The 144,179-nt window shown below is 41.5% G+C and overlaps 4 protein-coding genes across 5 annotated transcripts in view; 1 reads left to right on the forward strand and 3 right to left on the reverse strand.

Annotated features, from left to right (window-relative positions):
- Positions 1-1,491: 1,491 nt before the first annotated feature.
- hesx1 (HESX homeobox 1) lies at positions 1,492-17,139 on the reverse strand. 2 transcript variants are annotated; one of them, XM_067998760.1, is made up of 4 exons: positions 17,045-17,139; positions 3,987-4,183; positions 3,009-3,110; positions 1,492-2,896 (listed from the first exon to the last, which is right to left on the reverse strand). In XM_067998760.1, the coding sequence occupies exons 1-4, from the start codon at positions 17,133-17,135 to the stop codon at positions 2,774-2,776; spliced, it is 513 nt and encodes a 170-aa protein (XP_067854861.1). In that variant the 5' UTR covers positions 17,136-17,139; the 3' UTR covers positions 1,492-2,773. The 2 variants fall into 2 exon arrangements, with proteins under 2 accessions (XP_067854861.1, XP_067854862.1); XM_067998761.1 differs by lacking the exon at positions 17,045-17,139 and adding an exon at positions 4,470-4,681.
- Positions 17,140-17,218: 79 nt separating this feature from the next.
- appl1 (adaptor protein, phosphotyrosine interaction, PH domain and leucine zipper containing 1) lies at positions 17,219-59,944 on the forward strand. Its single transcript, XM_067998762.1, has 22 exons — positions 17,219-17,385; positions 21,127-21,225; positions 25,764-25,823; positions 29,213-29,284; positions 30,543-30,630; positions 32,978-33,019; positions 34,094-34,152; positions 34,417-34,563; positions 35,174-35,256; positions 37,259-37,417; positions 40,314-40,502; positions 45,872-45,914; positions 47,782-47,838; positions 49,998-50,089; positions 51,913-52,095; positions 52,781-52,833; positions 53,593-53,767; positions 53,860-53,896; positions 54,118-54,264; positions 56,507-56,557; positions 57,829-57,918; positions 58,382-59,944. The coding sequence occupies exons 1-22, from the start codon at positions 17,332-17,334 to the stop codon at positions 58,532-58,534; spliced, it is 2,133 nt and encodes a 710-aa protein (XP_067854863.1). The 5' UTR covers positions 17,219-17,331; the 3' UTR covers positions 58,535-59,944.
- Positions 59,945-67,009: 7,065 nt separating this feature from the next.
- On the reverse strand, positions 67,010-102,472 carry asb14a (ankyrin repeat and SOCS box containing 14a). The gene is made up of 10 exons (XM_067998763.1): positions 102,395-102,472; positions 99,834-100,047; positions 97,764-97,816; positions 94,349-94,480; positions 84,880-85,038; positions 82,302-82,547; positions 77,340-77,511; positions 74,758-75,301; positions 70,199-70,352; positions 67,010-67,693 (listed from the first exon to the last, which is right to left on the reverse strand). The coding sequence occupies exons 2-10, from the start codon at positions 99,959-99,961 to the stop codon at positions 67,524-67,526; spliced, it is 1,758 nt and encodes a 585-aa protein (XP_067854864.1). The 5' UTR covers positions 99,962-100,047; positions 102,395-102,472; the 3' UTR covers positions 67,010-67,523.
- A 6,261-nt stretch (positions 102,473-108,733) lies between these two features.
- Positions 108,734-144,179, reverse strand: part of dnah12 (dynein, axonemal, heavy chain 12) — a 239,166-nt gene continuing 203,720 nt past the window's right edge. Inside the window, exons 61-74 of the mRNA XM_067998764.1 lie at positions 142,550-142,708; positions 138,628-138,772; positions 136,093-136,243; positions 132,556-132,809; positions 125,012-125,152; positions 124,756-124,893; positions 122,711-122,944; positions 121,268-121,456; positions 120,960-121,063; positions 117,829-118,033; positions 114,432-114,569; positions 113,890-113,981; positions 113,657-113,724; positions 108,734-109,870 (exon numbers count right to left, since the gene is read on the reverse strand). Coding sequence (XP_067854865.1) covers positions 109,680-109,870; positions 113,657-113,724; positions 113,890-113,981; positions 114,432-114,569; positions 117,829-118,033; positions 120,960-121,063; positions 121,268-121,456; positions 122,711-122,944; positions 124,756-124,893; positions 125,012-125,152; positions 132,556-132,809; positions 136,093-136,243; positions 138,628-138,772; positions 142,550-142,708 — 2,209 coding nt within the window. The 3' untranslated portion in view covers positions 108,734-109,679. The remainder of the gene's footprint in view (positions 109,871-113,656; positions 113,725-113,889; positions 113,982-114,431; positions 114,570-117,828; positions 118,034-120,959; positions 121,064-121,267; positions 121,457-122,710; positions 122,945-124,755; positions 124,894-125,011; positions 125,153-132,555; positions 132,810-136,092; positions 136,244-138,627; positions 138,773-142,549; positions 142,709-144,179) is intronic.

A 144,179-nucleotide genomic window follows, 5' to 3' on the forward strand; every position in this document is an offset into this window, starting at 1 on the left:
TGAGACCTAAAATAAAAAGCAATAGGCTGGTGCTTTGGTGGGAAAGTTAGGTCATCAAAAGCTTAATTGAAAATTTGGGTTTTAAGGTGACTTTTGAAAATGGAGAGAAGCGATAACCTTCCAGAGCATGGAACCAAAAGGTGGCTAAAGGCTCTGCTACCAATAGTGGAAAGAGGGGAGAAATGCATAGAAGTTCAGAGTTGGAGGATTGAAAAGTGCAGGAGGCAATGCAAAGCTGAAGGAGTTTGCAAAGATAGGGTGGAGAGAGTTGATGGAGGATTTTCAAGATGAGAAGGATTTTTAGTTCAATGAATTGGAGGAGGAAAAGGGGAAAAACAGCACTGGTGATCTGCAAGCAGGACTAGATATGGATAGGTACTTGTGTTTTGAATGAGTTGGAACTTGGGAGACATTGGATAAATCTGTTCCAAAAGGTGGTAAAAGTGTAAAGGTTTCAGCAGCAGTAGGAGTGAGGTACGAAAGGTGGTGAGCAACATGGATAGGATGTAGGGTTTGAAATTCTACTGAGTTGATCAGGATGCCAACGTAAATAGGGCTATGTGAAAGAGTGTCTGCAAAAGAGGATGAAATTGTGGCAAGGGAATTGAATTTATGGCAAAGGCCAAAAAAGATAGCTTCTGTCACCCCAATATTTAATTGGAGGAAATTCTGACATCCACAACTGGTCAGTCAGGCAGTTTGACAGCAAGGGTGGGCAATAGGTAAAGTGAGCAGCTTTCTTCCTACCCTGAAAACACCAACTCATGCTGGGGTACAGTTACAGAGCACCATCTGGCCACCAATATTTTGCACATGTGGCCGTTCTTCACGTGATGAACCTAAAAAGTGTATAGCAGTAGGTTATATCATCATTGAGGGCATCACACCGGAGCCTAATCCTATTTTCACAACATCTAAATAGGTGGACTTTGCAACCGGAGTAATTGGATAGCAATCAGGTGCAGGAACCCCAGATAATTTGCCCCTCCCCCCATTCATCCCAGAGCATAAAAGGCCAATTGTAGTATCCAACCAAATAAAGTAATCTCAGTCAGCACATACTGGGAATCAACCCTGGGTCCTGGCATGTATGGTTTAAAAGAACACAGGCTGATGCCTTTATTCACATCAATGGGAAGCAGTAATCTGCTTGTAGCGACCTACATTTCCCTGTTAAAATTACGGTATTTTAGCCATGTAGAAATAGGCAACTTGCATTTATGAAGACAGCCATTGGGGAAACCCCCATCACTGACTCTTTGAAACTAACTCTTTAGCAGAAATTCTTTGGAAAGTTTCTCAGCATTGATGCAACACATTCCTAGAATGTACTGCACAAAGGAAGAATGAAGTCCCACAACAGTGCTACAAACAGGATCTCTCCATAGCACAGCAGCACCAGATCACTACTCTCATTTGCTTGCGCCTCCACAAATCTTAAGGTATAAAGCATCTGGTTTATGGACATTAATCTGACAACTACTGCTACTGTGATGTGACAGTTGCTGCAATATCCTTTATTTTAAATATGCTCAAAAGACAAAAATAAGTACATGATTTGCATCACACAGATGTTTTGACAGGCAATACTTGGTATTACATATACAACAATACTGACAGAAGCCAAGAACCCTTTTAATCTTGCTTTGTAAAACTATTCACACCATCTAAAACTTTTGCAAATGGAACAAAGTGGTTCAGTGCATTTACATTAGTTTCCAATCTTAGATTATGTAAATAGCATAGCTGCACATTTAATAGTTCTTATCCAAAAATCTTATATTCTATTCTACAATACACAAATTATCCAGTAAGTACAATTGAACTACTAGTTCCACCAAAATGCTATTCAGGGTCTTGCTACAGAAAAAGTTTTTACTTTTTATATAGGCTTTGTGGCTGTTAAAAGGTCATTTTAAAAGTATGAAGCAATATCAAAGGGCAGCTTCTTATAGTATAATTCATGATTGCCAATTGCTACTTATATACTTATCATCCCTCCCCCTCCCCTGTGAACAGAATAAAAGGGCTAGACTGAACTTTTGAATATAGAAACTAATTAAAAATTCTGCAGACATTTTAGCAACACAGCCCCTGGACAGAAGAGCAGAGAAACACTAGTATAAATGAGTACAATTTGAATAGCACCGTACATTTATATAGCGCCTTTCACAACCTCAGGACATCCCAAAGCGCTTTACAGCCAATGATGTACATTTGAAGTGTAGTCAATGTTGTAATGTAGGGAAACGTGACAGCCAATGTGCGCACAGCAAGGTCCCACAAACAGCAATGAATATGTGACCAGATAATGTGTTTTCCCACTCTGCTTAAAAGGAAGTAAAATCAATTTTGTAATTTTAAAAAAAGTTAACTCCTTGCTAGAGCACAATTCCAGATACTGGCTGCCTTCCAGCATACTGCCAAAGGGACATTATTCATATCTAAGCCTGGACAATAGCTGAGCTATTCAACTTTGAAGCATCACAACAACCTGATTCTGCTCAAATCTAGTAGCCACACATGAGCATTTCCAGCAGGAATCACTAAACTGCAATCAAACACAAGAGCCATGGCCAATTATTTCCCTCCCTAACCCAGGGATGCTGAACTGTAACATCCTTACTGCTGCCCTAGTTGTAATCACTAACTCAGCACACAGAATCAAAGCTTCAGCCTCCCCGGTCTGCATGGCTCAAGCTACAAAATGGAGCATCAAGGAATGGCCGAGAAGATTTTTTTTGTAAAATGGTGCTCTTTCATGGCCTAGTTCCTATAGCTTTGAGCCTGTTTTCTGTTTTTGTACACCTGAACTTATTAGTGCATTTTTCACCATCAAAAATTGAGATTCACGATGAGATCTTTTCAGCTTTGCACGACGATTCTGGAACCAGATCTGAAATATCAAGGGATCAAAATGAGTGCTTATTTATTTTAGCAACTATGTAAGCAATCTAAAAAATTGTTCTGCTTTGAGTCTATTAATATTGTACTTTCCAGGTCATTACCTGAATTCGGTCTTCATCTAGAGCCAATTTCTGAGCAAGTTCTTCACGAACATCAATCCCTGGGTAACAATTCAGCTGAAATTCTTCTTCCAATACTTGAATCTGAGAAAGTGATTCAAATAAAATGCATCAATCCAGACCTATGTTTAATATTGAATCTGATCACATTTAGGGGACAAATTTATAGTAAACAAAAATTGAAGGGAAGGTTAGGGGGAAAAAATGACATGGTGGCTAGAAGAGAGAATTCTCTGCCACATTGTTGAAGCAGGGTTCTTTTAATTAAATAACTGAAGAGGGAACATTAAAAAAGGTATGGAGAACAAGTCAGAGTGGAGGATTAGACTTAGTGACACATGGAAAAAGATCAGTACAGACTTGATAACCAAATAGCCTATTTCTGTGCTGCATGAAGTCCCATTGTTGTTTCCTCCTTTCCCCATCTCCAAACTTCCCCCTCCTTGTTACTTTTCTGTGTTGGGATACAGTTTTTTAATGTTGCAGGAGAGCAGGCAGCAAGGTTTGTTAGGTGAAAGGCTTCTAGATAAAAGGCGCCTTTTGCTTTTTTTTAAATGCCTAATATTCACTACGGGTCGATTCTCTTCAATAGAGCTGCTCCCATCAAATATACCAGCTGGTTACAATAATTGAAAGAAAGCAACTTTTCATTCAATTAACTTGCTTAAAATTATACATCAAATAATGTTAAGATACTTTGGTTACTTTCCGGCTTATGACTATTAAAGACAGTGGCAGTAGGAGATGCAACATAATTGTATAATGACGGATGTAAACACCGGAGCCTGTAATTATGCAGATTCAATACACAACAAATTATAGTTTTGAGTTTTAAAAATGGGTATTAGAACGGCCTCGCAAGCATTTTGATTTTGAATAAACGCAAGTTGCGTGTCTTTTTAAAAAAAATTAACGCTGCCGTGCTTTCGTGCCGGGTATTTTAAGAAATCGCCAGATTACCTGGCTCCTGCTGAAAGCAGTCCTGGGTCTTCTACCTCGGAACCAACAGCAGTTTGGTCGATAAGAGAAGCGGTCCTCGCTCCGCTCGTCTGACTCGGTGCAACACATGTCGCGGTCGTTCCCCTTCCCTTCCTTCACTGTAGTAGACGGATCACAGGATCTCCCAGAGGAGTCTGGACACGAGTTCCCTGGAAAAGCTAAGAGGGCAAAATATGTTCAGCGCTTGAAAAGATTACATTACAATAAAAAAAAGTGCTGTTATTCTTTGCGTATTCAGATAGTACCTTTTGATGCAATAAGTGAGTCGGTTCAGTGGGGAAATCGGGAATAAAGAGGGACTCTATTACAGAAACGAACCCATAGAAGAGAATGCATTATAAGGGTAGGTTCAGAACAGATGTTTTTACATTTATGGTACGTAGCTGTACAAAGACAAATCAGCGTTTGAATTAACTTGTGACCACTGTTCTACACACATTTTACCTGTAACGCTAAGCACATCAGCCCACGGGCGATGGGGGGCTCTAATTCGAGCCGTCTCCTCACTCCTCTCCAGCCCCAAAATACTTTCAATAGTGAATGAACATTTTGAAGCTTTTCTCTCCGACGCCTTCCAAGTTTCTGCCAGTTGAGAGTGGGCTTTCACCGCACCAGCACAGGGATGAGCACTAGCCATTATCCTCCCTCCACTTTCGATCCCAATTCGGCCCAGCCCGCTCCCGTCCCACATATTAGTAGAGATTTTCTACGTCATTAATTAAAATTGTGTAGTTAGAAAGTTTTAGCATCTGAATGAAGGAATGAACAGCCCCCCACATGGAAAGCATGAGGCGATAATTGTTTATTTGTTGGCAAGTAATTAGCACCTAATGGGAACAACGAGGGGGCCACCCAGAGGGAGGAGGTAGTGTTATCTTCCGAAAACAGCTAACATAACTTTGTTCCAAATCCTTTAAAACCTACATTTGGAGCAGTTTACTTATTTTAAAGCACAACCAAGAAAGAAAATCAATTTGCAGTTCTGATTGCAAAATAGGAAAGAGAAGGAAACTCTTCATCCAAAGGGTAATCTCATTTAGGCGAATGTCTTTCACAGGAGTAAAGTAAGCTCTTAATACTATTAGGATAATCCTGATGAATATTCTGATATTTTTTTATATGCATATGCAATGTTGCATTCGGAATGACGAGAAAACAAAAGTACAGAGCAGAAGGCACGCTGCGGTGGGTTGCAAACGTTGTTAAAACTCAGTGTAATTGTTCTCCATCTGCCCGGATTAGTTCACGGGAACAATCACCGTCTGACTTTAAATACATAACGACTTTGTTTATTTACTCCTTTTAAATATTAAGTGATTCGGGGACACTTATTCCAGAATTGCCATAATCTTTAGGAAATTAACGAATTATGGTGTAATTAACATAAATCAGGGAAAAATTCAATGTTCTAAAGACAATCAATTGCAGAGAAACGAAAGCCAAAAGATTTGCCATGTGGATATTAGTTTCCTGAACGTCAATATTTTAAAATTAAACTTTCTCTTCCCCCCCCCCCCATTTTCAGCCTATTTCGCTGAGTGTAAACTTTATGCTGCACATAAGGCGACTGTAGTTTAAAACCTTCATTTCTGTATTTTCGCCTTTCTCTGCTAATTGAGTTACAGCAGAAGTATACAATGGAGTTATGTGTCCGTTCACTACAATCACAGCTCTGCCATTTGCTATCGAGTTCAGCGCCACCCAAACGGTCTTCTACCGCCACCTTGCAGCATCAGGCTCGACCAACCTTTTCCACCGCAGACTGAAAAAGCCCAACAAGTGTCTGCCGAGCCGAGCAGTCCTGTAATTCGAAGTAACTTCTTAAGTCGCGCAACATGAGCGAAAACAACAACATTTGTAAAGTGCTCTCTTGTTCCAAATTTACACAAAGAAAAAATAATCTTTCAATGATTTGGTGGATTAAAGCACAAATTTCGTGGTACCGAGCCACATGGATCAAGAGTCTCCAATCGCTGTCGAGTTAGTGCATCGCAATTGGGGCATCTGCAGGGTTATACTGGCTAATGGATGGCACAGGGAATCCTGTTCGTTATCTAGTGCCTCCTGCTAGAAAATGCCAACTGTTAATCAAGGTCAAATAGTCTAACTCCTCCAGTTTCACCCTACCCGAAATACTCCCAAGCGTCTACCGTTATTTTAAAGCAACTGCACGTGTGGTTGGTGCAATTGTCTGGCTGCAGACTCCACCTTTGCAATTAAGGCTTAGCCACGTACCAGGAGAACCAAAATAATAGGTCTGCTGTACTAATACTGGCAGTATTAGTACATTAGGCAAAAAACAACTTTAACATAGGAAAATGCCTCAAGATGCTTCACAGGAGCGTAGTCAGTCAAAAATTGACATCGAGCCATTAGGACAGATGACCAAAGCCTTGGTCTAAGAAGTAGATTTTAAGGAGCATCTCAAAAAGGAGGAGAGATTGGCAGAGAGGTTTAGGAAGGGAATTCCAGAGCTTCGGGTCTAAATGGTGGGGCAAAAGAAGTGGGGGATGCACAAGAGGCCAGAGTTGGAGGAATGCAGAGTTCTCGGAGGGTTGTAGGGCTGGAGGAGGTTACCAAGATAGGGAGGGGTGAGGCCATGGAGGGATTTGAACACGAGTTTGAGAATTTTAAAAATGGTGCACAATGCAGGTCAGCGAGCACAGGGGTGATGGGTGAATGGGATGTGGTGTGAGTTAGGATATGGGCAGCAGAGTGTTGGATGAGATCTAGTTTATGGAGGGTGGAAAATGGGAGGCCAGCCAGGACAGCATTGGAATAGTGACTCATCGTAGGTTATAGTTCTATGGGAGATGGTGATTATTTTTCATAAGAGATTCTGGACAGTGCATAGTCATCACAGTAATAATACTGTCCAGACTCAACCCAGAGATCAGTTGGTGTACGTGCATATATGCATGCACGTGCACCAAAAGTTGTCAGAAAGAAAGTTTGTACCCTATATCATTAGGTTTAGAGTAGCTATGGAAAAGGACAAAGAGCAATCAAATGAGAAAACACTCAACTGGTGGGCTAGGTGGGCTAATTTCAGTGAGCTGAAAGGGTATCTGGCCCAGTTGAATTGGAATTAAAGATAGGCAGGTAAAACAGTAAATGAACAATGGGAGGCCTTCAAAGAGATAGTTTGGGTACAGTCTAGACATTCCCACAAGGTGAAAGGGAGGGCATCCAAAGATAGAACTCCCTGGATGTTAAAGATATAGAGATTAAAATGAAACAGAAAAAGGAGGCTTATGATAAATGTCAGGCTCATAATACAGTAGAGAACCAAGCTTATTACAAAATGTACAGAGGAGAACTGAAAAAGGAAACAAGAGGGGCAAAGAGAGTGTATGAAAATAGATTAGCAGTAACATAAAAGGGGACCAAAAAGTCTTTTATAAATAATAAAAAGGATAGTCAAAAGGAGGGGTGGGGCCAGGTAGGGACCAAAAAAGGAGATCAAGGCAGAGGGCATAGCTGAGGTACTAAATGAACACTTAGCATCTGTCTTCACTAAAGAAGAGGATGTTGCTAATGTCACAGTAAAGATGGAGGTAGTGGAGGAATTGGATAGGATAAAAATAAAGGAGGTACTTAAAAGGTTGGCAGTGCTCAAAAGTAGAACAGTCACCCGGTCCGGATGGGATGAATCCTAGGTTGCTGAGGGAAGCAAGGGGTGAGATAGCGGAGGCTCTGACAACAATCGACCAATCCTCCTTAGATATAAGAGTGGTGCCAGAAGACTGGAGGATTGCAAATGTTACACCCTTACTCAAAAAGGGAGGGATAAATCCAGCAACTACAAGCCAGTCAGCCTAACGTCAGTGGTGGGGAAAACTTTGAGACAATAATCAGACAAAATTAATAATCAGTTGGAAAAATGGGTTAATAAATGACAGCTAGCACAGATTTGTTAAAGGCAAATTGTGTCTGTCTAACTTGATTGAGTTCTTTGATGAAGTAACAGAGAGGGTTGATGTATACTTTCAAAAGGCATTTCTCCTCACCCCTCCCTATCTCGGTAACTTCCTCCAGCCATACAACCTGCCGAGATCGCTGTGCTCCTCCAATTCTTGCCTCTTGCATCCCCAATTTTAAACCGCTCCACCATTGGCGGCCATGCCTTCAGCTGCCTAGGCCCTAAGCTCTGGAATTCCCTCCTTAAACCTCTCTGCCTCCTCCTTTAAGATGCTCCTTCAAACCTACCTCTTTGACCAAGCTTTTGGTCATCTGTCCTAATACCTCCGAATGTGTCGCAGTCTGAAATTTTATTTGATAACGCTCCTGTGAAGTGCCTTGGACATATTACGTTAAAGGCGCTATATAAATGCGAATTGTTTTGTTGGATAAAGTACCACGTAATAGACTTATTAGCAAGATAAAGGGGCAGTGACAACATGGATACGAAATTGGCTAAGGGACAGAAAGCAGAGAGTAGTGGTGAACGGTTGTTTTTCAGACTGGAGGGAAGTTTGCTGTGGTGTCCCCCAGGGGTCGGTATTAGGACTACTGCTCTTTTTGATACATATTAATGACCTGAACTTGAATATACAAGGCATAATTTCAAAGCTTGCAGATGTCACAAAATTCAGAAATGTAATAAACAGTGAGGAGGATAGTAACAGACTTCAGGAGGATATAGACAGACTGGTGAAAATCGGCAGACACATAGCAGATGAAATCTAAGAGAAGTGAGAAGTGATGCATTTTGATAGGAAGAATGGGGAGCGGCAATATAAACTAAATCGTACAATTTTAAAGGGGGTATAGAAACAGAGAGCTGAGGTGTACGTACACAAAACTTTGAAGGTGGCAGGACAAGTTGAGAAGGCTGTAAAAAAAGCAAATGGGATCCTTGGTTTTATAAACAGAGGTATAGTGTACAAAAGCAAGGAAGTTATACTAAAACCTTTATAAATCATTGGTTAGGCCCCAAGCTGAAGTAGTGTGTCCAATTGTGGGCACCACACTTTAGGAAGAATGTCAAGGCCTTGGAGAGGGTGCAGAGGAGATTTATTAGAATGGTACCAGTGATGCGGGACATCAGCTACGTGGGGAGACTAGAGAAGTTAGGGTTACATCAAAGTCTACAGCACAGAAACAGGCCATTTGGCCCAACTGGTTTATGTGGGTGTTCATGCTCCACATGAGCCTCCTCCCTCCCTACTTCATCTAATCCTATCTGCATACCCTTCTATTCCTTTCTCCCTCATGTGCCTATCTAAATTCCTCTTAAATGCTTCAATGCTATTTGCCTCACCTACTCCTAATGGTAGCGCATTCCACATTCTTACCACTCTTTGGATAAAGAAGTTTCCCTTGAATTCCCTATTGGATTTATTACTGACTACCTTACATTGATGACATCTAGTTTTGGACTCCCTCACAAGTGGAAACATTTTCTCTACGTTTACCCTATCAAACCCTATTATCTTAGAGGGAAGAGCTGCACCTGTTTAGTCTTTCCTGATAAGTATATCCTCTCAGTTCTGGTATCATCCTTATGAATTTTTTTGCACCTTCTCCAATGCCTCTATATCCTTTTTATAACGTGGAGATCAGAACTGTGTACAGCACGCCAAGTGTGGTCTAACCAAGGTTCTACACAAATTCATCATAACTTCTCTGCTTTTCAATTCTATCCCTCTAAAAATGAATCCCAGTGCTTGGTTTGCCTTTTTTAAAAAAAAAAATGGCCTTATTAATCTGCGTCGTTACTTTGTGATCTCTCTGGTCCTCTACCCCATTTAGACTATTATCCAAGCAGTATGTGGCCTCCTTATTCTTTCTACCAAAATGCACCACCTCATACTTATCAATATTGAAATTCATTGCCAATTACAAGCCCATTCTGCAAGTTTATTAATGCATTTTGACACATTCTTCCTTTTGTATTAACTACATCCCCCAATTTGGTGTCATCTGCAAATTTTGAAATTGTACTCTGATTCCCGAGTCCAAATCGTTAACGTAAATTGTGAACAACAGTAGTCCCAGCACTGATCCCTGTGGAACACCACTTCCCACCTTTTGCCAGTCTGAGTGGCTACCCTTAACCCCTACTCTGTTTTCTGTCTTGTTGCCAGCTTACTATCTATTTTACTACCTGTCCCGACTCCACATGCTCTGACCTTAGTCATGAGTCTACAAGGTGGTACCTTATCGAAGGCCTTTTCAAAATCCGATTACCCCAATCCACTTTTTCTGCCACTTCTTCAAAAGAATTCAATAAGGTTGGTCAAGCATGACTTTCCCTTCTGAAATCCATGCTGACTATTCTTATTTTCATTTTCTAGATGTTTTTCTATTACATCTTTGAGTAAAGATTCCATTAACTTTCCTACCGCTGACGTTAAGCTAACAGATCTATAGTTCCCTGGACTTGTTCTTTCTCCCTTTTTAAATATAGGAATAACATTAGCTGTCCCCCAGTCCTTTGGCACTATTCCCTTTTCTAATTAATATATATAGTGCATCTATTTATCTTTTAATATGCATGGATACAATCCATCCGGACATGGGGTCTTATCCTCTCTGAGTTTGATTAGTTATCCCCCCCCCACTTTCCATCTTAAACGTCTTTATATCTTTTTAAATCTCTTCTTCCACTGTCATACCTACCTTGTTAGTCTTCCTGGTAAATATTGAGGCAAAGTAGCTATTCAATATTTCTGCCATTTCACTGTCATTTCCAAAGAGTTTATCATGCGTATCCCTTAGTGGCCCTATCCCTATCCTGATTTTTCTTGTTATTTATGCGTCTGTAGGATACTTTACTACTACTTTTTATATTCCTTGGTAATTTAATTTCATAGTTCCCCTTCGCTTTCCTAATTGTTTTTTGACATCCTTCCTAACCTCTTCATATTCCCTTTTGTCATCCTCTCCTTTATTGTCTCTGTAATTAGAGTATGCTTTTTCCTTCAGTTTCAATTTTACCCTTATCTCTTTATTCATCCATGGTGTTTCATTATTGGGTAGTTTTTTTTAAAAAAAAGGATATATATCTCCTGAACTCTACTGATCAATGATTTAAATATTTCCCACTGCTGTTCTCGGTCAACATTTTTTCCAGTTTACTTTCCCTAGTTCCATTCTCATTCCCTCAAAATTAGCTTTTTTTCCCCCAATTACTTTGGTCTTTCTCAATCATTATTTTAAACCTTATTATGTTATGATCGCTATTGCCTAGGTGTTCCCCTACGCTTACTTCTCTTATCTGCTCCGGTTCATTTCCTGTTACTAGAAACATAGAAAATAGGAACAGGAGTAGGCAATTCAGCCCTTCGAGCCTGCTCTACCATTCAATATGATCATGGCTGATCCTCTATCTCAATACCATATTCCCACTCTCTCCCCATACCCCTTGATGCCTTTTGTGTCTAGAAATCTATCTAGCTCCTTCTTAAATATATTCAGTGACTTAGCCTCCACAGCCTTCTGTGGTAGAGAATTCCACAGGTTTACCACCCTCTGAATGAAGAAATTTCTCCTCATCTCAGTCCTAAATGTCCTTCCCCGTATCCTGAGACTATGACCCCTCGTTCTGGACCCCCCCCAGCCAGGGGAAACATTCTCCCTGCATCCAGTCTGTCTAGCCCTGTCAGAATTTTATATGTTTCAATGAGATCCCCTCTCATTCTTCTAAACTCGAGTGAATACAAGCCGAGTCGACCCAATCTCTCCTCATTCGACAGTCCTGCCATCCCAGGAATCAGTCTGGTGAACCTTCGCTGCACTCCCTCTATGGTAAGAATATCCTCTTAGGTAAGGAGACCAAAACGGCACACAATACTCCTGGTGTGGTCTCACCTCGATCCAGTGATTCCTCTCTCGTTGGGCTTCTCTCATACTGAGAAAGAAAGGAGTCCTGTATAGTCTGTAAAAACTCCATTCCCCATCCCTTCTTGCCAGTTTATTTGGGGGTAGTTGAAATCGCTTGAGTTTTAAAAAAAAATTGAATAATAATAATTTCATAGATTTGCCTACATATTTTTTCCTCCACTATTAGGTGGTCTGCAGAATGGTCTGCAGAATATACCGATTAACATGATCAATCCCTTCTTAGCCTTTGTCTCAATCCATATGGATTCTTTTTCTCTTATGTCCCTTTTTTCTATTGCCATTATGTTGTCTCTAATTAGTACAGCTACTCACTCCACACTCACCCCCTTCTTCCTTCCCTATCCTTTCTAAATGCATTATGTCCTGCAATACATAACTGTCAGTCCTGTTCCTTACGTAGCCATGTTTCAGTTATCCCAACGACAGCTGGCTCCTCGCTACGAATTATTGCCTCCAGTCCCCCCATTTTGTTTTGGATGATGTGCACATTGCTGTACAGGCAATTTAATTTGTTTTTAATAATTGTTCCCTTCACTTTATTTTTAACATTCAATGTTCCATAACTGTATTTGTTCCCTGACAGTTTATACTATGCTTGTTCCTTATCTAGGCCTGACCTTTTCTCTCATCAAGTCAATGGGAATCAGGGGGAAAACTCTCCAGTGGCTGGAGTCATACCTAGCACAAAGGAAGATGGTAGTGGTTGTTGGAGGCCAATCATCTCAGCCCCAGGACATTGCTGCAGGAGTTCCTCAGGGCAGTGTCCTAGGCCCAACCATCTTCAGCTGCTTCATCAATGACCTTCCCTCCATCATAAGGTCAGAAATGGGGATGTTCGCTGATGACTGTATAGTGTTCAGTTCCATTCGCAACCCCTCAAATAATGAAGCAGTCCGAGCCCGCATGCAGCAAGACCTGGACAACATCCATGCTTGGGCTCATAAGTGGCAAGTAACATTTGCGCCAGATAAGTGCCAGGCAATGACCATCTCCAACAAGAGAGTCTAACCACCTCCCCTTGACATTCAATGGCATTACCATCACCGAATCCCCCACCATCAACATCCTGGGGGTCACCATTGACCAGAAACTTAACTGGACCAGCCATATAAATACTGTGGCTACGAGAGCAGGTCAGAGGCTGAGTATTCTGCGGCGAGTGACTCACCTCCTGACTCCCCAAAGCCTTTCCACCATCTACAAGGCACAAGTCAGGAGTGTGATGGAATACTCTCCACTTGCTTGGATGAGTGCAGCTCCAACAACACTCAAGAAGCTCGACACCATCCAAGATAAAGCAGCCCGCTTGATTGGCACCCCATCCACCACCCTAAACATTCACTCCCTTCACCACCGGCGCACTGTGGCTGCAGTGTGTACCATCCACAGGTTGCACTGCAGCAACTCGCCAAGGCTTCTTCGACAGCACCTCCCAAACCTGCGACCTCTACCACCTAGAAGGACAAGAGCAGCAGGCACATGGGAACACCACCACCTGCACGTTCCCCTCCAAGTCACACACCATCCCGACTTGGAAATATATCGCCGTTCCTTCATTGTCGCTGGGTCAAAATCCTGGAACTCCCTTCCTAACAGCACTGTGGGAGAACAGTCACCACATGGACTGCAGCGGTTCAAGGCGGCGGCTCACCACTACCTTCGAGGGCAATTAGGGATGGGCAATAAATGCCGGCCTCGCCAGCGATACCCACATCCCGTGAACGAATAAAAAAAAAAATCTTGTATTTCTTTTATCTTCAGACTTGTTATTTTCACCAGATCCCTTCTAACAACCTACGGGTTGTTCTCATCAGACCGGAGAAGGTTAAGGGGAGATTTAAGAGGCTTTCAAAATCATGAAGGGCTTTGATAGAGTAAATAAGGAGAAACTGTTTCCAGTGTGTCAGTAACCAGAGGACACAGATTTAAGGTAACTGGCAAAGAACCAGAGGCGAGATAAGGAGAAATGTTTTTATGCAGCGAGTTGATGATGATCTGGAACGCACTGCCTGAAAGGGTGGTGGACGCAGATTCAATAATAACTTTCAAAAGGCCCTCAGCTGCTACTGAAACCCACATCGATGCCTTTGTTACCTCTATATTTGACTATTCCAATGCTCTCCTAGCCAGCCTCCCATCTTCTACCCTCTGTAAACTTGAGCTCATCCAAAACTCTGCTGACCGTATCCTAACTCACACCAAGTCCCCTTCACCCGTGCTCACTGACCTAAATTGGCTCCCAGTTTGGGAATGCCTTGATTTTAAAATTCTCATCCTGGTTTTCAAATCCCTCCAAGGCCTCGCCCCTTCCTATTTCTGTAACCTCTTCCAACCCTTTGAGATCTCTGCGCTCCTCCAATTCTTGTTTCTTGTGCATCCCCGATTTTTGCAGGGCTATGGGGAACAGGCAGGGGAGTGGGACTAATTGGATAGCTCTTTCAAAAAGCACAATGGGCCAAATGGCTTCCTTTTGTGTTGTATCATTCTATGATTCTAGCTATTATTTCCCTCAGCTTACGATAAAGTGACCAATTTTAGCACTGTTGGCCCCCCACCTCCAACAATTGCCCTAACTGACATCAAACTTGGGATCTTAATTTTTTTTCCCCGCATAGTGCATTAATCCACCAAATCATTTGGTGTTTGAGATTCAATTGCTTGGGTTTCAATCCAATTTATATCTGGGAAGGTTCTTTAAGCACCACTTGGCCAGGATGCAAGGAAAAAAAAAACTATGTCCCACATGCAATCTCCATCTTGCCTCTCTCTACCACCTTTCTGGTTTTTCTGTTTAACGGATACCATGGCCAATGCTCCTTTAGCATTGTTCTTCCTTAGCTGTAAAATATAGCATTCTACATGGTATTTCTTCTGCTTATATTCTTGCTGTTGCAGTTGAGACACACACAATCTAACTCAGTTTACTATGACTTCAAATTGTGAAACTCTACTTCCTTGAGTATTTTCTTCATTCTACAATCAGGCTTTTAAAATTCCAAGCTTGTCATTACTTTCAAATTTCTCATCTTCTCTACTCTTTTCAAACTGAGTGGTGCCTGCAGTATCAACCTTGATCCTTTGCCTAGATTTCCCCCCCAAAAATCTCACCCACCTATCTTGAGAATGGAAAAAGTGCATTCTTAAGCTCTTATGTCAATGCACAACATAGCTTTCACCTCTAGTTTTGGAGGAAGCAATGGAATCAGTCAGGATTCAACTCATACATGCCAAACATCAGCATTTTCAACTGACTTAGTATTTTGGGAACCTGCTTTGTGTTTGCTGACAAAAATCTGTATGGCTGAAATACAAGCAGAATTGAATACTTAAGATCCAATTGCTTTACACCCTTAATTCTTCTGAAAATGGGCCTGTCAATTAATTATGTTCGAAGCAACAATACTGTTTTGGCCCATGGCAACAGTCCCGATTCTGATAACTTTTACTTTAGTGACACATAAGTACTGATTTATCCTGGTCCTGTAAGTTGTCATTATAAATCATCATACAACCAAATTCTATTATTAATATAATGGGAAGGTAAACATGTATTGTTAGTAATCTTATGTTTGTTTAAAATTTCAGTGGCTACAAAGCAGGGAATTGCAGCAGCAACTGATAACCATCACAAACTAAAATGCATAATCTAAATTAAACAGTTGTCAGGTTGGCTCAATAATAGCACTTTCACCTGTGAATCAGAAGGTACACATTCTCCAGGATTTGAGCAATCTAAACTGACAGCACAATGCAGTACTGAGGAAATGTTACATTGTCAGAGGATCAGGCGTTATACCAGGCCTGTCTTCCTATTCAAGAGGACAAAGATGCCACGGCACTTTTTCCAAAAAAAGCAAGGAGTCCCAATGTCCTGGTCAACATTCATCGCTCAACTAACACCACTAAAACCGATTAACTAGTAGTTATCTCATTGTTGTGCGCAAAGTGGCTGCCACTTGTGCATAAAAAACAACAGTAACTACATTTCAATAATTCATTGGTTGTGAAATGCTTTGGGATGTCTTCAGGAAATGAAAAGCATTCTATAAATGCAAGTTCTAATGTATCCTATTCCATGCAATAGTTATTAAACAAGAGCAAGAGTGCACAGCAGACGTGACAATAGAATCTGGTTATATGATGTTTTACCATGTCCTCTCTAACTTACCATTATAAATCAGTACTTAAATATCACCAAATAAAGAGTGTAAAACTTAGATTGTCAACTGCAGGACAGAGGGAACTATATACACCTAAAGCTATTACCCTGTGCAGCAAAACCTTACAAAACATTGAAACCCTCAAACAACTCTTTCCCTTACACTGCAAAATAAAGAATGATTAAGATACCCACAAAATAAATTGCTGAAGCTCTGCAACTCCAGCTATTGGAACCATCCTTTAATGGGATATAGTGTGTCCATTTTGCTGCTCATCATACCACATGGGAAAAGTCCTGGTACTTGTTATCTACTTAAAAAGGGGTCAAATACACACTTGTCACTTATTCGATAACGGACTAGTGATTACCATAGAAAGTTACGGCACAAGAGGAGGCCATTCGGTCCATCGTGTCCGTGCCGGTCGAAAAAGAGCTATCCAGCTTAATCCCACTTTCCAGCACTTGGTCCGTAGCCCTGTAGGTTAAGGTGAAGGGCACAGAGGAGGGAAAAGAGGAAGTAAGCAGCATCTCTTTGGGGTTGAGTTGGCTCCGAAATAAAATGTACGACAATAAGATACAAGGACAATCGATTATACATTATAAGCTTGGTAATCTGATAATTGAGCCAAGTACGTCCACAGGGCATTGCTGATGACTGACGAACAGGCTTGTATTACAGATGGGGCCTGGTGGGGGAGACCCATCAGTAAGAGTTCTTCTTGTTTGGCTGTAAATAGCCCTACAAACCAGTGCACCAACGTGTAGGGTGGTCCTGGCTGTACAAGTAGCAGCAGCAAGTTTATCTGTGCTGATAAACTCCGCGGTTTTAACGATAAACTCCAGCAAAACCGCCGCACACACTTCGTTGTCGCCCAGGTTTGAGCTCTTTCCATTTGCACATACACTTTCTAGAGGTGGGTATATTGGGGGAGGAGGTGACCCCCACGTTGAGAATGCACTTTATATGGGACTAGCAAATTCAATTTGTGCAGAGGTTTTCGACACTTACGCATAATGATAGGCGTCCACACAAAAACAAAGCGGCCTGCCCTGTGGCCCCAGACTCTCGCCTCTCCCCCAATAACCCACAACTGCTCCATCCTACGCCGGAAGCTAACTTTGAGTGACACTGAAATCAGCCAATCAGCTGATTCCGTTAACGCAGACGCTTAGCCAATGGCGGTGGTGTTTCCGCTCGCGGGAGAGGGGTGGGTGGTGTTGTGACGTTCCAGCTCTCGATGCTTCGTCGCCTCCGACTTGCAGCGAAGGGTCGTGATTTCTTCTGAGGCCTGAGAGATGCCCGGGATCGAGAAACTGCCGATCGAGGAGACTCTGGAAGACAGTCCGCAGGTACAAGCAGCGAGTCGGATACGAGGCCGAGCTCCGGCCTAGGCTGACTGCTGGCACTTGTGGTGGTGTCAGTGTGTCGATCCAGCAGCCGCTGAGACGCCAAGCTGTACGGATCATAGGCTGAGCAGCTTAGGCACTGGCCGATTAACGTGTTAATGTTAATCGGAGTAAACAATGTTAAAACTGAGGGATGAACTGATTAAAGTCACTCGTTTTATGACGGACAGGTAAATACCTGGGTAATTACAGGTAATACCTGGGGTGAAATTTACTGGGATTAGTGTTTGATTCGTGAAGACAAACATCAGCGAGACTTAGGACTGGTTTAGAGGGGCATTTACCTTACTCAGTAAATCTAAAGCAAACATTTACCTGAATGATCTTTGGACAATACTTCAACCTTTTATCTGTTTAGCGTGCTACAAGAGGACGCCCATGAGCTACTGTTTACTGCAATAGTTAGCTATGGCTCAATGGTAGCACTCTCGCCTCTGAATCAGAAGGTTGTAGAGACTTGAGCACAAAATCTAGGCTGACACTCTGGTCTTTCGGATGCGACGATAAAGTGAGATCCCCATCTGCACTTTCAGGTGCATATGGACGATGCCATGGCACTATTTCAAAGAAGAGCAGGGGAGTTCAACCTGGTGCCCTGGGCAATATTTATCCCTCAATCAACATCACCAAAAATAGATTATCTGGCATTTATCTCATTGCTGTTTGCGGGAGCATTCAAATGGCTGCTGTGTTTCCTACATTACAACAGGTAACTGCACTTCAAAAGTACTTCATGGGCTATAAAGTGCTTTGGGATGTCCTGAGGTCATAAAAGGCACTATATAAATGCAAGTCTTACTGTAGTAAGCAACAGTAGAAGTACATATTTGTGTTGTAAGGAAGACTTCAGCTAACAGTTGAGCAGTTCAGATACATGAACTGTTGAATTGTGTATTTGTTGTGTAGTATTTTGAATAGTCTTAAAAGTTTACTTTTTATTGCTACTATTTTTTTTAAATCCTCAATTTTCTCTCAAGATACGGACTCCTTGCAAATGGTAAGATTTCACATGTTGGGTATCATGCAGTATCTTACCAAAGTCACCTTCATTCATGAGAGTTCAGATATAGGATGTCAACAGACAATTTTTCTAAGGGGAGGAAAGAGCATCACAGTCAAAGGTTGTCCTGTCCTTGCCCAACATCCATGTGTGTACCCAATTCTCACAAAAGGGTACACACCTGAAATATTAACTTGTTTATTCTCTACTGGTGCTGACTGACCAGCTTAGTATTTCCTGCATTTCTGTTTTTGTTCCATGTGTGCACAGGGGCTGCTGGCTAGCTATTGGGAGCAGGAAACACAGCCAGTTTTTCCTCCTTAACCTAGGGCAAGTTGAAACCAATTGTAGTGCCCTCATTGGCACCCTGGCTGAGACTAGCTAGCTCAGTACAGATCAGAGATCAAACATGGAATCTGTCTGGTCTGTGTGGCTCAGTAATTCACTGGATAAGCTTGCTGAGGCATGGGTGCAAGCTAACTGCTCTTTATCTTTTTCTATTTCTCCCCCCCCCCCCCAACCAAATTGCACACTTATTGAATTTTACAGTGTTTAAATTCACATACATATTTGATGAATCTATTGTACATTTAATTTCCCAGTGCTTACGGGGCAGGGTGTGTATGTGAAAAGAACACATTGCTCCACTAAGGCTGATTGGTATGACTGTGCCAATGCAGGGAGTAATTCATTCTTCATCTATGGGGTGTAGCGTTGTCAGGGAGCAGGACGTCTTGGCTGCAAAATCATATTCGGAATTGTTATCCTTGCCTATCTGGGCCATTCTGCTATATTCATTGAAAATTTAGCTTTTTAAAACACCTCAGATTCAGCAGCTGCACACTAATTGATTTCCAAAGACTTTATGCATCTATTTACCTTTTTTTTTTATTCGTTCATGGGATATGGGTGTCGCTGGCGAGGCCAGCATTTATTGCCCATCCCTAATTGCCCTTGAGAAGGTGGTGGTGAGCCACCTTCTTGAACAACTGAGTGGCTTGCTATGCCATTTCAGAGGGCGATTAAGAATCAAACACACTGCTGTGGGTCTGGAGTCACACATAGTCCAGACCGGGTAAGGACGGCAGGTTTCCTTCCCTAAAGGACATCAGTGAACCAGATGGGTTTTTACTACAATCCGGTAGTTTCATGGCCACCATTACTGATACTAGTTTTTTTTTAATTCCAGATTTTATTTAATTAATTGAATTTAAATTCCCCAGCTGCCGTGGCGGGATTTGAACTCATGACTCTGGATTATTAGTCCAGGCCTCTGGATTACTAGTCCAGTAACATAACCACTATGCTACTGTACCTGATACACTGATTGACCATATGTATTTAATTTTATGTTTACAGGGAATAAGGGAATCTACCTATACTGGGAAAGTTAATCCAAACTGACCAATTAACTAAACTAAACTAATCAGACTTTATAGCATGTCCTGTATGCATATTTCAAAATACTGTGCATGAATACAAGATTTTCCTGATAATCATCTGAATGTTTGAGCTGAGCCACCCCACATTTAACAGTGCAAAGTAATGAATGAGCGTTCACTCAAGTCTCACCCTTGGATCAATCTATTTCTTGCAGATAGTATGTACATGTTAAAGTATGTGGGCAAGGCACACTGAGTTTCCTGTACAAGCAGAATTTGCAGCGTCTACAGTCTGTCACATATAATAACTTGACAATAGTGTGACATGGCTTTGTAATCCTCCATTGCAATGTAGCTCACTGGAGTTTATCACACTTACGTTAGATATGACATTGATTTCGAATGTCTTTCTCCTCTGCGTACCCCTTTTACAATTACTAAATTGCTTCCATTAACAGTAAGCGTTAGAACGGCTGTATTGGCCAGCAATGCCGAAAGTACATTTTTGGCCTTACTGGTGGGTTGAGTGGTCAGCAAATTCTGCTGCTGTGAGCTAGTCATATTTGCTACTACTGGCATTTTGAGGCATGGAGCGAAAGTTTTCCAAGAAGGTTTCAATGCCTTAGATGGCAAGAGCCCTGCCATCAGAGGCATCCTAGTTGTATAATAGAGGACATATGAACCATGGGAAAGAAAGGGGAAAAAAATGCATTTATATTGCCTTTCACAGCCCCAGGACGTCCCAAAGCACTGTACCTTTGATGTATAGTCTTTGTTGTAATGTAGGCAATATGGCTGCCAATTTGCACACAAGCTACCACAAACAGCAATGGAATAAATGACCAGATCATCTGTTTTAGAAATTGGTTGAGGAATAAATGTTAGCCAGGACACACTGAGAACTCTCCTGCTCTTCTTCGAATAGTGCTTTGGAATCTTTTATGTCCACCTGAGAGGGCAGCTTGGTTTAACATCGCAACTGAAAAATGGCGCCTCTGACAGTGCAGCACTCCATTCAATTCAAAAAAGATGTGAATTAAACCAGTTCTAGAGCTGAAGAATTAGCTAGTAGTGGTTCTAAGATCCTGGTCCTCACCTTTAAATCCCTGCATAGTCTTGCTCTACTGCTGGAGATCGTGCATGTATGGTTTACTAAATCAAACAATTCACTTACACTGTTACTACTGCATGTGATGGGGATACATCAAGTGTATGAGTATTAACCTATGCAAGTTAAAACTTCAAAAGACATTAGGAAATGTCCGTTTGGCAAACTTACCTTTATTTTCTAATTTTGGACAGACGCGCTCGCTTCTGGGAGTGTTTGAAGAAGATGCTGCTGCGGTCTCAAATTATACCAGCCAGCTTTACAGTGCCATGAAGCGGATTTATGATGCACAGGTATAGTTCCAAGTTATCAGACTAGGTCATCTGTTACAGGAGATCAGCATGGAATGAAATGTGTATACTAGACTAGAATGGCAACTTTACATTCCATAAAATTACTCCTTTGTACAATCACTATTTTCAAAGTCAAATACCTTGAATTGTTGGCTTTATGGATGTTCTTACCTGATTCCAAACCTACAGTCTCCTTTCTTTCTCTTTCCTTTTTTATTGTTACATCTACTCATTATCACACCCCATACTCATGCCAGAGTAGATTGCAGGCTACAAAATCCTCATTACATCCCTCATTACTCAGTAGCAGATGAGTTTCCTGAGTGGTGAAGTGTTTGATTTTTCATCAGTAGTTAATGTGCCTTCTATCAACTTGCTGACAAATGGACACAAATGTGTAGAACTAATAATATTGGTGCTACAGCAAAATCAACAACAACTTGCATTTATTTAGTGCTTTTAATGTGGCACAAATATCCCAAAGGGTTTCACAGAGGAGAAAATGGATGCGATATTAGGCGGGGTAACCAAAAGCTTGGTCAAAGAGGTAGGTTTTAAGTAAGGTCTTAAAGGGGGATGAGGGAGGTGGAGAGGCAGGGGGGTTTAGAGACAGATTTCCAGAGTGTGGTGACACAGTTCATCAATGTACTGCAGAGCTCAGAACCTAACTTTGGTCTATGAGAAGTAATCTAATCTCAGTTTGGATAGCAGCAGCACTTCAACAATTGGCTCCAACATCCCTGGACTCAGAAGTGGTTCTGAGTAACCTGTGGTGGAAAGTGCTGTGTGGACAGGAGTTGGCACAGCTACGATGCCTGTTCATCATCAAATAGCCAGCTGATGCTCACCATTAGTGATCAGGAGTAAGAACTTGAATTTTCCCCTCTAGCTAGGAGAAATTGAAACCAGTTGAAGTGTTCTGGCTAATCAGTAATCAGCACACACCAGGTCCCACTTCAGAGACCTGAGCACATAATATAGGCTGACACTTCACACCTAGGACGTTCCATTTTCTTCAGTTTATTATACCATACTATGAAGTGCCTTTACCCACTGAGTCATTGGAAATACAATAGGGTAGATTTACCCTCCTATCCTGAAGACATCAGCTCCTTGCTGGGGTATGGTGCCAGGTACCTTCTGATGCTTCATCAAAGTGAAAATTCATGCGTGAACGCTGACAATGGGTGTTGTCAGGCTATTGAGAATGGGGGCATCAGAGCCGAACCCAATTTGCTGTCACCTGAGGTCCACATACTGGCAGATTTTCTTCTCCGTAACAGGGGCAGGGAGGTCAATTCTAGCACCACTATCACCACCTCAGCTGTGATTAGCTACAGTGGTGATCTTACCTAGGAATCTAGGACCTTCTGTGGTCTGTGTGACTCAGTTAGTCACTGGATAAACTCACTGAGCCGTTGGAGGAGCAAGGTTAGATCACTTAAGTGGAAGTTGCATGGTTAACTTTCAAATTTCTAAGCTCAAAACACAAATGCCTAAAAAGTGTGTGTAGCCCACATGAACTAGGGATGCTAGTGTGCACTTACCACTAATTTGTGCAACATTGTGTGTTGTTTGAAGCAAAAAAAAATAGTACACAAGTGAATAGAATAACCAACATTATCAAGTTTGTAAATACTGAGCTGAAAGCAGGCAACCAAAACGGCATAAAGCTGGTTTGTTATTTTGACAAATTCTGCCTAAAGAATGTTTAAAAAAAGTGGAGGGCATGCTTAGGACATAAGCATGTATTTTTTAAACTATGTATATTTTTCTTAAAAAGACACAAAGGGAATGGGCTAATTGTCCATTATCTGGGCTGGCTGCATGCTTCCAGAACATGCAGTTTAACAAAGCAGCTGTACTGGTCGAGGTTTGATTACCTTTTAGAAATTATTTAAATATCCAGTGCAAAATTCAATACTAAATGTTTACAGCGGTATTAATGCAACAGTTATACCTCAGGTACCATCAGAGTAATACAAATGGGCAACAGTTACATGCCCACTTCATCACAATGGAATTGGAAAAAATAGCTCTGTACAGATGTACTTATCTGCACTTGCAGTGCATTGCTTGCCATTTTCCAAATGTTTCTCAAAATGTTAAATGTTGTTAAAGACCTACCTGTTATGCCAATACTTTCCTAACATTAAAATTGTAGGAGGTCCAGCAGGCTACCTGAGAGATTTTTAAAAGTTTGTGTTGCAGTGGTTGCAGTTATATCGCAGTCATTGTGAAACCTGAACAGTGAGACTCCAATTTCTTGAGGTGGTCTTGCTTCCAAAGCCAAAACCCAAAATTCCACTTATTCAGCTGCACATTTTGAACTTTCTGCATGCTGCAGCAATTCAAACTGAGCAGCATAAGTGCCTTCATAAGAGCTTTGTAGCAAGTATTTTAGTGAAATGGTTGGCCATATGTACAGTATGTAGCTATATATCCAACATCTTTGGGAATTGTTTTTTTTTTATTAGCACAGCAACAGTCTCCCAATTTGCTATCTGGCAAACAAAACAGGTTTTTGCACTTTGCTATATAGTTCTAACTACTAGCAACATTTTTGATTCTTGGTTTTAAATATCAAGGAATGTAGAGGAAAAAAGTTGAAATAACAGCCAGTCAGTACACTGCATTGAATTTCATTGTGTGTACATAAATTGCTTATGTGATTTTACTCTTGTTCTGAATATTTTGTGAGGGAAAAATCCAGGTGATGTCTTATCCCTAAAATGTTATGGGACAAGTAATAAGAAAAATACTAGTAAAAGTAGTAGTGTGAGAAGAGGCAGGCAGTAGAGGAATAACCACATGCACATATTTACTACCTGTAATGAGAATTTGGACTCCTATGATCTGATGGGAACTGCACTATGAAAATTGTTGATCACTGGATCGCTCAGTAAGTTTAAAGCTTCCACAGTGATGTAGTTGGCAAAGACATTGCTCAATGTAACACTAAGCTATACAGACTGGAAAAAATCTGGTTTGATTCTAATTCTGTGCTGAGCTAGCTGATCTCAGCAAGGACAACATTTGGGGTGCTGCAATTAGCCTTGGATATGGCAGGAAAAAAATTAACTATGGGTCCCCACTGGAAAATATGCATGTGTGTTAGGAATATAGGAAAATGAGTAGGCCATTCAGCCCCTCGAGCCTGTTCTGCCATTCAATGAGATCATGGCTGATCTGTATCCTAATTCTATCTATCCGCCTTGGCTCCATATCCCTTAATACCAGAGCAAAAATCTGTCGATCTCAGATTTAAAATTATTAATTGAGCTAGCACCTACTGCTTTTTGTGGGAGTGTTTTTCACACTTCTACCACCCTTGTGTGAAGAAGTGTTTCCTAACTTCTCTCCTGAATGCCTGGCTCTGATTTTAAGGCTATGTCCCCTTGTCCTAGACTTCTCCACCAGCAGAAAAAGTCTCTATCAATTGCTTTCAAAATCCTAAAAATCTCAATCAAATCACCCCTTAACCTTCTATATTATAGTGATTACAAGCCTTATTTATGTAATCTCTCTTTATAATCTAATCCCTGGAGCCCCAGTAACATTTTGGTGAATCTGCGCTGCACAACTTTCTAAGGTGTGGTGCCCAGAACTGTACACAGTTCTCCAGATGCAGTCTAACCAGGGCTTTGTATAGGTGCAGTAAAACATCCTCCCCTTTATATTCTAGCCCTCTAGTTCTAAAGACTAACATCCCATTAGGCTTTTTGATTTTTTTTGTACCTGACTACTACATTTTAGTAATCTGTGTACATGAACCCCTAAATCTCTTTGGACCTCCACTGTTCCTAGTTTTTCACCATTTAAAAAATACTTGGATCGATCCTTTTTTGGTCCAAAATGGATGATCTCACACTTACCTGCTTTGAAATCCACCTGCCACATTTTTGCCCACTCACTTAATCTATCAATATCGCTTTGTAATTTTATGCTCCCGTCTACACTACTTACTATGCCACCAATCTTTGTCATTGGCAAACTTGGATATATGGCTCTCTATTGTGTTATCTAAGTCATTAATAAATATAGTGAATAGTTGAGGCCCCAGCACAGATCCTTGTGGGATACCACTAATCACTTCCTTCCAATTCGAGTACATCCCCATTATTCCTACTCTGTCTTTACCGCCTAACCAGGCCAATAATTTGCCTTCAATTCCATGAGCTTCAATTTTAGCTAACAGTCTCTTATGTGGAACTTTATCGACTGTCTTCTGGAATTGTTGAGTGAAAACAGGACCATGCTCAGCTGTGGTGCTCCTCACAGTCAAATAAAGCTGCTGATACTGAGGCTGGGGTTTTCTGCTTCTGAGTTTGCCAGCCCACTATTTTCCATCCATTATGGGCTTAAAAAAACACTGGCTGGCAAACGGAGGAGTGGGAAACACACGAGTATTGGGAAATTAGATGGGGTATCAGAAGGCTACCTGTCCTCTGCAAACCTATACCTCAGCAAGAGTCAGCACTTTGAGTGGAAGGCAGAAAAAGCCTGAAGCTTAAATTGATATGTGGTTTCTTTTGCAGAATGAATTGAGCACAGCGACACACTTGACCTCCAAACTGCTCAAGGAATACGAGAAACAGGTAAAAATAAAGTGAAGAAAGCCAAAACAGCAGATCTTGGGAGATCTGCCTTGACAGTTACTGACGTACAGGATACCTTTGTTGTGTTATGATTTATAGAAAGAACATTAAAGTGTAGATTCACCAGAATTATACTGCAGGTAGCATACTATGGTAAAGAGAAGAGTGAATAGGGAAAGACAAATTCCATTGGAACAGAGAAAGCTGAAGCAGATTTAAGAGGTTCTTACAATTATGAAGGGTTTTGATGAGGTGCATAGAAAAAAAAACTATTTCCTCTGATTGGAAAATCAATGATAGGGCTCATCCATTTGAAAAAATTCTTTAGAGTTGTTGGAGCATTGAATGCTTTGCCACAGGGAGTGCTTGACACAAATACCATTGTGTCTTTTGAGGGAAAATTTGAATAAATATTTGAGGCAGAAGATATAGGACTATGGAGAGAGCATGGAGCAGTGGGATTAGTTTTAGACTTTGAGAAAAGAGCCGGCACATACATGGAGTGAAAGGCCACCTCCCGTGCTGTAAGCTTTGATGGCTTTTAGGGTAATTGACTATAACCAATTACAGTGCAGTTAATGACTTGTGCTTGGAAACATCTATTAGTGTCACTAGCCTAGAACCTGGAGGGAAGCATGCATTGCACTGAAGATTTAGCAGAGCCAGTCCCTGCTAGGACACAGTTAAGAGCTATATGTCACTTAAATACTTAAGTTAGTGTAAGTGATCACTGATAATAGAATTTTAAAATACAACAGCATTAAATACAATTTAAAATGACAAAGCATTTTCAACAGGTCCAGTTCCCTGCTGCATCGATTTCCTCATTAGATGTACAGAGTACTCTGACCGAGCTCATCATGTTAGTTCCCATTGAAACAGTTAATGTAGACATAATATTCATTACCAGCTGGGATACTTATGGGGATTCTGGTGTATATGTGCACCTCTGAAAGACAGATGTTAACTTCACTCATTCTGCACTGTTGCTTGTTCTCTTCTAATGTAGGTAGAGAATCGGGCATTCTAGGTTTAAAGTAAGGCTGGTACATTGAGAATGTACATTGAACAAATTAATTTGCATCTGGGACATTCTAATTTCTTGGCTTTCACATTTACTCACTGGTTTAGCTGCTTGTCTATATTCCTTTGTCTCTGCTTACTTCAACATTTTTACATCAAAATAAATTTTGGTTGAGTAATGGAGAAAGCTTATGTAAATAGGTATACTCACATAGTTCTAGTTCTTGCCTAGTGTTTCCTTTGTTATTTTGTCTACACGATAAAAGCCAATTGTAAACTAAGATTTTAAATGTATTCTTGTCCCATTTAAAAAATGTTTGAATTTTTCTTGATAATTTTCTGCTCTCACCTTCTGAAGCTGTTGCTGGCACCAAGTTCCTTTTCCAAAGAGCCATTATTCTTGTGTAACTTTAAACAGGGAGTGTTTTCAGGCTATTTAACCACGGAGTGACACCAGAAAGCAGCCCAATTTTGTCCCTACCCAATATTATAGAAGTTTACAATGTGGAAACAGGCCCTTCGGCCCAACATGTCCACGTCACCCAGTTTATACCACCAAGCTAGTCCCAATTGCCTGCACTTGGCCCATATCCCTTTATACCCATCTTACCCATGTAACTGTCCAAATGCTTTTTAAAAGACAAAATTGTACCCGCCTCTACTACTGCCTCTGGCAGCTCGTTCCAGACACTCACCACCCTTTGAGTGAAAAAATTGCCCCTCTGGACCCTTTTGTATCTCTCCCCCCTCACCTTAAATCTATGCCCCCTCGTTATAGACTCCCCTACCTTTGGGAAAAGATTTTGACTATCTACCTTATCTGTGCCCCTCATTATTTTATAGACTTCTATAAGATCACCCCTAAACCTCCTACTCTCCAGGGAAAGAAGTCTCAGTCTATCCAACCTCTCCCTATAAGTCAAACCATCAAGTCCTGGTAGCATCCTAGTAAATCTTTTCTGCACTCTTTCTAGTTTAATAATATCCTTTCTGCCAAAGGACACAGAGACTAATTATAGCACCTCTAACCCCACTTAAGAGCAATTAACACAGGCCAGGGATCAAAAACCTGTGACATTCCTAGTCTGTATGGCTCAGCTATTCATTGGGTAAACTGAACTGTCAATTATCGATGAAGCCCCCTCCCCCCCTTGCACTATACATACACCTTTCTCCAGCTAAGAGGGTGATCAGGCAACTTAGTCCCTGGCTTTTACAGTGCTGCTGTAACTCAGAGAGTGATGTGCAAGGACATTCCAGCAGTTCTCGCCCAGATTAAGTCCTTTTGGTGCAGAAGAATTCAGGTTACACATGGCTTTCTGAATGCCCAGCCTAGATTGTGAACTACCATGAGAGGAAATTGAACTCCAACCTACTTTCTACAACACTATGCCACAATTAATTAGTACACTAATATGCTATACTAGTTTGGTTTACAATACTTTCAGCAGATACATGAAGATTTTCTAATTATATGATTCCCAAAATTGAAGCACAGAACATTTTGTGCAGGTTTTGTGTCTTGCAATTTAACTATAACCATACGCGAAGGTTGAATAAAAAGTAAACTTTACAGTTATTCAATGATAATGACTTTACCAATTGAATTTCGACTTAAAACTAAGCCAAGATCATTAGGTTCGTAGGACATAGGCCCTTACCCTTGATAGGTCACTGACTTCAAGACCTGTGTTCAGCCATTAGGGGTGCTTTCCGAAAGTAAGAGGAGAAACTAACAGTTGATGAACCAGGGCCAGACTCCTGTAACTCTAAAAATCTAATTACAGTGCAGTGTTGAGAAAGACTGTGGAGCAAGTCAAGAATTATGTGCAACATCTAAAATCACACTTAGTAACATTAGGTGGGTCTTTTATCAACTGGGATATACTCCGATAATTTTGTAAATGCCTTTACAAATAGGAATTTCATGGTCATTAAAAGTAACGCACGAGTGAAAATATCAAGGACTGTTTCTTGCTCCAATGGTATGACATTTATTAAATGGAATTCCTTTCCTTGCTTTATTGTTCCCTTCATTTATCCGCATCTCTGCTGTTTCTTATTCCATTGGTCAGAGCACTCAAATACAGAACTTCCTATTGAATGTCTTCCTTTCCTCCCATGACATTGGTTTTACTTAAATGAGAACAATGTCATAGTGTGGTCAAGGACAGAGTTGAATATGATCAAGATGTGAATAATAGTCAGTTGGGCAAGATAACAAAAACAATTAAAATGAAGGGAAAAATAATGATATATAGCTAACAGAATTTGGTTCCTTTTTACCCAATTGCACTTATTTGCTGTGCAACAAGTAAACAGCTTTTGTTTCTGGTTAACTTTTTTTTTTGTTTTTTTTTAAATAGCGTTTTCCCCTAGGTGGTGACGATGAGGTCATGACTGCCACTCTGCAGCAGTTTACTCAAGTGATAGATGAAGTACGTACTAACTGTTTGTTTCAATCAACTTCAAAATACCGCTCGGCTATATTAACCAAGCTATGCAATATTAATGGGTTAGGAGGAAAACAGCTGATATGTTAAAACTCTGATTTTGCTGACATTGACTTTCCTTTTATATGGCGAAATATTGCTGTCAAATTTCATAGCTTCACTTATAAATGTTTAGAAAGTGATACCAATTACAGTTGGGACATTCTGAAGAGGTAACACACCTCCTAGAAAAGGTGCTCGAGTACTCTTTTTAATATGTCCTGTGACAGTGGGATGCCCAAATTTCTGTGTTTGGTATTTTTATAAAAATATATAATTTCAAGTTAATAAATTGATAAGATAGATATTGAATTCAGGAAAAAACTTCTGAACTTAATCCTATCAACATACAATTGACCAAGCAGTATTTCTACTTTTTATCTTTTAAACATTGTAAACTTACCTTAAATGGTGCAACTAAAATTCTAAGATTCATTGTAGAATCCACTGTTGAGTTTCAGAAAGGCATAGGATTTAAACAGAACAACTTCTACTTTAGTGTAGTCATGTAAAATGCAGAAAAATAGGGATGAGTTTTTGTATAGGTGTTGTATTTTTTAGCATTACATACAATGCAATCTCAGAGTGCGTCGTATTTTTTTTGCATCTGGTCCCTAATATGGAAGGAGTCAACACTTTTTTTTCTTTTTGTTTCTCTTCCTTTCTACTGCCAATTTTCTACTCCCCTTTTGGTTCCACAGTTTCTGGTCATTGTGTAGTGTTTCAGGTCAGTCGTTATTCTAAATGTTTGATCCGTAGAGCGTGTCAGCTTGCTCTGGCTGTAGGGAGCAGCACAGCTGACCTCAATCCTGGCCTCACCCGATGTCCATACAACCACACCTAGGAGGAATCAGTTGACAGAGAGCAGCAACAGAAACCTGAGCAGATATTACCTTCCCTAACTGAGGCAAATTGTAACAGCCTATGGGCACTCCATATGATATCAGCTAATTTAGCACAGACCAGAGAGTAAACAAGTCTGTATGCCTCAGCTAGTATCTGAATAAAGTCAGTGCAGGGCAGTCTAGGATTCAACAGTTAAGATAACCACAGGTGCTGTATCTTTTTTTCCTATGAACTCCAGATTGTTTGAAGTCTCTAATGTTCTGTTTTGTCAGCATGGGAGATTATACTGAGACCTAAGTTTAAAAGACTTCAGATTTTTTTTTTTCTCTAGAGAATGAAATTTACTGTTGTCTTCTAGCTCAGTTCCTGCCACGCTGTACTTTCAACACAATTAGCTGATGCCATGATGTTCCCCATTACACAGTTTAAGGAAAAGGATTTAAAAGGTATGAAAATTGCACCTATTTAATAATGCAGGTATCTCTTGCCCTTTATGTAGTTATGTTTAAAAACAAATACTGACTTGCAAGTATGTACTTTTAATTTTAAAAATATTAGCATATGTTTCTGTACATTTGAAGTATGTTTTGTTATCAAGCATGTGCTCATATGAAAGAAGGAAGTAGGAAAAAAAAGAGATGGAACAGTCACATTTATATAGGGCGTCATTTTAGCACGCGCTATCGGGTGCGTTCCTGGCGGGGGGCTCCGAAAATCGGAGAATCCCGGAGTGTGTCCGGAGCCCGACTCCAACCCGCCCACTTCCGGGTTCCCCACTGACGCGCCGGCGTGCGCGCGCAGCCCCCGCTGGTGGGAATCCCGCAGGCAATTAAAGCCAGCGGGATGCCACTTGAAGCTATTTACTTTGCTTGTTCAGGTCATTAACTGACCTGATTAAGGGATTATGTGAGGAGGGGTGGGATTTTAAAGCAAACTGGGACTGTTTCCCACACTGGGGAAAACACTCCCAGTTCAAATGGACCTGTTGCAGCTGTCAGCCTGTAGCAGCTGCAAAGGTACATTTGACAGGTGGGGGAGGGAGACCCTCACCCATTGCAGGAGGCCACTCTGTCACTTGAGACAAAGTTTGGCCTCCACCACCCTCCTCCTGACAATCAAAGTCACCAACTTGCACACTTACCCCGGGGCCCAGAGACACGTACCTACTTTGCGGACCCCCTCAGATGTACATCTTCCGGATGGGGGCCGCCGTAGCTGCAGTCATGACCTCCTCAGAGGGTGAACAGCATCACCAGCCTCGCCACCCACACCGTCCACCTCTGACACGTGGAGCTCCACAACAGAGTGCTGTGACATATCCACCTGTACAGCAGGAGGGAGGGCTACCGCAGAGAGAGATGCGTCGCAGAGGGCACTACCCTCGCTACAGGGTCCACAAACTGAGGCTCAGCTTCCTGGACCTCTCTGAGCAGCAGTGCACACGGAGGCTCAGAGTCACTCGACATGTAGTCGTGGACATCTGCAGCCTCCTTCATGGCAAGCTGCTCCTGGCTGGCCCGAGCACCATCTTCTTACCTGTCGCTGTCAAAGTCACCACTGCCCTCAACAACTTCTCCTTTGCATCCTTCCAGGGTGCAACCGGGGACATCGCCGACGTTTCTCAGCCGTCTGCACAAAAGAGCCCTGCAAATACACCTGCACCCACTCTGCAGTGACACAATGGGTGGCATCAGTTGTGGGTCTTCATAGTGATCCTCAGGAAAGGGCATTATTGCACAAACCAGACAAGGTTCGCGAAGACATGGCAGTAGTGGTGTCAATATAATATGTAATGTGAGTTGGTCAGAAATTCAATATAAGTAAAAACCATGACAAACCCTCAAACACCCTTGTGCATCCCCTTCATGCTCACGAGACGTTTGCCTTACACTGCCTACTGCACATATGTGATGCATGCCCTGTGGCTGCAGCACAGATAGTGGCAGGTTGAGTGAGGCTGACTGTGAAAGAGATGCATGAGAGGGCGAGTATGAGATCGAGCCATGAGATTGTATGAGGATTGGGTTGAGTGGTAGTGGCGGGATGAGTACTGGCGAGGTGAGTGGGTGCAGGTAAGATGAGGATGAGGTTTGAGTGGGTCTGAGGGGTGATGTGACAGAGTAGTGTTGGCAGTGCAGAAGGAGATGTGGGGTGGGGGCGGTGATGTGGCAGACGGAGTGTAGGGGAATGAGTAAGTGTACTCACTTCGGCTGACCTACTGAAGTCATTGGAGCGCCTCCTGCATTGTATGCAGGTGGGCGATATGTTGGTGGTGCAGGTGACCACCTCTGCCACCTCGAGCCAGGCCTTCCTGGTGGCAGAGGCAGGCCGCTTCCTCCCGCCCGCCGGGGGGAAGATCTCTGTCCTCCCCCTCCTCCTCATCCCGTGTATTGATACCTGGAATGAGGCATCATTAAACTGGGAGCAGCCTTCCCCCTGGGCTGCTCCATGCTGTAATTTTTTCTATTTGTTGCAGCATCTGTCATTGGAGGACTGCCCCTTTAAATAGAGCTCCTCCAGCTGACAGATCTTACTGCGCATGCGCAGCCCGCCTGACGCGCAGATCAGCAGCCTCGTTTAGCATCTCATCCAAAAGATGAGACCTCCAACAACACAGCACTCCCTCAGTGCTTCACTGAACCACAGAAATTCTAGAGTGGGGCTTGAACCCATGATTGAAAGACGAGAGTGCCACCACAAAGCCAAACTGGCACTTATTAAATATGAATAGCATAAAATCAGTTAAATTATGACCAAACTTCTTTTACTAAGAACATTTTCATTTATTTTCAGAAATGCTAACCCTAAATGAGGTCTTTGCTCTGGCAAGTAATGGTGAGTGCCATTTCATTTACCAACATATCAGTAAAGAGTGAGGAATGTCCTTTTTCATTATTTGTACCAAGCATCAGCATTAGAGACTTCACGGTGAAACGTAGGTTAAAGGTCCTTCTAATTTTGCCCCAACAAATCTCAGAACACCCACTAATATGGTTTTTATTTCCTGCATCAGCTGTCTTTTTTTGTCATCTAAGACAACACTTTCATGCCAATTTGTGCCAAATATACAGGTAGTCTTGTATGATAGACATGCACCCATCAGAGGACTGCTCAACTTCATTTCAATGACAGCCTCATTCAAACTGTTCTTGATTAGAACCCATTAATTGACATGCAATTTCTTCACAGAATTTCAGTAACATTTACTTCACAAGATGATGAGAATTTTGATAATCATCACAGATAGTGAAATTGATACACATGACTTTCAACAGCATTATTTTAATTGAGAATGATAATGTGATTGAGAGTCTTGAGCTTTTTTGTATTGAATTTAATGGGACAATGGCTCCTGAAACACAGGCCTTGCACAGATGACGGAAACAAACTTTCTGGAATCACTAAAGCAGATGGCTGGGAAAATCCAGTAAAACTGATCTTCTAGGCTGCAAGCCTTAGGGAACCTATCACATTTAATTTGGGGTTGATGCAGGCTGCACTAGATCTGAGTTTTCGGAGGAGGTGACCCTAGCTCTCCACTAAATGCAATATAAAAGTTACTTTGTTTCAGCCTTCTAACAGTCACCAAAAATTGTCTGTCTAATAAGCAATCAAAGCTGATCTGTAGCCATTGTGTAGAAGTTACAATGGGGTCAGGAAAATGATTTTTTTAATATACAGTAATGAACTAAGTTTAGTATAAAGTTGATAAAATGTGAAACTTGCTGTTGTGGACACTTGGACTTTATGTAACTGAATAGCTTCTGGTGTAATTCATGATTGAAACACTAACATGAAACAGAATGAAGCTTTTTATTTTTATTTCTTTATTTACAACCTTCTATTGTATAAAATATGTGTATATACATATGTAACTGAAATATCCTGATCTATTTATCTGTCCCACAGATCACGACATAGCTATTAACAAATACAGTAGACTATCCAAGCGGAGGGAAAATGAAAAGGTTTGAGTACTCCCTTTGGTTTTCCATTTAAAAAAAAATACATTTTTCCATGTTCAGCGCCAACATTTATGGCAGCTACATTTTTATATTCTTAAGATAGCTCATTGGAAAAGATTATGATATCTGGCTATACCAATGGTAGTGGAGTGTACCAGTAAGATTTAAAAACTCTACTCAGTACAGTTAATGCAAGCCAGTGTGTTTAATAAATAAAAAAGTTTAAAAATTAAATTAGGCTATATTTTAAATATTTTTTCCTAACAGATAAAAATAGAGGCAACTGAAGATCTATACACATCCAGAAAGAAGCAGCACCAGACCATGATGCACTATTTTTGTGCACTGAACACATTGCAGTACAAGAAAAAGATTGCACTACTAGAACCTCTCCTGGGGTATATGCAAGCACAGGTCTGTTGGTATAGCACACATTGAGAATACCATGACATTTAAAAATTCTTTTCATACTTATTCCTCGAAGTTGCTAACTTTCCAAATAAAATCCCTAATATCTTGTTGGTTTGTGCTTTCACTTAAAGTGCAATTAAGGAGAGAGTCAGTACAGATGAACAGAGCAATTAATTTTTGGCACCTGGTGTCACAGTTGAGTACTTCAGAGTCAGGTATGGCAGGAGACAGAGGATTAAGATAATTTGCACTGCACTGACAGCGATCTTTAGTTGCAGCCTCAAGAATACCCATCACCGCACCTTATTAACTCACCAAAATTGCTAATTTTGCCACAATAATCAGGGCTAGATTTAGGCTGTGGGCTTGTATGCAGCAGGAATGGGACAGAAACTGCTGAAGCTTGACCTCATGTACAACACTAGCAATGAAAGGAGACATTCATCCATTAGTCCAGGATAGATTTGAGTGTCAGGTCCAGGATGAAAGGACAATGTAAAGTTATTGTTTCAAGATGCTAATAATGTAATAAAACAAGGAAATAATTATTCAAATCTGTGGCTGGATAGTGTTTCTTAGATATGCTAATTTAATGATCATTGGTATTTTTCAGATAAACTTCTTTAAGATGGGCTCTGAACACATGACTCAACAGTTGGAAGAATTTCTGACAAATATTGGCAGCAGTGTGCAGGGGTAAGTAATAATTGGCCTTTGCAACTGTTATAGTTACAAATTACATTCCTCCTGTAACTTGGACAATTTTTCCAATTTTTTTTCCCAATTTCCAGCTGGCTAATAAAAGTTCTATTGGCATTACTAAAAATGGGGATTAATAATAATTCAGGTTGTATTTGCAGTGTGAAAATTAGATTAACAAAACTCCCTGATGGTTCTGCTGGTTAATACTGAGTGTAGCTTAACAATGCAGACCAGGAAGGTCTTTTTTGCACCGATTTAGTTGATCTCATTCTCTCTGGGTTTGGGAGGGGAAAGTCAATTAGGCTTTCCGCCCCGATCACTTTACAACGGCCCCTGGTGCGTGGATTGGGCTAGATTGTGATCCCCTCAGCTAACAAGATTCAAGCATGAGTGGTCATTTGGTCCGTTCCAGAAGGTGATTGATGTCCCTGAAGCCATACCCTAGCAACAAGCAGTGAAAAAAGAGAAAAAAAACCAAACTAGATTTTCTTTTCACTACACTTGGAGAAAAGTAATGGCAACTGGAGCTTTGTGATGCTTACAGAATTTAGATAATCTACATTTGAAACATTATTGGGCAGATTATTTCTGGAAAACCTTTGTAACAACTATCTTAACACACTAAAATGTATAATTTATTTATCGATCGAAAATAACGTTCGATTTGCCAGTGACCTGGATTTTAATGCAAAGCAGGACTTCTAAAAACTGTAGTTTGGCATGGATTATTGTACATAATTTTAATGAGTGGTATAAGATACAGTCCCCACCACTTAAAGCTTCCATATTTTAAAATGGGCAGTTGCTTATTACCGGCCAAAAAGGGATAAACATTATCCATTTGCATTATGAATTTCAAAGTTGCCGGATATAGCATTTTATGTGCTCCGTTTATTTTGGGCAGAAACAGAAGATGCAAGATGTATTGATGAACTTAAAAGAAGATTCTCCTTAGGTATTGCCAACTGATAATAAGGAAAGCAAGGAGAAACTCTGCAAACCAAACTCAAATTAAAAGAAAGTACTGTTATAGCACCGTCTTCTTATCTCATGACTATTCTGATCTGTAGCCAGAGACAGTTCAGTCATCAAAAAGCTCTCCTAACACCATACTCCATGATTTCACAAAGAACTTATTACGATTGACAATAATATTTCTATTGTAAGTCAGTGCAAAAAGGCTGTAATTTTATAAAATCTGAAATACCTCCATATACCTATAGTAGATTGGTAACTGTTATCTTGACAACCACTATTGAACAATCATCGTATTGTTCACTTCTTCCTAAATGGTTTAAGCAGATTTTTGTAAAAACAAGAATTAAAACAAGAAATATGTATTATAATAAAAACAGAAAATGTGGAAAAGCTCTGCAAGTGAGGCAGCATCTGTGGAGAAAGAAACAGAGTTAACGTTTCAGGTTGAAGACCTTTCGTCAGAACTGGAAGATGTTAAAATCTCACTTGCTGAGCTTTTCCAACATTTTGTGTTGTTATTTCAGATTTCCAGCATCCGCAGTATTTTACTTTTGAAGAAATATGTATTAGTTTTTGAGTAGCCCATTATTGATAGTAACAAAAGCATAGCTGTAAAATATTTAACTGTGGCACCACGTCAGCTATACCTAACACCACCTTTATCGGACAAATCACGTTCACACGAACATGCCTGCTATAAGTGGTGGGGACTGTACTGGGGTTACCTTGTTAATTTGTTAACACATTACCAGTTTAGACGTAACACTCATGAGAAATACGTTGATAAACTAATGAGGATCCCAAGTCCGTCTTGTAGCATATGGAAGTTCAGCTGGCTCCTGCCTGAAGGCTAAAGTCATTTCTGCTTTATAGAATATGGTTAAATGAAGTTAATAATCCATCGCAACATTTATTGATTAAAATGAATATTTGATATAAATGTTTTGAGACAGTGAGATGGTTTAAAAATGTCTCCATTTATGAAAGAATAAAATCAGTCTTTGTGTCCCTGTTCTAGTGTCCGTAGGGAAATGGAGACTGAACTGGAAACCATGCATCAGACCATTCAGGACCTGGAAGTAGCCAGTGATTCATTGTATCTGCCTGACCCAGACACCAAAATATTCAACATCAACAGAAACCTAACTAGAAAAACTGGTTATATGAATACAAGGAAGTAAGTGCCAAAGCATTATTGTGGGATAACTATTAGAGCTTTGGAAGTTCGTGCAAAACGCCATTGGAGAAAATTTCATATGTATTATGTATAACAATTTCAAATCCATTTTTAGAAATAGGTTAGCCAACTAGGCTGAAAATGGGTTTCAAAGAGACCACTTACCAAACTATATATGAATGTTTATATAGGCCACGTGCCTGTGTTCTGTTTAGAAAATTAAGCAAGATAAATCCGTCCTTTATTGAGCCCTTTGTCCCCAGTGAAGAATTGGTTTCATTTTCTTTATAGTCATATTTGTAACTACAGCACATCACATAAGTTGCATTTTTAAAAAAAAGCCTTTTTATTTGGGGTTCTCAAGAATGAACAGTTACAATTTGTGAAGTTATTATACACCTAGGTGTCCCATCACATGTAGTTGCCAGTGGAAACCACATACATTTCATGGATAGGAAGAGAGAATCAAGGCCAAGCTACTCTTGAGCTGATTTCATTTTAAACAAACAGAAGATATTGACAAGACATCCAAGAAACAGATCTTGTGGCCAGAGAAAATAAACTAAAAAGATTGAAATCATAGAACGACACAGAAACAGGTCATTTGGCCCATCAAGTCTGTGCTAGTGTTTGTTTTTTCCATATGAGCCACCTAGTTTAATTGAATTCTCGCACAGTTCCCATATACTGTTCTGTTTCAAGCAACTATCTATATTCCCAAACGGTTACCTATTCAGTTCTTTTTTTGGCCAGATAGTCCAGTATGGGTAATGTTTTCTTGATTGAAGCAATTGTTGATTGCTCCCTTGATGAATTAGCATCTCTCAGACACAGCAGCAGTGTGGATACAACAATTTGAGGTAAGCAAAGGTCTAGGTTCAGCCCTCACTGCCCACCACCCAAAGCAAGAGAAATAAAATTGAAGGAGAGGTTAAACCAATCCTTTCACCTCTAACAAAAGATTTTTCACATTTTTTTATATCTTACATCAGGTTGTACTAAAACTTACCTCACTTGCCCTTTGTAGACTGTTGAAGATAACAAACAGCTGCTCGCAGCTACTTTATCTTTTCTGATCACATGCTTAATTGCATTTAAATTGAATAATCACAACCCATTTTGTATTGTGTAATTGTGCATATCTGTTAAACTCCTGTTTGAAATTTGCTTAATGTTTTAACCATGTATAGCCCTAGTTAGTTGCTCCTTTTTAACCACAATCAGTAAATATTCTGGTACATCTGTTAATCTCAATTGTAGCAATTAAGGCTTATGTGAAAAGCAATGAGAAGTTAAAAATAGTGTATTTTACCCATTTTCATCATCGATTTCTGAGACTAATTTATATATTTTTTTTCTGTCTCTCATTTTCAACTTCAACTCTATCCTCCCACAATGCTTTTTAAAAAAAAAATATAGAAATTGCAGTTGCTCAGTTGGTTGTTCTAACCTCTTTAGGGAAGATTGGTTTACTTTGAATAGCCAGTCCACATCGGTTGTTAAAACCCTCACTTTATCCTTTTTCAGTCTTATTTGCCAGCCCACCATAACAGGACGATAACTATTTCTTGTAGGACTTCTTCAGGTCTCCTGTGGTAACAATTTTGCTGTAGTGCTACAGTGGACTCTGACCATATGTGTTGCTCGGTAGTTCTTCACTTACATACTGAACAACAGTTTTCCTCTGCCATTGTTGTACATTAAATGGGATGTGTGAAAGGCCGTAGACTGCTGAACTGTATCGTCCAGGATTATAACTTCCAAAGATTTGCCTAGATTTTTTCCCATTATATCTTCCACTGCATCCAATCTCCTTGAGTTTCTCAGTGTCTCTGAGCTTATAAATTCTTCCTGTATGTTCCTTATTGCTTTCTTAATCATTATGTGATGCTGTTCTTTTAATGTTGAGCTCCAGAAGACATTTTTCAACAGCCATATTCTTCTCTTCCTTGGGTGGATACAATCACTGAGGTCTGATGTTGTAATGAGTTCTCTGCTGGTTACATAGAGCTGAGGAATAGAACACTTTTTCTACTTTTAGCACCAATTATCTGCATCAAGCACTCCTAGGTCAGGTACAGCACAACAAGATTCAGAGCTTCCTCTACTTTGCCCCAACAATGTGCCTTAACTCAACTCTTAGCAGAGCACTGCTTACTGCATGAATGTGATATTTTCTATTATAATCAGCCTGTCTTTCTGATTGAGGTTGCCAAAGATTGCCAAAATATGGGTCCTTTGAGTACGGAGGTGAGGCAGCTTAAACTCATCACACAAGACCTTTACTGACAGTAGAGAGAGGAGACATTCATTCCAGCAGTGTAATTTGGATTCAGACTCAGATTCCATAGATGAAGGAGATAGTGTGTCATTGCACTGTGCTACACAAGCCCAAACAGACGACCTTCTCTTAATCCTTGATCACAGTCTGTTATTTATTTGATTATTTGATCCATTCTGATCCATTAGACTGTTCTTCCACTTTCTCTTCCCCCTTCCAAGAAAAATCCATGCTTTTTCTAACTTTTTTGTGGCTGCCTTTTGATATACATTCTGCAATTTGGCAATCCTTCACACACTATGCCAGAGTTTCCTGTTTATACATGATAAATGCGGCACTATATCTTAATTCAGTGCATTAAGGTGTTTCAAGTGGCTAACTCTATTTGCGTTATTTGAATTAGAGTCAATTCTTACTAAAGTTAGCCATGGAAATAACTTGAGATTAAACAAACAGTGTTCCACTGAAGCTTGTAACCCCAGAAATAACCATTGTGAACTTGGTTGCAAGCTAATAGAACCGTGGTAGTGCCAATATGGTGTCAGGCTAACTGTTAGAAAAATACAAGGAAACAGTTACTTCTACTTTTAATAATCTGCCTTATTTGGGTTCCAGTAAAACCAGGTTAGTATCGTCTACCTGGGAGAGACATTACTACTTTACCCAGGGTGGGAACCTGATGCGACAGGCTCGAGGAGATGTTGCAGGAGGTCTTGTCATGGACTTGGACAACTGCACCGTTATGGCTGTGGATTGTGAGGACCGAAGATACTGCTTTCAAATCACTGCCTTTGATGGGAAAAAGTAAGTATTATCCAAATCTGTGACCAGTTTAACTTATTGCGTATTTCTTCAAGTACTGTATTGTCCTGTATCTTATAGATACTGTTCATATTTAGGAAAATGATGGATGCGTTAGTTAAGCTAAAGGAAGTCAAAGTACCAGGGCCCAATAGGATACACCCTAGGATCCTGAGGGAGATGAGGGAGGAAATTGCAGAGGCTCTAGCAATTATATTTCAGGGCTCTACTGAATGTTGATGTGTGCTGGAAGACTGGTGAGTGGCCAATGTAGTACCCATTTTTAAAAGAGGAAACCCAGTGAATCAGGTAATTACAGGTCAGTTATCTTAACATCTGTGGTGGTGAAAATTTTAGAGTTTTTAAAATTAAGGATGGAATTACCACTTACCTTGATAAAGAGGAAATTATTAGAAATAGTCATCAAGGGGATAATCGTGCTTGACAAACTTCACAGAATTCTTTGAGGAGGTAACAGACATGGTAAATAGGGAAAATGCAGTGGATTTAGTACATGGACTTTAGGAAAGCTTTTGACAAGGTAACACATGGGGGATTAGTGGAGAAGATTAAGGGGTTTGAAATTACCCTTTGTTGGTGGGGCATTCGGTGATAGTGGTGGCATTGACAGGGGGAAAGGGCAGGGCTTTCTCTCTCGTTGAGAGAATTACTTGAAATTTATGTGCCGTGAATGTTGCCTGGCCCTTGTCTGCCTAATCCTGGATGTTAACGTCATGAGCTGCTTCATTATTGGAGGAACTGAATCATAGAAAATAGAAAATCATAGAAAATTTACGGCACAGAAGTAGGCCATTCGGCCCATCTTGTCCGTGCCGGCCGAAAATGAGCCACCCAGCCTAATCCCACTTTCCAGCACTTGGTCCGCAGCCTTGAAGGTCACGGCACTTCAGGTGCACATCCAGGTATTTTTAAAATGAGTTGAGGGTTTCTGCCTCTACCACCTGTTCAGGCAGTGAGTTCCAGACCCCCACCACCCTCTGGATGAAAAAGATTTCCTTCAGCTCCCCTCTAATCCTTCTACCAATTACTTTAAATCTATGCCCCCGGTTATTGACCTCTGCTAAGGGAAAAAGGTCCTTCCTATCCAGTCTATCTAGGCCGCTCATAATTTTATACACCTCCTTAAATCTCCCCTCAGCCTCCTCTGTTCCAAAGAAAACAACCCCAACCTATCCAATCTTTCCTCGCAGCTAAAATTCTCCAGTCTTGGCAACATAATTGTAAATCTCCTCTGCACCTTCTCTGGTGCAATTACATCTTTCCTGTAATGTGGTGACCAGAACTGTACGCAGTACTCAAGCTGTGGCCTAACTAGTATTTTATACAGTTTTAGCATAACCTCCCTGCTCTTATATTCTGTGCCTCGGCTAATAAAGGAAAGTATTCCATATGCCTTCCTAACCACCTTATCTACCTGTCCTGCTACCTTCAGCGATCTGTGGACATGCACTCCAAAGTCCCTCACTTCCTCTACACCTCTAGTATCCTCCCATTTATTGTGTATTCCCTTGCCTTGTTTGCCCTCCCCAAATGCATTACCTCACACTTCTCGGGATTGAATTCCATTTGCCACTTTTCTTCCCACCTGACCAGTCCATTGAAATCTTCCTGCAGTCTACAGATTTCCTCCTCACTATCAACCAAATGGCCAATTTTTGTATCATCTGCAAACTTCTTAATCATGCCCCCTACATTTAAGTCCAAATCATTAATATACACCACAAAAAGCAAGGGACCTAGTACTGAGCCCTGTGGAACCCAACTGGAAACAGCCTTCCAGTCGCAAAAACACCCTTTGACTATTACCCTTTGCTTCCTGCCACTGAGCCAATTTTGGATCCAACTTGCCACTTTCTCTTGGATCCCATGGGCTTGTACTTTTTTGACCAGTCTGCCACGTGGGACCTTGTCAAAAGCCTCATTAAAATCCATGTAGACTACATCAAACGCACTATCCTCAGCGACCCTCCTTGTTACCTCCTCAAAAAATGTTAAGTGTATATAAACAACTTGACTAATTAGTTTCACTAATTTACGGAATCTACTTTAGAACCCTTACAGTTAGAGCCTCAAGTTCTGTTTTATGTTGACGACTTGCTTGTACACACAGACGCCAGCGGAACATCTCCAAGTGTTACCACACTTATTCACAGCACCGTCACAAGCTGGGCTAAAACTCAGCCTGTCAAAGAGCCATTTTTAACCCATTCAGCACCTATTCCCGCCCACAATGTTTCCGCACAGGTTGGATGCCCGCTCCCAGACCGAGTGAATGATATATTAAGATTACCCCCACCCCATGACCTAAAAAATACTCGGGGCATTTTGAGGGCTTTTCGGATTCTCCCCGACAGTTCATACCTAAATTTGCAGATATCACAAAACCGTTGTATTTTCTTCTGAATGAAGCTGAACATTGGTGTAATCGGCAAACAATCCCTCCCCTGACATTATGACAAAGGAAAGGTCATTGATGAAGCAGTTAATGGTTGGGTCTAGGATGCTTCCCTGAGGAACTACTGCAGCAACATCATGTGGTCTGTGACAACCATGACCATCTTCCTTTGTGTCAGATACAAGTCCAGCCACTGAAATATTAGGGCTAGGGTCTTTGACTCCCATTGACCTCCATTTTGCTAGAACAACTTAGTGTCATGCTCAGTTGAATGTTATCTTGATTTCAAAGGTATCTACTCTTGCCTCTCCTACTCTTGCCTCTCCTCTGGCACTCAGCTCTTTTTACCAAATGCAGATCAGAGCTGTGATGAGGTTTGGAGCAGAGTGGTTCTGGCAGAATCCCAACTGAGCATAGGTAAACAGGCTATTGGTGAATGGGTGTCACTTGATGGTGCTATTGATGACTCCTTCCATTACTTTACAGATGATGGGAGGAGGCTTAAAGGGCATTAATCAGCCAGGTTAGATTTATCCTGTTTTTTGTGGACAATCTTTCACATTGTTGGTTAGATGTCAATGTCATAGCTGTACTAGCAGACCATGACTAAGGGAGTAGCTACCTCTGGTGCACAGGTCTTCAGCACTGTAGTCAGGATGTTATCAAGGTCCATGGTTTTTGCTGTGACTAAGACACTCAGCTGCACCTTAATGTCATGTGGAGTGAACTGAATTGGCTGGATTATGGCATCTATGATGGTGGGGATCTTGAGAGGAGGACAAGTAGGTTCGTCCACTCAGTCCTTTTGGCTGAAGCTGCTTGCATACACTTCAGCCTTATCTCCTACTTTCATGTGCTGGGCTCCACCATGGTTGAGGATGGGGATGTTCATGGAGCCTCCTCCTCCTGGTTGTCCATCACCATTCTGGACTGAATATTGTAGAGCTGATCCTGTGGTTGTGGGACTGCTTAGTTCTGTCTACACCCTGCTGCTTTTTGTGTTTGGCGCTTACGTAGCCCTGTGCAGTAGGGTGGTACTTCAATCTAAGATATACTTCTGGCACACCCTGGTTCTACAATCCAAATTAAACGAGGATTGGTCCTGGCTCAATGGTGATCAAGGAGTGAGGGATGTGCCGGGCCATAAGATTATAGGTTTGGTGGTATATAGTTCTGCTGCTGCTGTTGATCCACAGCACCTCATGGACGGGCAGATTTGGGCTGCTAGATCTGTTCTTAGTCTGTCCCACTTAGCTTGGCACACTACACGATGGAGAATGTCCACACTGTGAAGAATAGACTTTGTCTTCACAAGGGCAGTGCCCTGTTCTATCCATGGACAGTCATGTTTGTAACAGGTAGGCTGGTGAGGACGAGATCAGATCGTTGCTTCCTCGTGTTGGTTCCCTCACCTGCTGATGCAGGCTCAGCCTGGCAGCTGTGTTCTTCAAGAATGGGCCAGCTCGATCAGTGGTGGTACTTCTGAATCACTTGGTGGTGGACATTGAAGTCTCCCATCCCAAAGTACATTCTGTACCCAAATTTCCTCCAGGGCTTCATACAAGTCTTGTTCAACATGAAGGAGTACTGATTTGTCAGTTTAGAGGGGTAGTACGTGGTGATGAAGAGTTTCCTTGACCTTACTTGACCAGATTTCATCGGGTCTGGAGACAATATTGAGGACTCCCAGGGCCACTCTCACCCAACTGCATACCACTGTGTCCCCACTTATGGTGGGTCTATTCTACCGGTGGGACAAGACATACCCAGGGATTATAATTGAGAAGCCTGGGATGTTGCCTGAAAGATATGATCCTGTGAGTACATCTGTGTCAGGCTGTTGCTCAATTGGTCTGTGGGATAGTTCTACCAACTTGAACACCAGTCCTCAGATATTAGTGAGAAAAACTTTGCAGAGTTGTCTGGGCTAAGATTGCGCAAGACTTGTCCTCATACGATACCTGAATGAATTTGATACACCTAACATCAGCTTATTTCTCACTTGTTTTTGGAGGGCTTTGATGTTGTTTTGCTGTTGCCAACTACTTCAACATTTGTCTTTGTCCCATTTGATGTAAGACTAGGCCCCCCCACCATTTCACACAGGGCAGAATGGGTTTCCCATTGAGTTTCCCTGTATCTGTGCTGTTCAGAAGAGGAGAAGAGTTAGTGCTTGGGAGAGATTGAGTGAGTTGACGGAATGTGGTGTGAGGTGACAAATGCAGTGTGGACTGCAATTTCTTCCTCAGGCACCTCTAGAGGACGAATCCTTTTCTCATTAAATGTTTACATGAGCACTTTCCAGTAGGAGTGACTGGCACCCCAATTTTAACCCGGCCTGCCCAGCGGGAACGGGGCGGGTTCAGGTTGGGCGTCCATTTTACACCCTGTCCGATTTTACTTTCCATTAAAGTCAGTGAAGAGTAAAATTGGGCGGTGTGTAAAATGAGCACCCAATCCGAACCTGTCCCGTTCCCGTCAGGTGGGTTTGGTTAAAATCGGGCTTGGATGGTGATCAGAATTAGGAACCCTGGCTGAATTTTCTCTCCTAACCCGGGGATACTAAGGCCAATTCATAGCAGCAAAGTGCTGCCCTGGCCAAGGTCAATTAGCTAGTACAGACTGAGAATTGAACTTTGGACCTTCTGTTTAGCTTAGACTACACCAGCCTCTGTCACAAAGCCATCAGAGGAGCATTAAGGAGGTATGGTGATAAGATGAAAATAATTTTGCAGAAGCACCTATTTTAAGAACCAATAATTTACAACATGTAAGAAAGGATGGTTATAGATTTTTAAAATAAGTACTGCTGTCTCAAATGCTCATAGTTGTAATTCAACCTTTTAATGATGCACTGTATTGCTGTATGAAAACAGTTTAACACATTCTCACATTATATTTTGTAATGTTTAACCATTTGGGAAAAAATAACTGATTTTGCTTTTTAACATTCCAGAGCTGTTATTTTACAAGCAGAGTGTAAAAAAGAGTGTGAAGAGGTAAGCTTTAAAGATAGTCTTTCACAATATAAGTATTTCTTTCATGATATGGCCCTTTAAATATAATCCTGCAATAGTATATGTGTGTGTATGCTGTGATACTCTCCTTATCAATCTCAATGTCACTTCTTATAAAAAATAATTGTGGGAGCTGTTATCTTACTGATAATAACCATAATGTTAACACCCAAAACTAAAAATGCTAAGATATTGTATGTATTATAAAGCACTGTGTCCCAAGGAAGTAACACGGACTAAGTAACAAGGAAGGAGGTGAAGATAATGTTGAAAATTTGCACATACTTTGCTCTTAGAGTCTGTGTTATCAGAACTACTTAAAGGGTCATAATTTGCTGTAGCAGGGCATCTAACGGCGTTTGCTGTTAGACTTGTCCTTGCATGCTTAAGTTTTTTAATTTTTTGCATGGTAAGTTGCTGAAAGTGCGAGCTAATAACGTCACAGCAAGGGAAACAGGGCATTTCTTAACCAATCAGATTGAAGGATTGTGAAATTGACACTGCAAGGACTGAGAAGGAAGAGTGAATTCAATGTCAATTCAGGTACTGAAAGAGAAATAAAGAGAGGGAAAGAAAGATTGAATTAAGAGAGAGAGAGAAAAAAGAAACAGAAAGGAAAAGTAAAAAAAAAGTTTACATTTAAATTTGACGTCTTTAAAATCTTCAACAACAGTTAAAACCTGAAGGAATGAGACTCCACACTTGTATTAGTTTATTTTCGGTGCCAGAGAGGTTGACCGGCAGCAATCAACACTTATGATGTCGTTAAAAGGATTTCGTTACAAGACTGGAATGGACTTTCTGTGGCGAGCTTAGTTTGTATCTACTGCGCAAATACAGCAACTTCACGCGTTCAATGCATTTCAATGGTGAGGCAGACAGCGAGATGCCGTTTTCACGAAACTAATGGCAGAGCAGCGCATCTCGGACAGCAACTTTTGGATATCTAAATTTAACTACGCATCTGCCCCTCACCTGAAGTTGCTGTAGCCTTTGTGCATAAATAACGGCGAGTGCCAATAGCCTTCGTTATTTTGACAGCAAATTCTGGCCCAATGCTATAATGTTTTGTGACACACTGTAGTGTGTTAATCATATACAAAATCTATCTATCGCTGTGCTAAAAACAGTACGCCTGTGCACACAGACATTACATTTTGTTACAAATGTAGAGCAATTCTAAAATGCTGGACACTTCTAAGTCGAAGCTTGAAACTGACAAGCACTTTCCAAATCACAAATTTGCTTCACCAAACAACAATTAAAGTGAATGACCTGAGGCTTTGTTTACTTAATAAGTAGATTTTGTGAATTTAAAGGGAGATAGTCCAACCGCACCAGTAATATTTTGTGAAATACATAGTATTACATTGATGTCCTTATAAAACATTCTATCCAACGTGCTATAAACATTGGATAGAATGGATTGATCAGGATATGAGATACCCATGTAAAACCATTGGGGTGTTCTGTTCATGGCCAAAGCCATGAGTGCAGAGCTCAACTTAGTTCTGAGCTTGTCTCAGTGCTATTCACTTTGATATATATGCCTGAACAATTAATTTTTAGTAAAATTTTGAGTTGTTTTGCCAGTCTCTCTCCTGGGCCATATATTGATTCAACCATTATGTTAGTAGCCAGTACACACACGTGCTTATTTTCGCAGTTAATGCACAATCTGAAGTATCCATGTAATAGAATTTTTTTTTAAAGAGTTGTCTTCATTAATGCCCATTAATATCCATGTTGTGGTGATGGGAAGAGAATATACTGTGCTTGTTATTTTCCTGATAATGCATATTATAAAAAATATTAGTGGATATCTTAAAAATGTTCCTTTTTTTTGCAGTGGATTACAACAATCAATAATATTTCCAAACGCATCTACCTCAGCGAGAACCCAGAAGTAAGACTGCATGCGGAACTCTCTTCCACAAACGGCAATTGATACTAGCTCAATTGCTAAATTTAAATCTGAGATAGATAGCTTTTTGGCAACCAAAGGTATTAAGGGATATGGGCCAAAGGCAGGTATATGGAGTTAGATCACAGATCAGCCATGATCTTATCAAATGGCGGAGCAGGCATGAGGGGCTGAATGGCCTACTCCTGTTCCTATGTTACTGTGACAATTTCCAATGAAAGAATCAATAAGTTCCATTCGGCTCTGAGTTCAAAGCATGCCGTACGTTGTTAAATTTCATAAAGCCACAGGATCCCCTTTCCAGTTATTTACATGAAATCACTTTTGTTAATTCAGATCTATAATTCCAATACAACCATTGAGAAACGACTCTTTATCGAGAAACTGCCATGTCAGCAACTGCATTACTGTATAAAATTCAAAAGATCAGAATGCCATAATCCTGAGAATTCATATGGACATGAGCTTTAAAAAAATTAAGAAACCGGAAAAGTGTATGTAACACTGTAGTATGGGGAACCTAGCATAGTGACAGAAACTGTGAGGTAACATTCTTCATCAGTGAACATTAAAAGTACATAGACGGATAGAAAACTCATAACTGTTATGTTTACAGAGTGTATAAATACATTAATTTGTAAAATGAATTTTACTTACTATTGTAGTCCACTTCCTTTCTGTCATTCAGCCTACGATTACCTCACTGGAAATAGTTACCAATTTATTCACCTGTTTTTCCCCCTTCATCTCCTGAAGGCCCTCTGCCACTCACCCAGGTGGCCATTCTTCATCTGGGAGGCATCATAACCATGTCCTCATCAGAGGTCCACATTTGAGGGTCTTCCAGTAGGTGCCACTGATTAGTAATCAGGAGCTGTACCCCTGAATGATTGTTTCCTTTCCTTAGTCCAAGGGTGCTAAGGCCAGTTGTAGTACTTTACCATTGACATTTCTGAGATGAGCTAACAACTTGCACTAGAAATCGAACCTCAAAGCTTCCTGGTCAGCATGGCTCAGGACCCCACCGGACTATGCATTTACCCACTGAGTCACCAGGTTCAGGGGAGGTCAGATGTCATTTTTTTTTACGATTAAAGTTTTGTATCCTAATGTGCTGCAAACAACCAGAACCCAAACGGGTTACACTGTGCTTTTGTAGTTGGGATAAAGGCACATTACAGCACGCAAAGGGAGCTCTGCAAAAATTATTTAAAAAGAACAGAAATGCAAACCTTTCTGGTCATATACTGCATTCAATGTTAGAAAGGACTTTTTCCCTTCAGAGATGAACCTTTTCCCAATGCCAATACAGTGTAAAGTAAACTGTTACACGCCTGATAGCAATAGATCTGTGTCCAAGCAGGGACGTTATTAGTGCAGGTTGACCCTTAGTAGAGAATTGCAGGAAAGCCAAGTTTTGCTAAACTTAAAGCAACAAAAACATTAAGGAAAAGGAGCCATTTGCTATTGATGTGATGCAGTATTGTACATATGATTGAGTTTGCTCACATCCTGTACCACAACAAGATTGTTTCATCATTCCAAACAAACTGTATATCTTTAGTCTTTTTGAGACGAATGACTTTTGGCTGAAAATTAAAATTAGATGAGTTTACCGGGGTGCTGAGTGAGCTAAACAACTCTAGACGCTGGCTATATAATGAAGAGTTTCAATGATCAGTAGGATAATGAATTACCACAATAGCATAGTTATAGACCTATAGATTGGATAATTTGCTGAGTGCATTAAAACAAATTAAATCGTATCAAAACAGTACAGGAATGTTGGCCACAGAAGTCATTTATTGATCAAGTGACCACAGAAATGGCTGAAAGCAAATTATATAGTATTCATCTTCAAGCATTGTTTTACACTTGACATTTCTGTAAGCTGAGGTTTGTAGTTGACCTTATAACGTGAAATTTGCAGAGAATATTATACCTTTGTCACTGAATACTTTAGAAGCAGATAATTTTTACATCTGTTTGTTCTCTTTGTTCTGTATTATTGGCAGTCAGTAGTTATTCTGTTGCCTACTGGCATCACTCACTATCGCCCACTGTTGTCGATGAGCTTACAATTATGAAAACTCGCAGCATTCAAGGATAAAACAATGTGGCATTCTTTCTTCCTCTTACAGGAATTGGCTGCTCGAGTAAACCAGTCTGCTTTGGAGGCTGTCACACCTTCCCCGTCATTTCAACAGAGGCATGAAAGCTTAAGGCCTACAGTGTAAGTAGAAGTTAAGCCTGTTCAGAATTCAGATCCAGAATGAAACGTTTACTGCCGCGTTCTATTGTAGCAAAATAATTACACACGTAACTTCTTCATTCTGAAACTTCTATGTTGTGCTTTAATTGATATAAATGAACATAATGGGGTCATTTTAACCCCCTCACCTCACCATGACAGGTGGAAAAGGGTCATGGGGGGTTAAATTGCTAAAAATGGGAAACCTGACTCCAACCCCCAACGAATGCGCCTACATCTGGTTTAACCGCGGCGGGTTGGGGGATGGCCAAATAACCCACTTTGGAGAGGCGGGTCAGTAATTTTAATATCTTAACAATGCTATGTGCCTCAGATTTTGGTAGCCATTTAAATTTAATGGCAGAGGGCCAGGTTTCCCAGGCAAACCCTACAGCTAAAGAGAGGTGGGAGCTGCTGGATCCAGCAGGTAAGTGCTTTTCCAGCACTGCTTGTGAGCCCGGAGGAGCAGGAGTGCATCCCCCACACCCTCAAACAAACCTGCCTCCCTTCCAGTGATCGGCCGACACCTCTCCCATGATTGCACCCCCCCCCCCCCCCCCCCACACGACCCTTTTCCCCCCATGGTCACTTCTCCCCCGCCCCGCGCGGTCACTCTCTTTCACCCCAACCAACCTGCCATCTCTCCATCCTTGGTGCTGTGCTCTGAGCCCCCACCCCCCCTACACCATGCCCCTTCTCTGGTTGTCTGGGACCGTCCCCAGCGGTCCCCGGCTGCTGTCTTCTCCAGCAGGCTTACCCGCCCGGCAGCTGGCCTCCTCAGCCTGGCCAGCTGTTGGGCGGGAAATGGAATAAAAAAAAGTTGTAATGAGGTCCTGCAAATTAAATTCCGCCTTCCTGTTATTTCCAGGTTTCCTGGCCGCTGACATACGAACCCACTCACTCCCCACCTCGTGGTAAATATCGGGGGCCAACGTCATTTGTAAACAATTTTTTTTTACCAGTTTGGCCACTGTTAAGGTGTATAACCTGAAGATACCGTGTATGGTAGATTACAAGAATTGTAATTTCAAGTTCAAAGGATCATTGTATGACTCCCCTAATGGCTTAGTGGGGAAAGGCCCTGCCCAGTGTGGTACTAAGCCAGGAGCATCCAAGCCTTTGTCTTTGTGGACTGCATTATACATCCTGAGGAGCCTCAAGGGTCCCATATAAATCCATTTTCCCATTAATCTGCAAGTATTTCAAACTACTGATATAAATATATATTGATGTAGGATTTAACCACTATTGAGACAATAGCACTAAAAACAGTCCTTTCCAAACCTCCAGCTCCACGAAATTCAAACAAAACAAACTAGTGAAGAGGCAGGTAGAGGGTTGTCAGGACATGGAATGCCGTACCAGAAATAGTGGTGGAAGTAGAATCTACGATAGCTTTTAAAAGGGAAGGGAATATGTATTTGAAGAAGAAAATAATTAAAAGGGCAGGCTGAAGCAGCAGGGAAATGGAACTAAGTGGATAGCTCTTTGAGAGAGCCAGCACAGGGGGCGATGGATCCAATAGTTTTCTCCGTGCTGTAAAAAAATTCCAAGTTGTTAGAAGGTGCACAAGAGGCTTATTTGCAGCCTCACTACAATGTTACAGCTGAGTCAGGTAACTCAGCTTGTCAGGAATGTGGACACTAATCTGCATCTAACCATGCCACCTCCAAGTTTCACCCACGGCATTGTGTTTTAGGCACTATTTTTAAAAATTGAGAATGTAACACAAACAAAATGTATATTGATTTCCACTGTCCTGGGGAAAAAAATCTAACTTTTTTGTACCAACTTTCATCAAACAGCCACAGCAGACCTCACCCCTCTCGGACAAGCAGTTCCAGCTCCCTTGGATCAGAATCTGCCGCCCTTTCTGCAATGTCTCTGGATTCAATAGTCGCCCCAGATACACCCATCCAGTTTGACATAATTTCCCCTGTCAGTGAGGACCTGTCTAACCAAGCAAAGACTTCAGGACAAGGTACCAGGTATGGTGTAGAGTGTTAGTGGACTTTTGCAGATCAAAAGTAAGAGAGTAAATCTGTTAATTAGGTTGAAGGTTTTGTATTTAATTTGAATGTTTTTCTCATCTCTTTATTGTGGAAACATGATTAGTTCAGGATGTATCAACCATTGCATTGGAATAAGAACCTCCTGGAGTAACCATGCTTTGACATGTGGCATAAGGGAAGCTTTTCACACTGGATTCTTCATGCTTTCTATATTGAGGAATTCCATTCTGTTGTTAAGTTTGAAATGTTTCCCTTATAGTTCAGCCTTCTTCATGCAGTGAGAAGCTCAGGTTCGATTCCCAATCTGAGTTGAGTTTGCTAATCTTAACAGAGGCAGTGACAGGAGCATTACAGTTGGCCTGAGCATCCCTGGGTCAGGGAAGAATTTTAAAAATCAGCTATGCTCCTGCTTCTGATTACTATCTAGCAATCTCAACTGGAAGTGGACGTGTAGATTTTGGATGAGGATAAGATCAGAATCTGCTGTGATGCTGTCTGCAGTTGAACAGCCTGCAGATACCCACTATTTAGGCTCACAAATGAAGAATGGGGACAATGTCCTAGAATGGTGCCCATTGAAATGTGCCTTCCGGGGAAGAAGGGAAGCGAAACTGACAGAAAAAGAGGAAGAAAAAATGGTTATTTGTTCTTCCTCCATCAGACGAACAAATCCATTTGGAGAATCTGGGGAGTCAAAAACAGAGGAGTCTGAAGGTAAGGTGCAATGTTTCTGTGGCAAAAAAAGGAAATGCTTGTAAGCACATCAGATTTACACTACTGAAAATGTTACAAAGTGTTCGTCCCCTCATTGAACTTTTAGGGATAAGCTTTGGATAAAAGACATCATGTTGGGGGTAGTCACATCTCATCTACCTGGGTCATCCCACAGATTCATTGGAATAGCCATCATTTGCTGTATAAAGGTTATTTAGTTACTGGTCCTGGGAAGTCAAATTCTCTTTACTGGATCTGTAAGTTACTTTCTAATACTGTGTTTCTAAGATCTAACATTTAGTGCTCCTCTGATTACCCATTACACATCATGAAACATAAGGACTAAGAATCAGATTTAAATATTTCTAAGGTTTACCTTTGTCACAGTTTCTCAGTTCATACTTAGAATATATTTGTTTAACAGCAGTTAGACACATTCCCATTTGTGATGAATTTGATTGCTACTATTGTGTTTTAACCTATTACAATTCAGAGTTGGCAGATTCTACTGTCTTGTCATGAGAATAAAGCATGTGGTAAATTAAAATGTCACTCATACAACTGATTGGTGTTTCTCAGAGATGCATTACAGAGCTCCAGCTACACTATTCTTTTCTGACCTAACCTAACTTGATACTTGTCACTAATTCTGTTTCCTTTAGTTTTACCCTTCATGACACCATGTATGTACAAATGAAACAAAAAGTGAACTGTACCAAGTAAAACAAATTGATGTTTTTATTCTAATATCTGCTGCAGAATCTATTCTTCATCAGTTGTTTATTGTGAGATTCCTTGGTTCAATGGAAGTAAAAACAGATGAAACCTCAGATGTCATTTATGAGACAATGCGTCAGATCCTTGCAGCCCGTGCCATACACAACATCTTTCGGATGACCGAATCACATTTACTCGTGACCTGTGACTGTTTGAAGTAAGTTCTTTTTGATGGTTCTCAGAACTAATTGCTGTGTTTGATCAGTTGAAGTACATATGTGGCTGATTACAGTTTGCTTTACATTTTAGGTTGATTGACCCTCAGACTCAAGTCACACGGTTAAGGGTAGGTATTAAAATTTTTAAGTGTCACTATCAATATTTTTGGGAAAATATGTTTTATGAATGTTAGTCTTTTCAAGCTTGCTCATGTCTAGTTCACTAAAAAGACAGTTTTATATCCAAGATATTTCTGTTTTCGCTTCTACTGCATGATGAAGTCCCATTACTCCTGCATTGCAGTCCATTCACTGGGTCTATTCTGATTGTCATGCTTTTTTGTTGCAGTTCCCTTTGCAAAATGTGGTTCTTTGTGCAACTCACAAAGAGAACAAACGTCTTTTCGGGTTTGTACTGCGTACAGCAGGAAGCAGAATAGAAGGACGACCAGTCTCAGTCTGCTATGTGTTTGAATCAAACAATGAGGGAGAAAAGGTATAAACGAGTATTCCTTGTGATACAGTGTTTCCTGTTCTGTTTTAAAGCAAATCAGTATCATCAACTGGACATTAAAACCAAATTTCAATTATAAACATATTCAATCAGATCACTGGATCTTCGTTATTCAATTTATATGTTGCATGACCATAGTATACATTGTCTCCTCCCTGTCCTCTGTTTATGACTGCTACATGTCTCATTTAATCTTCACCATGCCTATGTAACCCAGAAATTCCTTTGTGTCCAAATAAGTACGCATTTTGACTATCTATATCCCTCTTTTCCAGCCCCTCGGGTCAATCTTTGCTCCCACCATCCCTCTGCTTTACCCGGTCATGACCCAGTAATAATATTAATTTCTCCTCTTGCAGCTCCCCCCTCCTCATCTCTATCCCAACCCATCACTACTCCTCAACCTTCCTTTGTTCCTACCACTGCAACAGGATTAAATCGCTCTGAGCAAGCCCACGGTTACCCTCTGTGCCTCTCTCGGCATTCTTGTGGCACCAGTTGCTGCCTTTTAAGAGAAGTAATTACACCTGCCTCATCTTTCTCTCTTGCTGACCTTCCTGCCCAGCACAACCATTGGGGGCTAACCTCACCAACCTCCTTCCTGTTCCACTCATGCCACTTAGTACTACCCCCAGGACTCCGCCAACAGATCAACAATCACCGTCCCCCTCTGCATTCCCGTCCAGTATGTCCACTCACTCATGAACAAGGCTCTTGCCATCCCCCATCTTGTGGATGATTGTATTGACATCCTGACTTTGACTGAAACTTGGCTCACGGGTGGCAACATCCTGCCCCTTACCGAAACCTCCCTGCCCGGCTATAGTATCCACCATCTGCCCGTCCAAAACTGCAGTGGCCGCATTGCCCTTGTTAGTAAGTCATACCTTTGCCACTCCCCCTGCTCCTTTGCCGTCTCCTTCTTCGAGCACCTACACCCTGTCCCACCCCTCTTGCCTCTCCTTTTAAAATTCTTGTTGTGTACCACCCCACCCAGAGTTTCTCCCAGATATCTTGCCCTTCTTTTCTCCTCCTCCTGCACTTCATCCTTGGTGACTTCAATCTCCAGCTCAGTTCTCTGACCCCTCTCCGAATTCATTGCCCGTTGTCCTCCCAAAACCCCTTCCTCAATAAAAACTCTCCTACCGATATTCAAGGCCAACTTCTTGACCTCACCATCTCCTGTGGCCTTGATTGCCAACAAGACCATCTCTGAACACTTGTATCCTTCACCACCCAGCCCTCAGCCTTTTTCAACCCCACTTCTTTCTACATCTGCCCCGAGGAAACACCACCCTTCCCCCAAGTCACTTACAACTACACTCTCAAACTCCAACTGTCTATTCTTGGGCTCACCATTCACCATACTACCTCTGTAGCTGTTAATTTGATCAATCACTTCTTCATCTCCATCTTTGATGCCCTCATCCCCAGCAAAATTGTCAGTCTCCCATCCTGGCCTCCATGTACCCACCCCTGCCTTCCCAAGATGAGCCCCCATCTTTACTCCCTTCAAGTCCAAGGTGCACAAACTTGAGTGTACATGGTACACAACTGGCTTAGTCATCCATCGCCAGATCTGGCTGGACCACATCAGGCTTTCTCAAACTTCACTCTCCTCTTCCAAAACTCCCCACTACTCTTGAATTATCCAGGAGAGCAAAGAGAACCCCAAGTTCCTTTTCTCTACTACCAACTGAACTCCTCTCCCTTGCTACCTTCATCCTCACTTCTAATAACATGTACAAGGAGCTTATGGATTTCTGTCACCAAGATAAGAGACCATCAATTCAGCTGCCTCTGGTGCTTTTGACTTCCTTCTTTTCTCACCAAGCCAAACCTATTCCCTATTACCCCCTTCTACCCTAGCCTGAACCCATCCTCTCTCTTTCTCTCCCTTCTTTCAGTTTCCTTCAGCTAAATATTGGGAAGAGCAAAGCAATTGCTTTCGGCCCTCAGCACAAATTCCCCACCCTTGCCATTGATTCCGTCCCCCTCCCTGGCCACTGTCTTGGGCTGAACCAGATCCAATTCAACCCTTGAACTGAATTTTGACCTTGGGATGTTTCTGTACTTTAAACGCGCTATATAAATGCAAGTTATAGTAGTCGTAGATCCACCACAGTTTTACAATGTGACAGAATTGATTTTTAAAATAAATTCTTATTTGTACGTCAAAAAAGTTCATTTCAGTAGTTGTAAATATTGTGTCTTTTCTTTCTAGATCTGTGATTCTGTTGGACTGGCCAAACAGATTGCTTTCCATTCAGAAATGGTAAGGCAAAGGAATCTCCATTATGCACTAGCCCCATTTTACAAATGAACATACAGTAACACATAGCAAATATACAGCATGCACAAAATACAGGAAAAGGTTAATACTACTCAAAACTAGTATATGAACAATAAACTCTAGAGCTCTGAAGTTCTGAGTCCCGTGATCCGCCGATGGAAATGCAGCAGGGCAAGATTTTCACCTGCCGAATGGCCCTGATGTTGACCCCGCCAGAAACTACAGGATCAACTCATTACAATATTGCTGGGTGGGACAAAGATGCGAGTCCCGGCAGCAAATGGTGAGATGTGCTTGGGAGGTCTTGAAAATACGTGTTGGTCAGGGGTGGGGGGTAGAGGAAGCACTTTTGAGTACATAGCTGCACCATTTAAAGCTGCAATGTTCTTAAAGCAGAACCAGCATGCAGGAAGGTGAAGACATGGCTCCAACAGGTACAAGTAAGAAGAGAGTAGTAAACTTCTCAGAGTAACAAATATTCTTCTGACTGAAATTAAGATGGATGGAATAGTCGGAGTGGGTGGCAAGAGACCTGCCAACAAGGCAGCCAGGACCATGTGGAAGGAGGTGGCACAGGCATTGAGTGGCAACTTCCTAATCTACAGGGTTCCTGCCCCCCCCCCCCTCCCCTTCTCACCCAATGTAGGAAAAAGTTTAATGACTTTCCAAGGCCAGTAAAGGTAATTGTGATGGCAGCAAACTGCCCTCCATCTATATTTTAAACTTTACAGTCTACAGAGGGGCGACTGGAGGTCTGCAACGGTCTGCGGGACTGTAATGGAGCCGGGAGAGGCACTCCTACACCTCCCTGCTCTATATTCAGGTATGTATTTTTTTTTAAATTTACTTTTTTGGCGGCAGCCTGCAGTTAGGCCGCTTGTGGACCTGCATTTCCTGAATGCAGGCGGCGTCGTAAGCCTCAGGGCATCCTAATATTGCAGGGGGGGCCTCAAACAGGCATTAGGGCCCTTATTGGCATATGCAAAGGGCCTGATACCTATTTCTGGCTAGGGCCCTGGACTCCTATTTTTATGCTATTACCAATGTGGCGGGCAGCGCACTTCTGGCTTGTAATGAGTGCTCGCTTCCTGCCTGCCATATTGGAGGCTTAGGCGCCCATTTAGCACCTGAAAAAAGAGCACAGCGTCATTGAATTTCTAGGCCAAAAAAGTCTCGACTGCCTGCTTTAACTCACTTGCACGTCTACAAACCTGTTTTCAGTACAATAAACTCTTTGTTATCTGTTGGATTAGGATCGTCGAGCCACAGATAAACAGAAAGAACTTGACCGAGAGAAGGAAAGACAACTGAAGGAACTTAATAAACAAAAGCAGATTGAAAAGGTAAAAAGAAACCAACTCAACATGCAATCAAATCTTTCTTTTTAGTGCCTTGGCTTTCATTTAGTTTGGTTGTTAATATGCTTTTGGGCACCTCGTTAGTACAGGTTTGAACTGACCTGCACTTTTATAGATGGCTTCAGAAGTGTGTCGTGTCAGGAACTCAATTTTCATATTTTCCATTTTCAAGATAACGCAATCTTCAGAGGGCAATAAATTTAAAATAAAAATATGCCAGCTGATTATCAGTTTATATTATTCATAAATGTGAAATCATAAAGTTAGCTACAGCATTAGATTGTGTTTAGGTGGTTGTTTCTTGTTATCAACCTGATTTGGTTAGTTAATCATTTGAAACCTCATTAACTGTGAGTTTCCACATGTACACCAAAACACCATTTAAAAAAAAACCCTCCATTTTATTATAAATCACAAACTGATTGCATGAAAACAATGTTGTTTTCAGGATTTAGAGGAACAAAGCCGCCTAATAGCTGCTTCTAGTCGACCAAATCAGACCGGTGGTGAGGGCCAGTTTGTGACGTTGGGTAGCAGTAGCCAATCAGAAGACAGTGACGCAGGGGATGATGGGAAGAAGAAAAAGGAATCGGAAGCCTGAAGATTTGAGATTGAAGATGAAGAAAATGTTAATCAGGTTGCATTTGTATTCATGGAATAGCAGGTGACATGCACTAAATAAAATCACAGTAACGTAGTAAAAAGATTAGTAGTACAAAAATTAATTTGGAAATTCATTTTTAAAAATTGTTCTAGGCAGCTCAACCCAAGTGTGATGGAAGTTTTCAGAAACCTTTCAACTTACAGCTTGCCTATTGTAACAGCTGTACCAGGTCATAAGGGAAAGAATAGAGAACGTAGTGCTAAGTTTGATTTTGATCTGCAAGAGGTTGCTTACTAACTCTTTTCTACATATCTTTGCCTTTTAATTGAAAGCTTTAATTTTTTGAAAGTAAGGACTATGTATTCTATATTTTATACATTTCATCCTTATACTGTGTGTATGTATATATATATATTATATATATGTAGAGATGACATACCTAAATTAGCATGTTCATTGTTTTTTAATTAATAAAACGATCTGATATGTATCTTTCATAAAATCACATCTTACAAAGAAAGCAGTTACTGCTTTTGATAAACAAATTGAATGAAAGTTTTTTTCCCTGTACCAGTACTCGCTTTACAGTTGAGTAATATGCTGTGCTCTACTTAAGAAGCGAATCACGTTTTAAAATGTGTATGGTTGTCTTTTGTGCAGTTAATGAAATCCCATATCTGATTTACAGTACGGTGAAATACTTTCTTGGGACACAGTTTATAAGCCTCACACTCTGACACAACCACTGTGGATTGAATAGGCTATTGGGTAATAGGGCAGATTGATGCTGCTGGATTTATTGAACTGGATTTACATAATGTCATTATTATTGTAGCTGATCTATTGTGGACTATTTTGCATTCAGTTTTGTGAAGTCAAGGTTGAATACAATTTGATCTGATAACTTTTACTCAAACTGAATTAAGCCACCAATAAGGTACCAAATTGAATTTAGCCATTTATTCCAGGTTCACACTTTGGCATCTATTTTGTGTTAAATTTAATTTATGTTGAATTTAATTTTAAGATTGAGTGAATAAGCAATACCATAAATTCTATATATTTAGAAAATGGGGGCGGTGGATATTTTAGGAACATAGACAAATGCTTTATTTCTCTGGCTGTCGCACATTATCCTTAGTACTTTTCTGAGGATATCTTTCACAGGTGTGAAATAGTTGTGAGCAGTGAGAAAATTTAAGTAATTTGGTTGAGCTTTAGAGTAAATATTCCTCGGCAGTCCCACAATGCTGTTCCACAATTATACGCAGTGCCCACCACTGCTTCAGTTAAACACTTTACACAGAGTTTTTCTAAAGTATATATGGTGCAGTAATATGATCTTTTAGTTAATTCTTGTTGCATTTTGTAATATTTCTATTAATAAAGTAATGTTGTTTTCTTTGAGGTTGTTTGCAACAGTTGCATGTTACCAAATGCATGTCCCTTGTTGTATTAAGGTCTGAATGGCTCATTTCCTTATATACTATGGAACTACAGCCAAATTTTATATAAATGTAAAGGAACTAAGTCTTATCATTGAATGGCATTGTACTAATTGTGATTTTACTATTACCACTCTTTACTGGCTTAAATATGCACCAAAGGATGGAGACTTAATTTGAGGATTAGTATGAGTTGTGCTAAATTTACCGATTTGCATCAAGAAAAGCAAAATTGTTTGTTTTAAATTATGTTATATGATGATAGGATAGGTATTCATTTTGAAGGGGAAAAGTTGCACTGTAAGCACAGACCACTGCACTTTGTTTAGCAATATATATAGCACATATAAACTGTAAAATTACCCAGTAAGAGATTTTGTAAAACCTGCAAATAGTTTAGAAAAGTGACCCATTTTAAGGTAACAACATTCCTCTTCAAACAGGTGTTTTTTCACAGTGAATTAGGAAGTACAGTGTCCACTAAAACTGTTAAGTGCTCAATCGCAATATTTAAGTTCAAAGCAGTGAAAAAAATTGAAGATTTCAAACTAGGACTTAAACTATTCTAAGATTTTCTTAAGTGTAGATTAGCAAAAGGTCCGGGAAGAGGTACTGCAAGTTTAAGAATCCCCTGTAATTTTTATTGTTAGTTATATGGTAGTGTTTTCTAAAGGTCCATATTTTGTACTATTAAATGTTCACAGAGTAAGGTTTAAAAAAAACTCTCCTGTTTGGGTTTTTGTGTGTTTTTTTAAAATCAAGTTAGGTATCATTTTATGCTTGGGGATTTGGAAATTAACTTTGCAAATGATGGCCCTTCCTCCAAAGTTTAGTAACTTTATCCAGTGAGTAGCTGAGCCATACAGACCACAAGAGGTCCCAGGTTCAATCACTGGTTTGTGCTGAATTAGCTGATCTCAGAAAGGCAACAACAGAAGCATTACATTTGGCCTCATACTTGGGTTAGGGAGGGGAAGTTAGGGTTCCTGCTTCTGATTGCTATCCTGCTGCAAGTAGCACGTGTGTGGATATCTGTGAGGACAGGATTGGGTTGAGCTGTGACTAGCTCGTTGACACTCACTGTCAGGGCTCACATATGAATATTGGTAATTTACTGAAGGTACTGGAGAGCCTGTGAAACCCAGAATCCCATCTGCCATTTTATGGCTTTTTCTATTAGCACTCCGACCAACGTCCTGTACAAATTCTGCCTCACTTCCTTGCTATTATATTCAATGGCACATGTATAAAACCTAGAATCCCATTTGCCCTTTCATGGTCTTTTCAACTCGCACTCCCACCTTTTAAAGGATTTACATATCTGCACCCCTAAATCTCTTCCTCCACTCTGTTAACAATTTTCTGTTAGGGTATACTTCCACTCACTTTTTTTTTCCCAAAATGTGCTACTTCTCATTTATCTGCATCAAACTGCATCTGTCCACTCCACTAACTTGTCTGTGTCCTCCTGTAATCGCCTGCATTCTTCCTCACAGTATGCTATTCCTCCTAATTTGGCATCAACAAAATTTGATGTCACTTCTTTTGTGCCTATGTCAGAATTATTTATATAAATGGGAAACAAAGGAGGCCCACCACAGATCCCTGATGCATACCACAACCTACGTTCTGCCAAACTGAAAAACATCTATTTCCCCTTACTCTTTGCTTTCTTCTCCCTAGTTATAATCCTATACATATAGCTACATTCCTTATTACCACGTGCCTTAATTTTCGTAACACAAGTTTCTTATGTGACACCGTATCAAGATCTTCTGAAAATCCATACAACACAACATCCATTGTATTCCCCTTTATAAACTGATTTCCTCAAAAAAATCAGTGCTGACTATTTCTGATTAGCCTATGCCTTTCTAAGTCTTCACTAATTTCATCCTGTATTATGTCCTCCAGAAGTCGACCCACAGCTAAGATAACTAGCTATAATTTACTACTTATCCTTTTCCCTTTTCTTGAACAGGGGTGTAACCCTCACAATTCCAGTTTCCAAAGATTTTTGGAAAATTATTATTTCTGCTATCTCTTCCTCAACCTCCTTCAGTATTCATGAATGAAATAAAACCAGTGATAAATCAGGTTTGCACTTATATGGATAATAATGTAACTTTAAGAAATTAATTCTTGTATGTTAATGGTTGTGGGAACTATTATACAAATAACAGTGCCCTCTTCTGCATCACAGAAAGTTGGTGAGGAACCAGCAGAGTTGTCCTTCACAAATGTGCTAGTGGGAGCATGTGTAGGAGATAAATCACATATATAAGAATCAGAGCGAGATCTGCTCTTGTTGTCTAATTTAAAATCTTTATGTAAAGTAGATTACCCATACAATGAAACATGTTTTCTACATGTAAAGGATAACCTGGTTACATAATCTGTCATTAACCTTTCTTTTGCCATAGTACACTTTACTCAGCAATTAATTTTTTTTATTATTCGTTCATGGAAGGCTAGCATTTATTGCCCATCCCTAATTGTCCTCGAGAAGGTGGTGGTGAGCCGCCTTCTTGAACCGCTGCAGTCCGTGTAGTGAAGATTCTCCCACAGTGCTGTTAGGTAGGGAGTTCCAGGATTTTGACCCAGGGAGTTAGGAAAGAACGGTGATATATTTCCAAGTCGGGATGGTGTGTGACTTGGAGGGGAACGTGCAGGTGGTGTTGTTCCTATGTGCCTGCTGCCCTTGTGCTGTCGAAGAAGCCTTGGCGAGTTACTGCAGTGCATCCTGTAGATGGTACACACTGCAGTTACGGTGCGCCGATGGTGAAGGGAGTGAATATTTAGGGTGGTGGATGGAGGCGGGCTGCTTTGTCCTGGATGGTGTTGAGCTTCTTGAGTGGTGTTGGAGCTGCACTCATCCAGGCAAATGGAGAGTATTCCATCACACTCCTGACTTGTGCCTTGTAGATGGTGGAAAGGCTTTGGGGAGTCAGGAGATGAATCACTCTCCACAGAATACCCAGTCTCTGACCTGCTCTTGTAGCCACAGTAATTATGTGGCTGGTCCAGTTAAGTTTCTGGTCAATGGTGACCCCCAGGATGTTGATGGTGGGGGATTCGGCGATGGTAATGCCGTTGAATGTCATGGGGAGGTGGTTAGACTACCTCTTATTGGAGATGGTCATTGCCTGGCACTTGTCTGGCGTGAATGTTATTTGCCACTTATCAGCCCAAGCCTGGAAGTTGTCCAGGTCTTGCTGCATGTGGGCATGGACTGCTTCATTATCTGAGGGGATGCGAATGCAACTGAACACTGTGCAATCATCAGCGAACATCCCCATTTCTGACCTAATGATGGAGGGAAGGTCATTGATGAAGCAGCTGAAGATGGTTGGGCCTAGGACACTACCCTGAGGAACTCCTGTAGCAATGTCCTGGGGCTGAGATGATTGGCCTTCAAAAACCACTACCATCTTCCTTTGTGCTAGGTATGACTCCAGCCACTGGAGAGTTTTCCCCCGATTCCCATTGACTTCAATTTTACTAGGGCTCCTTGGTGCCCCACTCGTTCAAATGCTGCCTTGATGTGATAAGAAAAGGTGATAAGAAAAGGTAATGTAATTTTAGATAATTTTTTTATTGGTGCCTCTTTCAGCAGAGGTAGTGGAACGGACTAAGCAGTGACCTTCTCTATGGTTCCTCAAAAATAAGGAAAGAACTTGCACTTGTATTGCACCTTATCTTCAGGATGTACCAAAGTGTTTCACAAATAATTTTTTTTTAAAGAAGTGCAGTCACTGTTATATAGACAAACACTGCAGCCAATGTGCACATAGTACAATCCAACAAATAGAAAATAAAATGAATGTGTCCTCCTGTAATCGCTTGTACTTTTCCTCACAGTCGACTATTCCTCCTAATTTGACATCAACAAAATTTGAATAATGTCATGGAATCATCTACCCCAGCCATCCAAACAGGCTGGTGGAGCCTCTGTTTAACATTTCATTTGAAAGACTGCACCTCTGACAATGCAGCACTCCCTCAGTACTGCACTGAAATGTCAGCCTAAATTTACGCATTCACGTCCTGGAGAGGGAATTGAACCCGCAACCCTCTGATTTAGAGGGGAGAGTGCCTCCTACTGAGACAATCTAACACTTCAGATTACTGCCGACCTGCTTTATTAACCAGAAGGAAGTACTAATGAACATGAGGAAGCAGGAGTTGAGACTGATGTAACATTGAAATGATGGCCCAGAATTTGCTGTCAAAATAACGGTGCGGTTAATGGCGCGCGGCATTATTTATGCGCAAATGCTACAGCAACTTTAGGCGAGGGGCAGATCCACTGTTAAACACAGGCATTCAAAAGTTGCTGTCCGAGATGCGCCGCTCTGCCGTTAGCTTCACGAAAACGGCATCTCGCTGTCTGCCTCACCATTGAAATGCATTGAACGGCATGACGTTCCTGTATTTGCGCAGTAGATACGAACTAAACTCGCCACAGAAAGTCAAGTCATTTCAAGTCTAAGTACCCTTTTAATGACATGATAAGTATTAATTACTGCCAGTCAACCTGGCACTGAAAATTTTTAAAATCTCAATTTTTAAAAAAACTTTTCCTTGCTGTCTCTTTTTTCTCTCTCAATCCAGTCTTTCCCTCCCTCGGTCTCTTTCTGTACCTGATTTGACATTCACCCATTCTAACTCTCACTTCCTTCTCAGACCGTGCGCTGTTAATTTCCCAATCTTTCAATCTGATTGGTTAACGAGATACACAGTTGCCTTGTTCACTCAGGTCCCAGATGCCATTACCCTCACTGTGATGTTTCCATCTCGCACTTTCAGCAACTTGCGGCGCAAAATATCATCGAGATTAAATGGGCAAGGGCAAGACTAACTAACGGCAGAAGCCGTTTGTTGCCCTGCTACAGCAAATTCTGGGCCGTTACCAATTTGTATCATCTTGCACCATGTTTGGTTTCAAACCAAATTCAGGGAAAAGAAAAATCTATAACTGGTGAGAACAAAGTTTCAGAGAAAGGAAGGAAAAAAATACTTTAAAGAAGTCACAATGGAAAATTGTAATCGTACAAATACAACTGTAAGTATTGCATGACTGATGTGTTCAGCAATGAAACACTACCCCTGAGTCACACTTTCCACTCTGCTTTTTCCCCATTTATCTTTTCATACTCCACGTATCAGCTCCTTCCCCAAAATTCTGTGCCAACAAAAGGAGCTGAGAGTGACATCATGATGTTATGGAATTTTCAGTATTTGATAATGTTGCCAAAAGTTAAATGACTGCTTCCCGCCCCTCCCTCCAACCTTGAGCTTTTCTCCCAAAAACCTAAAATTTATGGGCTGGAAAAATGATTGAAGCAGAGGGCAATTGCTTTGCAAGTGTTTTACAGCTTTCAGTTTTGGTTATTTATAACTTTATTTTCTGTTACCCCAGTGATCTGTCAAGGTCATGTCATAGTGGAGCCAACAGAGCAACTGCTTCCAGAAGTGGGACAGTTTGTTACTGAACTACCAAATTCACATTAGCCCAATACCAGTACTGACACAAATTTAACTAGAAACTGCTGCTTTAACAACAAAAGGAGCTTAAAAAAAGTTTTACTGTACAGTGGCTGTCAACTATCTAAAATAGCTATCTGAAGCTAATTTTTGAAATTAGCCATGCATTTAGTTAACATCTAATGCTGCATTCACACTGTAATTAGTCTTGCTGTAAAGCTGAAACTGCAGTTACAGTGTAAGGGCAGTCTGAATCGAGTGAGGGACCAAGGAACCAAGGAAGAGATAATCACAATCCACTTCGGTGTCAGTTTGGGCCTTGACGCCCAATTTACACTCCACAAATTTAACACCATCCAACTGTAGTGTTGGTGCGAAGCCCAAACAGCTTTGCACCAATGCTAAACTTGTAGTGTGAATGCACTGTAAAGTTATTTTTATTTTGCAGCTCCTATAATGGGAGAATGAGCCAACTGTACAGGTGTTCCTATAAACTGGCTGTCCTGTGTAGGCCCTCCATTCATGCATGCACAGACTGACCATGACATTTTGGCCAGCATAAAATACTGACAACGTGATCTTCTAAGACAATGCTGGCATGCATGTGTGGGTCATGATGTCACTACCAGTGCACAATGTGTTTGCTGGTTCCACGGCGACTTATGGCAGTCAGGAAGATCCAGTTAAAAAAAGCTCATCTTCCTGACTGCCAGTCCTAAAAAAATAAATTAGCAGTAGTTTTACATTCATCTGGCTGCAGGAGACCTAGTCTATGAGCTGGTGGCCAAAGATCAATAGAAAAGCAGCTAAAATTTCTGTAATTCTGATTTGATACTATTGAACAGCACCAGTATGGGGAAAAAATAATTATTAAACATTGGAAGTTTCAGATGGACAAAAAAGATATCAAACAGGTTAAAAGAAAGACTTTTAAAAGATGTGCTGATACCATGCAGTTACTGATTTATTTTTTTAAATAGCTGTGAAGATCTGAAATCAGTTTGCAAACTATTGTTTCTTATCCATACATGATTTGGATGGGGCTCAGCAAAGTTGAGTAATTGATGGTTTGCCACAGTTTGAGTCCTGTGGATAGGTTGTTCAGCACAATACAAGTAAGATTCTTGGTCAAGCAAAGGGAAGGGGAAGGGAAAAATTGTTAGGTGCTCATTCACTCAGTAAAAAGAAACACAAATCTAACTCCTGTTTTGTGCTCTGAGACATTGCTAAGTTGTAATAAATTGAAGAGGCAGCTTATTACAACTTAGTCTTAGGTCAGAGAAATCGACCATTGATGTCACAAAGACACTGTGTCCAAAGGGCTTTTGGTATATTATTTTAAATGTTTTTATTACTAAAGATGTTGTTTAATCTTTTTGTTTAAAACTATCCAAACTGTGTTTTAATACTCCTGTACTGATATATTTGATTAATGGTACTGTACTTTATTCTACCTAAAATGTGAAAATATTGTATATACAAATCAATGTTCAATGAATAATAAACCCTAAAAACAAAATAAAATACTGGAAAGAGCAACTTATTTCAATTATTTATATTTGATATTAAACAATTATTTACAAACCACTCTACCTTACTACATATTTCAAAGTTTTACATAATGGAGCACCCAAAAATATAACACGTCTTAACAAACTGGGTAAGCCAATCCATTAGTGAACTTGCAGTGACAGTTTTCTCAAACAGTCCAATAAATAGCCTCACTTTATTCTCATTCTCACTGCCTTGACATTTGCTGTTCTTAGTAAAGTAAGCCAGTGACAATTTCATTACTGCACGTGTTCTTTGAAGCAACAGACCCATTTAATTTGTTTTAATTCAAATCTATTTAAAAATAAATGACACTAATGATAACATTGTGCAATGTAAATCGATCAGATTTCATTGTGTATGTTGATTTAATAGATTGATCAAGTGAAACACTAACTTGCTCTACATTTTTAAATCATGCAGATTCTAACAGCACAGATCTCTGAATCTATTAACTTCAAAAGCACTTCAAAAGTTATCATTAAAATGTAACATTCAGCAATCTATCGGGCTTCTTGCCCATTATAAAGGTCATATTCTTTAAAGAGAATGTATTCTTTAAGGCTACTAGGCAAGGACAGGAATGTCATAAATACCGGACACCGCAGCCTCATCCGGCCCATGCATTTTCGGATCTTCAACCTGCACAGATGCTTCAAAGAACGTGGGTTTTCTGGAAATAAGAAGGGAAAAATCATAAACGTAAACCTACTTAGAGTATATGAGTGAAAGATTTTTTAAAATTACTTAGTTCACATTTTTCTATAAATATTGACATACAAAGTTTCACATAAATTATGTGTAACAAAAGGCAAAGTGTTTCAGAATATTCCAGAATTTAGCACTTACTAGGCTTCCATGATCCAAATCAAAGAGAGATAAATTTGAGCAGATTTTTAAGGTACACCCTGGCAAATTGCTCAGCATACATTAAATGGTGCCATTAGAATGAATGAACAAATTAAGAGGGGTACCTGCTTTTTGAGTGATGTGGAGGCAGCAGTATTAATTTATAGAGCCAGCTCTGCACTGGTCTCACATTTAGCAATGTCCAAATGCTGACAATTTTAATAACGAAAATTTTGGCTGTTTACTAACATTGGAACTTTAGAACGGTGCATTGTCTAGGAACTTATTTATTTTATTAATATTTGCAAATTCACAAGTGGTACAATAAAGAACGGGGAAAAAGTTCAAAATACAAACATAGGGAGATAAACTATGTCAAAAGTGTCAAGAGGCTTAGGAAGGCATTGTACTTGCTTTAGCCATTCCATAGCCGCAACATTGTGGAGTCTGGAAGGTCCTCTTGGCAGACAAGTAGATGTGCGGCATCCTCAACTGCACCGTAGCTACGTAGAGGGCTGTTCCTAAGTCCCTAGGTGCAGTCAGTTGCCGCACACCTTTCCATCCTACATCTAAAACAGTTGAGCTTGCACCAGGGATAGCATGGCAGCTCAAAGGCAGGTAGTCTCTCATCAGGCTGGGTGATAAGAAAAGAGTTTCTTACAGCGGGAGTAGCTCGTCCCCATTCTGTTCGCCATAATGAGGCAGCATGTGCCATGAAGATGGTTGGTAGCATTGTCCAAATTGGTCTGCTGATGGGTTAGTGGTGAGGCGCCTCCCACATATCTTTGAAAAGGGACAGTTATGGCATCGCCTGGATTTTCAAGGAAGTTCTTTGCTGCAATATAACACTTGATATTAGGAACTATATATTTGAGAGGACTGATAGCCATTTGGTGTTTGTTGGCCTTATAGTCCCTGTTATCATATTGGCCCACTAGCCAAGATGTCAAAGATGTTATCTCGATGGGTTGTTTATGGCTATGATGATAGGCAATAAGCTGAACACTTGGAGGATCCAGAAGTGGATCTATTCTTGCTCCAACTTGTTTTAACATATTTACAAATGAACTGCCTCCAACAATCTCCAGGCCATTCAAGTATGCAGATGACATTTGCCTTGCTTCAAGAGACAGAGACTTCAGAAAGATTGAGGAAAACTTGAACATGGCAGCCATCAGTAGCTATTGCAAAAAGTGGAGATGCAAGCCTAGTATGTCGAAAACAGTGTTGTCATGCTTCCATTTTAATCATGCCAACACTTCACGAGAACTCAACATCTTCTTGAATGGAGAACGGCAAGCACATGGCCCAAAGCCATAGGAGTAACTCTAGATCACTCATTTACCTAGAAGGACCACCTCACCAAGGTAGCTCAAAAGATCAAGAGCAGAAATCGCCTCCTAAATAAGCTTGCAGGCACAACTAATGTGCAAACATTGCGCAGCTCGGTTCGAGCTCTCTGCTACTCAGTTGGAGAATAATGCACTCCTGTGATGTTAAACTCTTCTCACACAAAGCTAGTTGACGTACAATGAAATCAAACAATGAGAATATTAGAAACTTATTAAACTTTAAAGTTGGAGTTAAAAAGGTAGTTATGGATCAGTTACAGCTATACTGCAACCAATATGAAGCAGGTAGGAGTGAGACCAGCTTCTTGAGATGGTTACACAAACCAAAGTGGCAACCTGAACTGATGTGAGTTTGATTGCAGTCAAGATGGTGGTACTAAGTTAATTGGTCAGAAACAAGGGTATATTTGCTATATTAATGTAAACCCCAGTTTATCAAGTCACCATTTCATTATGGATGTGCTTTAGCTTGAGAAAGAGAAAGCTAAGAATTGTGCACAGTTTGAATTTCTAAAAACAAATTTCCTAGCATTTTCAGTTCATTTATTCTGCAGCTATTGGTCTGAGACCATTCATAGTGTCTGGCTCAAGGGAATTGATTACACACACGCACAGAACTTGGGTGCGAGCATCCACACTCTACATATTTAAATTAATTCCAGGCAGGTTTAAAAAGTGCTCAGGATCTCCAAGGGACTTGTTAAAACAGGTTTAACACCACAGTGGAGTTATACACAATGCAGTGTCAAACCCAAGTAATCTCATACCGCCTCTCTTTGGAGTTGAGTTGGACTCAAACTCTGGATTTATACTGCAACTTTAACATTGCTACAAAGAGGAAACTATTTTGCTGTGACACTAAATTTGCAGTATAAGTGCACCCTGGATGTGTCCTGGGAAAATTGTTATGTAGAGCTAATATTCATTAGTGCACCTTAATTACCAAAGACATTGAAATCGTATAATCAGAAACTTACCCATGATATGTTTGATTTCTGACCATTCATTTTGTTGTTCAAGTACAGCTTTCAGTTTAGAGCAGAAATTAACATGAGCCACATAATACAGCATCACACGGATCACTTTCCCAGACAGGTGCTTGAACCAGGGTAAAGTAATGACTTCACAAAACTGAAATAGAAATTAAAAAGACTAAATAATATTTGTATGAATGTTTTAAAAATTGATTGTTTCTTTCTCCCTTTTCAAACTACAACAAAAAGCATTGTCCACAGCTGAATTCAATAACATTTCAGTGCAGTAAAGTTTTACTTGAGTGAAAACATAGTTGTGGCATATTGGAACCTAGTGGACTAAACTGTTTCATTAACTTCTGAAGTCCCAGAAGCTTGCGTTCAGGAAACCTTTTTTGTAGCTCAACTGTACACCTTTTTTAATTCTATTATCTTTTTGGTGAATTTCTGTGTTTAGGGTAAAATACTGTGCTGAAGAATGAAACATTTCTACTTTTGGCATTGTTTCAGTATTGAGCAGTGTTGATTCATCATACAAGAGTCAGAATGGGGAATGTTGACAGTCTGTTCAACTGTGAAGGACATTGCAGTCAAGCTCGATCCTGTCCTCATCCTGAGTACTTCCCAGCAGAGGTCACTTTATGCGAGCAGGAGTGTAAAGCCTGAAAGATTTACCCCTCCCTTATCCAAGGGCATAGAACCCACTTGCCATCTTGGCTGAGATCAGCTAAGTTAGCCCAGACCAGGGATGAATCTGGGATGTATGACTCATTGATGCACCTATAGTTACTATAGGTGCACAAAGCATCCTGTTTAAAGATCTGGGCTTTTGGAAAGTAGATATACTTTTCTGATGTAGAGAGAGAGAGACGGAGCAAGGGCTACACACATAAATACACTTCTTACACAGGAGAATATAATTGTATGGTTTGTTAACTAACATAAGATACAAATAATTCAAAATTAGTTTTAATCTGAGAGCATTTGATCATAAAACTCAGACCTTGAACCAGGCTTCAAAGCTCAAAACATTGTGCCAATATTCAGAGTTAACTGTCAGCTTTGAAGCTTTCATGATTGCCCTGATTTCATTCACATAGTGGAAATATAATCAGCATATAATATCTAACATGCTAATTGGCATAGGGATAAGCCTATGGATCAGGAAGGTGAATGCGTGGCTGAAAGACTGGTGTGGGAAGGAAGGGTTCCATTTCATGGAACACTGGCACCAATACTGGGACAGGAAGGAGCTGTACTGCTGGGACGGGCTCCACCTGAACCAGAATGGGACCAATGTCCTAGCGGAAAGGATAAATAGGGCAGTGCATAAAGCTATAAACTAGTATGATGGGGGGAGGGATCTGGTAGCAATAACAAAAGCTTAAAGATAAAAGAAACAGGAAATGAGTGTAAAGGTCAGACCAGAGTAAGGAATAAAGATAACATAAACGGTCAAGGAACAAATAGTTATAAACAAATGTACTGTTAAAAATAAAGTAAAAGGCACGGACTGCAGCGGTTCAAGAAGGCGGCTCACCACCACCTTCTCGAGGGCAACTAGGGATGGGCAATAAATGCCGGCCTTGCCAGCGACGCCCACATCCCGTGAACGAATAAAAAAAAAAATTTTTAAAAAACTGCCAATGTACGCAGCATCCAAAATAAAACGGGGGAACTGGAGGCAATAATCCATAGCGAGGAACCAGCTGTAGTAGAAATAACTGAAACATGGTTATAAAAGAACAGGACTGGCAACTAAATAGTGCAAGTAATAACATAATCAGAAAGGATAGGGAAGGAAGGGTGTGGGGGTGGAGTAACTGTACTAATTAGAGATAACATCATGGCAGTAGAAAAAAGGGACATAACTAACAGAAGGATAGAAAGAGAATCAATACGGATTGAAATAAAAGATAAGAAGGGATCGATCACGCTAATAGGAGTATACTACAGACCATCTAATAGTGGAAAGGAGGTGGAGGAAGAAATATGTAAGCAAATATGTGAAATGAGTAAAGGACATAGAATAATAATCAGGGGAGATTTTATCTATCCCCAAATAAACTGGCAAGAAGAGGTAGGTAACGGGGCACAGGGAATGAAGATTTTACAATGTGTGCAGGACTCCTTTCTTACCCAGTATGTAAAAAGCCCAAGAGTGGAAGCGCTGCTGGATCTAGTAATGGGAAATGAACCAGAACAGATAAGAGAAGGAAGTGTAGGGGAATATCTAGGCAATAGCGATCACAACATAATAAAGTTTAAGATAAAAATTGAGAAGGACATAAGTAAGAGAAAGACCAAAGTAATAAATTGGGAAAAAAAACTTATTTTCAGGAGATGAGAATGGATCTAGGGAAAATAAACTGGAAAAATTTACTGACAAACAAAGAAATAGAACAGCAGTGGAAAACATTTATAACAGTGACCAAGAGTCCTGGAGAAATATATCCCACTAAAAAGCAAGAACAAATTAATCAGTAATGATACACCATAGATGAATAAAGAAATAAGGGCAAAATTGAAACTAAAGAAAAAGGCATACACTCAGTATATAGACAACCAAGGAGGGGATGGCAAAAGGGAATACAAAAAAAGGTTAGGAAAGAAGTTTAAAAAACAATTAAGAAGGCAGAGAGCAACCACAAAATTAAATTATCAAAAAATATAAAAAGAAATAGCAAAGTATTCTATGGACACATAATAATAAAAGAAAAATCAGGATAGGAGAGGACCACTAAGAGATATACACGATAAACTCACAGGTAATGACAGCAAAATGGCAGAAATATTAAATAATTACTTTGCCTCAGTATTTACCAAGGAGACTAACATGGTGGACATGACATTAGTAGAAGAGATCAAAAAAGATATAAAGGCATTTAAGATAGAAAGGGGGGAGATAATTGATAAACTAATCAAACTTAGAGAGGATAAAACATTTGGTCTGGATGGATTGCATCCAAGCACATTAAAAGAAGTTAGGGAACAGGTAGCAGAGGTACTATTACACACATATTATATATATATAAGGGAATAGTGCCAGAGGACTGGCGGACAGCTAATGTGATTCCTATATTTAAAAAGGGAGATAGAACCAAACAAGGAACTATAGACCAATTAGCTTAACGTTGGTGGTACGAAACATAATGGAATCCTTACTTAAAGATGTAACAGAAAAACATCTAGAAACCAAAAATATAATGAATAGTCAGCAGGGATTTCAAAAAGGAAGGTCATGCTTGACCAACTTTATTGAATTCTTTGAAGAAGTAACAGAAAGGGTAGACAAGGGTAATGCCGTAGATGTAATATATCTGGATTTTCAAAAGGCCTTCGATAAGGTACCACATAGTAGACTCATGACCAAGGTCAGAGCATATGGAGTCAGCGGACAAGTAGCAGAATGGATAGAAATCTGGCCATAAAACAGAAAACAGAGAGTAGGGGTTAAAGGTAATTACTCTTATTGGCAAAAGGTGGGAAGTGGTGTTCCACAAGGATCGATGCTGGGACCACTGTTGTTCACCATTTACATAAACAATTTGGATTTGGGAATTGGAAGTACAATTTGGGGGGTATAGTTAATATCGAGGAGGACTGCGACAAAATACAGGAAGACATCAATAAACTTGCAGAATGGGCTTGAAATTGGCAAATGAGTTTCAATATAGATAAGTGTGAGGTATTACATTTTGGTAGAAAGAATAAGGGGGCCACATTCTACTTGGATAATAAGAGTTTAAATGGGATAGAGGAGCAGAGGGATCTGGGGGTACAGATACGCAAATCACTAAAAGTAGTGATGCAGGTTAATAAGGCCATAAAAAAGCAAACCAAACACTGGGGCTCATTTCTAGAGGGATAAAATTGAAAAGCAGAGAAATAATGTTAAATTTGTATAGAACCTTGGTCAGACCACACTTGGAGTACTATGAACAGTTCTGGTCTCCATATTATAAAAAGGATAGAGAGGAACCGGAGAAGGTGCAAAAAAGATTTACTAGGATGATACCAGAACTGAGAGGTTATACCTATCAGGAAAGATTGAGCAGGCTGGGAATGGAGGGGTGACTTGATAGAGGTCTTTAAGATTATAAAAGGGTTTGATAGGGTAGATGTAGAAAAGATGTTTCCACTTGCGGGGGAGACCAGAACTAGGGGCCATGAATATAAGATAGTCACTAATAAATCCAATAGGGAATTCAGGAGAAACTTCTTTACCCAGAGAGTGGTTAGAATGTGAAACTCGCTACCACAAGGATTAGTTGAGACGAAAAGCATAGATGCATTTAAGGGGAAGCTAGGTAAACACATAAGGGAGAAAGGAATAGAAGGATATGGTGATAGGGTTAGATGAAGTAGGGAGGGAGGAGTCTCGTGTGGAGCATAAACACTAGCAAAGAGCTGTTGGGCCGAATGGTCTGTTTCTGTGCTGTATATTCATTGTAATTCTATATAATTCTCTGTAATAGCATTTGCTCAGGGATCTGTCACAAAGCCACGTGGAATGCCCTGTTACTCTGACACTAGAATATGCAGACTGATCCAGTACTTACCATGTTGTCTTTAATGACTGTAGTTGTCCATCCTTCAAAGGCAAACTGGGGATGAATTTTGTTTTCATGTGGGCAATCAAAGCATCGATGGATGTCATACCCATAACGGAACAACATTCTCAGCATAACTTCGTCATTTAATGCGTACTGCAGCGCGGATGGGAAGTGAGTTGTGTTCACTCTGCAATAGTAATTTACATTGGCTCCATAGCGAAGAAGTAAGTTGATGAGCTCATAGTTACCCAGTCTCACAGCTAGCTGGAGACAGTTGATAGGATCTTGGTTGGGCAGTGCTCCAGCCTCGAGGAGGAGCCGAGCACAGCAGACATCATTATTTGACACCGCAAAATAGAGAGCAGATTTTCTGTGATCATCATAATTTCTGCGAAGTCTGTGACTGAGCATGAAATTCACATCAAACAGGGACTGCAGAAGCAACTTGAGGCATTCTGGGTGGCCACCTGCTGATGCAGAGTGCACTGGACTTATCCCACTCTCCTTAATAGCAGAGTAATCTGTCACTGGAATTAACTGCTTCAGCACTCTAAGGAAAACCAGACAGGAATAAACTATAGTAATTATTAAAAATTGCAAATAGTCTAAAACAGAAATAAAACCAAAAATCTTGGAAATACAGAGCAGGTCCACCAGTACTAAAAATGAGACCGGTTAAAAGAATGTTTCAGGTTTACACCCTTCATCAGCTGGAAATTGAAATATCTACCTTTTTTTTTTAAAACAGATGCTGATCGCCAAATTGTGTTTTCCAGCAATTTTTGTTTTTATTTCAGATTAAATTGAACACTGAAGCTAAAAGGCAGTAGCTTGTCTGTTTTGTTTTCATAAGCCCCACCAATTTAAGGCTCTTTGTGTTATAAAGCTGCAGCCGACAGCACATGCACAGTTCTCTCACTGTCAGCTGCAGTTAGATATGATTTGACTTATCTTGCTGTGGAAACTTACTTTTTCACAGGCCTTGCAAGCTACTGCTGAATTTGCCAGCTCCACTCTGACCGTCAGCTGATAGAAAATGTCAGTGGGGGGGGGGATGTAAACAGGGAAAGCTGCACCAGGAGAGTTGGCTGAAATGCAAAAGCTGGCAGGATAACATTATTAGTTTCACATCATCTAAATGTTTACACTTGGCGTTGTCCAGTGTCACCTAGCTAGTTTGAGGGTATGTTTTCTAACTGGTGTCATTCCATCTGGAGGATTAACACAGGAACGTATGTGCCAGTGTGACATTAATATCAGTATCTCCCAGCATAAAGCTGCTCGTTTAAAAAGGGGTTATAGACTGAAATTTTCAACCATTAAAAAAAAATATTCTTGAGTAGCTTAGGAGTATATTAGTTAAATGGCTCGCTTTACATCTGTTTTTTTTTAAATGGGGTCTCAGTTCCAACAGTGGCTGATGATAACAAGTTTTGCCAGTTCCCAACCAGGTGGAGCATCCTACCATAGGTAGAGTTGGGTTGGAAGAAATAAAGCAGCCCACAGCCATATGCTTCCTAGATTGGCATCAAAAGCTGCCAGGTGGCCTGAACAAGAGGAAATGTCTTATGCCTTGAGAGGAATAATTTATGAAAGATAAAGTGGCAGAGAAATAAAATTTGCATGAGATTCCTATAATAACGCTTCAGCCTTTTACAGATAAGTAACCGAGGAGGTCCTATTTGAATACTGGAAATTGATATTGTCAGTCCACAACAGACCAATTCCCAAACTATTATTAAAAGCAAAATACTGCGGATGCTGGAAATCTGAAATAAAAAACAGAAAATGCTGGAAAAGCTCAGCAAGTCAGGCAGCATCTGTGGAGAAAGAAACAGAGTTAACGTTTCAGGTCAAAGACCTTTCGTCAGACGTTCAAGATCTTCGACCTGAAACGTTAACTCTGTTTCTTTGTCCACAGATGCTGCCTCACTTCCCAAACTATTATTGTCCTGTGACTACAGGAATTTTGTACAGAAGACTCTTAATGATGAACCTATAAGAATATTATTCATTTTTGTGTGTTGAACAATGATTGTGGGTGACAAAATAGGCAAGAAAGGCAACAGTGCCTGCTGATAGATACAAGTGCCACAGACATGGAGAATCAGTTTTTGAATACAGCCTTGGCTCACATTCAAGCTCAGACTCCCTCCACTCCCAAACAAAAGTCTGATGATCTCAGTCAGTTCTTTATATACAAGACTGAGCCAAGGTCAGGTTCCTAGCCAACTTGAGTGAGTAAATGTGCCAGCAATTCCACTTCAGGTGGTATTTCAGCACCCCAGAGGAAACTGCATTGGGAATGGCCTTGAAAATGTCTGTGGTCAGTCCCTTCAACCAGAATATAGAGTATGCAGCCAAAATCACTACATAGGAGAGAAGAGATAAAGCAATTTGTATATTTACCTTAATATAATTGAAAATGCAAACTTTAGATTTATCTAAATTTTAGCCACAGTATTTTGACATTTTTAAACATACATTTTCAAAAAAGCTCTGCCTTTTTCACTTCAGGTTTTTACTCAAACTATTGGAAATAAAAAATTACCACTTTATTCTGCCTCATATTTTTTTCTCAGACTTACTGATAGTACCCTCTGTACGATGCCCTGTGAATGGGCAAGTGACCAGAGTACTTAGGAACATTGGCATCAGACCCATATTCCAAAAGGAGTGCCAGGCATTCTGGGTTCTCAACTGTAGCAGCCTCAAATAACACAGACACGCCATCAGAAGCTTGAGACAGGACATCAGCTCCTGTGAATCAGAGACAAGTTAGTTTCAAGTAGGAGGTATGGTGAGCCTGGATGGGAAAAGGGTCCGATCTCTGCTCTTTCAGGTTTGAATTCAGCTACGTGAGATCATGAAAGTCTCCCCTCTCTACCAACTATAAAAGCAGATGTGAAGACGCTCAGAACAGTTCCCAAACAGCAAGGGTCTGTAACATAAAAATTCCTAAAATTCAGCACTAAACCTGGTTTGAGTCCATAAGGAGGTGTGGCATTGTAAATAGAAAAGGCCAATTGTAACACACATGGTGTTGCTCTGTCTGAGACCAGGCAGCTCAGCACAGACCAAGGATCTTCCTGCTCTAAATAGCCACATTTGCATTACGTCTCAGTAGCAGGAGGTTTGGGAGACAGATTTGAGTGAGTAACAACATTTTGAAAAATTAAGATCTGCTGGTGAACGTTGCAGTGGGTGAAACTGAATCAGTATCTGCAATGTTTCCTTACACTTCGCTGGGTGCCTTCTTTTTAAAATAATATTCCAATTATTTTTGAACAGTAACTTAGGGAAAGCCAGCATGAATTTGTTAAAGTCAAATCGTGTTTAATAACTTGATAGAGTTTTTTGATGAGGTAACAGAGAGGGTCAATGAGGACAATGCGGTTGATGTGGTGTATACGGACTTTCAAAAGGCGTTTGATAAAGTGCTGCATAATAGGATTGTCATCAAGGTTGAAGCCCATGGAATAAAGGAGGCAATAGCAGCATGGATACAAAATTGGCTAAGTAACAGGAAGCAGAGAGTAGTGGTGAATGGTTGTTTTTCGGGTGGAGGGAGGTGTATGGTGGTGTTCCCCAGAAGTCGGTACTGGGACCACTGCTTTTCTTGATATATATTAATAACTTGGACTTGGGTGGACAGGGCACAATTTCAAAATTTGCAGATGTCACAAAACTTGGAAGTGTAGTGAACAGCGAGGAGGATAGTGATAGACTTCAAGAGGATATAGACAGGCTGGTGGAATGGGCGGACATGTGGCAGATGAAATTTAACACAGAAAAATGCGAAGTGATACACTTCAGTAGGAAGAACGAGGAGAGGCAATATAAACTAGAGGGCACAATTCTAAAAGGGGTACAGGAACAGAGAGATCTGGGGGTATATGTACACAAATCGTTGGAAGTGGCAGGGCAGGTTGAGAAAGTGGTTAAAAAAGCATACAGGATATTGGGCTTTATAAATAGAGGCATTGAGTACAAAAGCAAGGAAGTCATGATGAACCTTTATAAAACACTGGTTCTACCACAATTGGAGTATTGTGTCCAGTTCCAGGCACCGCACTTTAGGAAGGATGTGAAGGCCTTAGAGAGGGTGCAGAAAAGATTTACTAGAATGATTCCAGGGATGAGGAACCTTAGTTACGTGGATAGACGGGAGAAGCTGAGGTTGTTCTCCATGGAACAGAGAAGATTGAGAGGAGATTTGATAGAGGTATTTAAAATTATGAATGGTCTAGACAGAGTTGATAGAGAGAAACTATTCCCATTGGTGGAAGGGTCAAGAACCAGAGGGCATAGATTTAAGGTGATTGTCAAAAGAACCAAAAGTAACGAGGAAAAGCTTTTTTACGCAGTGAGTGGTTAGGATCTGGAATGCACTGCCGGGGTAGGGGGCTGGTGGAGGCAGGTTCAATCGTGGCTTTGAAAAGGGAAATGGATAAGTACTTGAAAGGAAACAACTTACAGAGCTAAGGGATATGGCGGGGGAGTAGGACTAGCTGGATTGCTCTTGGACAGAGCCAGCAAGGACTCAATGGGCCAAATGGCCTCCTTCCGTGCTGTAACCTTTCTATGATTCTATCCTATGCTATATTATAATGCTTACAATTCCAAACTAGTCAAATCTCAAAATATTCCTGATTTCAGGCAATCAAATCTACAAACATTCTCAGATGAACAAATGCAGAACAAAATGTGCTCGAATAATGAAAGACAGGGTCAAAATTCACAACAGGTGGACACTTTTTTAGCTACATAGTCTATTAGCAAAAGTGAATGCGCATGGAATCAAAGGTAGCCTTAAACATGGGTTGATAATTGGTTGAGAGGTGGGAGATAGAGAGTAGGGATAAAGAGAATGTACTCTGATTGGTGGAATGTGACAAATGGTGTTCCCCTGTGATCTGTACTGGGGCCTCAGCTTTTCGCCATATATGTCAATGATGTGGATGAAAGAATAAAGAATTAAACATCCAAGTTTGCAGATTACACTAAGTTAGGAGGAACAGTAAGTTGTGTATTTGGGAGTAGGAAGCTACAAACAGACTTAGACAGATTAAGTGAGTGGGCAAAACTGCGGCAGAAGGAGTTCAATGTGGGGAAGTGTAAGGTCATCTACTTTGGATCCAAGGAAGTCAAGTTGGAATATTTCTTAATGGTGAGAGACTAGAAACTGTAGAGGAGGAAAGGGATTTCAGGTACACAAATCACTAAAAACTAATGCACAGGTATAAAAAGTTATCAAAAAGGCTAATAGAATGTTGGCCAATATCTCAAGGGGATTGGAATTCAAAAGTGAAGAAGTGATGCTTCAGTTGCACAGAGCCTTGGTCAGACCCCATCTGGAGTATTGCGTTCAGTTCTGGGCACCGCACCTCAGGAAGGATATATTGGTACAGCCCAGACTTGCCAAAATGATACCAAAGCTTGTATTCCCTTGAATTTGAAAGGTTGAGGGGTGATCTAATTGAGGTGTTCCAAATGATAAAAGGATTCGATAGAGTAGATACAGGAAAGCTATTTCCTCTGGTGGGGGAATCCAGAATAAGAATAGAATTAAAATTAGAGCTAAGCCATTCAGGAGTGAAATCAGGAAGCAGCTTTCACACAAAAGGTAATGAAAATGTGGAATTCTCTTCCCCCAAAAGGTTGTGGATGATGGGTCAATTGAAATTTTCAAGACAAAGACCAACAGATTTTTATTAGGTAAGGGTATCAAGGGATATGGATCAAAGGCGGGTAAATAGAGTTGAGGTACAGATCAGCCGTGATCTAATTGAAAGTTGGAACATGCTTGAGTAGCTGAATGGCCTACTTCTGTTCCTGTGTACCTAAACATCAACAAAAAATACTTTTAAAAAAATTGGTAACAGATAAAGATCATTAACTCCCAGCAAGCCTGTCTCTTTTCGTAGATCAACTCTACCTACCTGCTTTCTTACCACATCCATCAATCTCCTATTTTCAAAAACATACTTATACTGTCTGCTTCAGTGGTCTCCCTTGTAACTCATTCCAGGGCAATGTTACTTGTGGGATAACAAAGTTCTGCCTGAGTTCCCTTCTTATTGTTAACTTCCCAATTTGTTATTGTGTCCACTTGTATTTGAACTCTTCGCCACAGTGAACTATTTGCTTGGATCAATTTTGTCAATGCCTTCATAATCTCGTTTAGGGAAGGAGTTGCGGAGTATGAGAGCAAGATGGCTGAACATTTTGCGACTGATGGCAAAGGTGAGGGAGGAAAGAGGGAAATGGGCAGTAGATCAGCACTGGAAAAGTACAACCAGGGACATAGGGTTCTAGGATGTTGCGGAGTAGGGGGTGAGTGAGGCCACAAAAGAATTTGAAGATGAGGACTAGGATGTTGAAGTAAATGTGCTGGGGTATGCGAAGCGAGAGGATCAGCAAGGATGAGGATGATAGGTGAGGGATTTTGTGTAACATACAATGCAGGCAGCAGAGATCTGGATGAGTCACTAATAAATCCAATAGGGAATTTATGAGAAACTTCTTTACCCAGAGAGTGGTTAGAATGTGGAACGCACTAGCACAAGGAGTGGTTGAGGCGCCTAGCATAAAGGCATTTAAGTGGAAGTTAGATAAACACATGAGGGAGAAAGGAATAGAAGGTTATGCTGATAGGGTCAGATGAAGAAGGTGGGAGGAGGCTCATGTGGAGCATAAACACCAGCACGGATCAGTAGAGCCCAATGGTCTGTTTCTGTGCTGTCCATTCTATGTACTTCTATGAGTTGCAGTTTATGTAGGGTGCAGCTTTGGTGGGTATCACAAAGGTGACAAAGACATGGATTAGAATTTCAGCAGCAGTGGGGGTGAAGTAGGGGCAGAGATGGGCAGTGTTTGGAGGTGGAAGGAGGAAAAGTAGAGCCAGAGGACACAGCCTGCGCTTGAAGGGGGTAAGTTCAAAACTAATTTGCGGAAACAACATTTCAGTGAGCGAGTGGTCAAACTATGGAACAGGCTCCCTGTGGAGACGGTGGAAGCAGTTAGTATTGATTCATTCAAATGCAACTTAGATAGGTTTCTTTCAGAAAATAATATTTTGGCATAGAGTATGTGAGTAATTTGAGACATGCCATGTGGTAAATTTAGCATAATTAGGAGAAACAGGTAACTTTGAACCTATGGCCCCCAAAGTTGTTCACCAATGGGATTCTCCCCGAGTCATGTCTGGGTCTGTTGTAGATTAATTGATAGAGATTGATTGCTATGATTAATCAACAACTCCATTATCATTGCATCATGCGACTACCAGGATGGTGGAAGGTGAACTAGATGGACCTTGGTCTTTTTCCGTCTAGCAATTCCTATATTCCAATCATTGATGATGCGCTGAATGTGGGGTTTGAACCTCAGCTAGGGTCAAGCAGGACACTGAGGCCATGCACCATCATGTTGAGCCTCGACTGACAGTTAATTACCCTGCTTTGGGTTTTATCCATCAAATATCAAGTAACAAGAACCATGGGGGCCCCCTGATCAATAACTTATGAACTATACAAATGATGCATTACCTTTTTGGAGTAAAAGTTTTGTCACTTCTGTGAATCCATTCTGTGCAGCAAGAGCTAGTGGGGTGAGTCCAAAGGCACTTCTAGGGTCTATATTGGCTCCAGAGCGAATCAGTAAATCTACTAAATCCTTCCTACCCAGTTTGGCAGCTTCGTGCAGGGCTGTCCTCTTATTAACGCATTCCAAGTTCACAGCTGCCCCAAAACGTAACAGTATTGAGGTGACATCAAGAGCTGCATTTCTTATAGCTTTGAAAGGAGAAAATGGGTCACACTAACTTGTGTTAAATGTTGCATTCAGAATTCAACTACCATATACACAAGATTACAAATTGTAAATGCTTAACAATACTTTGATTATTGGTTACTATTAAACTTAGAAAACATCTCTCTGATAACCAGAAATCTCCTGTCCTATTCATCAAATATTAGACCTTCTCTACAACCTTCTTCTGTTTCCATTTGTTTAAATTTTCTTAATCCTCTTTCTGATTTCTCCACCCCCCCTCACCCCGCCCCAACCTCATTGCACACAACATTCCCAGACTGAAAGGGTAGGCAGGCACTTTGCTTCAGGATTTCGACCAATATTCCTCCAAGTAACCCCCAATAAGTGTGCAAAAGAGAAGCCTGAGCTTCAGCCGACTCACTCTCCCAATTTTATTTTAATTTCTGTGAAGGAATCATTTAGCTTCAGTTCATTGCTTCCATCTTAATGTGATTAAGAAAAACAGCATCTAGTGGGGAATCATGGGATCAAAGCCATGCCTTTCCTTTCTGTGGCACAGCAAATTGACGCACTAAAACATTGTGCTCTAGCAGGTCACCAAGCCTTCCTGTGGTTTGAATTAACTGCACTGCAGTACAATGAATAATGCAAATGTTTTTGTGCCTATGAACACTTAATCCACATCTTAATTTTATGTCTCCCTCTGCTTCCTGTTTTGTTCATGATTGAGAGATGGATTGGGCTGCTGCATTGTTACTGTGTAATCATATTAATGTAAAATGCTTTTCTATAGGGTAGATCAGACCCTAAAAGTCCCTCTGCCCCTCACCCACACCCTCCAAATGTCATCCAGTTTGTTCAAGAACTTCATAAATCACACTCAATGATACATCAATATACTGTCCAATTTTCAAACAACCTCAGAGTTAAGCTAATGATTTCAGAGAGTTGCATCGGTCTATCTTATAGTTGTACCCATTTTCTTCTGTCCCACTTCTCCTTAATTGACAAAAATTTATAAAGAAAGAAAATAACTTGCATTTCTATTGTAAAATAAAAAGGAAAAATTGCAACTGCTGAAAATCTGAAATAAAAACAGAACATTCTGTAAATGTACAGGTTAATCAGTATCTGTAAGAGGAAATACAGGTTATGAAGGGTGCACACCAGGAATGTTATAATCTGTCTTTACCCTTTGCAGATGCTAACTGACCTGCTTTACATTTCCAGCATTTTCTGATTTTGTTTTTTCAATATATCAAACCATAACCATTGCTCAGGCATCTCAAAGCACTTCACAACCAACAGGTTACTTTAGAAATGTAGTCACTGTTATTACATAGGAAAATGTGGCACAGCAAGGTCTTACAAACATTCAGCCTCCGATCTTCGGGTAAGCGTTCTCCAAGGCGGCCTTCAAGACACACGACAACGCAAACTCGTCGAGCAGAAATTGATAGCCAAGTTCCGCACCCATGAGGACGGCCTCAACCGGGATCTTGGGTTCATGTCACGCTACATGTAACCCCACCAGTGAAAAAAAGTTATCTGTTTTTAATACAACTGGTCATTCTCTCTCTTTCTCTGCCTTTCGGATGTTTCTCTCTCTCTCTCTCTCTCTCTGTCTTTGTGTTCTGACCGTTTGTGTATTCAGTAGTCTTGTATGTAATGTTTCTCTGTCTGAACACTATTCAACTCCTTTGATTGCCTTGATAACGGGCAGTTGGAAAGATTATCTGTAATCACCAGGCATTGTTCTCTGACTATATATGCTGTACCTTTATGGAATCCCACACTCACCTGACGAAGGAGGAAGCCTCCGAAAGCTTGTGATTTTAAATAAAGCTGTTGGACTATAACTTGGTGTTGTAAGACTCCTTACATTTGTCCACCCCAGTCCATCACCGGCATCTCCACATTATATAAGATCCAAGATTTTTTTTGTGGTAGTGTTGGTTGAAGGATGAATGCTGACTAAGGAACTGGAACAGTTCCCTGCTTTCCTTCGAATACTGTCGGGGGATCTTTTACATTGATATGAACAAGCAGATGAGCCTTGGTTTATACATCTCATTGGAAAGAAAGATATAAAATAAAATAAAAACAAAACTAAGTCATCAGCAGCCCACCCATCATTTTTCTCAGACTGAAGAAAATGAAGGTAAGTTGCAAAACCGAGGAATAGAGCAATACGGAAACCACAGGAATAACAAATATTAAAAAAACCTAACCATACTGACATTAGAACAGGAGACGGCAATAAGTAGGGAGTTTGTAAATAATTAAATTGATTTAGACTTCAATCCTCATCCACGATAAAACTAAGTAACACAGATTTAAAGAGAGATTCACCGGCTACTAAAACAGAGTTGCCCTCTTCATTCTTGGAATTAGGTTTGCAGCCATTCACAAGTAAATACTGCACATTATCTATAAGGTTCATCTCAACTGCCAAGAACAGAGGACTTTCACCCTTCAGGGTCTTCTTCTCCCGTGTACTAGGATGAGAAGCTGCAACAAAATGGAACCTTAGTTAGAAATAAAAACATAAATTTGGTAATTCAAAACACAATTAAATAAAAACATTTTATCAACCTCACCCAAACTCCATGCTGTGTCAGGCAGTAAAATGTAATGATTGTTACTTTAAAAAGAGGAGAATGTTCACCATGTTTTGTTTTAATAGCTAGAGTGATGTCCCTTGTGTTTGCATCTGTTGGCACCGACTCTAATTTTAAATGTGAGTTACACTGATACTTGTATAACTCTTTTTATAAGGAAAGCCAGATTTGCGAGCTGTTGTGCATGGAATTCCCAACAAGATTGCAATGCTTATTAAAACAGTGCATTACAATAATTTCAGTTTAGAATTACAGATAAAAAACATGAACATTAAAAACCATCATATTGAGAATGTTCAATACCATACACTGAAGGAAATTCTTCCACATAACAGTAGAAATTGCTAAAGCAGGATTATTAAGATTTTGAGTTAATTAACACTACTTCTAACTAATGTAATAATGGACTACAACAGTAAGAGTAATGTTGACTGAAAACTTTAAAACTCAATAGCTAAACTTTTCCTGCATACGGATAAGAGCTAAATAAGTCTAATAATAAAGGATGACATAAGGACAGTGGTGAGAAAGGATCTTGACTCAGGAGATCAGGAAATAGAATCAGTATGGGTGGAAATAAGAAATAACAAGGGGCAGAAAACACCGGCGGGAGTAGTTTATAGGCCTCCTAATAGTAATAATATTGTTGGACAGAGTATTAATCATGAAATAATAGGAGCTTGTAACAAAGGTGATGCAGTAATCGTACGGGGCTTTAATTTTCATATAGACTGGGCAAATCAAATTGGCAAAGGTAATTTGGAGGACAATTTCATGGAATGCATTTCAGACAGTTTCCTAGAGCAATACATCATGGAACCAACCAGGGAACGGGCTATTTTAGATCTTGTATTATGTAATGAGATTGGGTTAACTTGTAATCTCACAGTAACAGATCCTCTGGGGAATAGTGATCATAATATGATAGAATTTCACATTGAGTTTGAGAGTGATGTATTTAAGTCAGAAACTAGAGTCTTAAACTTAAATAAAGCCAATTACATAGGTATGAAGGGTGAGTTGGCTAAGGTAGATTGGGAAACCAAATTAAAGGGTATGACGGTTGAAAAGCAATGGCAAACAATTAAAGAAATATTTCAATATTCTCAACAAGTGTACATTCCATTGAGAAATAAATACTCCACGGGAAAAGTGATCTACCCATGGCTGACTAAAGAAGTTAAGGATAGTATTTGATTAAAAGAAGAGTAGTAAGCCTAAGGATTGGGAGAGTTTTAAAAACTAGCAAAGGATGACCAAAAAATTGATAAAAAGAGAGAAAATAGAACATGAAAGTAAACTAGCAAGAAATATAAAAACAGATTGTAAGAGCTTCTACAAGTATGTAAAAAGGAAGAGAGTAGTAAAAGTAAATGTTGGTCCCTTGGAGGCTGAGACAGGAGAAATTATAATGGGGAATCAGGAAACGGCAGGTGCATTAAACAAATATTTTGTATCTGTCTTCACAGTAGAAGACACAAAAAACATACCGGAAATAGTGGGGAACCAAGGTCTAATGAGAGTGAGGCACTTAAGGCACTTAAAGTAATTACTATCGTAGAGAAAAAGTACTTGAGAAACTAATGGGACTAAAAGCCGATAAATTCCCTGGACCTGATGGCCTACATCTGAGGATTCTAGAAGAGATGGCTGCAGACATAGCGGATGCATTGGTTATGATCTTCCAACATTCCCTAGATTCTAGAACGGTCCCAGCGGATTGGAAGGTAGCAAACGTGACCCCGCTATTCAAGAAAGGAGGGAGAGAGAAAACAGGGAACTACAGGTCAGTTAGCCTGACATCAGTCGTCGGGAAAATGCTGGAATCCATTATTAAGGAAGTTGTAACAGGGCACTTAGAAAATCATAATGTGATTAGGCAGAGGCAACATGGTTTTATGAAATGGAAATTGTGTTTGACAAACCTATTAGAGTTTTTTGAGGATGTAACTAGCAGGGTAGATAAAGGGGAACCAGGGGATCAGTGCTTGGTCCTCAGCTAATTACAATTTACATTAATGACTTAGACGAAAGGACCAAGTGTAATGTATCCAAGTTTGCTGATGATACAAAGCTAGGTGGGAAAGTAAGCTGTGAGGAGGACACAAAGAATTTGCAAAGGGATATAGACAATCTACATTAATGACTTAAGACGAAAGGGCTGAGTGTAATGTATCCAAGTTTGCTGATGATAGGTGGGAAAGTAAGCTGTGGGGAGGACACAAAGGGCTCGATTTTACCGTCGGGTTTCCTGTGGGTTTCCAGCGGGGGGGCCCCGAAAATCCCGATATCCAGGCACGTGACCGGATCGCGCCTCGATCCCGCCCACGTCCGGGTTCCGCGCTGACGTGCGGGGGTGCTTGCGCAGCCCCCGCTGGTGGGAATCCCGCAGGCAATTAAAGCCAGCGGGATGCCACTTGAGTGTATTAACTTTGGTTGTTCAGGTCATTAACTGACCTGATTAAGGGACTGTGTGTGATTTTGGATAAACATGGGACTGTTTCACACACTGGGGGAAACAGTCCCAGTTGAAATGGACGTGTTGCAGCCGTCAGCCTGTGGCAGCTGCAAAGGTCCATTTGACAGGTGGGGTGGGGGGAGACCCTCAGCCATTGCAGGAGGCCGCTCTGTCACTTGGGACAAAGTTTGGCCTCCACCACCCTCCTCCTGATGGTCGAAGTCACCAACCTGCACACTTACGCCGGGGTCCGGAGACATGTACCTACATTGCGGACCCCCTCAGATGTACATCTTGCGGATGGGGGCCGCCGTAGCTGCAGTCATGACCTCCTCGGAGGGCGAACGGCATCACCAGCCTCACCAGCCTCGCCATCCACGCCGTCCACCTCTGACACGTGGAGCTCCACAACAGAGTGCTGTGACACATCCACCTGTACAGCAGGAGGGAGGGCTACCGCAGAGAGAGATGAGTCGCAGAGGGCACTACCCTCGCCACACGTTCCACAGACCGAGGCTCAGCCTCCTGGACCTCTCTGAGCAGCAGTGCACACGGAGGCTCAGAGTCACTCGACATGTAGCCGTGGACATCTGCAGCCTCTTTCATGCCGAGCTGCTCGTGGCTGGCCCGTGCACCATCTTCCTACCTGTCGCTGTCAAAGTCACCACTGCCCTCCCGAACTTCTGCTCCACAGCCTTCCAGGCTGCAACCGGGGACATCCCCGATGTCTCTCAGTCGTCTGCGCAGAAGAACCCTGCAAATACACCTACACCCACTCTGCAGTGACACACTGGGTGGCATCAGTGGTGGGTCCTCATAGGGATACCCAGGAGCGGGCATTATTGCACAAACCGGACAGGATTCGCGAAGACATGGCAGTAGTGGTGCCAATGTAATGTGTGATGTGAGTTGTTCTTTAATTCAATTGAAGTAAGAACCATGACAATCCCTCAAACACCCTTGTGCATCCCCTTCATGATCACGACACGTTTGCCTTACGCTGCCTACTGCACATATGTGATGCATGCCCTGTGGCTGCAGCACAGGTGGTGGCAGGTTGAGTGAGGCTGGCCGTGAGAGAGATGCATGAGAGGGTGAGTATGAGATAGAGCCATGAGATTGTATGAGGATTGGGTTGCGTGGTAGTGGCGGGGTGAGTACTCGCGAGGTGAGTAGGTGCAGGTAAGTTGAGGATGAGGTTTGAGTGGGTATGAGGGGTCATGTGACAGAGTAGTGTTGGCAGTGCCGAAGGAGATGTGGGGTGGGGGCAGTGTTGTGGCAGGCGTAGTGTAGGGGAAAGACTACGTGTTCTCACTGTTGCTGACCTACGGAGGTCATTGGAGCGCCTCCTGCACTGTATGCAGGTGGGCGATATGTTGGTGGCGCAGGTGGCCCCCTCTGCCACCTCGAGCCAGGCCTTCTTGGTGGCAGAGGTGGGCCGCTTCCTCCCGCCCGCCGGGGGGAAGATCTCTGTCCCCCCCCTCCTCCTCACCCCATCTAATGATACCTGGGGTGAGGCATCATTAAACTGGGAGCAGCCTTCCCCCTGGGCTGCTCCATGATGTAATTTTTGCTGTTCGTGGCAGCATCTGTCAGTGGAGGACTGCCCCTTTAAATAGAGCGCCTCCAGCTGACAGATCTTACTGCGCATGCGCAGCCCGCCCAACGCGCAGATCAGCATCGGGGAACCCGGAGGAGCAGGGAAGTGGATCCAATTAGTGTGTTGCCTGCTACGATAGCGCGGGCAACCCACTAATTTCACCGGGCGCGCTGGCCTACCCGCCGAGTACCCGCACCCCTGGTAAAATCGGGCCCAAAGAGTCTGCAAAGGGATGTAGACAGATTAAGTGAATGGGCAAGAAAGTGGCAGATGAAGTATAATGTGGGGAAATGTGAGGTTATTCACTTTGGTAGGAAGAATAGAAAAACAGAATATTTTTTAAATGGTGAGAAACTATTAAATGTTGGTGTTGAGAGAGTGTCCTCGTACAAGAAACACAAAAGGTTAGCATGCAGGTACAGCAAGCAATTAGGAAAGCAAATGGAATGTTGGCCTTTATTGCAAGGGGGTTGGAGTACAAAAGTAAGGAAGTCTTACTACAATTGTACAGGACTTTGGTGAGACCTCACCTGGAGTACTGCGTACAGTTTTGGTCTCCTTATCTAAGGAAGGATATGCTTGCCTTAGAGGCGGTGCAACAAAGGTTCACTAGATTAATTCCTGGGGTGAGAGGGTTGTCCTATGAGGTGAGGTTGAGTAGAATGGGCCGATACTCTCTGGAGTTTAGAAGAATGAGGGGTGATCTAATTGAAATATATAAGATTCTGAGGGGGCTTGACAGGGTAGATGCTGAGAGGTTGTTTCCCCTGGCAGGAGAGTCTAGAACTAGGATAAGGGGTCAGCCATTTAAGACTGAGATGAGGAGGAATTTATTCACTCAGAGGGTTGTGAATCTTTGGAATTCTCTACCACAGAGGGCTGTGGATGGTGAGTTGTTGAATATACTCAAGGCTGAGATAAACAGATTTCTGGACTCTAGGGGGAATCAAGGGAATTGGGGATCAGGCAGGAAAATGGAGTTGAGGTCGAAAATCAGCTATGATCTGATTGAATGGTGGAGCAAGCTCAAGAGGCCATGTGGCCTACTCCTGTTCCTATTTCTTATGTTCTTATGTTCTTATCTGTGAAAAGGATTTTATTTTTGACTGCTGCCATTGTGAAAAATGATACAATTTGCTTTCTTCCCTCACATTTTCTCACATTTGTGGCTCCTGGTCCAGCAACATATATCTCAATAACTCCTACTCTCTGTTTTCCATTGTGTAGCCAGCTTGTTATCCATTTTGCTACTTGTCCCCTGACTCCACATGCTCTGACCTTAGTTGTGAGTCTACTATGTGGAACCTTATCGAAGACCTTTTGAAAACCCAAATACATTACATCTACGGCATTACCCTTGTCTACCCTTTCTGTTACTTCTTCAAAGAATTCAATAAGGTTGGTCAAGCCTGACATTCCTTTTTGGAACCTGTGCTGATGATTCATATTATATTTTTGGTTTCCTTTAAGTAAGGATTCCATTATCTTTCCTACCACCGACGTTAAGCCATTTGGTCTATAGTTCCATGACTGGTTTTATCTCCCTTTCTAAATATAGGAATTAGCTGTCCGCCTGTCTTCTGGCACTATTCCCTTTCCTAATGATTTTTTATATATGTGTAATAGTGCCTCCGCTATTTTTTCCCTAACTTCTTTTAATATGCATGGATGCAATCCATCCGGACCAGGGGTTTTATCCTCTCTAAGTTTGATTATCTCCCCCCTTTATATCTTAAATCTTTATATCTTTTTTGATCTCTTCTTCTAATGTCACGCCCACCATATTAGTCTCCCTGGTAAATACTGAGGCAAAGTAATTATTTAATATTTCAGCCATTTTGCTGTTATTACCTGTGAGTTTATCGTGTGTATCCTTTAGTGGCCCTATCCCTATTCTGATTTTTCATTTGTTATTGATGTGTCTGTAGAATGCTTTACTATTTCTTTTTATATTCCTTGATAATTTAATTTTGTAGTTTTTCTTTGCCTTCCTAAATTGTTTTTTTAAACTTCTTTTCTAAACTTTTCATATTCCCTTTCATCTCCTTTGTTGTCTATGTCTTTTTTTAAATTTCAATTTTGTCCTTATTTCTTTATTTAGCCATAGTGTATCATAACTGGATAGTTTGTTCTTGCTTTTTAGTGGGATATATTTCTCCTGGACTCTATTGATCACCGTTTTAAATGTTTCCCACTGCTGTTCTATTTCTTTCAGTTTGTTTTTCCTAGTTATTTACTCCATCAAAAGAGTATGATTTTGAACACCTCTATCAAATCTCCTCTTAACATTCCCTGCTCTAAGGAAAACAATTCCAGCTTCTCCAGTCTCTCCACATAACTGAAGTCCCTCATCCTTGGTACCATTCTAGTAAATCTCCTACACCCTCTCCAAGGCCTTGACATCCTTCCTAAAGTGTGGTGCCAGAATTGAACACAATACTTCTGCTGAGGCCTAACCAGCGTTTTATAAAGGTTTAGCATAACTTTTTAAAATTCCGAATGTATCCCATCCAAAATTATTGGTATTTACCCCATCCAAAATTACAGAAATCCCAATTTCAGTCACAAAGCTATTTAATGTTCTACAGTGTAGACCATTGTAAGCAATGCATGGCTTCCACAATTACAGTGTTCAACTCTACTTTTTACAATTGTAGTGCTAATTATATGAACCAGAACACAGTAATGAACGGCAGTGGTCAGCAGCATAAGTATCAGTGTGTTACTGACAGAAAATGATTTAGATATCGGCCTAGAGGGAATAGTGTCGGAATTTGCAGATGATACTAAAATAGGAGTTTTAGTTAATTCCTTAGAAGGCCAATGGAAACTGCAAAAGGACATTGCTAAGATGGGGGAATGGACTAAAAAGTGACAGATAGAATTCAATGTCAGTAAGTGTGAGGTGACACATTTTGGTAAAAAAAATAACAGCAGTAATTATACTCTGATTGGAAGTAGGTTCAGTGGAAGAGCAGAGGTACTTGGAGGCACAGATTCACAGAACAGTAAAGGCAGCACCTTGGGTTAATAAGGTCACAAAAAAGCTAATAGAATTCTAGGTTTGAATTCAAGAGGTATACAATATAAAAGCCTAGAGGTAATGATGAGTCTATATAAAACCTTAATAAAAACTCAGTTAGAGTACTGTGTGCAATATTGGGATCCACATTATAGGAAGGACATTGAGGCTTTAGAGGGTACAACATTCATTTACTAGGATGCTGCCTGGTATGAGGGAATACAAATACAAAGATAGACTTGAAACAGTAGGTCTTTTTTCATTAGAACAATGCAGATTATGGGGTGATATAATAGAAATATTTAAAATTATGGAAGGATGGGACACGATAGATAGAAGCAGACTGTTTCCAGTAGTAGAGGGATCAAGAACAAGGGACCATAGATACAAAATTAAATGTAAGAGATTTAGAACAGAGGGCAGGAGAAACTTCTTTCCACAGAGAGTTTTGAGGCTGTGGAATTCACTTCCAGGGTTAGTGGTTGAGGCAGAAACTATGTCAAGAATAGATTAGGTAGGTAGAAGAAAGATAAAGGGTTGAAGGGATATGGGAATAGGATGGGTAATTATGTTTAGAACTATTTGCTCGCGTGGAAGTTAAGTGCCAACTGGTTGGGCTGAATGGCCTGTTTCCCTGTTGTAACTTTTATATATGCATTTCGATGTAGTTCAGTTTCTGCAGCAAAAAAATGAAATGTCTTCAAAATAGCAGATGGCAAAATGTCAAAGTACCCAAACTTTTTATAAGCTGACTTCTTTAACCTCTGTCTTTCTACGTAAGGAAACTACTTATTTGTGGGAGCCATCAGACTTGTTGCACCTCTACATATTACTCAAGAAACTTAACCCAGTTATAAAAAGGAATTAAGTGCAGAATTTAATAGCTTTTTAGTGATTGCTGACAGTTAAGGTGAGGCTAATGGAACAATTCCATGTAATACTTTAAAACCATCTTTAATAACTGGGGGTAGTCCACCTTTAATTTAATGGGTGAGCACTCAAAGGTGGATTATTGCCCCCTGATGGCTTTGTGGTAAAAACACCACATGGTGTAATACTAAGCCATGCAGGTCAGAAAGGCCCCGGTTCAATCCTTAGTCTATGCTGAGTTAACGGATTACAGTCAAGGCAGCAACTGCAGCATTAGAAGGCAAATAGAATGTTGGCCTTTATATCTAGAGGACTAGAGTACAAGGGGGCAGAAGTTATGCTGCAGCTATACAAAACCCTGGTTAGACCGCACCTGGAGTACTGTGAGCAGTTCTGGGCACCGCACCTTCGGAAGGACATATTGGCCTTGGAGGGAGTGCAGCGTAGGTTTACTAGAATGATACCCGGACTTCAAGGGTTAAGTTACGAGGAGAGATTACACAAATTGGGGTTGTATTCTCTAGAGTTTCGAAGGTTAAGGGGTGATCTGATCGAAGTTTATAAGATATTAAGGGGAACAGATAGGGTGGATAGAGAGAAACTATTTCCGCTGGTTGGGGATTTTAGGAGTAGGGGGCACAATCTAAAAATTAGAGCCAGACCTTTCAGGAGCGAGATTAGAAAACATTTCTACACACAAAGGGTGGTAGAAGTTTGGAACTCTCTTCCGCAAACGGCAATTGATACTAGCTCAATTGCTAAATTTAAATCTGAGATAGATAGCTTTTTGGCAACCAAAGATATTAAGGGATATGGGCCAAAGGCAGGTATATGGAGTTCGATCACAGATCAGCCATGATCTTATCAAATGGCGGAGCAGGCACGAGGGGCTGAATGGCCTACTCCTGTTCCTATGTTCCTATGTTCCTATTATAACTGGCCTCCTCATCCTGAAGGTAGAAAAATCAACTAGGCTTCCCCTGCTGAAAGGTGCATGAACATTGGGTGGCGGCAGGATTGGGCTTAGCTATGATACTCCCAATGGTCAACTCAGCTGCCAACACTCACTGTTCAGGCACAGATATCAGAATCAGCCCTTGTCTGTCATGAGTTGACACTAGTGGCCTTTCCACTGCTATGGAAGCAACCAGAGTTGAGAGGTAATTAATCAATATATAAATCATGATCAATGTTTTCATGGTTGATTTCAGATAAACAAACATCAATAAAATAAAAGTTAACATGGTTACCGTGGAAAGTGGCTTCAAGAATTGCCTGATTCAACTGTACAGCTGCTTCATGCAGAGGAAGCCAGCCTCTGTCATCGGCTTCGTTTAATGCAAAGCAATGAATGGACAGCTGACGCACAACTGCTTCCTGACCTAGAAATGAAATATACTTTGGACTTATAATTCACAGGATGCTGACAATAGGAAAACAATTTCTAGAATTCAGACAAATTATCAAGCACACAAATTCCATACCACAGAACAAATGCACTCAATCTCAATGCATGAAGTGAAGATTGAACTGTGTTCTGATACTAACGGAATGCCATACTATGACTGGAATATTCAGATGTCAAAGTATATTATGGATATAAAGATGTCACAGCATTTTATGTATATAGCAAGTGTTACAGTATATCATGGACCATTAACTGTTAAATTTATCAATCTTGTCATTTTTATGTGGTTAATTTTCTCTGTCCAAAACAGATCTGATTATGGTCCTCTGATCTCTTCTTAAAATTAACCCTGATGATTATCATGGATTCCCTTATTCAAAACTCATACTATGAACATACAAAAATATTGGACAGGGAAAGACCCATTGGTCTATCTAGCCTGTCCCATACAGTAGTGATGCCTTATGCATCATGATACAAACATTCGCTACCCACCCAGAGCCATGTTCTCCTCAGAGCAGAGAAGATGAAGGGGAGATTTAAAAGAGGTGTTCAAAATTATGAAGGATTTTGATAGACTAAATAAGGGGAAATTGTTTCCACTGGTAGGAGGGTCGATCACCAGAGGACATAGATTTAAGATAATTGACAAAAAAACCAGGGGGGAGCCGAGGAGAATTTTTTTTTCACGCAGCGTGCTGTTACAATCTGGAATGCACTACCTGAAAGGGTGGTGGAAGCAGATTCAATAGTAACTATCAAAAGGGAATTGGATATATACTTAAAAAGGAAAAAATTGCACAGCTATGGGGTAAGAGTGGCGGAGTGGGATTAATTGGATAGATCTTTCAAAGAGCAGGCACAGGCATGATGGGCTGAATGGCTTCCTTCTGTGCTGTAAGATTCTATGATTCTATAATAAATTCTCTATCAATTAGCAATTTTCTTTTAAGTCATCCCCTTTCACTGACCATAAAAATCTTTCAGAATGATGGTTTGCTGTTAATGTTTTCAGGTGGGTTGAATTTAGATACCCTGAATAACTGAATGGCTTAAGTTTACATCTAATGTCATATCAAATGGCTAGGCCAAGGCTAGTCATGGTCTTAAACAGATTTATTTATAAGAATCAAAAGAGCATTTTACTTGTTTCCTACAACAGAATTCCTTGCAGAGAATGTCCCTCTCAACAGAATCTTCTTTACACAGAAATACAAAGAAGTTACAACACGGAAACAGGCCATTCGGTCCAACCAGTCCGTGTCAACGTTTACCCTCCACGTGAGCAAATAGTCCTAATCATATTTTCCTGCCTAGTTCCCATATCCATTACTCCCCTTTTCCTTTATCCACCTATTCAATATAATCTTAAATATTTCTGCCTCAACCACTAACCCTGGGAGTGAATTCCATAGCTTCACAGTTCTCTGTGTAAAGAATCTTCTTTTGCTTTCTCTTGTAAATCTTCTATCTATGGCCTCTCATTCTAGATCCTTCAACCACTGAAGAGAGTCTGCTTCTGTCTACCTAGTTCCATCTTTTCATAATTTTAAACAATTCTATCATATAGCTCTGTAATCTGTATTCTTCAACAAAAGAAGACCCAAATTTTCTCAATATTTGCATTACCTCATTCCGGGCAGCATCCTAGCGAATCTGTATTGTACTCTCTCTAAAACCCAAATATCCTTCCTATGGTGTGGAGCCCAATACTGCACACAATACTCTAACTGAGGTATTATTAAGGTTTTATAAAGACTTCCCCTTACCTCTTGCCTTTTATATTCTATACCTTGTAATAAAACAGAATTCCATTAGCTTTTTTTTATAACCTTATCAAACTGGGGTGCTGCCCTTAATGTCTTGTGAACCTGTACCCCCAAATTCCTCTGTTCTTCCACAGCATCAAGTCTACTTCCATTTAGAGTATAATTACTGCTGTAATTTTTTTATATCAAAATGTACTGCCTCACACATACTGGCATTAAATTCCATTTGCCACTTTTAGCCAATTCCCCCATTTTATCAATATCCCTTTGAAGCTTCTAATCTTTAAGAATTAACTATACCTCCTATTTTGATGGTATCTGCAAATTTCAACATCACTCTTTCTAGACCTAAATCCAAATTATTGATATACACAGGGAACAGAAGTGGCCCCAGAACTGAACCCTGAGTGACACCATTATCCATTTCCAACCACCCTGAAAAACTGCCCTTAACTCCAACTCTGTTTTCTCCCTTCTAACCAATTTTTAATCCAGTTTTCTATTCTCCCCCTAATTCCATACCCATTAATCGTCTCTAATAATCTCCCATGTGGTACCTTGTCAAAGGCTTTCCCAAAGTCCATGTGCACTACATCTCTCCCATCTATTATGTCTATTACCTCCTCAAAGAATTCTATGAAGTTTGTCAAGCACGATGTTTCCCCTTAGAAATTCATGCTGGCTATTTCTAACTATTTTCTGTTTATCTGGATATGGAATAATTTCATCTTTAATTAAAGGCTCTAAAATTTTCCCTATCAAAGATGTTAAGTTAACTAGCTTCTAATTGTTTACAAAAACATTCAAAATTAACTATCATGACTAACTAGCTCATTCTCTTAAAGTTGACATGCACTGGACCTTCACCAGGCCCAGGGACAGTGCACTTTCTCAACACATTGATCAACATGACAGAATTTTGAAAATTGTTCTAATCATTCTTACAATCTTAAATAATAATTGCATAAAAATAGCATGCAAAGAGATTTATAAATGTATTGTTGCAAGCGCTCATTGACAAACACTGGAAGTGCAAGTGGCAGGAAAATGTATTTTGTCCTGTGGAGATTGATGTTTGAATGAATGCTCCCATTGGTTTCAATGGAATACAATTTGATGTAAGCCCCCTTGCACCTCCCACTCCCCCATGGCCAACTCACTGGACAAATCCTGGAGGAAAACATTAACTTCTAGAAAGCAAACTAAAATTCACAAATCATTGTTAACCAAGGTGTAACATTTATGATCTCAATGCACTTAGTCCTTATATTTACTATCTACACACAAAATTAGGAAATGTCCGACGAGTGTTTTTTGACTGGATTTACTGCTTTTAAGAGACTCCAAACTCAAAAATAAATTAGACACAGCAAAAAACCAACAAAGTAATATACTGCCACTGATTAAATATTCACTCAGATTTCTACAGTTTTAGATAGTAAAAATTCTGTTTAATATCAAACCATCTGTAGTTGTACATTAATTCACCTGTCTTTATTGCTTCGACAATCTTCCTGTTCTCTTCACTTTGTTTTAAGAACCTGCACACAAAAGCAAGAATGCATCTGAATTGCACATTCACAGATATGTTCAGAGTTTACTGCTACTCTACACTTGCTAATGCATGAGATAGGGTACTTATACCAATGTGGTTAGGTGTTGAAATCTCAATGATGGTTAACCATCTAGCTGTGCAATCATTTTCCCTTAATTGTTTTTAAATGATCTGATATGAAATAACTATATTAAACATAGATAAAACACCCAGATACAAGCAAACACCAGGAATACATGACATGTTTGAAACTTAAATGTTATCTGTCACTAAACAGGGTTGCTGGGCCACACATTACATTAGGACAAATCTGTTGCTCTTTAATACCCTGACACAATTTCTTTAAGCTTTTCTGTGCTAATATGTAAAACGATGTGCCAGAGCTCCTTCAGTGGGTAAATAAACCTTCCAGTGTGATACTGAGCCCTGCAGACCGTGAAGGTCACTGGTTCAATCCTGGTCTGTGCGGAGAAAACAGTCAACCAACTTCATAGTCCTGATCACTATCCGGTGACCCCTGGAAGAAAGTGGTTTTGTGTGGTCACCAGGTGAAGACAGGATTGGGCTCGGCTGTGAGGCCTTCCACGATGGGTATCATGCCAACACATCATGAAAATTAACCATTTGGATGAGGTGCCATGGGTTGGCCAGTACCTGTGCAGCTATGCCTAACAAGTCTTAGTGCCTTCAGGAGAAGAGGAGGATAAAATGGTTAAAAAAATTACTGCCTTTTCCAGTTGAAATAAATAACTGTTTTGTTGCTGGTGACCAAATGCAAGGCATGGCTTCTATGATGGTAAAAGTCTGAAAGAGACACTGAATCTTTGGTGGAGTCAGTAGTTCAATTGGGAGACAGGGGTGCTGTTTGTAAAAAATTAAGCTTAGAAGTCTGGAAAATTAGTACTCTGGGCATACTCCGAAAGATTATGGCCCAGAAATTGCTCGGAGCAGGGAACCAATGCTGCTCACCGCTCTATAGATTCATACTAACCCACTAACTTACCGCTGTCTTTACAGCGGGCACTTCCTCTAATAGGAAGTGGAGAAGAGCCCAGCGTTAGCTCCAGTGAAGCTAGGACCCATGGGAGAAGTGAAAGGATCGATCTCCCCCCTCGACCAATCAGATTGCAGCATTTTTGACAAGCTGCGAACATTTTTTTCAAGCTGGAATGTAAAATCCAGGAAGTGAAAGGTACAACACTAAAATCGTTTGTAAAACAGTTATAGACAGTGAAAAAAAAGAGGATAAGAAATAATCGAATTAAACTAAAGAGACAGAAGGGAAAAGTTAAAAAAAAATGTTGTAATATTTTTAATTTAAAAACATTTTTTTAATGACCAAAAACATTTAAAATAATGAGATCCACATTTTCAAATGTTAATTTTTAGTTGTTTGGCAGTTATTAAGACTTACTGCACTGCTAAAACTTGGTTTAGACCTGGTATTTTTAAGCATGCCTGTTTTGTGGCGATATTAGTTACTTTCCAGCTGGGGAGATGAGCAAGTTGGCGCTGGTCCATTGATTCCACTGATTCTAGCTGGCGATATCCCTTGAATTCAAAGCTATCATATCACCAGCGAACCAGGAGGAGCAAGTTCCAGATTTCCACGTATCACTGCGCATGTGCGAACGCCGGAACTTGCTCCTCGATTTCGCCACTAACAACAGTGAGCGCTGTTGAGCTCACCATTCTTTTTTAAGCAGTTTCTGGGCCATTGTTACATACATAATTTGACTCACTACTACCAGAACTTGGCATGGCTCACAGAGCACCAGGGAGAAACTAAGTTTGCCACCAGAGTATTTTCTTATTAAATCGGATGGACACAACATATGCAAATATTGTTGCTAATTATAGTCTGAATAAACACTTTATTTTTGCAGAAAAGCATGGAAGCACTGGCTAAGTACACCTGAATAACTTCTAACAGAACCACGCTGCAATTAATGAAGAGTGGTGACTTGACACAGGGTAGAGGTAAGAATATTACCGCACTGTACCTGAAATCTTCCACTTCAACAGAAGGCGTACAAGGATCCTGTGTACAGATTTCTAACAGACTTTGTTCTATTACATGCTGCATTATTTCTTCATCTTCCCACACTTCGTCTGTTGTAGTCACATTCATGATGAATGTTCTAAGTCAGATTCTGAGCTAAAAATTTGGTTCCCTTTCACTCCAACAGAGTACCGTATTTTTGTAGTGAAAGAGTCCTGTGGATATATGAAAATAAAGGAGTGAGTATAAATTAGTTAACTCCCATTTCCTCCCTTTGCTTTATTCTCTTCCTCTCCCTATTACTATGCATGTGAAGCTATCTCCCTTCAGCTGACCTGTCAGCAGAGTACACAGCATTTGTAGCCTTCTGTAATCTGCTTCATAATTATTTCTGTTAACAATTAGACACAGATGGAAATGAAAACAGAAAATGCTGGAAAAGCTCAGCAAGTGAGGCAGCATCTGTGGAGAAAGAAACAGAGTTGACATTTCAGGTCCAAGACCTTTTGTCAGAACAGATGCAATGGAGTTGCTTGTTAAATTTATTTTTGTTTTGTACTTGATGTTGGTGTTTATATTTGTAGTGAAGTAAGGGCAAAAACCCCATAAGTCTGAACTGAAGGAAGGCAATCGGATGATGGTAGTAAGGACGGTGGTAAGGATTGTGGGACTGTTGATGTACTAGGGATAGGAAGGATGGTTTAGGTGAAGCACTCTTCAATGAGCTGCTCTCTGTGAGCTCTGGCAGCTAAGGGCACTGGTGATTGATGCCTCTCCTGCTCTTCCTCCTCCTCCTCCTCCTGCTGAACTTCTCATTGCCCAGGTGGTGGTAAGAGTTGATCCCTCATGATGGCAAAATTATCGAGCATGTAGCAGACGACCACAAATCTGGATACCTGCTTCGGTGTGTACCGCACAGCTCCTCCAGAACGGTCCAGGCAGTCGAAGTATTGCTTGAACACGTCGATTGCTCGATCATGTTGCTTGTGGCAGTGTGGCTGTCGTTGTAGGCCTGCTCTGCTGCCGTGCACGGGTTACTGAAAGGAGTCATGAGCCATGTATGGAGGGGATAGCCCTTGTCGCCCAGTTGCCAGATTGTAATTTGACAACCTGGCTGGAATAAAGGCGACATAGAGGATTGGCACAGGATGAATGAGTCATGACTGCTGCCAGGATACAGGGCACAGATGCCAGCTGTGGTCACAAACCAGCTGTATATTAAGCGAGTGGAATTTCTTTCAATTGTTAAAGATGTCAACCTGGTAATGGGGAACATGCTAGGCAATGTGTATGCAGTCTATGGCACCTTGCACCCTGGGGAAGCCTGCCATGCGGGTGAAGCTTGGTACTCTCTTACCCAAGATGTAGGTGTTCCTCCTGCTGTAGAGAGCCTCGATGACCCTGATACAGGTGGACTGCGAACTGTGATATGTCACTGGTGCTACCTGCTGTAGCCTGAAAGGAGCCTGTGGCTTATACGTTAAGGGCCAAGCTGATCTTGACAGCCACAGGCAGTACTGTCCATGCTCTGGTGCGAGGCTCTATCTGTGGTTGCAGCAGGTGACATAACTCCTTTGTATAGAAGTGCTCCTTGAATACCCGATCTGGGTACGGTCTCTAGCGCGGTGCCCTCCTCCTCCCTCTTGTCGGAGCTGCTTCTGCTCTCTGTTGCCTTCCTTGTTGCTCTCCCTTCTCCCCCAGCCCCAAAGGCAGCCCTACCAGACCACCCATGACTGCTATCAAACTATTGATAAGGTAGCGAAAAACAATGCAACATCAGCAAAATCTTCTTCTCAGCAGTCAAAATTAACTTTCCAGAGTCAGGTATCAAAAAACACCCTGAAGTTAACCAGCGGCCTGAAATGACAAACCAGCAACTAACCTGTAAGTATTGCATGACCCCTTTAAATAGCACTGGGTGGGTGAAGGGTCCTTCCTGTCTGTTAGTACCATGAGTTGCTGGGCAAGTTTAACACATGGTGAGTCAGGCTCTGGGGCAAACCTATATCACAAAAATGTCCCACAACAAGTGTAGGAATCTGATATACATAAGTTATTCTTCACTTTAAATAGTTCTGGCGTGTGCCCTCCCTCCCCCCCCCCCCCCCCCCACGGAGAAGCCCAATCCAATATGGCTGGTGGCGCACTTAAGGCTCGTAATGAGTGTGCGCTTGCTACCCACCATATTGGACACTTAGGTGCCAATTTAGTGCCCAAAAAACAGTTGTGGCACATATTTTGTCCCTTTGTTACTGGAAGGGGAGAAAATGCCTTAGAAAATAAAGTTCTGTCACCACTAAGACTGTCAAACTAAGATAAGAGATAGTTTGCAGAAGTATAAGGCTTGTTTCTACTATGAATTTCTAGTGTTTTTCACTTCCAATTATCGTGTGGAAATTAACTGGAATCATAAGACCTGCAGATTTATTTGCTCTATTTATATTTAGTGACTGCAGTAAACAACATAATTGATTCGATGCCACTTTCTCTGACCATTAAACAGAAATGCTAACAACACTTTCAGTGCTTCTAGAAATATCTCTTCTGGCAGTTTCTACTCACCTAGTGTTTCTTTACTCAAAATATAACCTGGAGCATTTTGACTGCGTTGTTTTCTAAGGTTCACTGTCAGATTGAGACACTGACTCAACCAATTGCTAAAAATAACTGCACTGATTTTTTTTCTGTCTGCTTGTCTGTCTCCCTCAGTCAGGGAAATGATCCAATGTCACAAATCACTGGGAGAGGAGTGAACAGGAAATAATGTAGCTCTTTTCTTTACCAGATCTTGTTCTATTTTACCTTTTCAGAAGGGAACTTGGAAGCCTGACCTCAAAAGTCCTTAAAAGGTATACATTTGTAACAATTATATTTTTATATTTTTAATCCTGCCTTTATTCACGGCTCATTTATGAATGAAGTCAGTGGCTTTGGTCTTCCCAATGTTTAGCTGGAGGAAATTGTGGAATTTCCAAGACTGGATGTTGGACAGGCAGCCTCACAGCAGAGAATGAGTGGACAGGTCGTGGCAGGTAGTGGAAAGGTAAAACTGGGCATGCGTGTATTTTACTAACAGCAAAATAAGAATTGATGATTTGCTTCTCTTCTCTCTCAGTCTCAGCTCTCACATACCAGTTTTTTTGTGGAAGGATTTAAAATATGACTGTCGATTAGAATCAAGGTAATTTTTAAAATTCGTTCATGGGATGTGGGCGTCGCTGGCAAGGCCAGCACTTATTGCCCAAATTGCCCTTGAGAAGGTGGTGGTGAGCCACCTCCTTGAACTGCTGCAGTCCGTGTGGTGAAGGTTCTCCCACAGTGCTGTTAGGTCGGGAGTTCTAGGATTTTGACCCAGTGACGATGAAGGAACGGCGATATATTTCCAAGTCGGGATGGTGTGTGACTTGGAGGGGAACATGCAGGTGGTGTTGTTCCCATGTGCCTGCTGCTCTTGTCCTTCTAGGTGGTAGAGGTCGCGGGTTTGGGAGGTGCTGTCGAAGAAGCCTTGGCGAGTTGCTGCAGTGCATCCTGTGGATGGTACACACTGCAGCCACTGTGCGCCGATGGTGGAGGGAGTGAATGTTTAGGGTGGTGGATGGGGTACCAATCAAGAGGGCTGCTTTGTCCTGGATGGTGTCAAGCTTCTTGAGTGTTGTTGGAGCTGCACTCATCCAGGCAAGTGGAGAGTGTTCCATTACACTCCTGACTTGTGCCTTGGAGATGGTGAAAAGGCTTTGGGGAGTCAGGAGGTGAGTCACTCGCCGCAGAACACCCAGCCTCTGACCTGCTCATGTAGCCACTGTATTTATGTGGCTGGTCCAGTTAAGTTTCTGGTCAATGGTGACCCCCCAGGATATTGATGGTGGGGGATTCGGCGATGGTAATGCCATTGAATGTCAAGGGGAGGTGGTTAGACTCTCTTGTTGGAGATGGTCATTGCCTGGCACTTGTCTGGTGCGAATGTTACTTGCCACTGAAGCCTGGATGTTGTCCAGGTCTTCCTGCATGCGGGCTCGGACTGCTTCATTATCTGAGGGGTTGCGAATGGAACTGAACACTGTGCAATCATCAGCAAACATCCCCATTTCTGACCTTATGATGGAGGGAAGGTCATTGATGAAGCAGCTGAAGATGGTTGGGCCTAGGACACTGCCCTGAGGAACTCATACAGCAATGTCCTGGGGCTAAGATGATTGGCCTCCAAAAACCACTACCATCTTCCTTTGTGCTAGGTATGACTCCAGCCACTGGACAGTTTTCCCCCTGATTCCCATTGACTTCAATTTTACTAGGGCTCCTTGGTGCCACACTCGGTCAAATGCTGCCTTGATGTCAAGGGCAGTCACTCTCACCTCACCTCTGGAATTCAGCTCCTTTGTCCATGTTTGGACCAAGGCTGTAATGAGGTCTGGAGCCGAGTGGTCCTGGCGGAACCCAAACTGAGCATCGGTGAGCAGGTTATTGATGAGTAAGTGTTGCTTGATAGCAGTGTCGACGACAACTTCCATCACTTTGCAGATGATTGAGAGTAGACTGATGGGCGGTAATTGGCCGGATTGGATTTGTCCTGCTTTTTGTGGACAGTACATACCTGGGCAATTTTCCACATTGTTAGGTAGATGCCAGTGTTGTAGCTGTCCTGGAACAGTTTGGCTAGAGGCGCAGCTAGTTCTGGAGCACAAGTCTTCAGCACTACAGCTGGGATGTTGTCGGGGCCCATAGCCTTTGCTGTATCCAGTGCACTCAGCCGTTTCTTGATATCACGCAGAGTGAATCGAATTGGCTGAAGACTGGCTTCTGTGATGGTGGGGCTATCGGGAGGAGGCCGAGATGGATCATCTACTTGGCACTTCTAGCTGAAGATGGTTGCCAACGCTTCAGCCTTCTCTTTTGCACTCATGTGCTGGACTCTGACATCATTGAGGATGGGGATGTCCACCACCATTCACAACTGGATGTGGCAGGACTGCAGAGCTTTGATCTGATCCGTTGGTTGTGGAATCGCTTAGCTCTGTCTATAGCTTGTTGCTTCCGCTGTTTAGCATGCATGTAGTCCTGTATTGTAGCTTCACCAGGTTGGGACCTCATTTTTAGGTACACTTGGTGCTGCTCCTGGCATGCTCTTCTACATTCCTCATTGAACCAGGGTTGATTTCCTGGCTTGTTCGTAATGGTAGAGTGAGGAATATGCCAGGCCCTGAGGTTACAGATTTTGCTGGAATACAAATCTGCTGCTGCTGATAGCCCACAGCGCCTCATGGATGCCCAGTTTTGAGCTGCTAGATCTGTTCTGAATCGATCCCATTTAACATGGTGGTAGTGCCACAAAACACGTTGGATGGTGTCCTCAGTGCGAAGACGGGACTTGGTCTCCACAAGAACTGTGCGGTGGTCACTCCTACCGATACTGTAATGGACAGATGCATCTGCGACAGGTAGATTGGTGAGGACGAGGTCAAGTAGGTTTTTCCCTTGTGTTTGTTCGCTCACCACCTGCCGCAGGCCCAGTCTGGCAGCTATGTCCTTCAGGACACAGCCAGCTCAGTCAGTTGTGGTGCTACCGAGCCACTCTTGGTGATGGACATTGAAGTCCCCCACCCAGAATACATTCGGTGCCCTTGCTACCCTCAGTGCTTCCTCCAAGTGGTGCTCAACATGGAGGAGGACTGATTCATCAGCTGAGGTAGGTGGTAATCAGCAGGAGGTTTCCTTGCCCATGTTTGACTTGATGCCATGAGATTTCATGGGGTCCAGAATCAATGTTGAGGATTCCCAGGGCCACTCCCTCCTGACTGTATATCGCTGTACCGCCACCTCTGGTGGGTCTGTCCTGCTGGTGGGACAGGACATACCCAGGGATGGTGATGGAAGAGTCTGGGATGCTGGCTGAAAGGTATGATTCTGTGAGTATGGCTATGTAAGGCTGTTGCTTGACTAGTCCGTGGGACAGACTAGTCAAGCAGACTAGTCATGTTTATTGTCAAAGATGGACATGTCACTGAAACGGCCCAGCTCTAATTTTAAGATTATGCCCCCTTGTTTTGATTTCCCCCATCAGAGGAAATCGTTTCTCTGTATCTACCCTATCAAATTCCTTTATCATTTTAAAGACCTTGATTAGATTACCCCTCAACCGTCTAAACTCAAGGGAATACAAACCAAGTTAATGCAACCTGTCATCGTAATTTAACCTTTTTGGACCTGGCGAATCTGTGCAGTACTCCCTCCAAGGCCAATATATGTTTCTTGAAGTTCTGTGCCCAAAACTGAATGCAGTACTCCAGATGAAGATGCAGGGGAGTTGTCCTGGCCAACCTTTATCCCTGGATCAAAACCACTTAAAAAAACACACAAGATTATCCAGTCATTTATCACATTGCTGTTTGTGGGACTTTGCTGTGTTTTCTTACATTACAATAATGAGAACACTTCAAAAAGTAACTAATTGCCGTGAAATGCTTTGGGAGCTCCTGAAGTCATGAAAGGTGCTTATTAGATGTGTTTTATTTCTTTCTTCTCTTTATCTGTAAGGTATGTGATACTTTTACCTTGAGGCAGCAATGTATATTGTTTCAGTAAATTAGAGCTATTGCAGCAATAGGTAAACTACTGTCATGTTTATGTTGTAGCAGGACCACAGTAAAAATCAATAACCACACTGCAGGTCCCAGCTTACCTGTGAGTAATGTCATGGGAGATCTCCAAGTATATGATATATATCGTACATACCAGTTGTCTACGCACCCCTTGACCGCCACAGAATTCCCTCTTCGTATTATGTGAGAATGTTCTGGTGGTAGAACCTTCCTGTTCCTCCTGGCCCACAAGGAAACAAAAAAAAATGACTTACCTTTCTGGGCCTCTTCTGCTTGCCGCCAGGTTGGCTTGACAGTTACAGTGGCTTCCACGCACATGCCTTAGGTTAAAATGGAGCCCAAGAAGGAGCCTACTGCCTTTTGGCAGGTGTCCTGCTCGCTTGCTCGATAAGGCAGGTTAAAATTGCAACCTTTGGGGAAGACAGCAGGATCGGAGGGGGTAAGTCCCTGTGGCCTGGTTTCTGCCGGTGATTGTTGCCTTACCATTTGCTCTTGTTCAAATTGTGTAAATTCCTCTGGACATTGCACCAGATTTTCCAAGTGATAGATACAAAGTTGACATCCACGCTCATACAGCTTGCCTCACACCAAAAGAGTCCTGCTGTCTCTCTTTTATTCAGTCCACTAGGACAGACAAACCCATCCATGAAATGAACTTCACAACCTTGATACTCAGCCATTTTGCAAAAGTATTGGGTGGTCAAAAGCTTGATTTAAAAACTTCATACTATTTACATGTTAAATTACAAGTGACTAGACTTTAAAAGTACTTCATTGGCTGTTAAGCGCTTTGGGAATTGAGTTCGTGAAAGGCGCTGTATCAATAAAAGTTCTTTCTTTGTTCTTTCTTTCTAAGGGGCCCGTTAACTGTTTATAAAATTATAACAGATCATTATCCCAGATTGTAATTAGCTGATTTTTTCCCCGCTGAATTGTTAAAAAAACATTGTTGAATGTTAAACACTATTTCACACAAAGGAATTATAATTTCTGATGAAACACAACAGGGGCAATTTTAACCCTGCCTGCTCGACGGAAACTGGGTGGGTGGGCAGTTAAAATCGCCCATGGGACTCACCTGACGATATCCCTCACCGATCCCACAGTGATGTATAGCTAAGACAATGTACCATAAAGAGCACCACAGTGTTCTTGTAGAAGACCTTGGTTCGGCTCCATTTCGAATACTGAGTTCAGTTCTGGTTCCCTCACATGGTGGGTGATATAGAAAGGTTCTGAGGAGGGCCACTAGGTTAATACTGATTTTAAAAACTCTTAGTTACGACGAAAGGCTCAGAGAGCTGCTGTTTTTTTTAAACTCTAGAAAAATTTAGACCTTTGGGTGACCTAATTTAAGTATTTAAAATGAAGAAGGGACTAGACTGTACAGGTCGACAGATTATTTGAATTAGATAAGTTGGGATAACGAGGGGAAATGTGTACAAACTACATAAGCATAGAACTAGGTTGCATGTCAGGAGGATATTCTTTTCCCAGAGGATCAATGATTTTTGGTATAAGTTGCTGGATCGTGCAATGGGGGCAGATTTGCTGCAAATGTTTAAAAGGGAGCTGGACAAGTTCCTGGAGGAGGCCGATATTGCTGCATACAAAAGGTAGGTGGGATGTTGGGTAAAGTACCTCATGGAACTGAGGAGTGGGAGGGGAATTTCACAAAATTCTTTCTTCTCGAAATTGGCCTAAGGTTTTTTTGATCTGGTTTATTCCTACCTCAGGAGATTACATGGCTGCTGGTGAGTAAAAAGTAAGGTTACCAACCCTCCGGATTGCCTGGGAATCTCCCGGAATGGCATGAATCTCCCGACCATCGCTGCCAGCAGCCAGAGAGAACTTCGCCCTTGAAATTTCTCGCCACAGTAACACTTCCCCACTCGCCCCCCCCGGGCGATGTCATTGGCTGCCACCGCAGAGAAGCATCCGGCTTGGTGATGTCAACTCCGCCGCTGCAGAGAGTCGGCCCCCACTTAGGTGTGACTGACAGCCAAACTGAATGGAGGAGAAACAGTCAGGAATCTGGGGGGGTGGTGGTGGGGGGGAGGGAGGCAGAGAGAAAGAGCAGGGCGAGGTGCAAGGGTGGGCTGGAAGAGGGTGAACAGAGACCAGGGGGCAGAGGATTGGGGCTCAGGGTAGGGGGGGGGGAGATTGATGAACGGGGTCAGGGAATGGTCACTGGGGGGAGACCGGGGAATGAGGGCCAAGGGATGGGGGTTCAAGGGGAGACCGGGGAGTGGGGGCCAGGATATTAGGGCTCAGGTAGGGGAGAGAGACTGGGGACTGGGGTGAATGGGGCTCTGGCAGGGGAAGAGAGTGAGACCGGGGAATGGGGTGGGGGTGGACAGGGGCCCAACATTTCCTGCAGAGCAGGGAGCAGCAGCAACAATGAGTGGGAGCAGTGCTGAGAGAGGAGCAGCCAGTAAAGGGGTGAGTGAAACCTGGGGACTTTACTGTGGGTAAATAGTGAAAGATTGTTTCCACTGGTGGGCAAATGGGGAACAAGGGGATGGAAACTGAGGATGCCCAGTGGAAGATCCAAGGGGGAAGAGAGAAGGAATGTTTTTGAACTGAGGGCTATTAGACCATGGAATAATTCAACATCAGTGAAACCTCCAGGAATGCCTCCAACCAGAGTTGGCAACCTTACTGAGGAGTATTGGGAGTTGCATTGCCTAGTTGCAACACAACTGAATGGGACAGATTCAATTGAGCAGCTGGCCGTCTTTATCCATTTTTTTGTATGTTTGTATAACATCATTTCAGAATAAGTGCAAATTTTGAGCCTGATAGCACTGATGATTCATTTTTGAGGAAAAGAGAAGGAAAACTGAAAAGGTTATACTAATGCTGCTGTAAATAGTTGTGTACTATTTACACATGCTTGTATGATCAGAAACATCAATCTCATATGGTATTTAATTTCATTTTCACATTTGAAGGGCAGTTTCTTTCGGGTGCCGAATTTCAATTTTATTTCCTCCCACATATTACTTATGGAAGCCCAGAACTTATACAGAAAGATCTTCATCCATGCTAATTAGAAATATAGTCTTTCTTTGTATAGATAATATTTAAAAACCATAACTATAAAAGTTTTAAACAAAACTAAAAATAAGATAAACAGTGAGACATGGTGCTTTAAAGTGCTCCGTTATAGATGACGTGTGCCGTGGCTGAAAATAAAATCAGAGTTCTATTTGAGTGCAATTTTGATATTCTTTAAAAAGTCCTTGGTGCTAGTCATCCAGCTGACAGAGTAGTGCGACACCACGCTTGATCCAGTGCTGAACTGGTTTGTCTGTTGGCAGAAGGATAGCAATAACAAAGTTGGTCGAGTGTCCGGTGGTCGATAGGGTTCCTTTGCGCTCACTTGTTTTGTAGATTGGGCAGATGTAGTCGGATGAAATCTTGAAGTCTGATTTTTTATCTTCAGCAAAAGAGAGTTCAATTTAATTTACATGCAATGTCCCACATTCATAGTTTTAAAATAATGTGACTGCTTATTACTTAGAAAAGAGAATGGAAACAGCTCTTTTGTTGAGAGTATGCTATCTACTTTTTAACCCTGGTTTTCATTTGTTACTGGTCTCTCCTGCTTATGACCAAGAGACCAAGCCAGGCAGGTTTTTGACAAAGAAACATGCAAGAGCAGCCCACAGCGAGATTCCCATGTGCCCTCCACTTGGTACCTCAACACAACAGCATAACAGCATAACAGCATACACATGGGCATTACCAAGCCTTGGCTCTGCCAATTTGCTCCTTAGCTCTCTGGATATAGAAAAATGGGATGTGTCCCTATGTAGAGTGTATGTGCAGTACATACCGGGCAAACAGAAACATGATACATGGGTATAGATTTCTTAGTAGGGTAAATTGGACATGGTATGGTAGTGTAGTGATTATGTTGGTGGACCAGTAATCCAGTGGCATAGACTAATAACCCAGGGAACTGTAGCAAACAGTGAGGAGGATAGTAACTGACTTCAGGAGGATATAGACAGACAGGTGAAATGGGCAGACACATGGCAGATGCAATTTAACACAGAGAAGTGTGACGTGATGCCTTTTGGGAGAAAAAATGAAGAGAGGCAATTTAAACTAAATGGTACAATTTTAAAGGGGGTGCAGGAACAGAGAGATCTGGGGGTGCATATACATGAATCTTTGGAGGTGGAAGGACTAATTGAGGAGGCTGTTAAAAAAGCATACAGTATCCTTGGCTTTATAAATAGAGGCATGGGGATAATTTTACCCCCCCCCACCACGACGGGCGAGAGAGGGATGGTGGGGTGGGGGACAGTTAAAAATTTTTAAAAATCGGGTAACCCAACCTAACCCAACCCACCATGAATGCGGCTGCTTCCATTTTAGCTGCGGTGGGTTTGGGCTCATCCAAGTAACCTGCTCTGGAGAGGCGGGTCCGTAATTAGAATATGTAAATGAGGCTCTGTTCCTGATATTTTGGCAGCCATTTAAATTTAACGCTGGCTGGCCGGCCGGGTTTTCCAGGGCTCGGGAAACCCGGCCCCTGAAGGGAGGAGGGAGATGCCGGTTCCAGCGGGTAAGTGCTTTTTAGAGCACTGCTTGTGGGCCAGGAGGAGCAGGAGTGCTTCCCCCGGCCCCGAAAGCAATTTTTCTGCCGCGATTGGCCAACCCCCTCCCTCCAAACCTATGCTCTCTCATGGTCCCCCACCCTCCTGATTGCCGGTCCGACACCAGCCCCCCCCAACCCACAATGTTTCCGATGGTCCTCAACTGCGGCCTTCTACGGCAGGCTTTCCTGCCCAGCAGCCGGCTACCCTATCAATCTGCCGAGCAGGAAACGGAGTAAAAAATTGATATTGCGATCTTGCCGAATTCCTCCGCCTCCCCGGCATTTCTGGGTTTCTCCCTGCAAACATGCGACCCCGCTCCCTCCCCGCCTCCCCATAAATATCGGGATCATAGAGTACAAAAACAAGGAAGTTATGCTAAACCTTTATAAAATCACTGGTTAGTCTCTAGCTGGAGTATTGTGTCCAATTCTGGGCACCACACTTTAAGAAGCCTTAGAGAGGGTGCAGAGGAGATTTACTAGAATTTTTTTTTATTCATTCATGGGATGTGGGCGTCGCTGGCAAGGCCAGCATTTATTGCCCATCCCTAATTGCCCTTGAGAAGGTGGTGATGAGCCGCCTCCTTGAACAGCTGCAGTCCGTGTGGTGAAGGTTCTCCTACAGTGCTGTTAAGAAGGGAGTTCCAGGATTTTGACAGCGATGATGAAGGAACGGCGATATATTTCCAAGTCGGGATGGTCTGTGACTTGGAGGGGAATGTGCAGGTGGTGTTGTTACCATGTGCCTGCTGCCTTTGTTCTTCTAGGTGGTAAAGGTTACGGGTTTGGGAGGTGCCGTCGAAGAAGCCTTGGCGCATTGCTGCAGTGCATCCTGTGGATGGTGCACACTGCAGCCACGGTGCGCCAGTGGTGAAGAGAGTGAATGTTTAGGGTGGTGGATGGGATGCCAATCAAGTGGGCTGCTTTGTCCTGGATGGTGTCGAGCTTCTTGAGTGTTGTTGGAGCTGCACTCATCCAGGCAAGTGGAGAGCATTCCATCACACTCCTTGTAGATGGTGGAAAGGCTTTGGGGAGTCAGGAGGTGAGTCACTCGCCGCAGAATACCCAGCCTCTGACCTGCTCTTGTAGCCACAGTATTTATATGGCTGGTCCAGTTAAGTTTCTGATCAATGGTGACCCCCATGGCACCAGGGATGCGGGACTAGAGAAGTTGTGTTTTTTCTTCTTAGAGCCGAGAGGGTTAAGAGGAGATTTAAAGGGTTTTTGATAGAGTAAATAAGAAGAAACTCTTTGCAGTGGAAGAAGGGTTGGTAACCAGAGGACACAGATTTAAAGTCATTGGCCAAAGCACCAGAGGTGAGATGAAGAGAAATTTTTTTACGCAGCGAGTTGTAATGATCTGGAATGCACTGCCTGAAAGGGTGGTGGAAGCAGATTCAATAATAACTTTCAAAATGGAATTGGATAAATACTTGAAGGGAAAAAATTTGTAGGGCTATAGGGAAAGAGCAGGGGAATGGGACTAATTGGATAGCTCTTTCAAAAAGCCAGCACAGGCATGATGGGCCGAATGGCCTCCTTCGCGTATCATGTGCTGTGATTCTATCATGAGTTCAAATCCCACCATGGCAGTTTGAGAATTTGAATTTAGTTTTAAAAAATCTGGAAATAAAAATCTGGTATCAGTAAGTGGCCATGTCGTAAAACCCAACTGGATCAATAATGTCCTTTAGGGAATAAAACCTGCTGTCCTTACTTGGCCTGGCCTACATGTGACTCCAATCCCAGTGTGGTTGACTCTTAACTGTCTTCTAAAGAGGCCTAGCAAGCTACTCAGTTGTATCAAAACCACTACAAAGAATGGCAGCAGTTCAAGAAGACAGCCCATCACCACCTTTTCAGGGCAACTAGGAGTGGGCAATAAGCTACATCCATATCCTGAGAATGAATGACAGTGATGCCCACATCATGTGAATGAATTAAAAAAGGATTTGTTTCCACCTGTGTCCGATATCTGGCTGACCAAAAAAAATACAAGAATGTCGTCTACCAAATGCTCTAAGTTGGGGTCCAATTCTGGACTGTGAAACAATATTATCTAGACTGCAGCTGGAGCTAATCCTGACAAATGAGCAGCTGCATTTGCACAGGCGGTGTGTCGCTCTGTGGGCCAGTTGAGAATTGACAATAATTATATGCCTGTGTTTAACTATAGGAGATGGAGCAGAGGCCAGGGTCACCAGGAACAAGAGTTGGGAGGAAGCAGGGGCTGGAGTCAGCTGGAGCAAGAATGGAAGGGAAACTGGCCTGGACTCATCAGCAGCAGTGGTATAAAGGGGGTGGGGCTCAGAATTGCTGGTTGTAACAGGCTGCTGAGGGGAAAACAATCTTACATTCGTTATCTTAAAATTACTAAATTAATGCTATAATATATTAATTGTTTTGGTAAATGCAATAAAAAAATGGCCCTGAAATTATGGTGTAAAATACCAGTATACAAACACTTAATATATTTGCCTGAATTTCTTTTCTCTGGACCTTGATTCAATTAATTGGGAAACGGTGTTAAATATTATCATTCTGTCCCTGATTTATAAATGATACAAGCAAAAAAAGGACATTTCCCCAAGAAAAATCAAAGCGTTATTTACTCACTTGGTATTATCCAGATAACTGGCATTGCATCAAAGAGGAGTTTTGGAAGTTGTTCAGCCATTAACCCTCTGAGAGGAGAGGGAAAATAATAGAATAAAAATCATAATAAGTTTGCAATAAACATTTCATATAATGTCAAACAATTACAACAGCACAATGTTAAAATAATTTTTATAGGATATTTTGCAAGTTCAAGTAGGAGTAACACAATCAATACAATTGTTCCTGCATACCTCTTTCGATCCCATCGGGCACCATCCAGGAACACTCCATGAACGTAAGCTCCATCTGGTGGAGACATCTCTGCTGTGTCTTTGAACAGGACCTAAAGAAATACAACATTCTTCAATTCCAGCTTTTAACCAAAAGCAAATTTAAAATTTCAACTATGAAGTATGCGTTACCAATATAACCACTGGAACAACAGGAAGAACTGTGAATATTTACTAATTCTAAGGAAGGGAGAATGTGATTGCAATTGCTTGGACTGACCACAATAAGCTGCCAGGTGTTAGGAACAACAACAATCCAGTCTGAGTTAAAATGTATACCTTAAATATTAGTTGCTTTGCTGTTCATTATGCATGGAATCTTACATTAGTGATAAAAACTGGACATTTGGGCAAAATTGGAATTCAGTGCTATTACAAAATAGTGGTTATACAATGGAAGTAGAAATTCCAAAACACTGACTTATTTGTTTGTATATGAGAGAGAAAGAGGATGAAAATAACAATAGAGAGTGATGGGACAAGCTTAAAGAGAGGGAGATTACCTCATACTCAAATCCCAGCAAGTCAATAGGTACGGTGTACTTTCTGGCATAGTTCTGCATGACTCCAGTCAGGAAGGCCTGGGTAAAGAAGAACCCAGACAACCAGAAGACATTGGGCTTTGTAGAATCAAACCAGTTCTGTCAGATATAAAGCACTGAATTAGGTTTATGGATTTGAGAATTTATACTCACGTTGCTTACTGAACTCCTCCACCGGCTGATGGCAAAATTCATGTGGGATGGTTTCTAGTCCCAGTCAATTTAGAGGCAAAATCTTAAATTGAAATCTGTCACCAAAAATGTTTTGCACCACCTTAACTGTCCTTCTGGTTGGGGATATTGCATTTACGTTTTGGGCGACCTTCTTCCAGGCAAGATGTCAGTGGGCCTTGGTGGTCATCTAACCCACTGACCTGAATATGACGCACTACCAATCCAGTTTTCTGATTTTTTTAATGATTTGGACTTAGGTGTACAGGGCACAATTTCAAAATTTGCAGATGACACAAAACTTGAGGAGGAGGATAGTAATAGACTTCAAGAGGACGTAGAAAGGCTGGTGGAATGGGCGGATACATGGCAGATGAAATTTAATGCAGGGAAGTGCGAAGTGATACATTTTGGCAGGAAGAACGAGGAGAGGCAATTTAAACTAAAGGGTACAATTCTAAAGGGGGTGCAGGAACAGAGAGACCTGGGAGTAAATGTGCACAAATCTTTGAAGGTGGCAGGACAGGTTGAGAAAGTGGTTAAAAAAGCATATGGGATCTTGGGCTTTATAAATAGAGGCATAGGGTACAAAAGCAAGGAAGTTATGTTGAACTTTCATAAAACACTGGTTCGGCCACAACTGGAGTATTATGTCCAATTCTGGGCACTGCACTTTAGGAAGGATGTGAAGGCCTTTGGGGGTGCAGAAAAGATTTACTAGTATGGGACCAGGGATGAGGGACTTCAGTTATGTGCATAGACTGGAGAAGCTGGAGTTGTTCTTAGAGCAGAGAAGGTTGAGAGGAGATTTGATAAAAGTGTTCAAAATCATGAAGGGTTTAGATAACGTAAATAAACAGAAACTAATCCCATTGGCTGAAGGATCGAGAACCAAAGGACACAGATTTAAGGTGACTGGCAAAAGAACCAAAGGCGATGTGAGGAAAAACATTTTTATGCAGCAAGTAGTTATGATCTGGAATGCGCTGCCTGAAAGGGTGGTGGAAGAAGATTCAATCCTGGCTTTCAAAAAGGAATCGGATAAGTACTTGAAGGGAAAAAAATTTGCAGGGCTAGGGGGAAAGAGTGGAGGGAATGGGACTAACTGGATTGCTCTTAAAAAGAGCTGGCACAGGCTTGATGGGTCGAATGGCCTCCTTCTGTGCAGTAACGATTCTATGATTCTAGTGCATCTATCAGTTCTGAAACAGCACAGGCTGTCAAGTGCAATTTCCTATGTGCCTTAGGTTGTACTCCCACGCTAAAACCTCTGGTCTCCACAGTTGCTTTAGCAGAAAATCTATTTTTATGTCAATAACTTAAGGCACTTGAAAGATGCTTCACATCCTATCTACTCATCCGATTTTTTGTTGCCAACAGTAGTGGTACGGGAAGCAATTTCTGATGCCAGTGGAGAGGATGGCCTTTACATAGGAACAGGAGTAGGCCATTTAGCTTCTTGAGCCTGTTCCGCCATTCAATGAGATCATGGCTGATTTGTGACCTAACTCCATATTCCCGCCCTAGCACCATATCCCTCAATACCTTTGGTTAACAAAAATCTATCAATCTCAGATTTAAAATTAACAATTGAGCTAGCATCAACTGTCGCTTGCAGAAGAGAGTTCCAAACTTCTACCACCCTTTGCGTGCAGAAGTGTTACCTAACTTTAATCCTGAAAGTCCTGGCTCTTATGTTTAGGCTATGTCCCCTAGTCCTCGAAGCCCGAACCAGCGAAAATAGTTTCTCTCTATCTACCCTATCAGTTCCTCTTAATAACTTGAAAACTTCGATCAAATCACCCCTTACTCTTCAAAATTTCAGGGAATACAACCCTAGTTTGACAAATCTCTCCTCGTAATTTAACCTTTAGAGTCCAGGTATCATTCTAGTAAATCTATGCTGCACCTCCTCTAAGGACAATATATCCTTCCTAAGGTGCAGTGCCCAGAACTGAACACAGTACTCCTGGTGTGGTCTAGGGCTTTGTATAGTTGTAGCATAACTTCTACCCCCTTGTAGTCTAGTCCTCTAGATAGAAAGGCCAGCATTCCATTAGCCTTTTTGACTATTTTCTGTACCCGTCCATGACATTTTAATGATCTACATATATGGACCCCTAAATCTCTTTGGACTTCCACTGTTTCGAGCTTTTCACCATTTAGAAAGTACTCTGCTCTAACCTTTTTAGGTCCAAAGTGAATGACCTCACACTTGCCCACATTGAAATCCATTTGCCACAGCTTTGCCCATTCACTTAATCTATTAATATATCTGTAATTTTATGCTTCCATCTACACTGCTTACAATGCTGCCTATCTTTGTGGCAAATTTGAATATGTGGTTCTCTATCCAGTCATCTAAGTCATTAATAAATACAGTGAATAGTTGAGGCCCCCAAATAGATCCCTTTGGGACACCACTAGTCACATCCTGCCAATTTGAGTACCTGCCCATTATCCCTATTCTCTGTCTCCTGCCGCTCAGCCAATTTCCTAAACAGGTCAATAATTTGCCCTCAATTCCATGAGCTTCAACTTTAGCTAACAGTCTCTTATGAGGGACTTATTAAGGTTGGGCAGACAGTCATTAATAGTTTTCATGATTAGCACTGTAGACAGCCAAAGCACCAAGGGTCTAGAATGTTGATCCCCATCTTACACGGGTCGGAGATTTTTTTTGGCTGGAAAGTAGAGAATTTAACGTGTACCGAGAACTCTTTATATGTGTTATATATGATATACAAAAGCAACAATGGATAATATAATAAAAGTCAGAGCAGCAGCAAAATTGACAAACATTGCATGGCAGAAAGACAAGTGAGGTAAATAATGAGATTACACATATTAGAGGGAGATTCATATAATATAGTGAAATTAAAAATAGACGAGAAAGTAATTTATTATATCTAATATGATACATTTATGGTTAATTTTACGCAATAAAATAAGTAAGGAAACTGATAAGATCTTTGTCGGTCAGTTATCAGTTGCAGGAGCTACATAAGTCACGATCAAAAAGATTGGAGTGAGCCAACTGAAAGAATTCTTTTTTTGTATGGCAGTACACTATTTATCCTAAGAAGTGGAGATACAAACATGTCTCGTCATTCATTATTGCCTAATTTTTGACTAATATTTTGGTTTCTAGCTATTTTGGGAACATGTTAAATGACATGATTTTTACCTGCAAGAATTCTAGCCGGGCCAAAAAATCGGTGATGTAGCTTCCCAATGGCTTGAGGCTGGGGTAAGAGCGTTTAGCCCACTGCTCAGGCAGTTTTCCAACAAGCAGACTTCCTGCTAGTGCCTCCAGCTCTGAGTCCATCACCACTAGACCTTTGATTGCTTTCTGCAGGCTCTGAAGGGTGAATCGTATTGTTCGGATTAAGCTGAAATGAGTAGACAAACAAAAAAAGTTGTACCACATGAATGCTAGTTTATATACTTTTCTTATGAAGTAGGCTGCAAACACATGAAAAGTATGGTTAAAAAGTTAGTTACAGAACAACATAGGAACAGGAGTAGGCTATTCAGCCCCTCAAGCTTGTTCAGCTATTCAATTAGATTATGGCTGATCTGTATCTTAACTCCATCCACCTGCCATGGTTCCATAACCCTTAATACCCTTACCTAACAAAAATCTATCAATCTCAATTTTGAAATTTTCAATTGACCCCCAGCCTCAACAGCATTTTAGGGGAAGATAATTCCAGATTTCCACTTCCCTTTGTGTGGAGAATTGCTTCCTGACATCACCCCTGAACGTCCCAGCACTAATTTCAAGGTTATGCCCCCTTGTTCTGGACTCCCCCGCCAGAGGAAATACTTTCTCTCTATCTACCCTTTCAACTCCTTGAATCATCTTAAACACCTCTATTAGATCACCCCTTAATCTTCTATACACAATGGAATACAAGCCTATTCTATGCAAACTATCCTCATAATTTAACCCTTTTAGTCCCTGTGTCATTCTGTTTTTTTTTATTCGTTCATGGGATGTGGGCGTCGCTGGCAAGGCCAGCATTTATTGCCCATCCCTAATTGCCCTTGAGAAGGTGGTGGTGAGCCGCCTTCTGAATCTGTACTGCACCTCTTCCAAGGCCAATAAATCTTTCCTGTGGTGTGATGCCCAGAACTGTAACATAACTTCCACTCTTTTGTATTCCAGCCCTCTTGAGATAAAGGCCAACATTCCATTAGCCCTTTTAAATTATTTTTTGGACCTGTCCACTAGCTTTTAGTGATTTTTGTACTTGGACCTCTAAATCTCTCAGCTCCTCCACAAATCCTAGCTTCTCACCATTTAGAAAATACTCTGATCCATCTCTCTTAGGTCCAAAGTGGATAACCTCACACTTCTCCACATTGAACTCCATTTGCCACAGATTTGCCCACTCACTTAATCTATCAAGTGAGTGGGCAGCTTTGGTGTCCTTAGCAAACTTGGATATACGACTCTCTGTTCCTTCATCAAAGTCATTTATAAATATAGTGAAAAGCTGCGGCCCCAGTACAGATCCCTGGGGACACCACTAATCACATCCTGCCAATTTGAATGCATACCCCATTATCCCTACGCTTTGTCTCCTAACCCCTAGCCAATTCTAATTCTATTAGAAAATACTGGGCGCTAAATTGGGCCATGTAGTGCCCATTGTTTCGGCGCTACACGGCCTCTCCGATATCCAAGATGGCGTCTTGGATGCGCATGCATGTTTCCTGCGTGACGTGCGCCAGACGCCATCTTGGTATAGGAGTTTGCTCAGGCGCAGATAAGAAACGCTGGAATCATGTAAAGTAGGGAGAAAATGGCTTCAATCAGTGTGCAACGCTGAATTAAAGTGATAGACACCATTTTGGGACTTAACGCTCAGCTCAACGCACAGTCTTAACCCCGACCATCTGAACGTGTCTTCGAGTGCCTGAAGGACCCCCCCCACTGGCGCTATTTAAAGGGACCATGCAGGATTTACAAGTTAGTGGCTGGATTATTGCCACTGGCTGCTGAGACATTTGTAACTGTTTTTGGAGGTCTCCTAGACTTCAAGGGACATAGCCTAACATTTAGAGCCAGGACGTGTAGGAGTGAAGTTAGGAAATGCTTGTACACGCAAAGGGTGGGAGAGGTTTGGAACGCTCTTCTACAGACGGCAGTTGATGCTAGCTCACTTGTGAATGTTAAATCTGAGATTGATTGATTTCTGTGAACCAAGGGTATTAAGGCATACGGGGCTGAGGCGGGTATATGGAGTTAGGTCACAGGTCCACCATGATCTCACTGAATGGTGGAACAGGTTCAAGGGGCTAAATGCCACTGCCACTTGCTGCCTCTTGATATGCGCCACCTTCTCCTGCAAGAAAGCGAGGCATGTGCCTGGGTGATGTGCCTGTCATGGTTGAATAGCTGCCAGTGTGTGTGGCCTGTGAGTTGTGGGTGGGCGGCTTGAAACAGTGGTAATGTGTAAGGGCGGGAAGAAGCATCTGATGGAAAGAGTTTATTGGTATGTGGGGATGGAGGGTATAGTGCGTGGAGCAGTTGGTAGGAGATGCCACTTGACAGTTGACCTCACTCACCTTGCCCAGTCATGTGAAAGCATTGAACTTCTTCCTGCACTGCATCCATGTTCATGATGCTGTGCGCCTGGCATTGACTTCGTCCCCTGCTGCCTCCCACTGTCTTTTGAGTATATGTCTGGTGGGCCTCTTGACCCCCCCCCACCCCCCACTGCGGATATCGGATGTCCCTCCTTCTGTCCGCCTCTTGCACCCAAGGTCTCTAGTGCATCAGCAGAGAACCTTGGTGCATGCACTCTCGCAGGCGTACCAACTCAGGTCAGCAGATTGGTGAGGTCTGATGTGCAGTTTGGAGAATATGGGATTTAGTAATGCGCAACCTTTTTTCAATGTTTTATCATAACTCATGTGTGTAAACATAGGGATGGGATTTGCACCTGTGTTTTACGTGTGCGATGTTTGATCTCTGTTCAGACTCCATGCAGACAGTAGACTGTTATTTTCAGCAAATAACAGGTACAAGCTACCTTTAAGAGATTGCTAAGAAACATCTTCCCTTTAAGAGATGGAGCTCCCTCTGGTGGTGGAAAGTATGAATTGCATTCATTCCACGTGCAAGACCTGGAAAGGAACGCCGGTTGCAGGTAAGTGCTCCCTAGGGACCAAACTTGCATCTTGCCTGCCCAGAGTCCGTCGGGCGTGGGGTGTTAGCGCTAACATCGCCCAGAACGGACCCTTAACCAATTTTCCCCCCACTGTATTTTAAATGTCTTACTCATGTGAGGGCAAAACTCTACTTACTTATTGAATCGCTCCATCTCTTGCACTAACACTGTGTTCATGCTTTCTTCATATTTTACTGGATATTTGATCAGAGCTTGTTCAATATCATAATCTTTAGGCAGCTGGAAGAGAAATATTCACAATATTTGTTTGATAACTGACAAAGAATAAGTCAAAATATACAGAAAAAAACCACTCCCTGAATGAAATGCAGAGTTCTTTGAACATAGCTATGAATGTTCTTATTGATAGTGTCATGCACTTTGATATGGAACATTTGTGTAATGAAGTGGTATTAGCAGTAGTTGCTTGGACATTCTAAGTACCTTTTCCAGGATGTCCTTTGCAATATCATGTAGTACGTGATCACCGGAGCCAGATGAACCTCCCTGTCCGCTGCCTCCCTGTGTTAGTAGCAGTGAGTCAAACATTATCTTGGTTTGTTGTAGATCCTTTGAGATGTCTACATTTTCATGCATTCCAAAGACCTCTGGGTGCTGAGTGGGGGGCAGTTTCTGTGGCGACAGCAAAATATGTTAAAGGTGACATTATAAAACAAGAGACAAAGTGGCCAAATTTCAACTGCTGGCTGGCTGATTCTTACCTTAAAAATGGGTGGCTAGCAATTGCAAATTAGGGTTGGACATCTCAGCCACCCCTTGGATGCCCCAGGCCCACCTGATGCAATCTGTAAGTGGCTGAGCAGCACGGCTGCCTGAAACAGGCGAGAGGCTGCTTACATATGCAAATTGAGATTCAAAGGCTAGCTGTAAGACTCTGATTGCAATTTTCAGGAGCAAATGGATGGAGCGTGTGCAGCCAGTTGTACCAGACGTGAGCGGCCTATCCAACGGTCCTTAAAGGGAACCAAAGTGCTCGTCCGGGGCCCACTCAAAATACCATGGGCCTCCTCCGAACTGTCAAAGCCCACCCCCAAGATTGACCTAGCCTGTCATCCCCCCTCCCCCCACTCCACTCCCTGCCCCCCTCCCCAGGATCAACCTGCCAGCCGGCTCATTGTGGCCCCCGGAACCAGCGAACTGCAGCAGGATGCCCGCTTGCCACCCACAGCTTGCCGGTGGCATGCCAATGAGCCCAGGGCCTCAAAATGGCTCGTGAATGGGCGGGTAGAGTGGTGGCTAAGTCGACTTCATGCCCATTTTGGGTGCTACTTGAAAATTGCACGCAAGAAATGTGAAAATAATTGCTGAGATTTTCAAATGGCAAACATTTTGGGTAGACTAATGAATCAAATTTTGAAGTAATGTTATACAAATTGCATTCTAAAATTGTGCTGAATTCTAAAAGAATCCACAATAATAACATTTATGTTTTGATTTTCAAAAGTATAAATTTCGGTCTGGAATAAGTTAAGTAGATTAATTTAAAGTTTTTAGATCTATGCTAGTTAAAAAAATTTTTTAAATGGTCACGTAAAAGGGACGTGAATGAATGAGTGAGCTGAATAACCTTTTCACCTTCTTACTTTCTCTTGTTCTTAGAAAACATATTGTGCTGTGGAAGTATTCATGGATAAATTGTAACCATTTTAATTGTTTATTTTCATACCGAAAATGAAAGTCAGCATTAAAAAGTTTCCGATTAAAAAATTGTTAGCAACAACATAAAAAGCATAGTATTGATATTAAATGTAAAATGTGTATCATTTGAGTTAGTCTTTCAGAAATGTAAACAAAGTAAAATTATTTATCATCTAAATACATGAATAAAATATATGTTAAAGTGAAAATCAATAAATTGTGAAGTACCTTAATGAAGTCGATGTAGTCATCATAGGTCCCTTTGGGAGGTGCAATGTAATTTCCACTGGGGGAGAATGAATACCTTGGGTTTTCTATCAACTCAGGATTGTAAAAATCTGCCAGAATTGTCATCAGTAGACGTCTATCCCAGTCATCTGTCACACGGCCCCCATAATTACATTCACCAGTCAGATATACGATGGCTTCAAATGGAACATTGTCATATTCATTAACGAAGAGCTGTAAACCATGCAGACAGGAACATTAAAATATCATGAAGTAAACAGAACATGTTGCCATTAAATCTGGAAGAAAATGGAGATAGAAAAATCTAAAAGGGGTTTAAGGTCCCTTGGGCAGCAAGTAGCTAAGCAAAACAGACCTGCTGCAATCCTAAATTAGCTGAAGTCGCCTGGGGCAAGTGTAAGAACGCCTCATCGCCAGAGCTTTCAAACAAGCACCAAGACCTAGCTTGGCTGGTGGTGAGAAGGGCCCTTCCCGTCAGATCCTTCATGCACTCCCGGGCTCTCAGCGCCACCGCGCGCTGTCCCAGAGGAGGCTGCGGTGGAGACGAGACCGTCACCCATCTCCTTATGGAATGTGCCTTTGCAAAGAAGGTCTGGAGAGAGATGCAGTGGTATCTGTCCAGGTTCGTCCCGAGCAGTTCCGTAACACAGGTTTCTGTGCTCTACGGGCTGTTCCCGGGGACGCACACCGAGACGGACATCGGCTGCTGCTGGAAGACCATCAACTCGGTGAAAGACGCCCTTTGGTCTGCCCGAAACTTGCTGGTCTTCCAGCACAAGGAGCTGTCCTCGACCGAGTGTTGCAGACTGGCACATTCCAAGGTCCAGGACTACGTGCTGAGGGATGCACTGAGGATGGGTGCGGCCGCCGCAAAGGCCCTGTGGGGAAAGGCAACCGTTTAGAGCCTTCCCGCCATTGTAAACCGAGGGGCTGCAATCAGGGAAAAACCCCCTCGGGCAGAATGTAAAATTCAAATTGCTGTAATGTACCTGTAATGAATCTGAAATGGACCAGAAATGAATCTGTAAGCAATAATCTGTGTTGACGTATGATGCAATGAGACACCCTAGAGTGTCATGAACTGCAATGATGTCCAATGTGTTCATTGTACTGCACTTAACGTAACCTGCAAATTGTATAATCTGTATTGTGTACGTTTGGAAAGTGATATGACAACTGTTTTGTATGTACTGCTGCAAATTTTATGAATAAAGTATATTTTTTGAAAAAAAAACAAAAAAGTGTAGGTACTATAGTTGTCTTTAATGTCCTTAAGCAAGGGAAGGGAAAATCAGCCACAGTTCTCAATCCCGATCAGAGTGTAGCAATCCCTACTGGAAGTGCACTGTGTGAATGTTCGGTGAGGATAGGATCTGGATCTGCTGCCGTGCCCCCCAAACAAAACAAATGAGGCTGGTCAGGGGAAAATTATACCTTCTAGCATACGTATGTGCAAGCCCAGATGAAGTGTACATTCAACCACGTAATCTGTGATTTTTAGGTTTAAAACTTTAATTTAAAATCTTACTTATAGATTTAGATAAAAATGAAGAGACTTGGTAGAAAAACAGGTATGGTCGACTGTTTAAAAGATTGATTTGGATGGGGGGTGGGGGGTATTTGAAAAGGTGAAACGCATGTCACACATACCGAATTTAATGTATAATAGATATTACATAAAACATCTGTACAGTTTCAGAATACGAATTATTTAGATTAATATTTCTTTATTACATTATGATTCACCTGGATAAAATCACCATAATTTAGTACAATGAAAACAAAGAAATTCTAATTATCAGTTCTTATACACAGCTCTTTCAAGCGATGATTTTTCAATGTTTTACCTGTACAGTACAACACTAGTGATATTACACCATTTATTTTTCTTTGTGTACTGCTTTGAGATAAAGAGGTTTGTAAGCCAACAACGAGTGAACAAAAAAAAACTCTAATTAGAAGCTGATCATCATCCTGCGTGTGAATTGTTTGGTGCACTGTGTGCTGATTTCTTCATTTTTTACCTGTAACTGCCGAATACTGATACGCAGGTCGGACTCATTAAATCCATATGGAATATTCCAGCCAAGAGGCCCAAACTTCCTCCTCTCCTGTACAATTGCATGGAAAAAGCAAACTCCATAAAGAAGTTTCTCCCAGACCTGATAGAAGGATATGAATAGATTGTAAATAAAAGAAATAACTAAAAAGAATACAATGGAAGGATCTGATAATCAAATTTAACTCTAGTATTTTGTACAGCATGAAATCTGAACTGACCAGTTCCTTTCCTACGCACTCGTTGAAAAAAGTGGTGTCAGAGATAGGGTCAGTGAGGAAGGATTGGAGTAGGTTTAATCGAAGACCAGTGGGAGGTTCGTTGGTCATCTTCACACCATTCTGCAATATGGTCACAGGAAACTGCAACAGAAGAAAAATGGCAGAATAAAATAAAGTGTCACATGTTCCTTGTTAACACAATGTAAAATGGACACCCCAGTTTGTAAACTTGTTCTTTTTAAATAATGGTGTTTGCTTTCAATGTGTATATATTAGAAAAGAGTACATACCTTGTAAAAAATTAAGTTTCAAAAATCACAAAAGATGCAACTATCACACATGTGGTTTTATAGTTAACTGTATTGTATTTGAAATTGGCACATTACTTTTTTGCTTCCTGTATAGCTTACTAAGCCATTTAAAGATTGCTACAGTGAAGCCATCAATACTGATTATTTTTCAAACCTTTGTTATAATAAACACTCAGTATAGAATATATTTTCTGCCACTGTAACCTGTTTAGTTCATTTGCTAGATATTATACTGGATGCCATTGTAAGGAAAGGGTTAATCAGCTGTCTTGAAGTCTGCTAATCATAGAAAGGTTACAGCACGGAATGAGGCCATTCAGCCCATCGAGTCCGCGCTGGCTCTATTCAAGAGCAATCCAGCTAGTCCCACTCCCCCGCCCTATCCCCGCAGCCCTGCATTTTTTTTCCTTTCAAGTACTTATCCAGTTTCCTTTTGAAGACCATGGTTGAATCTGCCTCTTCCACCCCCCCAGGCAGTGCATTCCAGATCCTAACCACTTATTGTGTAAACAAGTTTCTCCTCATGTCACCTTTGGTTCTTTTGCCAATCACCTTAAATCTATGTCCTCTGTTTCTTGACTCTTCCGCCAATGGGAACAATTTATCTCTATCTACTCTGTCTAGACCCTTCGTGATTTTGAATACCTCTAACAAATCTCCTCGCAACCATCCCTGTTCCCAGAAGAACAATCCCAGCTTCTCCAGTCTATCCACGTAACTAACTTCCCTCATCCCTAGAATCATTCTAGTAAATCTCTTCTGCACCCTCTCTAAGGCCTTCACATCTTTCCTAAAGTGTGGTGCTCAGGACTGGACACAATACTCCAGTTGTGGCCGAACCTATGTTTTATAAAGGTTCATCATGACTTCCATACTTTTGTACTCTATTCCACTATTCATATAGCCCAGGATCCCATATGCTTTTTTAACCGCTTTCTCAACCTGCCCTGCCACCTTCAACGTTTTGTGCACATATACCCCCAGATTTTTCTGTTCATGTATCCCTTTTAAAGTTGCGCCCTCTGGCTTACATTGCCTCGCCTCGTTCTTCCTACCAAAATGTATCACTTCGCATTAAATTTCATTTGCCATGTGTCCGCCCATGCCACCAGTCCGTCTATATCCTCTTGAAGTCTTTCACTATCCTCCTCACTGTTTACTACCCTTCCAAGTTTTGAGTCATCTGTAATTTTGAAATTGTGCCCTGTATACCCAAGTCCAAGTCATTAATATATATCAAGAAAAGCAATGGTCCCAGCATTGACCCCTGGGGAAAACCACTGTACACCTTCCTCTAGTCCGAAAAACAACTGTTCACCACTACTCTCTGTTTCTTGTCACGCAACCAATTCTGAATCCATGTTGCTACCGCTCCCTTTATTCCACGGGGGGCCGCAATCTTGATGATAAGCCGACCGTGCGGCACTTTATCAAACGCCTTTTGAAAGTCCATATACACCACATCAACTGCATTGCCTTCATCTACCCTCTCTGAAACCTCTTCAAAAAACTCTATCAGGTTAGTTAAACACGATTTGCTTTTAACATGCTGGCTTTCCCTAATCAATCCACACTCGTCCAAGTGACTTAATTTTGTCCCGGATTATCATTTCTAAAAGTTTCCCCACCGCTGAGGTTAAACTGACTGGCCTTTCATTGCTGGGTTTATCCTTACACACTTTTTTGAACAAGGGTGTAACATTTGCAATTCTCCAGTCCTCTGGCACCACCCCCATATCTACGGATATTTGGAAGATTATGGCCAGTATCTCCACAATTTCCACCCTTACTTCCCTCGGCAACCTCGGATGCATCCCATCCGGACCGGGTGACTTATCTACTTTAAGTACAGCTAGCCTTTCTGATACCTACCTTTCTACCTCGTGGGAATGTGCCTAGACTGTACCCAAATCATCTCCTCTTTGAAGGCCGCCCACTGTTCAATTACAGTTTTGCCTGATTCCAATTTACCCGGGACAGATCTCTTCTCATCCCATTGAAATTGGCCCTCCTCCAATTAAGTATTTTTACTTTAGAGTGGTCCGTGTCCTTTTCCATAACTATTCTAAACCTTATGATACTATGATCGCTGCTACTTAAATGCTCCCCCACTGACACTTGCTCTACTTGGCCCGCCTCATTCCCTAGAACCAAGTCCAGCAATGCCACCTTCCTCGCTGGGCCAGAAACGTACTGGTCAAAAAGGTTATCCTGAACACATTTCAAAAATTCCACCCCCTCTTTGCCCCTTATATTATTATTGTTATCCCAGTCTATATTAGGATAGTTGAAGTCCCCAGTTATCACTACTCTACAGCTTTTGCACCTCTCTGTAATTTCCCTGCAAATTGACTCCTCTATATCCTTCCCACTAGTAGGTGGCCTACAGAATACACCCAGTAGTGTTATGGCACCTCTTTTGTTTCTTAACTCTAACCAAAATAGATTCTGTCCTTGACCCCTCCAGGACATCCTCTCGCTCCAGTATTACAATATTCTCCTTAATCAATACTGCCACCCCCCACCGCCACCTTTCTTTCCTTCCCTATCTTTCCTGAACACCTTGTATCCAGGAATATTTAGTACCCAATCCTGCCCTTTTTTGAGCCAGGTCTCCGTTATCGCCATGACATCATATTCCAAAGTGGCTATTTGCGCCTGCAGCTCACCAGCCTTGTTTACCAAGCATCGTGCATTTACACACATGCACTGCAAACCAGTCCTAGACTTTCTTGTACTCTCTCTTAGTCTGATCCTACCTAATACTGTACTATTACTTGCTCTAGTGCTATCTTTATCTCCCGATCCTTTGTGCCCCTTGTTTCTCCTTTCTAATGCTACATCCTAGTGCCCATCCTCCTGCCAAATTAGTTTAAATCCCCCCTCTCCCACAGCACTAGCGAACCTCCCCACGAGGACATTGGTCCCAGCTCTGTTGAGGTGGAACCCGTCCGGCCTGTATAGGTCCCACCTTCCTCAGAACTGGTCCTTTGCCCCAGGAATCTAATGCCCTCCCTCCTGCACCATTTCTCCAGCCACGCATTCATCTGCCCTATCCTCCTATTTCTATACTCACTAGCGCGTGGCACCGAGATTAATCCGGAGATTACTACCTTTGAGGTCCTGCTTGCTCATCTTTCCTAACTCCTTAAAATCTGCTTGCAGAACCTCATCCCTCTTTCTACCTGTGTCATTGGAACCAATATGGACCACGACCTCTGGCTGTTCCCCCTCCCTCCCCCAGAATGTTCTGCAGCTGCTCAGAGATATCCTTGACCCTGGCACCAGGGAGGCAACATACCATCCTGGAATCACATCTGCAGCTGCAGCAACACCTGTCTGCTCCCCTAACTATAGAATCTCTTATCACTATTGCTCTCCTGACCTTTGTCCTCCCCCCCTGTACAGCTGAGCCACCCATGGTGCTGTGGTCTTGGCTCTGGCTGCACTCCCCAGAGGAATCCTCTCCTTCACCAGTATTCAGAACTGAATACTGGTCAGACAGCGAGATGCACTCAGGGGACTCCTTGCCTGTCTGGCAGTTACCCAGTCCCTCTCTGCCTGCACTCTCTTAAGCTGCGGAATGACCACCTCTTGAAACGTGCTTTCCACGTAGCTCTCAGCCTCGCGGATGCACTGCAGTGACGCCAGCTGTTGCTGAAGCTCTGAAATCCGAAGCTTGAGCTCCTCCAGCTGACGACACTTCCTGCACCTGTGGTTGTCCAGGACATGGGAGGCGTCCTGGAGTTCCAACATGGCACAGGCCGTGCATTTGATGGGTGTGAGCTGCCCTGCCATGCCTCAATTTATTACTAAACTTAACAAAAAAAAATTAAGCCTTAAAAAAAAAACACTCACTAGCTACCAACCAATCAGCTCCTTCCCTTGGTTTATTTATAGTTTTACTAATCTGGTTAATAAACTAATTTAAGTTATTAAATTTAATAAACTAACAGCAGCTTTATGCTCCCAGCTGTTACATTGCTATTGATTTCTCTTTATGTTGTAGCTTTATATTAGCTTTTGGCTATTCAATTTAGATATAGTGACCACTGAACTATTGAATCAAGACTGATCTTAAAGCAATGGTCAGTTTAGACAATAAGCCTAATTAAAAGACTTTCCAGTAATTAGTTGATAACAAGTTCTGCAGAAGTGACTACCTTATCCTTTTCAGAAACAAGAAATTGGTATGGAATGGTATCATAGAAAATTTACGGCACAGAAGGAGGCCATTCGGCCCATTGTGTCCACGCCGGCCGAAAATGAGCCACCCAGCCTAATCCCACTTTCCAGCACTTGGTCCATAGCCTTGTAGGTTATGGTACTTCAAGTGCATATCCAGGTATTTTTTAAAAATGAGTTGAGGGTTTCTGCCTCTACCACCCTTTCAGGCAGTGAGTTCCAGACCCCAACCATCCTCTGAGTGAAAAAATATTTCCTCAGCTCCCCTCTAATTCTTCTAACATTCACTTTAAATCTATGCCCCCTGGTTATTGACCTCTCTGACAAGGGAAATAGATCCTTCCTGTTCACTCTATCTAGGTCCTTCATAATTTTGTACACCTCAGTTAAATCACCCCTCAGCCTTCTCTGTTCCAAATAAAAGAACCCCAGCCTACCCAATCTTTCCTCACAGCTAAAATTCTCCAGTCGCGGCAACATCCTCCTAAATCTCCTCTGTACCCTCTCTAATGCAATTACATCCTTCCTTTTATGTGGTGACCAGAACTGTATGCAGTACTCAAGCTGTGGCCTAACTAGTGTTTTATACAGTTCCAGCATAACCTCCTTGCTCTTATATTCTATGCCTCGGCAAATAGAGGAAAGTATCCCGTGCCTTCTTATCCACCTTATCTACCTGTCCTGCTACCTTCAGGGATCTGTGGACATGCACTCCACGGTCCCTCACTTCCTCTACACCTCTCAGTATCCTTCCTTTATTGTGCATTCTCTTGCCTTGTTTGCCCTCCCCAAATGCATTATCTCACACTTCTCCAGATTGAATTCCATTTGCCACTTTTATGCCAACCTGACCAGTCCACTGATATCTTCCTGCAGTCCACAGCTTTCCTCCTCACTATCAACCACACGGCCAAGTTTTGTATCATCTGCAAGCTTCTTAATCATGCCCCCTGCATTTAAGTCCAAATCATCAATATGTATCACAAAAAGCAAGGGACCTAGTACTGAGCCCTGCGGAACCCCCACTGGAAACAGCCTTCCAGTCACAAAAACACCCATCGACCATTACCCTTTGCTTCCTGCCACTGAGCCAGTTTTGAATCCAACTTGCCACTTTCCCTTGGATCCCATGGGCTTGTACATTTTTGACCAGTCTGCCATGTTAGACTTTGTCAAAAGCCTTGCTAAAATCCATGTAGACTACGTCAAATGCACTACTCTCATCGACCCTCCTTGTTACCTCCTGAAAAAATTCAATCAAGTTAGTCTGACACAGCCTTCCCTTAACAAATCTATGCTGACTGTCCTTGATTAATCTGTGCCTTTCTAAGTGGCGGTTTATCCTGTCCCTCAGAATTGATTCCAATAATTTGCCCACCTCCGAGGTTAGACTGACTGGCCTGTAATTACTTGGTCTATCCCTCTCTCCCTTTTTAAACAATGGTACAACATTAGCAGTCCTCCAATCCTCCGGTACCACGCCTGTTTCCAGGGAGGATTGGAAAATGATGGTCAGAGCCTCCGCTATTACTCCCTTGCTTCTTTTAACAGTCTGGGATACATTTCTTCCGGGCCTGGTGACTTATCTACTTTCAAAGATCCTATTCCCCTTAATACTTCCTCTTTCACTATGTTTATCCCATCCAATATTTCGCACTCCTCCTCCTTAACTATTATGTCTGCATCATCTCTCTCTTTTGTGAAGACAGACGCAAAGTATTCATTAAGAACCATACCAACATCTTCCGCCTCCATGCATAGGTTACCTTTTTGGTCTCTAATTGGCCCTACTCTTTCCTTAATTATCCCCTTGCTCTTAATGTATTTATAAAACATCTTTTGGATTTTCCTTGCCAGTATTTTTTCATGCCCTCTCTTTGCTTTCCTAATTTCCTTTTTAATTTCACCCCTGCACTTTCTATACTCCTCTAGGCTTTCTCTAGTATTCAGCTATCGGTGTCTGACACAAGCTTTCCTTTTTTGTCTTATCTTACCCTGTATGCTCCTTGACATCCAGGGTGCTCTAGATTTGGCAGTCCCACCCTTTTTCTTTGTGGGAACATGTATAAGATAATAAAATTGAGAACTCCTTAAAACTAAAGTTATTGCACAGACATAGAACAGGCAGAACAGATCCCTTTGTTAGGAAGGCTTTGAAGCAGCACTTGCCTGAGAAAGACCATAGATCTGGAAAGTTAGGGAGTGCAAGTTAAGTAAAGGGAGTTATGGATCTGTGTGCTGCAAGGACAGGACAATCAATTCGGTGCTCAATGATAACTATCTAATATAACTATGAAACATGCAAATTGTCACATACAAGTGGTGAAAAAGGGTATAAAAAGCTGGTGTTGGGACAAATACTTTGGAATTCGATTAAGCTCTGACCAACCAAGTACACCAAGCTTGGAAATGTAATGTGTTTTGAATTTCTCGACTAAAACTCTCACGGTTTTATTGTAAGTGCTGCTGTTAAGTGTACGTTTAATTAATGTATGCTTAATAAATCTGTGAACATCTGACATTCAATGCTGTGAACCCAATTACTTGGAGGAGTAAATTATATGTAAGAACAACCATTCTCTAACACCATTTCAAGATACAAAAAAGATAGGCTGTTACAAAGTACAGTACTTTTAAGTCAAATTACTGAATAAAACACTGATATCTAGGACACTATGCCTTAACATCTTTATTAACCTAAGCATTAGCAAAGCAAATTCCAATGATTTTATTATGTTAAATTAGCTTATTAGAATTTCTAAAGCTTATTATACACCCATATAGATCTTGTTCATATAGTTATTTGGCTGATAATTGTTTGTAGTATGAGAAGAGGTTGTAGAATTGGATGTTCCTGCACATACATTATTATGGTTTAAAAACACTATCCATATGCCATATTTGCCCTTGTAGAATTGTTTTTAATTGACGAATACAAATATTTTGATAATTGTTGACTCTGAATGTATTGCAAAGTCTAAAATAAAATAAAACTTTTCAGCAATTGTTTTTGTGTTATGGACCACTTGGTAGCATCTTCTTGAATACCTTAGGAGATGGATAACTAGTGAGCCAGAGCCGAAAGTCTGGATGGCAGGTCTCGCTGCTGAATTCCTCACAAATCTTTTCCAGTGTTGGCATCCAGGACACAGCAAGGTGGCAGTTCTGCAGACATACCCAAGTGCCGTCAAGCATACCATCTTTAATCATTTTGGCAGCGATTGGACCTTGTCCCTGACCAAGTGAGATGGACTGGAACTGACTTCCATCCATATTCTTATCATTTGCTAACTTCAGTAAACCTGCAAAGATTTGGATTAAAATGGCAGAAGATGGATTTTGATTCCATAATTGGCTCACATGCAAATTAAGGCTATAAGTTTAGCTCTAGATTCTAACTTGTGCAGTGGAAAAGACAAATATATTATAAATATCTAAATAGCACTATTATACAGTAAAATCCTGCTGGGTACTGGGGAAAGGAGTATTGAATATGCATATAACTGGTTAAGTGCAATTCAGTTTGAAAGCTACATGCGTAAAAACAAAATATTTGCTATCACAGTCTGAAAACAAGGAAGCTAGCAGGTTCAACCCCTGTGTTGTTAGCTACAATCCTTGGTCTGTGTTGTTAGCTACAATCCCTGGTCAGCATCGTTAGCTACAATCCCTGGTCTGTGTTGTTAGCTACAATCCCTGGTCAGCGTCGTTAGCTACAATCCCTGGTCAGCGTCGTTAGCTACAATCCCTGGTCAGCGTCATTAGCTACAATCCCTGATCTGTGTTAGCTAAGCTCAGCCAAGGGATACTGGAGGAACTACAATTTGCCTAAGTGTTTCAGGCTTAGTGAGGGCAAAAATCAGCTAAGTGTCCACATCCTGATCACCACCCAGTGACACTTTTGGAAAATGCACTATGATGCCTCCATTCCATGGTGAAACAGCTTGCCAACGCTCACTGTGGAGGCTCACACATGGAGAGCAGCTCCTTAGGCTAGTACAGGAGAGCTGCTGGTGCCAGTGGAACCACACTAGATCTGAGTCAGAAAAGAGGTATTTTCTCAGGGGAGAAAATCAGAGAAAATAAATCACTAAAGACTCAGTTTCATAGGAACATAGGAACAGGAGTAGGCCTTTCAGCCCCTCGTGCCTGCTCCGCCATTTGATAAGATCATGGCTGATCTGTGATCTAACTCCATATACCCGCCTTTGGCCCATATCCCTTAATACCTTTGATTGCCAAAAAGCTATCTATCTCAGATTTAAATTAAGCAATTGAGCTAGTATCAATTGCTGTTTGCGGAAGAGAGTTCCAAACTTCTACCACCCTTTGTGTGTAGAAATGTTTTCTAATCTCGCTCCTGAAAGGTCTGGCTCTAATTTTTAGACTGTTCCCCCTACTCCTAGAATCCATAACCAGCGGAAATAGTTTCTCTCTATCCACCCTAACCGTTCCCCTTAATATCTTATAAACTTCGATCAGATCACCCCTTAACCTTCGAAACTCCAGAGAATACAACCCCAATTTGTGTAATCTCTCCTCGTAACTTAACCCCTGAAGTCCGGGTATCATTCTAGTAAACCTATGCTGCACTTCCTCCAAGGCCAATATGTCCTTCCGAAGGTGCGGTGCCCAGAACTGCTCACAGTACTCCAGATGCGGTCTAACCAGGGTTTCGTGTATCTGCAGCATAACTTCTGCCCCCTTGTACTCTCGTCCTCTAGATATAAAGGCCAGCATTCCATTAGCCTTCTTGATTATTTTCTGCACCTGTTCATGACACTTCAATGATCTATGTACCTGAACCCCTAAGTCCCTTTGGACATCCAATGTTTTTAACTTTTTACCATTTAGAAAGTACCCTGTTCTATCCTTTTTTGATCCAAAGTGGATGACCTCACATTTGTCTACATTGAATTCCATTTGCCACAGTTTTGCCCATTCACCTAATCTATCAATATCCCTTTGTAATTTTATGTTTTCATCTACACTGCTTACAATGCCACCAATCTTTGTGTCATCGGCAAACTTAGATATGAGACTTTCTATGCCTTCATCTAAGTCGTTAATAAATATTGTGAATAATTGAGGCCCCAAGACAGATCCCTGCGGGTCTCCACTAGTCACATCCTGCCAATGTGAGTACCCTATCCCTATTCACTGTCGCCTTTCGCTCAGCCAACTTCCTAACCAAGTCCGTACTTTTCCCTCGATTCCATGGGCTTCTATCTTAGCTAACAGTCTCTTATGTGGGACCTTATCAAATGCCATCTGGAAGTCCATATAAATAACACCCATTGATATTCCCCTGTCCACTACTTTAGTCATCTCTTCAAAAAATTCAATCAGGTTTGTCAGGCACGACCTACCTTTCACAAATCCATGCTGGCTGTCTCTGATTAACTGAAAATTCTCAAGGTGTTCAGTCACCCTATCCTTAATTATAGACTCCAGCATTTTCCCCACAATAGATGTTAGGCTAACTGGTCTATAATTCCCTGGTTTCCCTCTCTCTCCTTTCTTAAAAAGCAGAGTGACATGTGCAATTTTCCAATCCAGAGGGACAGTTCCTGAATCTAGAGAACTTTGAAAGATTATAGTTAGGGCATCTGCAATGTGCTCACCTACTTCCTTTAAAACCCTGGGATGGAAACCATCTGGTCCTGGGGATTTGTCACTCTTTAGTGCTATTATTTTCTTCATTACTGTTGCTTTACTTATTTTAATTTTATCGAGTCCCTGTCCCCGATTCAATATTAGTTTTCTTGGGATTTCCGGCATGCTGTCCTCTTTTTCTACTGTAAATACTGACGCAAAGTAATTGTTCAACATGTCCGCCATTTCCCCATTGTCAATGACAATATCCCCACTTTCAGTTTTTAAGTGTGTAGGATTAACAAAGCATACCACAATTTATACTATTACATTCAAGCTGTACTTTCAACCTTTATTTAGTTCATTTGACTCCCATATGAAAAGATATTAGCCAACATTCTAATCTTACTTTTTATCTTCCACAGACCTGGAATTGCAGAGAAACTTGCATTAAAATGAACAAGCATGACTTTGAAATGAATGGGAAAAATTGTAAATCTTTGCACATAAGTGAATTTTTCACATAACTGAACAGATGTTACTTAAAAAGGAAAGAGCATGTGAAGGTGAAAGTTGAAAGGGGTTAACTATTTACTGTCACTTAGGAACTTTTCATTAAAAATACTGAAATTCAGCTTCTATACTATCTGGCATATATAATTGGCATTTATGTCTAGGGCTTTGGTATGAGGTTCAGAAAATTAAGAATTCAAAGAAACAAGCAGACAATAATAGTTCAAGCTCCAGTGAAACTTATCGAAAGTTAATGGAAGTATTGTATGCATTGTTGTTTGGACATGGATTTCCCAATTTACGGACGTAAGAAAACAATTTTCCTCCCACATTATTTGGTTCTTTTTCTCCCATTATATGATGGCAATATACAGTTTGTTAGGAACTGAACAAATGCAGAAGAATCATTTTCTCCCTATTAAATTTTACAAAGAAATGGCTGATGTGAGAGAGACAGCAAATATCAAACCTACTCACTTGCCATTGGATCAGCCCCCGGAGAGAGTATAAACAAAAGTGGTACTGTGGCGTTGGAATCCCCATAACTCTTTGCTAAATCAAATGGAGGTGGATCCACAAATCTCTTTCCTAGTTTATCAGTAACAAAATTTGCCACTGCTGGAATGATCTGAAAGGCAGAAAATGACATTTTTAAAAAGATACCCCAAAGATTTTCTTAGCACTTCCTCAATTGTTCAAATTAGCTTGTTCCACAGATATCCAGGTAGACATAAGTAACTTTTTCAAGCAGATAATTACGCAAGTAAAAGAAAAGAAAGTGAGTAACAGCAAGATAAAGCCAGTTTCAAGTATTTCTCAGAAAACTTGGATATTGAAAATAACTTTTGCCCCTCCCCCATTAAGTAGGTTATGCATAGAAATTTAAAACAACTTGTTCATCACAAGTCAAATACCTCTGCATTGGAATTCTAAAAAGGAAGAAAATGATCGTGCAAAAGAGATGTTGTGGTGCATATTCCACCATCCCCCTTCTAAAAAGGCTCCACATTGGTACAGTTTGATGTTAGTACTTGCAAATGATGTTGCATTTGTTAACTACTAGAGACATTTATATTCTTTTGTGAGATGGTTCTGGTTAACTGTAAATATTGATAATTCAGAAAAATTATATGGAAAGAAAATATTAAGATGGTAAGAAACTGATCATTTTAAAATGCCACAAAAGTATTTCAAACTTAATATCAGGTAAGAAAAAACAAAATAGTCCATTGAGTAGGCTACTCAGACAAGCCAGGTAGTTCTCCATTTTACAATAGATTCAAAGAATTTAAATTATAGTTCAACTTCTGGTAGCTGCGTAATACTTGAAATATTAGACTGGTTTAGTCCTACCTCTCAATGCCATCCTGACAGACTTTGGGAGAAGTAGAAGACTGGCAATTTACAGGAGAGTTTATCTAATGTAACTGTACGATGGGAAAAAATTTGCAGGGTGATGGGGAAAGGGCAGGGGAGTGGGACTAATTGGATAGTTCTTTCAAAGAGCCGATACAGGCATGATGGACCGAATGGCCTCCTTCTGTGTTGTATCAGTCTATGATTCTATGTGTTGGAAAATCTTAATTACATGTAACTGAACAACAACAGCCACCGAAAAGTTTATAAATTTGATGGGAGAAGGAAACCAGAGAGAAAAAGGAAGTGTACATCTCAAAGTACGGGGGAAAAATCAGATCGGACCACTTGCTTATACTTTGGGCACTCATTTTCACTAGCTGGAAACAAGATTAGCAGAAACAGAGTTCATTTAGAGGTTTATGTAATCTATGCTATTAGAGAGTGCAGATTTAGCAAATCATTTTGCAGGATAGGTAGTTTAGGTCATTTATATAGTTGAGATTCTGCAGGCAGTCAGCTTGCTTAAAATTATCTTGGGTGTAGTATCTAATTGGAATCTAATGCAACACTCTCCGTACAGCCTTCCATAAAAAGTGTGTCAGCTTGGCTCAGTTAGTGTGGTTCTAGCCGCATGCACAGTTTTGTAATCTACCAGGCTTGTAACCAAGGTTGACACTCCAGTGCAGTACTGATCGAATACTGCATTGTCAGTGGAAATAACCTTCAGATAATATGTTAAACTGAAGCCCCATTTATCTTTTCCCATGGTTCATGGTAGTGCAGTGGTTTTGATACTGAACTAGCAACCAAGAGATTATGATGGTGAAATTTGACTTTGGCGGGGGCACAAAACAGTTGGAACATCAATGGAAAGGAAAATCGGACAGTGTGTACAGTTGGTGCCGATCTGTTACCGCCCCATTTGCACCCCCGCTGAAGTTGAATTTCACCCCGTGAATGCAAATTTCATCTTTGCAAGTTGTGAAATTGAGTTCAATAAATCTGGTATTTTGTGGCCTGGCACCTTGAAAATGGCCTTGAAAACTGCCAAATGTTCATAAAAATCCAATTGGTTTACTAATATCCTTCAGGGACAGGAACCTACCACTTTTATCCAATCTGGCCAACACATGTCTCTAGTCCCATACTATGTGGTTGACTCTTAATGCCTTTAAGGCAACTAGAGATGGCCAATAAACGCTGACTTGCCAGTGTTGCCCACATCCAAAGAACAAAAAAAAGTGAATATTAAACATCTCATGTCACTAAACGGAGGAAGGAGTTCCAGTACCAAGCCAAAATTTCTCCCCCAATACCAGCAAAAAACGCAGATTAAGTAGTCACTCTCTTGGTGCAAAATGGCTGCCACTATTCGCTGCACTTCAAAGTAGTTCAGTTTTGAGGTGTTAAAATGCTAGAAAGGGGAGCCTGTGTTCCAAAGTACAGGATAGTGGAACCCAGCAGTAATAAAGGCAGCTTTTCTGGAGAAGAAAGGTTCTTCTTCTTACTTGACTTTGTTCAAGTAATATGTCAAAAACACTATTTACTGTCAGAAGTTGTCTACCTATTGCATCAATCTTCCTTGAGAAAAAGTCAAAATCTTCTGAAAGCATTCCATTATTGGAAAACATGTATTTGTTTCTCTTTTTTTACCTTGTCAGGTCTAAGCGCCCTCAGAACAATCATCTTCTGAAGTTCATTGATATCTTGATTCCATGGTTTTGGTAAAGGGAAAGTGTGTGGGTCTTTACTTTCATAGATCTTGTGCCATTCTCTATCAAACTTAGCGATATGATCCCTAATTGGAAAATGTGGAAATTGATAAACTTTGTTTTTTACATTTTGCTATTTTTAAAATGCTATTGCTTTCTAACCACTCACATGAAAACAACAATACAATTTGGCAAAGCTAATAAAGTTATTGGTTTGTTTGAACTCTATAGGCATATCAAACCAAAACCTAACACAATGAACCTCTATAACTCTAACATCTGTTAAATGATGAAGGAAAAATGTGCAAATATGCACGATATTTTTAGTTCACAAGTTAGAAATATTAAGTTACACAATTTTATTTTAATGACAAATGTAGTCCATAGGCAAGTGCAATTATAAAATGAGCAGATCAAGGGACCATTTCTCTGCTTATAGTCTTCACATTCTTAATGGTGCTTAAAAAAGATTGGTCATGGGCAGTAATAATTTTTAATCCATGCTCTCCACTTAGCCATTAATTAGTGCATGTTACCACTATTCTTATAAGCAATGGTGAGCCTGGTCATTTAATGGCTGCTTAACACTTTTAAGGTATCAACAACCAGGCAAAAATGAAAAAGTAGCAATGTCCATATACTGAACTGTTCTGAGTGAAGACCATGCTGCTATGGCTGCAAGAAAGTAGAGCAAAGCATGATTTATAGGTCGTGAAAACCGGGAAGTGATGGATGCAGTTACTGAAAATCACCAAGATCTCTCCAGTGCTCTCAGCTTTAGCATCACAAAAGCTTGCTGGAAGCACGTGTGGCAGCAGAGGGTAAATACTGTTTCAAACACTATGGGCTCGAATTTAGCAGGCCTGCGGGTTCCCAGCGGGTGGTCCTCCGGGAGCGTGGTCAACACGCTCGGCGAAATTAGTGGGTTGCCCGCACGATCGTAGCAGGCAACACACTAATAGGAATCAATTACCTGCTCCTCCGGGGTCCACGGCGCTGGTCTGCGCGTCGGGCGGGCTGCGCATGCGCAGTACAATCTGTCAGCTGGAGGCTCTCTAGTTAAAGGGGCAGTCCTCCACTGACAGATGCTGCAACCAATGGGACAAATTGCAGCATGGAGCAGCCCAGGGGGAAGGCTGCTCCCAGTTTAATGATGCCTCACCCCAGGTATCATCAGATGGGGTGAGGAGGAGGGGGAGGACACAGATCTTCCCCCCGGCGGGCGGGAGGAAGCGGCCTGCCTCTGCCACCAAGAAGGCCTGGCTCGAGGTGGCAGAGGGGGTCACCTGCGCCACCAACATATCGCCCACCTACATACAGTGCAGGAGGCGCTGCAATGACCGCAGTAGGTCAGCCACAGTGAGAACACGAAGTCTTTCCCCTACACTCCGTCTGCCACAACACTGCCCCCACCCCACATCTCCTTCGGCACCGCCAACACTACTCTGTCACATCACCCTTCATACCCACTCAAACCCCATCCTCATCTTACCTCCACCTACTCACCTCGCCAGTACTCATCCTGCCACTAACACGCGACCCAATCCTCATACAATCTCATTGCTCCATCCCATACTCAACCTCTCGTGCATCTCCCTCACGGCCAGCCTCACTCAACCTGCCACCACCTGTGCTGCAGCCACAGGGCATGCATCACATATGTGCAGTAGGCAGCGTAAGGCAAACGTGTCGTGAGCATGAAGGGGGTGCACAAGGGTGTCTGAGGGTTTGTCCTGGGTGTTACCTATATTGAATTTCAGAGCAACAAACAGCACACATTATATTGACACCACCACAGCCATGTCTCCGCGAATCCTGTCCGTTGTGTCCAATAATGCCCGCTCCTGGGTATCACTATGAGGACCCACCACTGATGCCACCCATCGTGTTACTGCAGAGTAGGTGCAGGTGTATTTGCAGGGCTCTTCCGCGCAGACGACTGAGAGACATCGGCGGTGTAGCCGGCTGCACCCTGGAAGGATGCGGAGGAGAAGTTGTGGAGGGCAGTGGTGACTTTGACAGCGACAGGTAAGCAGTTGGTGCTGGGGCCAGCCAGGAGCAGCTCGGCATGAAAGAGCCTGCAGATCTCCACGACTACATGTCGAGCGAATCTGCGCCTCCCTGTGCACTGCTGCTCGGAGAGGTCCGGGGAGCTGCGCCTCGGTCTGTGGACCCTGCGGCGAGGGTAGTGCCCTCTGCGATGCGTCTCTCCCTGGCGGTAGCCCTCCCTCCTGCTGTGCAGGTGGGCGTGCAACAACACCGTGTTGGGGGGCTCCACGTCTCTGCGGCGGACGGCGTGGACTGCGAGGCTGCTGGGGCTGGTCATGCTCTTCGTCCTCCGAGGGTGTCCACGCACCACCCATCTGGCAGGTGTTGGTCTGAGGGGTTGTGCAGGGTAGGTGGGTGGTTCCTCGCACTAGGGCTGCGGTTTCATGTCGGTCTGTCCTCTGGCTTGGCGGGGGGTGGTGGAGGGCAGGGGTTGCCCTATGTGACGCGGTGGCCTCCTGCGTGGGTGAGGGCTCTCCCCCGTGGAGTGCACCTTGGCACCTGCCACAGGCTGCTGGCTGCAACACGCCTGGTTGGAGAGAGACTGTTTCCCCCAGTGTGGGAAACTCACTGCCTTGAACCCAAAATCCCACACTTCCTCTTTTGACAGCTGCTTCAGCTCATTAACTGACCTCAACAAGCAAGGTAAGTACTCTCAAATGGAACCCCGCTGGCTTTAATTGCGCGCGCAGCCCCGCACGTCAGCGCGGTACCCGGAAGTGGGTGGGATTTCGGCGCGATCCGGTCACGTGACCGGATATCGGGATTTTCGGGGCCCCCCCGCTGGAAACCCGCAGGTAACCCGACGCGAAAATCGAGCCCTATGTGTACCTCCAAGGGCCATTGAAAATAATTGGAGATTTAAGAAGAGTCAAAAATGAATGAGATTTTCCCAGTAATTTGTGCTGGATATGGCTAATAAACCCTTAATTAGACAGTCAATATAGTCTTTTACGCCTGACGCTAAAGCCAAAGCAATATGTTTTTCACTGCTAGGAGGCAATAAAGGACAAATCCTATAAGATGAATGTTTTAAAATGGTGTATGAATAAGCTAAAAACACATTTGTAACATTGTGCAGATTTTACTTACTACACATGACCAGAACTGGGCACTACATAGTCAAAACAGTTGAAGATAAATCATGATCAAACTGTACAGTGTGCTCGTCAGACCACATAAGACTTTGAATCAAGTGTTTTGACTATGTAGTTTAACATTTTGTTGACTGCAGCTCTGTATTGGTTGGACATTCTTCACATCAAGTCTACTAAGACTCAAGTTCCATTTCCACATCATCCTTCGTTATTCCATCACCATTCATGAAGTATGTGTGTTGCTTATTTTTCCATCCTATGTGCAGTATTTTACACTTGACAGCATTTCAAAAACAAAGAGGACAATAAGAAAGTATGTAAAACCCATACAAAATATGGAAGCAGAAAGTGAGAAAGACAAACAAAATTGAAGAGAGGAAGACAGAAAGAATGAGTAAGGAGACAAAGAAAGGTTCAGCTACAGGAAGAGAAAAATACAAATGTTATTATTGTCCCATAAGCAAAACCACAGGAGATCAACTAGTTATTGAAAAATAACAGACATATGGGAATATTTTTAAATGTCATTTCATTTCATGGTTTAGATGACAGTTATAAATTAATCCAGTTGTGATTCCTTTAATGAGATTCCTGCCTTGTAATTATTCCTTAGTACTTTTATTCTGACTGCAATGTGATCCCTTAAAACCATTGAGACGGAATACCATCTTGTAACTGTGACAAGTCTGGCAAAAACATTTTAATTAAATTAACTATTACCGTAGCCCTTTTAAGTGTGGTAGATCACTTGCACGACAGAGCTCATCCCAGCTTTTATCCGGGAGCCAGGATGGATCAGGGTTTTGTAGTTTGTTCTGTAGTCCCACTCCTCCTGTCAGCAGGAACATAAATTCCTGGTAATCGATATCATGTCTTGCCCTAAATGAAAGTGGAAAAGGAAATTATTAATTTATGCAAACTTATTACAAAACCAGAGGTTATACTTTGTAATTGTATCTAAAGACCTCATAGTGGACAAAATATCTGTGCTTTAATTCCAATATGTTAAGGATAGAACTGATGAAAACAGGGTCAAGATTGACTAAAATGGCACCTCACACATCATAGGTTCCATTACTGGCTGCAGCTTACTTTCTAGCGAGTTACAGTGTATAGTAAAGAACATTGGAGGGTAATATGGATGTTACAAAGCTAGAATCACCATACACTGATATAGCCTGGCGTGGTTCAATTCAGAAAAACAGTATATCCTTACAATAGTAATACTATTAAAATGTTTAACTTTGGAATTACAAAACTGTACCCTGACAATCCACAAGGCCAAAACACCAGTGTTGTGCCCCATAGCCAGGACTGCCACCCAACGATCTTCCCCAGCACTGACCCCACCATAAATAGCAGGGTCAGCTCATTTGAATATGCACTGCCATCGGATGAACCCAACTCCCAAGTAACATGCAAGTACTGCAATTGGGTGAATGGAAATTGCAAACTAAGGTCTTGAATGGCTGGGAAAACAGCAGGGAAGTAGTGAATATATTGCCAGGCTGAGGTTACTGTCAGGTAGATGGCTCATTTAAGTTTTGTGGCACTTTTAAAGCATATTGTCAAATGGAGGACCTGGCAGAGGCACCCAAGGAAGGGAGCATGGAGCTGGTAGGAGGCAGAAAAGAGTGTAACATTTCAATCAGACAACCTTCAAACCTGGATGAGATGCAGTAAAGGAGAGAAAAACTGTTAGGTGCCCATGGGAGAAAGCCAAAAAGAAATGGCTCATGTGCCATGTGAAGGGAGGTGGTAGTGGTAGTGGCATGCCCTTCCCTTCAGAACTACAGGCCAGTGGTGGAAAATGTTCAATGGCCACACAATGTCAGGGAAGATAACACATCGGCCACTCTGCCTTTTCTTGCTTGGACACCATGGGTACAAACAAACTATTCCCCTTCTAAAATTGTTAACTGCACACATCACCCTTCAAATTGCACTGTGGTTAAGTGTTTCACTAACTCTGTTTCTGATACGTGTCACCATTTCTTCTAATAGAACCTGCTGCATGTAGAACCATAAAACCCCTACATCTACTTTATCAGGGTCATATTGCAGATCTATTGCATTAGCTGTCTGATGTCACCTGGAAGACATCCCTCAAATAGCAGCCTCACCTAATTCATTCAGTCTTGTTACAGTTGAAACTTGCATACAAGGCACATGAAAGGCAGAGCACCGGAGAAGGCATTCTAGACATCAGAGAGCTGATCTCCGACAAGCATCAGGCCATACAACTGCAGAGGAGGCAATGAGCTCTAGTCATGGGAGATCAAGTGGCAGGTTCATGGGTGTAGATTTAAGACAGTCGCCGTGGCAACCCTGTGAAGCAGCACACAGCCAG

Source organism: Heptranchias perlo, chromosome 17, assembly GCF_035084215.1.
Source record: "Heptranchias perlo isolate sHepPer1 chromosome 17, sHepPer1.hap1, whole genome shotgun sequence".
Taxonomy (NCBI): domain Eukaryota; kingdom Metazoa; phylum Chordata; class Chondrichthyes; order Hexanchiformes; family Hexanchidae; genus Heptranchias; species Heptranchias perlo.

What these genes read in the sequence shown, in the direction of transcription:
- appl1 (XM_067998762.1), top strand. Translation starts at nt 17,332, where the DNA reads ATGCCCGGGATCGAGAAACTGCCGATCGAGGAGACTCTGGAAGACAGT. An exon ending in TTACTCAAGTGATAGATGAA is followed by an intron (nt 29,285 to 30,542) that starts GTACGTACTAAC and finishes GTTGTCTTCTAG; the next exon opens with CTCAGTTCCTGCCACGCTGT. An exon ending in GGTTATATGAATACAAGGAA is followed by an intron (nt 37,418 to 40,313) that starts GTAAGTGCCAAA and finishes TTTGGGTTCCAG; the next exon opens with TAAAACCAGGTTAGTATCGT.
- asb14a (XM_067998763.1), bottom strand. Translation starts at nt 99,961, where the DNA reads ATGAATGTGACTACAACAGACGAAGTGTGGGAAGATGAAGAAATAATG. An exon ending in GTTGAAGTGGAAGATTTCAG is followed by an intron (nt 97,817 to 99,833) that starts GTACAGTGCGGT and finishes TTTTGTGTGCAG; the next exon opens with GTTCTTAAAACAAAGTGAAG. An exon ending in TGTCGAAGCAATAAAGACAG is followed by an intron (nt 94,481 to 97,763) that starts GTGAATTAATGT and finishes TTTCATTTCTAG; the next exon opens with GTCAGGAAGCAGTTGTGCGT.
- hesx1 (XM_067998761.1), bottom strand. Translation starts at nt 4,662, where the DNA reads ATGGCTAGTGCTCATCCCTGTGCTGGTGCGGTGAAAGCCCACTCTCAA. An exon ending in CTGCTTTCAGCAGGAGCCAG is followed by an intron (nt 3,111 to 3,986) that starts GTAATCTGGCGA and finishes TCACTTTCTCAG; the next exon opens with ATTCAAGTATTGGAAGAAGA. An exon ending in TAGATGAAGACCGAATTCAG is followed by an intron (nt 2,897 to 3,008) that starts GTAATGACCTGG and finishes TTGATATTTCAG; the next exon opens with ATCTGGTTCCAGAATCGTCG.